This window comes from Lolium perenne, chromosome 3 (assembly GCF_019359855.2).
Source record: "Lolium perenne isolate Kyuss_39 chromosome 3, Kyuss_2.0, whole genome shotgun sequence".
Taxonomy (NCBI): Eukaryota; Viridiplantae; Streptophyta; class Magnoliopsida; order Poales; family Poaceae; genus Lolium; species Lolium perenne.
The window spans coordinates 62,903,659-63,047,415 of record NC_067246.2 but is presented as its reverse complement, the minus strand read 5'-3'; the positions used below and the strand labels follow the sequence as shown (position 1 = coordinate 63,047,415).

The following is a 143,757-nucleotide window of genomic DNA, read 5'->3' as shown; positions in this document are numbered from 1 at the left end:
ACTTGGCCAGAGACTCTACTAGCAACGGAGAGCATGCAAGATCATAAACAACACATAGATGATAGATTGATAATCAACATAACATAGTATTCTCTATCCATTGGATCCCAACAAACACAACATATAGCATTACAGGTAGATGATCTTGATCATGTTAGGCAGCTCACAAGATCCAACAATGATAGAACAATCAGGAGAAGGCGACCATCTAGCTACTGCTATGGACCCATAGTCCAGGGGTGAACTACTCACTCATCACTCTGGAGGCGACCATGGCGGTGAAGAGTCCTCCGGGAGATGATTCCCCTCTCCGGCAGGGTGCTGGAGGCGATCTCCTGAGTCCCCCGAGATGGGATTGGCGGTGGCGGCGTCTCTGGAAGGTTTTCCGTATCGTTGCTCTCGGTACTGGGGGTTTCGCGATGAAGGCTATAAGTAGGCGGAGGAGATAGGTCAGGGGGCTACACGAGGGCCCCACACAGTAGGCCGGAGCGGCCAGGGCTTGGGCCGCGCCGCCCTACCGTCTGGCCACCTCGTGGCCCCACTTCGTATCATCTTCGGTCTTCTGGAAGCTTCGTGAGAAAATAGGCCCCTGGGCGTTGATTTCGTCCAATTCCGAGAATATTTCCATACTAGGATTTCTGAAACCAAAAACAGCAGAAAACAGCAACTGGCTCTTCGGCATCTCGTTAATAGGTTAGTGCCGGAAAATGCATAAATATGACATAAAGTATGCATAAAATATGTAGATATCATCAATAACGTGGCATGGAACATAAGAAATTATCGATACGTCGGAGACGTATCAGCATCCCCAAGCTTAGTTTCTGCTCGTCCCGAGCAGGTAAACGATAACAAAGATAATTTCTGGAGTGACATGCCATCATAACCTTGATCATACTATTGTAAGCACATGTAATGAATCCAGCGATCAAAACAATGGTAAATGACATGAGTAAACAAATGAATCATATAGCAAAGACTTTTCATGAATAGTACTTCAAGACAAGCATCAATAAGTCTTGCATAAGAGTTAACTCATAAAGCAATAATTCAAAGTAAAGGTATTGAAGCAACACAAAGGAAGATTACGTTTCAGCGGTTGCTTTCAACTTGTAACATGTATATCTCATGGATATTGTCAACATAGAGTAATATAACAAGTGCAATATGCAAGTATGTAGGAATCAATGCACAGCTCACACAAGTGTTTGCTTCTTGAGATGGAGAGAAATAGGTGAACTGACTCAACATAAAAGTAAAAGAAAGGCCCTTCGCAGAGGGAAGCATCGATTGCTATATTTGTGCTAGAGCTTTGATTTTGAAAACAAGAAACAATTTTTGTCAACGGTAGTAATAAAGCATATGTGTTATGTAAATTATATCCTACAAGTTGCAAGCCTCATGCATAGTGTACTAATAGTGCCCACACCTTGTCCTAATTAGCTCGGATTACCTGGATTATCACCGCAATACATATGTTTTAACCAAGTGTCACAAAGGGGTACCTCTATGCCGCCTGTACAAAGGTCTAAGGAGAAAGCTCGCATTGGATTTCTCGCTTTTGATTATTCTCAACTTAGATATCCATACCGGGACAACATAGACAACAGATAATGGACTCCTCTTTAATGCTTAAGCATTCAACAACAGTTAATTTTCTCATATGAGATTGAGGATATTTGTCCAAAACTGAAACTTCCACCATGGATCATGGCTTTAGTTAGCGGCCCAATGTTCTTCTCTAACATTATGCATGCTCTAACCATTCTAGTGGTAAATCTCCCTTACTTCAGACAAGACGGACATGCATAGCAACTCACATGATATTCAACAAAGAGTAGTTGATGGCGTCCCCAGGAACATTGTTATCGCACAACAAGCAACTTAATAAGAGATAAAGTGCATAAGTACATATTCAATACCACAATAGTTTTTAGGCTATTTGTCCCATGAGCTATATATTGCAAAGGTAAAGGATTGAAATTTTAAAGGTAGCACTCAAGTAATTTACTTTGGAATGGCGGAGAAATACCATGTAGTAGGTAGGTATGGTGGACACAAATGGCATAGTGTTTGGCTCAAGGATTTTGGATGCATGAGAAGTATTCCCTCTCGATACAAGGTTTAGGCTAGCAAGGTTATTTGAAACAAACACAAGGATGAACCGGTGCAGCAAAACTCACATAAAAGTCATATTGTAAATATTATAAGACTCTACACCGTCTTCCTTGTTGTTCAACCCAATACTAGAAATTATCTAGACCTTAGAGAGACCAATTATGGAAACCAAATTTTAGCAAGCTCTATGTATTTCTTCAGTAATAGGTGCAAAGTATATGATACAAGAGCTTAAACATGAGCACAATAATTGCCAAGTATCACATTATCCAAGACATTTTAGCAATTACTACATGTAGCATTTCCCGTTTCCAACCATATAACAATTTAACGAAGAAGATTCAACCTTCGCCATGAATATTATGAGTAAAACCTAAAGATATATTGGTCCATATGCAACAGCGGAGTGTGTCTCTCTCCCACACAATGAATGCTAGGATCCATCTTATTCAAACAAAACAAAAATAAAAACAAACCGACGCTCCAAGCAAAGTACATAAGATGTGATGGAATAAAAATATAGTTTCACTAGAGGAACCTGATAATGTTGTCGATGAAGAAGGGGATGCCTTGGGCATCCCCAAGCTTAGACGCTTGAGTCTTCTTGAAATATGCAGGGGTGAACCACCGGGGCATCCCCAAGCTTAGAGCTTTCACTCTCCTTGATCATATTGTATCATCTCCCTCTCTTGATCCTTGAAAACTTCCTCCACACCCAACTCAAAACAACTCATTAGAGGGTTAGTGCACAATTAAAATTCACATGTTCAGAGGTGACATAATCATTCTTAACACTTCTGAACATTGCACAAAGCTACTGAAAGTTAATGAAATCGAAAAATCCATCAAGCATAGCAAAACAGGCAATGCGAAATAAAAGGCAGAATCTGTCAAAACAGAACAGTTCGTAAAGACGAATTTTATTGAGGCACCAGACTTGCTCAAATGAAAATGCTCAAATTGAATGAAAGTTTCATACATATCTGTGGATCACTCACGTAAATTGGCATAATTTTCTGAGTTACCTACAGAGAATTAGACCCAGATTCGTGACAGCAAAGAAATCTGTTTCTGCGCAGTAATCCAAATCTAGTATGAACCTTACTATCAACGACTTTACTTGGCACAACAATGCACAAATCTAAGATAAGTAGAGGTTGCTACAGTAGTAACAACTTCCAAGACTCAAATATAAAATAAAGGTACTGTAGTAAAAACATGGGTTGTCTCCCATAAGCGCTTTTCTTTAACGCCTTTCAGCTAGGCGCAGAAAGTGTATATCAAGTATTATCAAGAGACGAAGCATCAACATCATAATTTGTTCTAATGATAGAATCAAAAGGTAACTTCATTCTCTTTCTAGGGAAGTGTTCCATACCTTTCTTGAGAGGAAATTGATATTTAATATTACCTTCCTTCATATCAATGATAGCACCAACAGTTAGAAGAAAAGGTCTTCCCAATATAATGGGGCAAGATGCATTGCATTCAATATCCAAGACAACAAAATCAACGGGGACAAGGTTATTGTTAACGGTAATACGAAAATTATCAACTCTCCCCAAAGGTCTCTTTGTAGAATTATCAGCAAGATTAACATCCAAATAATAATTTTGCAATGGTGGCAAGTCAAGCATATTATAGATCTTTCTAGGCATAACGGAAATACTTGCACCAAGATCACATAAAGCATTACAATCAAAGTCATTGACCTTCATCTTAATGATGGGCTCCCAACCATCCTCAAGCTTCCTAGGAATAGAAGCTTCGCGTTCTAGTTTCTCTTCTCTAGCTTTTATGAGAGCATTTGTAATATGTTTCGTGAAAGCCAAATTTATAGCACTAGCATTAGGACTCTTAGCAAGTTTTTGTAAGAACTTTATAACTTCAGAGATGTGGCAATCATCAAAATCCAAACCATTATAATCTAAAGCAATGGGATCATTATCCCCAATGTTGAAAAAAATTTCAGCAGTTTTATCACATGCAGTTTCAGCAGTTTTAGCAGTTTCAGGCAGTTTCTCACGCTTTGCATTAGAAGTGGAAACATTGCCAACACCAATTATTTTACCATTAATAGTAGGAGGTGCAGCAACATGTGGAGCATTAGCATTACTAGTGGTGGTAATAGTCCAAACTTTAGCTATATTATCTTCTTTTTCATTTTCTTCTCTTTCCCACCTAGCACGCAATTCGGCCATCAATCTTATATTTTCATTAATTCTAACCTGTATGGCATTTGCTGTAGTAACAATTTTATTATCAATATCCTCAGGTTTAGCAGCCATTTTATTAATTAAATAAGATTGTGACGCAGACATGTATGAGATTCGGTTTTCAGCATTTGCAAGTTTAGTTTGTAACCCAGAGATCTCCATATTCAGATTTTCAAGTTGATTTCCTATATTCTTCAACAAGGTAGATTGTTCATTCATAGTTTTAGTAAACAATTTATTTTGCTCATATTGTGATTGCATAAAGCTCTTGGTGGATCTTTCAATTTCTAATATCTTTTCCTCATTAGGTGAAGCATATCTACCATAAGAGTTACCATTAGCAGGATATGGCCTAGAATTATTATAATTGTTATTTTTAATGAAATTCACATCAACATGTTCTTTTTGAGCAACCAATGAAGCTAACGGAACATTATTAGGATCAACATTTGTCCTACCATTCACAAGCATAGACATAATAGCATCAATCTTATCACTCAAGGAAGAGGTTTCTTCGACAAAATTTACCTTCTTACCTTGTGGAGCTCTTTCCGTGTGCCATTCAGAGTAATTAATCATCATATTATCAAGGAGCTTTGTTGCTTCGCCTAGAGTGACGGACATAAAGGTACCTCCAGCAGCTGAATCCAATAGGTTCCGTGAAGAAAAATTCAGTCCTGCATAAAAGGTTTGGATGATCATCCAAGTAGTCAGTCCATGGGTTGGGCAATTTTTAACCAAAGATTTCATTCTTTCCCATGCTTGTGCAACATGCTCAGTATCCAATTGTTTAAAATTCATTATGCTACTCCTCAAAGATATAATTTTAGCAGGAGGATAATATCTACCAATAAAAACATCCTTGCATTTAGTCCATGAATCAATACTATTCTTAGGCAGAGATAGCAACCAATCTTTAGCTCTTCCTCTTAGTGAGAAAGGGAACAATTTTAATTTAATAATGTCACCATCTACATCCTTATACTTTTGCATTTCACATAATTCAACAAAGTTATTGAGATGGGCAGCAGCATCATCAGAACTAACACCAGAAAATTGCTCTCGCATAACAAGATTCAGTAAAGCAGGTTTTATTTCAAAGAATTCCGCTGTAGTAGAAGGTGGAGCAATAGGTGTGCATAAGAAATCATTATTATTTGTGGTTGTAAAGTCACACAACTTAGTATTTTCAGGAGTACCCATTTTAGCAATAGTAAATAAAGTAAACTAGATAAAGTAAATGCAAGTGACTAATTTTTTTGTGTTTTTAATATAGCAAAAAAGATAGCAAATAAAGTAAAACTAGCAATTAATTTTTTTGTGTTTTGATTTAATGCAGCAAACAAAGCAGTAAATAAAAATAAAGCAAGACAAAAACAAAGTAAAGAGATTGGAATGTGGAGACTCCCCTTGCAGCGTGTCTTGATCTCCCCGGCAACGGCGCCAGAAATTTACTTGCTGGCGCGTAGTTGACGTGGGAGTTAGAAATCTTGTTCCTTCACGTCCCCGGCAACGGCGCCAGAAATTTAGCTTGACACGCGTACAGCACGCGACCGTTGGGAACCCCAAGTGGAAGGTGTGATGCGTACATCAGTAAGTTTCCCTCAGTTAGAAACCAAGGTTTATCGAACCAGTAGGAGTCAAGAAGCACGTTGAAGGTTGATGGCGGCGAGATGTAGTGCGGCGCAACACCAGGGATTCCGGCGCCAATGTGGAACCTGCACAACACAACCAAAGTACTTTGCCCCAACGAAACAGTGAGGTTGTCAATCTCATCGGCTTGCTGTAACAAAGGATTAGATGTATAGTGTGGATGATGATTGGTTGCAGAGAACAGTAGAACAAATATTGCAGTAGATTGTATTCGATGTAAAAGAATGGACCGGGGTCCACAGTTCACTAGAGGTGTCTCTCCCATAAGATAAATAGCATGTTGGGTGAACAAATTACAGTTGAGCAAACAAATAGAGAGGGCATGACAATGCGCATACATGATATGATGAGTATTGTGAGATTTAATTGGGCATTACGACAAAGTACATAGACCGCTATCCAGCATGCATCTATGCCTAAAAAGTCCACCTTCAGGTTATCATCCGAACCCCTTCCAGTATTAAGTTGTAAACAACAGACAATTGCATTAAGTATGGTGCGTAATGTAATCAATAACTACATCCTCGGACATAGCATCAATGTTTTATCCCTAGTGGCAACAGCACATCCACAACCTTAGGGGTTTCTGTCACTCCCCCAGATTTAATGGAGACATGAACCCACTATCGAGCATAAATACTCCCTCTTGGAGTTACAAGTATTAACTTGGCCAGAGCCTCTACTAGCAACGGAGAGCATGCTAGATCATAAACAACACATAGATGATAGATTGATAATCAACATAACATAGTATTCTCTATCCATCGGATCCCAACAAACACAACATATAGCATTACAGATAGATGATCTTGATCATGTTAGGCAGCTCACAAGATCCAACAATGATAGCACAATTAGGAGAAGACGACCATCTAGCTACTGCTATGGACCCATAGTCCAGGGGTGAACTACTCACTCATCACTCCGGAGACGACCATGGCGGTGAAGAGTCCTCCGGGAGATGATTCCCCTCTCCGGCAGGGTGCCGGAGGCGATCTCCTGAATCCCCCGAGATGGGATTGGCGGCGGCGGCGTCTCTGGAAGGTTTTCCGTATCGTGGCTCTCGGTACTGGGGGTTTCACGACGAAGGCTCTAAGTAGGCGGAGGAGATAGGTCAGGGGGCCACACGAGGGCCCCACACAGTAGGCCAGCGCGGCCAGGGCTTGGGCCGCGCCGCCCTACCGTCTGGCCACCTCGTGGCCCCACTTCGTATCATCTTCGGTCTTCTGGAAGCTTCGTGTGAAAATAGGCCCCTGGGCGTTGATTTCGTCCAATTCCGAGAATATTTCCTTACTAGGATTTCTGAAACCAAAAACAGTAGAAAACAACAACTGGCTCTTCGGCATCTCGTTAGTAGGTTAGTGCCGGAAAATGCATAAATATGACATAAAGTATGCATAAAACATGTAGATATCATCAATAACGTGGCATGGAACATAAGAAATTATCGATACGTCGGAGACGTATCACCTCTCGTCTCGGGGTAGCCAGTTGTGTTGCCACGCATCAGTATCCTTACCATTGCCAATCCTGCGGATGAGGCCCAGCTTCATACACTAGTAGAAAAAGAGGCTTCCATACGACCCCATTAGTCCCCAAAATAATCGAACCGTGACTAAAGGGGTCTTTAGTCGCGGTTCGGGAGGCGACCCACGACCAAATGTCTGGGCCAGCGGGCTCGATCGACAGCTGGTGGACGAGAGGGGCTTTAGTCGCGGTTGGCCAGACCAACCGTGACTAAAGGTCCTCATGCCTGGCCCGGGGGCCTTAAGTCGCGGTTGGCCAGGCCAACCGGGACTAAAGGCCCATCCCTATAAATGCGGCTCAGCACACTTCACTTAGCCATTTGGTGCCACTTCTATTCACAATATTCACAAGGGGGTGGTGGGTTTGCTTTTGGTTCCTCTTATGCACACAAGGTGTTCGATGAAATGCCCGAGAGCATGAAACAAACATGATATGAAGTGTCTGAGCCACACTTGAGCTTTCTCATTTATTTTTCCTCCTCGATCGCGGTTAGCAACTTGAACCTTTCATGTGTCATTGATAAAATATGCATGTGTGTAGTTCATTGTTTAATTTCTATTATTTGAAGCTAGTTAGTTTAACAAATGCATGATGGTTAATTATATACTTTATATAATAATAATGCAGATGAATCGGCAATGGATGTACGGTAACCGACTCTCCGGCGAGTTCATTACGGGTTTGAAAGATTTTCTCGTAGTGGCTAATGCGAACAAGCAGGGGGGTTTTGTTATCTGTCCATGTGCTGCCTGTAAGAATCAGAAGGGTTACTCTTCCTCAAGAGACGTTCACCTGCATCTGCTTCGGCACGGTTTCAGTCCAAGCTATAATTGTTGGACCAAGCATGGAGAAAGAGTGGTTAGAATGGAAGAAGATGAAGAAGGGGATGATATCATCGATGACAACTATCCGGATCATTTCGGTGATACTTTCATGGAGGATGCTGAAGGTGGGGAAGGTGAAGGGGAAGATGAAGAAGAGGCACGTGATGAGCCCGCAGATGATCTTGGTCGGACCATTGCTGATGCACGGAGATGCTGCGAAACTGACAAGGAGAGGGAGAATTTGGATTGCATGTTAGAGGATCACAAAAAGTCGTTGTACCCAGGATGCGATAATGGTCTGAAAAAGCTGGGCTGCAAACTGGATTTGCTGAAATGGAAGGCACAGGAAGGTGTAGCTGACTCAGGATTTGAAATTTTGCTGAAAATGTTGAAGAATATGTTACCAAAGAATAACCAGTTGCGTGCCAGTACGTACGAATCAAAGAAGGTTGTCTGCCCTCTAGGTTTAGAGGTTCTGAAGATACATGCATGCATTAACGACTGCATCCTCTACCGCGGTGAATACGAGAATTTGAATGAATGCCCGGTATGCACTGCATTGCGTTATAAGATCAGAGGCGATGACCCTGGTGACGATGTTGATGGCAAGAAACCCAGGAAGAGGGTTCCCGCCAAGGTGATGTGGTATGCTCCTATAATACCACGGTTGAAACGTCTGTTCAGGAACAAAGAGCATGCCAAGTTGTTGCGATGGCACAAAGAGGACCGTAAGTCGGACGGGGAGTTGAGACACCCCGCTGATGGAACGCAATGGAGAAAGATCGACATAGATTTCAAAGATTTTGCAGTTGACGCAAGAAACATAAGATTTGGTCTAAGTACAGATGGCATGAATCCTTTTGGCGAGCAGAGCTCCAGCCATAGCACCTGGACCATGACTCTATGCATCTACAACCTTCCTCCTTGGTTGTGCATGAAACGGAAGTTCATTATGATGCCAGTGCTCATCCAAGTTCCGAAGCAACCCGGCAACGACATCGATGTGTACCTAAGGCCATTAGTTGATGAACTTTTACAGTTGTTGGGCAGACCTGGTGTACGTGTGTGGGATGAGCACAAACAAGAGGAATTTGACCTACGAGCGTTGCTTTTCGTAACCATCAACGATTGGCCTGCTCTTAGTAACCTTTCGGGACAGACAAATAAGGGATACAATGCATGCACGCACTGCTTACATGAGACTGAAAGTGTGTATTTGGGTAATTGTAAGAAGAACGTGTACCTGGGGCATCGTCGATTTCTTCCTCGAAATCATAACGTAAGAAATAAAGGCAAGCATTTCAACGGCAAGGCATATCACCGGCCGAAGCATGCGGAACGTACTGGTGCTGAGGTATTTTATATGGTCAAGGATTTGAAAGTCATCTTTGGAAAGGGTCCTGGCGGACAATCAGTTCCGCAGGGAGTTGACGGGCACGCACCCATGTGGAAAAAGAAATCTTTATTTTGGGAGCTAGAATATGGGAAAGTCCTAGATGTCCACTCTGCAATCGACGTGATGCATGTTACGAAGAATATTTGCGTGAACCTGCTAAGCTTCTTGGGCATGTATGGGAAGACAAATGATACAAAGGAAGCACGGCAGGAACACCAACGTTTGAAAGACCCAGATGACCGGTATCCGGAATGGTTTCAAGGTCGTGCCAGCTACGCTCTTACCAAAGAAGAGAAGGTCATTTTTTTTGAATGTCTGAGCAGTATGAAGGTCCCGTCTGGCTTCTCGTCGAATATAAAGGGAATAATAAACATGGCAGACAAAAAGTTGCAAAACCTGAAGTCTCACGACTGCCACGTGATTATGACGCAATTGCTTCCGATTGCTTTGAGGGGGCTCCTACCGGAAAGTGTTCGAGTAGCCATTGTGAAGCTATGTGCATTTCTCAATGCAATCTCTCAGAAGGTAATCAATCCAGAAGATCTACCACGGTTATAGAAAGATGTGGTCCAATGTCTTGTCAGTTTTGAGTTGGTGTTCCCACCATCCTTCTTCAATATTAGGACGCACCTCCTGGTTCACCTAGTCGAAGAGATTTCCATTCTCGGTCCTGTATTTCTACACAATATGTTCCCCATTGAGAGGTTCATGGGAGTATTAAAGAAATATGTTCGTAACCGTGCTAGGCCAATGTTGGGGGGATGACCCCCGGTATGGCAAAGTCCTCGTGTCTACGAGCGCACAGCACTTCACGGATCAAGAAAAGATGCAACGGATCAAAGGATATGAAGAAAAGAAGTAAAAGATAGAAGTAGCAGCAGCGCCTGGGCCGGCTCCCTCGCAGTTGGTCGTCTCCCGGCTTGGCAGGCCTGCCCCGCGCCCGCCTGGGCCGCACCCGGTTGCCTGGCGCTTGGCCGGCTCGCCCCTGGGCCGTGTCTGGCTGGGCCTCTCCTAGGCCAGTTTCCGGCTCCTACGCTGCGCCATCGATCAGCCGGGTCAGGAAGCCTCCGGCCGGCTCGTTCCCTCGATCGATCAAGCGCCCCTGGCGGGGAGCTCCTCGCCACCGACCTGGTCAGTGGGTGGAAGGCACCGCACACCCCCACCCCCCCCCCCCCCCACGATCCAGTAATTTAGTGGGCCGCGGCCCATTGCATCAGGTGAGTTTTTTTCCTTTTTCTTCCTTCTTTTCTGTTTTTTCTTTTATGTTTATATTTTCGTTTTTAAAATCTAACACTTTTAAAAACTTTTTTCGAGAAAATGTTTTTCATAAAATTTGAATAGTTTTCTGAAACTAAAAAGTTTTAAAATTTGAACATTTTTTGGATTTGAATATTTTTCAAAATTCGAAATTTGAACAATTTTTAACTCGAATAATTTTCAAAATTGAACGTTTTTTGAGTATGAACAAATTTCAAATTTGAACAATTATTCGATTTGAACGATTTTCATATTTGAACAATTTTCAAATTTCCAAATATGAACGGTTTTCGAATTTGAATATTTTTGAATTTAAACATTTTCTCAATTTGAACAATTTTTAAAAATCAAAATTTTTGAATCTACAAAAAATGTAAACAAAACCGAAAACAGAAAAAAGAAAAGAAAACAGAAAAAAGAAACCAGAAAAGAAAAAAAAGAAAAAAAGAAATAACGAGGCTAAACAGCCACAAATGGGCCTGGCTCATACCCGACCAGTGGGTATGCGGTGGCCGGTAGCCACCAACCTGGTCGGTGTATAGGTTGGTGTATAGGTTTTGCCCCCTGGCGGCTCCTCCATCGCTCCATCCAGCTGCTCCCTTCCATGCACGCATACGCGTACGTCCGACCGCTCTACTTACGTGTGTGGCCGGCTGCCACTTCCTCTCTCACGGTACGAGCTGGCCAAGATCAAGTACCAAGCCAGGTACAAGCCAGCTTCATCTGCTATATCCACGTACGGATAAGATCGATCAAGCATCCAGGGCATTGGATCCCCTGCCAAGAGTACGATCGGGACAACGATCAGACAACGACCAGGCAACGTGCTACTCTACGTACAGGCTATCATTAGGTTCACTGTGGTGCAATAATAGCACTGTAGTGTACAGTTGATGGAACCTCAGTAGTCATATCATGTACAGTGCATACGGGCCACCACTTGTCCCCTGGGTGCCAGGCCTATATAAGGCACACTAGGGGAGCCTTCCAGGCTGTCCATGGCCAACAGGGCCATCGCTACCGTCCCTCTCTCTCATTCTCTCTGGGAGCTCACGTACGAGCATTTCCCAAGCCGGCCAGGCTCTCTCCAAGCCGACCAGACTCCTCTTAGCTCACAGTAGCTTCTTCCTCCTCAGGACAAACAGCTCTAGGAGCAACTATGTAATACCATATACTGTCATATACATCAGACATGCATGAGTAGGGGTTTTACCTCCACCGTGACGGCCCTGAACCTGGGTACATCACCGTGTGCTGTGTACCAATCCCGCATCCGGATACCGTCGACGCCCATACAGGAACCACCTCTCTTTAGCTACCCCGTAGCGTATGCCATGACGATACCATGACAGCCAGAAGGAAGCATCGCCAAGGGCTATGGAAATGAGGAGGTAATTGAGTTTTGTGTTGACTATGTTCCTGACCTTAAGCCGATTGGTCTTCCTCAATCGCGGCACGAGGGAAAACTAAGTGGAAAAGGCACGATCGGAAGGAAATCAATGATCTGTATGGACGGCCATTCTATGACTGAAGCACACCACACAGTTCTGACCAAATCCAGCTTGGTGACTCCGTACTTTGAGGAACACAAGAATATTTTACGCTCGGACAACCCGGGGAAGTCTGAATCCTGGATTAGAAAGGCCCACATGGAAATTTTCGGCGGTTGGTTGCGAAAACGTTTAATGAATGACAATGATGTTGGAGATCAGCTGTACATGTTGGCCAAGACACCATCTTCTACTATAACGACTTTCCAAGGGTTCGAGATAAATGAGAATACATTTTACATGATCACCCAAGATAAAAAGAGCACCAACCAAAAGAGTGGTGTCCGCTTTGATGCAGCAACCGAGAATGGGCAAAAGGTCACATATTATGGTTACATAGAGGAGATATGGGAACTTGACTATGGACCCTCCTTTAAGGTCCCTTTGTTCCGGTGCAAATGGTTCAAGCTAACAGGAGGTATGGTATAGGTGGACGAGCAATACGGAATGACAATGGTGGATTTCAACAATCTTGGTTACCTTGACAAACCATTTGTCCTAGCCAAAGATGTTGCTCAGGTTTTCTATGTGAAGGACATGAGTAGCAAACCGAGGAAGCGGAAAGATAAGAAAACGATCAGTACATCATGCGATGATCCAAAGCGCCACATTATTCTTTCAGGGAAAAGAAACATCGTGGGAGTGGAGGCCAAGAAAGATATGTCAGAAGATTATAATATGTTTGGTGAAATTCCGCCCTTCAAAGTGAACACTGACCCAATCATTAAGTGAAATGATGAGGATGCTCCACGGATATGGCACAATCGTAAGCAAGCAGGGACACAAGGGAAGAAATGATGTGTAATAATTTATTGTATCAAACTTTGTTAAATGGATCATGTGAATTATATTATCTGTGATCTGTTTGGTGTCCATTTTCGAATGATTCGATTGATTCGAGATACCACTGATGATACATGAAATTTGAACTACAACCAATGATGTGAAGGACATGTCTATAGGCCTAGGAGTACAGCTTGGAATGTTGGAGTGATTTAGTCATACTCCTGCCTAGGCGTATAATATGCATACTCGTAGTCTTCATAGTCGCTTCCGTTGTACTGGTAGTCGTCGCCTTCTAAGTTGCCGCCATCGTCGTCGCTGCTGTCGTCGGGCAGCGCTCGTGGCTCGAACTGAGGGTAGCGCAGGCGGGTGATATCCCCGGCCGTGATGTAGTCCATGACGCTCTGTAGAGTTCGGCCGTACCACCATAGCCGACGGACCTCCTCGTGGAAGTTCCCAGGAGGCAGACCGTCCTCCTCATACCTGGCGAGCGCCCTCTCACGCCGATTGATGAAGAAGGCATCCCGAGTATACTGGTTATCGGGATGCCAGCGGGGATTCATCCGCTGCTCCGGCGTGAGGTCGAGGTAGTAGTGGTTCGTGATGGCCGCCCGGCGCATAGTACCTTGAGGGACGGGAGGGACCGGCACGCCTCCGACGCTTAGACTCCAGCCGGCGGGGACTATTAGTTTATTTTTATTTTATTTTTAAGATTTTAAAATGAAATAGTTTTATTTTTCTGAATTTTCTGATATATTATTTGTATTTTTAAGATTTTGAAATGAAAAGTATTTGTAAAAACACCTTTAGTCGCGGTTGGTCTGGCCAACCGCGACTAAAGGGTCTTTCCTGGCGGGAACCAAAATTCCGGCGAAAAAACCTTTAGTCGTCGTTGGTCTGGCCAACCGCGACTAAAGGTACCCCTTTAGTCGCGGTTGGCACCAACCGCGACTAAAGGGTACCCTTAGGGGTACCCTTTAGTCGCGGTCTCCTTTGCCTTCGCCGCGCCACTTCTCATCTTCTCCGTCGAAGCCTCTGCAGCTCGCTCCCCTCTATCGCCATCTCCGTCGCCGTCGCCGCGCCCCTCTATCGCCGTCGCTGCACTGCTCTACCCGAGCACCGCGCCATCGACGTCGCCGCACCGTCGCTGCGGCCCACTGCCTCGACGTCACCACAGCGCAACCTCCGCGCGCGCCATCTCGCCGCCAGCCTCGTCGTCACTGCGCACCGCCGCCCCTCGTACATCGTCTCGCCGCTGCCCGAGAGCCGCCGGCGCACACTGCGTCGCCGCCAGTATACGGGCGCGTGCGCGCCACACACAGAGAGGGAGGGGCGCGCGCCACAGTACACGGCGGCCGGCCGGCGCCCTCTCTCAAGTTTTTTTTTACTTAACAAAAATTGAAACTTAACAAAAATCTTGACTTAAAAAATTTGACTTAAAAATTTTGACTTAAATTTTTTGACTTAACCACCGCGCGTATACGGAGGGGCGACGAGGGGGGTGGCACACATTGTGCGCCGTGCCCCCTCGTCGCCCCCTCCGTATACGCGCGGTGTTTTTTTTGGGATCGAGAGGTGGCGGCGAGGGTTATGTGTGTTGTCCTCAGCACCGCCACCGCCCTTTCACCACCGTCCCTTTCGCCACCGCCCTTTCGCCACCGCCCCCTTTCGCCACCGCCCTTTCTCCACCGCCACCGCTACCGCCCTTTCACCACCGCCACCGCCACCGCCCCCTTCTTTACTTAATTAATTAGTTTTGACTACATGTTTTCAAGAGTGGCATATGGCGGATGATAGAGCCGACCCGATTAGGGAACACTATGATGCGGATGATGAAGAACATATAATGGGCATCATAAACGGTGATATTCTTTATGTGCCGACCGAAGAAGCTGAAGAAGAGGATGTCTCTTCCTATCTGAACCTTGACGGTGAAGGTGAAGGTCGTCGACAAAGTGATGACGAAGGAACGGACATTGTCAATGGAGGTCAACCGTCGACAAATGAAGATCTCGAATTGAAAGTAGCAACCACCTCCGGCGAGGTATATATATACATTGAGCCTCTGGTGATACAAACTTATTGATTTGAATAAATATGTATTAACGCGCGCGACTCTCTTTCTTTTTTTAGCCCTTGGCCGGATCGTCGAAAAAATCGAGTACGACAAAGCGTGGCAAAACCAAGACGATGAAACAAGGAGAAACATATACCATCGAGGTTGTCAGTGCAACCGGCAAGCCGCTGGAGCCCCAAAAGCACTCCACAAAGTTTATCAACCAATGCGGAGTCGTTGTTAGAGACAACGTCCCGATCACCGTCCAGGAATGGAATGAGCCAAAGAAGGCACGTCTTGGTTTTAGTTTTTTCAACAAGAGAACGAAAAAAGATTGCTGGAGAAACCTTATGGAACATTTCATTCTACCTCCGGAATACAACAAAGTCGATGAATTCGGTAACGAGATTCCGGGTGGACGTGAGAGGAGGAGGCTAGTCAAAGAGTTCGCTCTTAAGAAGATGGCCGAAGCATTCCGGAACTTCAAGAAAAATTTAGCCCATGACTTTCTCAACCAGAACAAGACTCCAGATTTCAATGGACAATTTGAGAAACTGAAAGATGATTGTCCAGAATTTGTGAGGCAAAAGAAATCGAAGCATTTCAAGGAAATATTGGAAAAAATAAGGAAAATGTGGCTAAGAAAGAGTACAATCATATTATGGGGCCAGGAGGATACCGCCTTTCGGAGCCTAAGTGGGAGAAGATGGAGAACTACCTGAGGGCGCAAGGAATCCCTCTAGGTACAGAGGGATGGTACCCAAGGGCCAAAAGCTGGTGGTACGGGCATGGGGGATCGCTAGACCCAGAGATAGGGGTGTGTGTTCACCGAAAGAAAGCGTTTAAACCCACCCAAGCCCTTATTGACGCAATAACCCAAGCTCAAGAGGAGAAGATCAAGTTCAACAGAGAGAACGACGCGCTGACATTAGCCCTCGGGAATCGTGAACACCCAGGACGTGTACGAGGCAAAGGCGTCATTCCGTGGAAAGTAGGGTTTTCCCAGGATAATGACCCGTACGGTTACAGAAGCCTTAAGAGAAAGACGGATCGGGATGCAGATCTTGTGGGGAAGTTGGCATCGGAACTCCATGAGGTGAAGCATATGGTGTATGAACTAGTAAAAGAAAGATCGGCTGCAGGGCCGCATGAAGATCATGTAGTGGATCTCGGAAGCCAGCAACGGAGAAGCAGCGTGGCTTCCACGGATGCCCCGCCTGGTGCTAATGCACCCTTGCTGGCCCCGGATGGTGCTAATGCACCCTTCACCTCGGCTGGTGCTAATGCACCGACGATCGAGATTTGTGCACTGGAGCCTCACTACCCCGTGGATGATGTAAAGGAGATGAAAGAATGTGATCTGCATTATCCAGTGGGGAACATTTCCACGAAGGTAGCTACCGGCAGTGCTTTACCCTGTACAGCTGGAGCACTCCACCACAACAACCCCATTGAATATTGCTATGCTCGTGTCACGGTGGAAGACATAGTCCAAGGGTTTGGGGACCTGGAGATTGACTATGCTACACCCGAAGGGGAGAGAAGACTTGGAGATGTCAAGCGCCAGTTCATTCTATGGAAAAAGAAGTCCATAGTGTTTCCAGGCGACGCGCCAAGGCTAACAAGTCCACCCCCTCCGGTGGTGGTGGTGGTTCACCTACACCTCCTTCACGTCAGTCGACGCTGCCCCCCAATCCACAACCTCCGGTGGGTAAGCAGCCGCCGCCCCCAGTCCTCCTCCGGTGGGTACGCCGCCCCCCAATCCACCTCCGGCGAAGAAGCAGAAGCAGGCGGACAGCAAAGCAACCTGCTCCTGGACTATTAACCCGGACCCTTATGTACCTAAGACCACAAAGGTACCGGAGCCATCACTGAAGCCTATCCTCCCAAGGCCTAGGGAACTTAGTGAAGATGAAAACAACTTGGCCGCGACTGGTGAGTATGAGAAATGGAAGGCGGATATGAAGGCGAAAAAGAGCCTGATCCCAAGCCAGTATTTACTGAGAAGGAAAAGAAGTGGGCTAAGAATTTTTTGACGACACCGTCCCAAGTCGAGCGGAATCTGCCAGACAACTATGGACGTGAAATTCGTAGGCAAGAAGAAATATTAGAAAAAGCGGAGGCGGAGAAGAAAGCCTTGGCGAAGAAGGAGACGAAATCCTTGGAGGAGAAGAAAGAAGAAATTAAAAAAAAGTGGGAAACAAGTTTCCCAGCTCGGGGAACAGAATAAACAATCGATCCCCCCGCTGATAGTGCAAGCCGGTCCGGATGCTATGACGTTGTCCTTCAGAGCCGATATGGATAAGGACTTTGAACTAATGGACCCAGCTATCATAGCAGCTGCTGGAGCACATGGAACTGTAGCGGAGGCCAAAGAAAGAGTGATGCCTACGCACGCTTCTATTCCTGTAGACAGTGTTGGGCCTCCAAGAGCAGAGGTTTGTAGAATAGCAGCAAGTTTCCCTTAAGTGAATCACCCAAGGTTTATCGAACTCAGGGAGGTAGAGGTCAAAGATATCCCTCTCAAGCAACCCTGCAATTAAGATACAAGAAGTCTCTTGTGTCCCCAACACACCTAATACACTTTTCAGATGTATAGGTGCACTAGTTCGGCGAAGACAGAGTGAATACAAGTAATATGGATGATTATAAGTAGTAATTGCAATCTGAAATAAAAATGGCAGCAAGCGAACATGTAGCAGAACTTGTTGGAAACGGTGTTTTAATGTTTAGAAATAAGGCCTAGGGATTATACTTTAACTAGTGGACACTCTCAACAATGATCACATAAATAAATAACTGCTCTTCACTTGTGCTACTCTTAAACGCTCTCTTGTTGGATAACAAACGCCATTCATTGTGTAGGGCTACAAAGCACACCTCAAGCCGGAGTAAACAAGCTCCACAACTTTCGGAGTTCATATTAAAGTAACCTCTAGAGTGCGTAATAGACCGTTGCAATTTAGACCGAGTACTAACATAGCATACACACTGTCACCAATAGCTATGAAAGGGGGAATAGATCACATCAATACTATCATAGTAATAGTTAACTTAATAATCTACAAGAGATTACAATCATAACCTACGCCAAGTACTACAAGATGCACACACTGTCAACTTTACATCATGGAGGAGGAATAGACTACTTTAATAACATCACTAGAGTAGCACATAGATTAATAGTGATACAAATCTCATGATCACATAAAGATCACACCATGGGAGAGAGAGATCAACCACATAGCTACCGATAGAGCCCTCGGCCTCGGGGGAGAACTACTCCCTCCTCATCATGGGAGACAGCAATGTCGATGAAGATGGCGGTGGTGTCGATGGAGATGACTCCGGGGGCAATTCCCCGTCCCGGCGGCGTGCCGGAACAGAGACTTCTGTCCCCCGAAACTTGTCTTCGCGATGGCGGCGGCTACGGAACTCTTCGTGGAATATCGTCGATTGTTTTAGGGTTTTCACATCTGGGAGCATATATAGGCGAATGGGCGATGTCGGTGGAGTCCCGAGGTGGGGTCCCCACCTGGTGGCACGGCCAAGGGGTGGCCCGCGCCCCCTATGGTGTGGGCTCCTCGTGGCCCCCCTTCGTCTCTCCTTCGGACTCCGTGAAGCCCCTGGAAAAATAAGAACGTGGCCTTTTGTTTCGTCCAATTCCGAGAATATTTCCAGTGTAGAATTTCTGAAACCAAAAATAGCGGAAAATAGGAACTGGCACTTCGACATCTTGTTAATAGGTTAGTTCCGGAAAATGCATAAAAACAATATAAAGTGTATATAAAAGATGTGAGTATTCTCATAAATCTAGCATGGAACATAAGAAATTATAGATACGTTTGAGACGTATCAAAGAGCGGCCGAGTTCGGTATGACTCTTCGTGCATGCTTAGGCCTTGAGAATGCGCCAATAAGTGAGGTGGCATTTAAATATGTGCCGAATGGGCCTCTCGTCGAGCCTGAGCAGGAAGAGAGTCTACCAACCGAAATGCATAATATGCTACGTTGGTACAAGAATTTTATAAAAAATAAGGTCGGCAAAATATATATTTAGGCGGAAGTTAGAGAGGAGCATCACTTCAAACAATACTCTGTTCAAGTTCATATGAGTGAATTGTTCCAGCTGTTCAATTTGTGCGAGCTCGACAAATCTATCATCAGTTGCTACGTTCTGTAAGTGATTTATTTCTATCTCATCTCGTTCTTCATTGCCTGCCCTATATATATTGTCCTAACTATATTGTTGTGTACGCTATTATGCAGAATGAAGCTTGGGAAATGCAACAAAAGAAACATCTATGATGTTGGGTTCATTGACCCACATATCGTTAATGGATATGTGTTAGAAAGATATCCCCAAGACGTGGAGAGAGACTTGTACAGGTTTCTTAAAGAGCAGCAACTCAAAAGTCAAATTCTATTTCCTTACCATTTTGGGTGAGTGTTTCTGTCTTGTGCACATTCTCTTTTGTTTACTCAATGCATGGTATTTCTAATCGATGATTTATGCATGACTGTGCATGTAACGTGTTCTTAGGTTCCACTGGATTCTGTTAGTAATTGAATTTCATACCTCCAGAGTTCTCGTCATGGACTCTCTGAATATGGATTCAAAGCTTTGGGTCGACATGAGATTAATGCTACAAAAGTAATTATTTTCAGTCATTTGCGCTCTATATCGATCGGCCTCTTTGGTTCGACATTTCCTAATATCAAGTAACTAATAACACCCTTGTTCATGAAATTTTCTTTGCCCTGTAGGGTTTGGAAACGGTTGAAAGATAAAGCAACCGATGATTTCAAAGATGACCTAGATTTTAGAAGGTTAGTTATTGCGGATACTCAGCCACCGGGGACCAATCTATGTGGATTCTATGTTTGTGAGTTCATCCAGAGATACACCTCTGAGAGGAGGCCGTCGGATAGCAACGTGCGGAGGAATACCTTGCGGAGGAAGCTTAGTCCAGAAGCTCGCTTTCGACCAATTCAAGAGGAATTAGCAGGGTTTTGGTGAGGGAAGTCCTCCATCCTAAAGGAGAACACTATTACGAGGACGAAGAACTTCTGATGCACTAAATTGTGTATGGAAACTTGTTCGAAGTTGTATATGGTCACCCGAGATTGAATATATATTGTATATTCCTCTTGAATTGTTCTTGTTTGAAATTTCAAACTTGTTTGAAATTGTATATTCATATGCATCAACGTGTAAAGTGTATATAGTGTAGCGTAGAATATGTGTACTGAAACTTCTTTGAAATTAAAATAAAACATAAAATAAATAAAACATAAAAGAAATAAAACACAACAAATTAAAAAGAAACCAGATTTAGGGGGGCTAAAACCCTAAACCTGCGGAGGCCTGATACGTCCAATTTGCATCACTATTTTATATCATAATTTGCTGTTATTCATTGATATATTTCATATTGGGACACAATACTTATGTTATTTCATCTATTTTGCATGTTTCATCATTATTGGAGGATCAAGCACCGGAGCCAGGATTCTGCTGGAAAAAGCACCGTCAGAACGCAATATTTCGGAAGATCAACTGTGGAAGGAAATTATACCAAAAATCCTATTTTTCAAGATGACGAAGGAAGCCAGAAGGAGGAGCTGAGAAGGCCCAAGGTGGGGCTAGACCACAGGCCGGCGCGGCCCATGGCCTGGCCGCGCCACCTTGTGGTGTGGGGGCCCCACAGCCCCTTTCGCCTCCTTTTCTTCGCGAAACCCTTTGTCCCGAAGACCTAAGCCACAGAGGGTACCTCACGAAGAGTTACAGCCGCCTCTGCGGGGCGGAGAACACCAGAGAGAAAAGAGCTCTCCGGCGGGCTGAGATCCGCCGGGGAAATTCCCTCCCGGAGGGGGAAATCGACGCCATCGTCACCGTCATCGAGCTGGACATCATCTCCATCACCATCATCATCATCTCCACCATCATCACCGCCGTCTCCACCGCTGGACATCGTCACCGCCGTAGCAATTTGGGTTTGATCTTGATTGTTTGATAGGGGAAACTCTCCCGGTATCGATTTCTACTTGTTGTTGATGCTATTGAGTGAAACCATTGAACCAAGTTTATGTTCAGATTGTTATTCATCATCATATCACCTCTGATCATGTTCCATATGATGTCTCGTGAGTAGTTCGTTTAGTTCTTGAGGACATGGGTGAAGTCTAAATGTTAGTAGTGAACTATGGTTGAGTAATATTCAATGCTATGATATTTAAGTTGTGGTGTTATTCTTCTAGTGGTGTCATGTGAACGTCGACTACATGACACTTCACCTTTATGGGCCTAGGGGAATGCATCTTGTACTCGTTTGCCAATTGCGGGGTTGCCGGAGTGACAGAAACCTAAACCCCCGTTGGTATATCGATGCAGGAGGGATAGCAGGATCTCAGAGTTTAAGGGTGTGGTTAGATTTATTCTTAATTACTTTCTTGTAGTTGCGGATGCTTGCAAGGGGTATAATCACAAGTATGTATTAGTCCTAGGAAGGGCGGTACATTAGCATAGGTTCACCCACACAACACTTATCATAACAATGAAGATTATTTAGCCGTATGTAGCGAAAGCACTAGACTAAAATCCCGTGTGTCCTCGAGAACGTTTGGTCATTATAAGTAAACAACCCGGCTTGTCCTTTGTGCTAAAAAGGATTGGGCCACTCGCTGCAATTGTTACTCTCGCACTTTACTTACTCGTACTTTATTCATCTGTTACATCAAAACCCCCTGAATACTTGTCTGTGAGCATTTACAGTGAATCCTTCATCGAAACTGCTTGTCAACACCTTCCGCTCCTCGTTGGGATCGACATTCTTACTTATCGAAAATACTACGATACACCCCCTATACTTGTGGGTCATCAAGACTATTTTCTGGCGCCGTTGCCGGGAGTGAAGCGCTATTGGTAAGTGGAATTGGTAAGGAAAACCTTTACTGTTTGTGCTGATTTTATTTCTGCCTGCTGCTATAAGTCATTATGGAGAGATCTTCTCTTCAATTTCTATTTGGGAAATCTACTACTACTGCAACGGTAGTGGATGAGGCGCCAGGTGAGGAAGTGATACCATATAAAATACCTATGAAAATTATTGAACGTGTTATGGATAACCGCTATGAAGGGGATGGAACTGTCCACCCTGGAGATCATTTATTGTTCTTACATGAATTATGCGGTTTATTCAAGTGTGCAGGTATTGCTATGGATGAAGTGAGGAAGAAACTATTCTCTATATCGCTGTCTGGTAAGGCGGCGCATTGGTATAAATTACTGGATAATGGGGATTCTCTTGAATGGAATGATATTGTGCCCCGGTTTTATTCTAAGTTCTATCCTCCAAGTGAAATTCACAAGGATCGGAATCGCATATATAATTTTTGGCCTCATGATGGAGAGAGTATTGCCCAAGCTTGGGGGAGATTGAAGTCTTTAATGCTCAAATGCCCCATTCATGAGCTTCCTGGTAATGTTATTATTGATAATTTCTATGCAAGACTTTCTTTTCAAGACAAGACCTTGCTGGATACTTCCTGTTCTGGATCATTTACACGCAACAAAGAAGAGTTTAAAAGGGACCTTCTTGATCGGATCCAAGAAAATACTGAAGGTTGGGAGAACGACAAGGATAGAGAATCAGGTATAATTTATGATTATAAATGCATTGAAGCTTTTATGGATACTGATAAATTTCGTAATATGAGTGCTACATATGGTCTTGATTCTCAAGTTGCTGCAAATCTTTATAAAGCTTTTGCCTCTCATTATGAATTGCCAAAGAAGAATTTTGATAAGTATCGTGAACCGTATAAAGATAAAATTGATTCATCTATTAATAAATGCGTTGTAGTTGAAACTGTTGATCATGTTATTCCTGAAGCTTATATTGAAAAAACTCCTTTCCCTGCTAAAATGAAGGAGTACTCTGTTATAAATAGTGTGGTTCATAAAAGTGAAAAGAAACCTGTAGAACCTGAAGAACAAATAAAAGTTGAACCTGCTGTTGCAATAGTTAAAGATCTTGTGATTGAAAATGTGGAGGATGGTCATATTATTTTCTGTGAAGATGCTTCTAATATTGTTTCACATCCTAATAAACCCAAACAAGTTAGTGTTCCTATGCTATCTGTTAGAATTGGTGATCATTGCTATTATGGATTATGTGATATTGGTGCAAGTGTTAGTGCTATTCCTTATGAGCTTTACACGGAGATTATGCACGAAATTGATTCTTGTGAACTTGAAGATATTGATGTGGTTATTCAGCTGGCTAATAGAGAAACTATTTCTCCAATTGGTATTGTTCGAGATGTGGAAGTTTTGTGCGGTAAGATTAAATATCCTACTGACTTTTTGGTACTTGGTTCTGCTGCTAGTGATTATTGTCCTATCATTTTTGGTAGACCTTTTCTAAATACTTGTGGAGCTATTATAGATTGCAAGAAAGAGAAAATTTTGACTAAATTTGCTGGTGAATCTTATGAGTTTAACTTCTCTAAATTTACCAAAACTCCTTATAAAGCTGATTTGCCTAGTAATGATTTTAAAATGGAGCAGTGTGCATCTATTGTTCTTGTTCCTAATAATCCTTTGCAGCAACATTTGGAGAATAGCGAGAGTGAAGTTTTTAGGAAAGAAAGAGATGAGCTTGAGGAAATTTTTCTTCGCCAACCTATTCTCAAGCATGATTTACCGGTGGAAGATTTGGGTACAACACCGCCACCAAAGGAAGATCCTGTTTTTGATTTAAAACCATTGCCTGATAATCTTAAATATGCTCATATTGATGATAAGAAAATATATCCTGTTATTATTAGTTCTAAGCTTACAGAGTTTGAAGAAGAAAGGCTATTGGAAATATTGAAGAAACACCGAGGCGCTATTGGCTACACTCTTGATGATTTGAAGGGGATTTCTCCTTCTATTTGCCAACATGCTATTAATATGGAAGATGATGCAAAGCCTGTTGTTGAACATCAGCGTCGTCTAATTCCGAAGATGAAGGAAGTGGTAAGGAATGAGGTATTAAGACTTCTTGAAGCTGGTATTATATATCCTATTGCTGATAGTAGATGGGTTAGTCCTGTGCATTGCGTTCCCAAGAAAGGAGGAATGACTGTTGTGCCTAATGATAATGATGAGCTCATCCCTCAAAGAGTAGTTGTAGGGTATAGAATGTGCATTGATTTTCGAAAAGTTAATAAAGTTACTAAGAAAGATCATTACCCTTTACCATTTATTGATCAAATGCTAGAAAGATTGTCTAAAAATACTCATTTTTGCTTTCTTGATGGTTATTCTGGGTTTTCACAAATTGTTGTTAAAACTAAAGATCAAGAGAAAACCACTTTTACTTGTCCCTATGGAACTTATGCTTATAGGCGTATGCCTTTTGGTTTATGTAATGCTCCTGCTACTTTTCAAAGATGCATGTCTGCTATTTTTCATGGCTTTTGCGAGAGTATTGTGGAAGTATTCATGGATGATTTTTCCGTCTATGGGAATTCTTTTGATAGTTGCTTGCGAAACCTTGATAAAGTTTTGCAGAGATGTGAAGAAACTAACCTTGTTCTTAATTGGGAGAAATGCCACTTTATGGTTAATGAAGGAATTGTATTGGGACATAAAATTTCCGAGAGAGGTATTGAAGTTGATAGAGCTAAAGTTGAAGCAATTGAGAAGATGCCCTATCCGAGGGATGTTAAAGGTATTCGTAGTGTTCTTGGTCATGCTGGGTTTTATAGGAGATTTATTAAAGATTTCTCCAAGATTTCAAAGCCTCTTACTAATCTTCTTCAAAAAGTCGTACCTTTTGTTTTTGATGATGATTGTAAGGAAGCTTTTGAAACTCTAAAGAAAGCCTTAACAAGCTGCTCCTGTAGTTGAACCTCTGATTGGAACTTACCATTTGAAATTATGTGTGATGCTAGTGATTTCTTTGTAGGCGCTGTACTTGGACAGCGGGTAGATAAAAAACTGAATGTTATTCATTATGCTAGTAAAACTCTTGATGCTTTGCTCAAAGAAATTATGCTACAACTGAAAAAGAATTATTAGCTGTAGTCTTTGCTTGTGATAAATTTAGATCTTATATTGTTGATTCAAAAGTTACGATTCATACTGATCATGCTGCAATTAGATACCTTATGACAAAGAAAGATGCTAAGCCGAGGCTTATTAGATGGGTACTTCTTTTGCAAGAATTTGATTTACATATTGTAGATAGGAAAGGTGCTGATAATCCTGTTGCTGATAATTTGTCTAGATTGGAAAATATTGCTTATGATCCTGTTCCTGTTAATGATAGTTTTCCAAATGAACAATTGGCTGTAATAAAGGTTAGCTCGCGAGACAGTCCTTGGTATGCTGATTATGCTAACTTTATTGTTTCCAAGTACTTGCCTCCAACCTTTTCAGCTCAGCAAAGGAGGAAATTCTTTTATGACTTGAGGCATTATTTCTGGGATGACCCACACTTATATAAAGAAGGAGTGGATGGTATTCTGCGAAGGTGTGTTCCCGAATATGAACAACAGGAGATATTGAGTAAATGCCATGGTAGTGCTTATGGAGGACATCACGCCGGAGAAAGAACCGCGCAAAAGGTTCTACAATCAGGTTTTTATTGGCCAACTCTCTTCAAGGATGCGAGAAAGTTTATTTTATCTTGTGATGAATGCCAAAGGGTTGGTAATATTTCCAGACGTAATGAAATGCCTATGAATTATACTCTTGTTATTGAACCATTTGATTGTTGGGGATTTGACTTCATGGGACCTTTTCCCTCTTCAGAAGGTAACACTCATATACTTGTTGCTGTTGATTATGTTACTAAATGGGTGGAAGCAATACCTACAAAAAGTGCTGATGGTGAGACCTCTTTAAGAATGCTTTTAGACATTATTTTTCCTAGATTTAGAGTGCCTAGATATATTATGACTGATGGAGGTTCTCATTTTATTCATGGAGGTTTTAGAAAAACTCTTGCTAGATATGGTATTAATCATAGAATTGCTTCCGCTTATCATCCTCAAACTAGTGGGCAAGTAGAATTATCAAATAGAGAGATTAAATCTATCTTACAAAAGACTGTTAATAAAACTAGAAAGAATTGGGCTAGTAAATTGAAGGATGCACTATGGGCTTATAGAACTGCTTATAAAAATCCCATGGGAATGTCACCTTATAAAATGGTTTTTGGGAAAGCTTGTCATTTACCTTTAGAACTAGAGCACAAAGCTTATTGGGCTGTTAGAGAATTAAATAAAGATCCTAAACTTGCCGGTGATAAGAGGTTGTTGCAATTGAGTTCTCTAGATGAATGGAGAAGTGAAGCTTATGAAAATGCTAAACTCTTTAAAGAAAAAGTTAAAAAATGGCATGATAGAAGGATTATCAAAAGAGAATTTAATATTGGGGATAAAGTCCTATTGTATCGGTCTCGTCTCAGATTCTTTGCAGGGAAATTACTCTCGAAATGGGAAGGACCATATGTTGTCGAGGAGGTGTATCGTTCAGGAGCAATCAAAATTAGCTCTCTCCAAGGCAATGCCACGCAAGTGGTGAATGGACAAAGACTCAAGCATTATATCTCGGGTGATTCCTATAATGTTGATGTTGATATTATTCAAGTGGAAACACCGGAGGCTTTCATCAAAGGGCAAATTGACAGTCCGCCAGAACTCGACTTTGAATAGGTAACGATCGGTAATGAAAAGTACGCAATTTACTTTCCGAACAAGATTTTGGCTGTTTTTGGAAAATATGAAAAATTACGAGATCGAAACGGAGTGGAAAAGATGCACGAGGGCGTGCCACCATAGGCCGGCGCGGCCTGACCTGGGCCCGCGCCGACCTATGGTCTGGCCGCCTCGTCGCCCCTTTCCGACTCTGGTTCGATCTGGTACTTTCCTTTTGTCGTGAAAATTTTTGCTATATAATCCCCCGGACCCCTGGAGGCCCGTATATCGTTTTCTCGACGTGTTTTGTTTCGAGCTGTTTCTGCCAGGATTTGCTTCGGATCTAGAGCCATCATGTCTTCGTCGGAAACTCCGAAGGATAGCTCCTGCAAGGATGTTGGCAACTTGTACATGGAGGAGCTGAGGATGCACCCCAAGGAGTTGCTGCTCGTTGAAGGAGAACTGCAGATCAAGGATGTCCAGGGTCCTAAAGGAGAAGGAAGCTTGGAAGACAGGATGGAGAAGCTAGAACAAGAGGTTTTCAAATACAAGAAGATGGCTGAGCGTGAGGTGGATATCTTCCACAGGATTGTGTCTGAACTCATTGCTGAACATGAGAAGGAAACTGCAAAGCTTTGGGGCGACATCCTCTCACTTCACGACACCACCAACAAGCTCCAAGCACAACTCTATGACGTTCAGAATCAGAACTGTGAGTATGAAAACAGGTTTAAATACGTAAGCCGTCTTTGCTAGTTTCAGGATTCCCGAGACCAAGATGTCGTTTCTTGATGGAGAGCCTCTTCCTTGGAAGTTTGATGACGGGAGTTCATCACCACCATCTCCGCAGGAGTAACTCATCATCGGTATTGGCATCCCCTTGGTTTGTTCCAAGCTTGGGGGAGTGCCGCGGTATCACATCATCACTATCTTTTACTTTTTACTGTCAAGTAGTGTCATATCATGAGTAGGGAAGTTATCATATAAGATGGGTTGCAGTTTGGAAGTATCTCTCCTTTAGTTGGTTGTCTATGTATCCCTTGGTGTGAGTTATCGTTATGGAATATTAATGAGAAGACTTATCATTTACATATTGCACATCTTATTTTAGTTTGCAATCTCTATTATATGATTTACCTTGTTGTTAGTATTGGTATCACTTTGGGAGCATTGAATAAATCTATTTGGTTTTGGCAAACTTAGCATTGGTCAATAGCAACAACACTTTGAGGTTTAAGTAGAAAAGAGAAATACATGTAGTTGTTTCATTGTCTTTCTTTCTTGTTAGCTCATAGCTTATTATTCTGAAGTTAAAATTGTTTGTGCTTACAAGGAAGATGCATGATTGTTTCTATCACATGTATATTTGTTTGTTTCCCTCAACTCTTATGCTTGCTAATTAACCTTGCTAGCCAAAAACCTGTACCGAGAGGGAATACTTCTCGTGCATCCAAACCTTAGCCCAAACCTATGTCATTTGTGTCCACCATACCTACCTACTACATGGTATTTTCTGCCATTCCAAGTGAATACTTCGTGTGCTACCTTTAAACAATTCAAAACTTATTATCTCTTATTTGTGTCAATGTTTTATAGCTCATGAGGAAGTATGTGGTGTTTTATCTTTCAATCTTGTTGGGCAACTTTCACCTATGGACTAGTGGCTTCATCCGCTTATCCAATAATTTTGCAAAAAGAGCTGGCAATGGGATTCCCAGACCCAAACTAATTAAACTAAATAGACACTCCTCCATGGTATGTGATTGATGGACGGCACCCGAAGGATTCGGTTAGCCATGGCTTGTGTAAGCAAAGGTTGGGGGGAGTGTCATCATAATAAAACTAAAATAAAAAGGCACTCCTTCATGGTATGAGATTGTTGGCAGGCACCCGAGGATTCGGTTAGCCATGGTTTGTGAAAGAAAGGTTGGAAGGAGTGCCACACAAAATAAAAATAAAATGGGAGCCGCTCTTTGAAGGTTGTCTGGCAAGGGGGTTAGAGTACCCGCTACCAGTCGTTGACAACAACAAACACCTCTCAAAATGTTACTTTTATTCTCTTTATATGATTTCAAAACTGAAAAAGCTCTAGCACATGATTTAATCCCTGCTTCCCTCTGCGAAGGGCCTGTCTTTTACTTTATGTTGAGTCAGTAAACCTATTTCCCTCCATCTCAAGCAAGCATTTGAGTAGTAGTGATCAAACCATTATATTGTGATTTGCTTCATCATGTCTTTTACTTTTCCTTGTTTAGTTCAAGTTTTATCTGAATGAATATAGCTTTGCAAGTTATCAATGATCATGAGGAGACCATTATGATTGAGTATGCAAGTTGTGCCTTATAAACTTTAACATGAGAGCGCTGCTCAATGAGATAAATATAACCTGTTAATTGTTCTTTGACCAAGAACGAAGTTTGCCATCACCAACTATGATTTCTTATGCACCTTTATTTGTGATTACCTTATACTTGTTTCAAGTTGAGTTATATGAGGAAGTTGTTTACTATAATGTCTTGTGTGAATGAATATGATGCTTCTTGTCCGTATTTTATTTATCGACTCTTCACTCCATAAACATGTGGTCCTGTTTCTTGAGTTCGATTTCGCTTGGGGACAAGCGAAGTCTAAGCTTGGGGGGAGTTGATACGTCCAATTTGCATCACTATTTTATATCATAATTTGCTGTTATTCATTGATATATTTCATATTGGGACACAATACTTATGTTATTTCATCTATTTTGCATGTTTCATCATTATTGGAGGATCAAGCAGGAGCTGGGATTCTGCTGGAAAAAGCACCGTCAGAACGCAATATTTCGGAAGATCAACTGTGGAAGGAAATTATACCAAAAATCCTATTTTTCAAGATGACGAAGGAAGCCAGAAGGAGGAGCTGAGAAGGCCCAAGGTGGGGCCAGACCACAGGCCGGCGCGGCCCATGGCCTGGCCGCGCCACCTTGTGGTGTGGGGGCCCCACAGCCCCTTTCGCCTCCTTTTCTTCGCGAAACCCTTCGTTCCGAAGACCTAAGCCACAGAGGGTACCTCACGAAGAGTTACAGCCGCCTCTGCGGGGCGGAGAACACCAGAGAGAAAAGAGCTCTCCGGCGGGCTGAGATCCGCCGGGGAAATTCCCTCCCGGAGGGGGAAATCGACGCCATCGTCACCGTCATCGAGCTGGACATCATCTCCATCACCATCATCATCATCTCCACCATCATCACCGCCGTCTCCACCGCTGGACATCGTTACCGCCGTAGCAATTTGGGTTTGATCTTGATTGTTTGATAGGGGAAACTCTCCCGGTATCGATTTCTACTTGTTGTTGATGCTATTGAGTGAAACCATTGAACCAAGTTTATGTTCAGATTGTTATTCATCATCATATCACCTCTGATCATGTTCCATATGATGTCTCATGAGTAGTTCGTTTAGTTCTTGAGGACATGGGTGAAGTCTAAATGTTAGTAGTGAACTATGGTTGAGTAATATTCAATGCTATGATATTTAAGTTGTGGTGTTATTCTTCTAGTGGTGTCATGTGAACGTCGACTACATGACACTTCACCTTTATGGGCCTAGGGGAATGCATCTTGTACTCGTTTGCCAATTGCGGGGTTGCCGGAGTGACAGAAACCTAAACCCCCGTTGGTATATCGATGCAGGAGGGATAGCAGGATCTCAGAGTTTAAGGCTGTGGTTAGATTTATTCTTAATTACTTTCTTGTAGTTGCGGATGCTTGCAAGGGGTATAATCACAAGTATGTATTAGTCCTAGGAAGGGCGGTACATTAGCATAGGTTCACCCACACAACACTTATCATAACAATGAAGATTATTTAGCCGTATGTAGCGAAAGCACTAGACTAAAATCCCGTGTGTCCTCGAGAACGTTTGGTCATTATAAGTAAACAACCCGGCTTGTCCTTTGTGCTAAAAAGGATTGGGCCACTCGCTGCAATTGTTACTCTCGCACTTTACTTACTCGTACTTTATTCATCTGTTACATCAAAACCCCCTGAATACTTGTATGTGAGCATTTACAGTGAATCCTTCATCGAAACTGCTTGTCAACACCTTCTGCTCCTCGTTGGGATCGACATTCTTACTTATCGAAAATACTATGATACACCCCCTATACTTGTGGGTCATCAAGGCCTTTAGTCCCGGTTGGCCTGGCGAACCGCGACTAAAGTTACTCTGCCCCGACGAGCGCCTGCCGCCCACGTGGACGGGCCTTTAGTGATGAGGACATCCCATCTATTGATACAACCGCTGTACCCTACAGCCACACAAATACAAGGACCAATCACTCGAGCTCGTGCCAAACAACTTAACTATCAGGTACTTTTGTTTCTTGGAACTATTCCTCACATACATGAGAATATGATGCTGCCTAAATCAGATATGTTTGTTACTATTAGGAATGATGGACCTAGCATGGATGAGGAGGACAAGCATTGGAGCATGATCACGCATGGAGGAGATGGCAGCAAGTATTTGAGGATTGAAGATGACGCCACAAGTGAAGATTTCAGAACTTTGAAGCTACCATAAGAAGAGATGAAGACATGGACAAAATATAGATATTCACACTTCATAATTTCGTCCATAGCATAATATGGTGCTGCGTCACCTTTAGTTTTGGGCCAGGCCCATGTTATTTTCACAGGAATTAAGACATCCACTTATTAGAGTCCGTATTGAAGGGGGAAAGGCCTTCTAGGGTTTGGTTCGGCCACCATACGTATGGCTGGCCGAAACCCCACCCTTTCCTCCTTTAAATACCCCCATAGCCGTCACGTTTAGACTCGGATTTTGATTAGACTAAAAGTTAGTCATTGCTGCAACTCTCGTGTACTTCTTTTGAGGCCAACGCCCAGAACAAGACTGACTATTCGGAATTCCACCTTTCTCAATAAAGCTTTCATCTATATCCGCAATATTCTGATTGCATCTTTAGTTCTTACTTGTTCTCAATTTCAGGTAGGAATTAAGACCCTTGCTGGTCAGGCTGATCGTGCTCCCGCAAGATCAGTAACTCCCGGAGATTGTCCTAACAATTGCATTGGCGCACGAGCTCTGCACGCGTAGTCGGATCGTCAAGGACGAACTCCACCAACAAATCGATCTTCATCTCATCAAAAGATCGGACACCTTTTCCCTATCAAGTGGTATCAGATTTCAGGTTGCTCGGTGAGATTCTACTGTTTTCCTAGTGTAGATTGCATCTGCCATCATACCCATAAACCACGAAAAAGCCAAAAAAAAATACCGTTAGGGTTTAGATCATATCGTCCCATAAACCCCCTGCCATGCCTTGCATTGTCTTTTCAGTTTTGCATACTTGAATTTGTGTCTGCATCTTCGTGTCGAGTTGCTGGTCTTAGCGTCTAGTTCCTTTAGAGTTTCGAGTTCTGGTCATATTAGTCACGCCGCCGTCGGCCACTCGCACCATACGCAGATCACCGCCATATACACCCACCATATACTTCCGCTACTGCCATATACACCCACCATATACTTCCGCCACTTCCATATACACCCACCAGATCGTTTCCGCCATAGTCATATACATCCGCCATATACCCTGTTTCCTACCGCAACACAGATTCGTGTTGTTTCTCTGCCGCGTCAGAGTCCGTGTAGAATTAGGTTTTATTGTTTTTCCTACTTAGTTGTTGCCTTCTAATTTCGTCCGTGCCGTAGAAAAAAATTTCTGTGAGATAAGTTTCGGCCGCCGGTAAAAAATTGTGAAGGAGAGCAAAAAAAGTCTGGAAACGCCTCCGAAAAAATTGTCTGGCTACATTGGTTTTTCACCTTGGCGATCACTTTTCGCCACTGGCCGTTATAGCGACATTTTTTTTGCGCTTGCGCGCTTTCCGGAGCACCTCAGACGACAAATTTTTTTCTGAGGCTATACTGTTTTTAGACCTCGGGGATCAGTTTGAGACACTTGCCATCATAGTGATTTTTCGCACCTCGGGTCGCCACATCATCGCCACCTCATCGCTGCTAGTTGCTTGTGTGCCGCGCCGTGACCTCGTTAGTGTTCTAGGCTCGCGTCTCTAGTACGGTCTAGCCTAGGACTAGCACAGTACCGTCGTTGAGCATTCTTTCAATATTGCATTACTGTTTTGACAATTAATGTTTTGCTACCATAGCCTTCCTACAGCTGTATATATTGTCTCCACGTGCACTGTGTCGACACCTGGTACTCGCTTTGGCAATCTTTGGAGACGCTGATCCTTGTTGGTTGCCATATCACCTTCCTCCTGTTTGGTAAGAACTTGTAAGAGCTTTGTATTTTGCTTGACGAATTGCGCGTGAACCACCATATTCCGTAGTTTGTAGGCATATATATTTGTGCTTTTTGTGTACTAACCATGTCAGGACCTACACCGGGCGCTGCTGACCCGGCAAAGATGACGACTGAGGAGTTGCATGCTAACTTCACCCACCTTTTGGGTGGGCATGCACGCGACATCGATGCGCGCATTGGTGATGTTGACGCCAAACTCACCGACGCGCTGGACAAGCTAGATGGCCTCGAGACAACTTTCAACTCCAAGCTCGATGCCAAGTTCTAGGAGCTCTTGACTCGGTTTCCGCCACCTCGCGACAAAGGGAGACGACGCGCACGCCGCGTTCCTCGTGCGGATGTGCCTGTGGGTACCGCTCCTGCTACAGCAGCCGCACCAGACGCGCCTTCTGATCAAGGATATGAAGACTATAGAGGGGATGAGGACGAGCTGGTAGATGAGAATGTGCTGGACGGCGAGGAAGTCGAACAACCTGCACCTGGTCGTCCACGACAACTGAACCGCAACGCTCGCCCACCTACACGGCTGGTACGTGATGATGATCATGTTGCTAAATTTAAATTGAATATTCCGCCATTTGAGGGTAGATATAATCCTGATGCATATCTTACATGGGAATTGGAAGTAGAACAACGCTTTGCATGTTTGAAATGCCCTGATCACTTGCGTGTTAGTGCTGCTACTTGTGAGTTCAAAGATTTTGCTTCTATTTGGTGGTCTGAACATTGTAGAGCACATCCTGCTAATATTCCTACTACTTGGGTTGGTTTAAAACTTGCTATGCGTACTCGTTTTGTTCCTCCACATTATCAGCGTGATTTTCTTAAGAATTTGTCTCGCTTAGAACAAGGGAATTTTTTTTTGTAGAAGACTATTATCAAGAATTGCAAACTGGTATGATTCGTTGTGGTGTTGTAGAGGATAATGAGGCTATGCTTGCACGTTTCTTTGGTGGTTTGAATAAAGAGATTCAGCATATTTTAGATTATAAGGAGTACAACACTATTACTCGCTTGTTTCATCTTGCTTGCAAAGTTGAACGTGAAGTGCATGATCGTCAACCACAATGGAGAAGAGCTAATGTTTCTGCAGGTCGTACATCAGTCTCCGCGACAATCAGCGCCACCATCTCGTGGGACTGCACCAGCACCTACTACCTCCAAGTACACCGCGCCTGCATCACGAGCACCACCTGCTGCTACTCCACCACCATCTGCTGGTCCTCCTCGGAATTCATCTTACATGGCCTCCACAAGGAAGACGCGCGACATTCAATTTCTTAAATTCTTGGGATTTGGTCACATAGAGAGAGAATGCAGAACAAAGCGTGTGATGTTGGTGCGTGAAGATGGAGAATATGATTCTGCAAGTGACTTTGATGAAGATGCATTGGCCCTTATTGTTGCACGTGATGGTGCAATTTTATTCTGAGAGAGAGATAGAGGTAATGGATGCTGACACTGCTGATCAGTACAGGAGCTTAGTTGCACAACGTGTGTTGAGCGTGCAATTGAGCAAAGCTGAGCATGATCAACGCCATAATCTGTTTCAAACAAGAGGTGTTGTAAAAGAGCGAGCTATAAGGATCGTCATTGATGGAGGGAGCTGCAATAATCTGTCTAGCATTGACATGGTGGAGAAGCTTTCTCTCCCTACAAGATAGCGCACACATCCATACTACATTCAATGGTTTGAGAGCTCTCGGAAGCTCAAGGTAACAAGAACTACACGTGTGCATTTTACTATTGGTACATATTCTGATTTTGTTGATTGTGATGTTATACCTATGCAAGCTTGTTCTTTGTTACTTGGTAGACATTGGAAATTTGATAGAGAATCTATTCGTAATGGTAGAACTAATCAGTATTCTCTTATGCATGATGGAAAGAAAATTGGTCTCAAACCTATGACTCCTGAACAAATAGTAAAAGATGATCTTGCTAGAGCTAGTAGAGTAAAAAATGAGGAGAAACATAAGAGTGAAAATCAGATTGTTGCTGCAGATTTTGTGCCACATTAAGACTAATACTAAATCTGATTCAATCCATGCTACTGAAATTCGTTTGAAGAATCCTTGTTTGCTTGCTAGCAAATCTGATATTGCTGAACTTGATGTGAACACTACTCAATGCTATGCTATCATTTGCAAAGAAATTCTGTTTTCATTTGAGGATATGCCTCCTTCTTTGCCACCTGCGGTTGCTAACCTTCTGCAGGAATTCATTGATGTGTTCCCACAAGATGTTCCACCTGGATTGCCACATATTCTTGGGATAGAACACCAGATTGACTTGATTCCAGGAGCTTCGCTGCCCAACCGTGCACCATATCGTAAAAATCCTGAAGAGACGAAAGAGATTCAGCGACAAATTCAGGTTCTCCAAGATAAAGGTTACATTCGTGAGTCTCTTAGCCCATGTGTTGTTCCTATTATCTTGGTACCTAAGAAGGATGGTTCTTCACGCATGTGTACTGATTGTAGAGTTATTAATAATATTACCATTCGATACCATCATCCTATACCTCGTTTAGATGATATGCTTGATGAATTGAGTGGTTCTATTATGTTCTCTAAAGTTGATTTGCGTAGTGGTTACCACCAGATTCGTATGCAATTAGGAGATGAATGGAAAACAGCGTTTAAAACTAAGTTCGGCTTATATGAGTGGTTAGTAATGCCCTTTGGTTTAACTAATGCACCTAGTACTTTCATGAGACTGATGAACGAAGTTTTACGTTCTTTTATTGGACGTTTTGTGGTGGTATACTTTGATGATATTCTGATTTATAGCAAATCTTTGGAGGAACATTTGGATCATTTACGTGTTGTTTTCAATACTTTACGTGATGCACGTTTATATGGTAATCTTGAGAAGTGCACCTTTTGCAACAATCGAGTTGCGTTTCTTGGCTATGTTGTTACTGCGCAGGGTATTGAAGTTGATCCAGCCAAGATTGAGGCAATTGAGAGTTGGCCGCAGCCAAATACGGTCACACAAGTAAGGAGTTTTCTTGGCCTCGCTGGTTTCTATAGGCGCTTTGTGAAAGATTTTGGATCCATTGCCGCGCCACTGAATAAGCTTACAAAGAAGGATGTGCCCTTTGTGTGGGGCGATGCACAACAAGAAGCCTTCATGATTCTGAAAGATAAGTTAACACATGCTCCATTACTCCAACTTCCTGATTTCAATAAGACTTTTGAGCTTGAATGTGATGCTAGTGGAATTGGTTTGGGAGGTGTGTTATTACAAGAGGGCAAACTTTTTGCATATTTTAGTGAAAAATTGAGTGGGCCTAGTCTGAACTATTCTACTTATGATAAAAAATTATATGCGCTTGTTCGGACATTAGAAACTTGGCAACATTATTTATGGCCTAAAGAATTTGTTATACATTATGATCATGAATCTTTGAAGCATATTCGTAGTCAAGCTAAGTTGAATCGTCGCCATGCAAAGTGGGTTGAGTTTATAGAGTCTTTTTCTTATGTTATCGAACACAAAAAGGGTAAAGATAATGTTATTGTTGATGCTTTGTCGCGCCGTTATACTATGCTATCTCAACTTGACTTCAAGATTTTCGGATTAGAAACCATAAAGGAACAATACTTGCATGATGCTGATTTTAAAGATGTGTTGCTGAATTGTAAAGATGGTAGAACATGGAACAAATTCATCCTCAATGATGGATTTGTGTTTCGTGCTAACAAGCTGTGCATCCCAGATAGTTTTGTTAGTCTTTTGTTGTTACAGGAGGCGCATGGAGGAGGATTGATGGGTCACTTTGGTGTGAAGAAGACTGGAGGATGTACTTGTTGCACACTTCTTTTGGCCACGTATGCGTCGAGATGTTGAGAGATTTATGGCACGCTGCACTACATGTCAAAAAGATAAGGCTCGACTTAATCCACATGGTTTATATATGCCTCTTCCTGTTCCTAGTGTACCTTGGGAGGATATTTCTATGGATTTATTTTTGGGTTTGCCTCGTACACAGAAGGGGAGGGATAGTATCTTTGTTGTTGTGGATCGGTTTTCTAAGATGGCACACTTTATTCCATGTCACAAGACTGATGATGCTACACATGTTGCTGATTTGTTCTTTTGCAAAATTGTTCGTTTACATGGTGTACCAGATACTATTGTTTCTGATCGTGATACTAAGTTTCTTAGCCACTTTTGGAGATGTTTATGGGCTAAGTTGGGGAATAAATTGCTGTTTAGTACTACATGTCATCCCCAAACTGATGGACATACTGAAGTAGTAAATAGAACATTGTCTACTATGTTGCGGGCTGTTTTGAAGAAGAACTTGAAATTGTGGGAAGAATGTTTACCTCATATTGAATTTGCTTACAATCGTTCGCTGCATTCTACCACTAAGATGTGCCCTTTTGAGATTGTGTATGGTTTTGTACCACATGCACCTATTGATTTGTTTCCTTTACCATCTTCGGTGCAAAATAATTTGGATGCTACAGACCATGCTGAATTGATACTAAAATTGCATGAGACTACTAAAGACAACATAGAACGCATGAATGCTAAGTATAAAATTGCTGGGGATAGAGGAAGAAAGCATGTTGTGTTTGATGTTGGTGATCTTGTTTGGTTGCATTTGCGCAAAGATCGTTTTCCTGAATTGCGCAAGTCTAAGCTAATGCCACGCGCTGCTGGTCCTTTTAAGGTGTTAGAGAAAATAAATGATAATGCATATAAACTTGAGCTTCCTGCAGAATTGGGTCCGGTTAGTCCTACATTTAACATTGCTGATTTGAAGCCTTACTTTGGTGAAGAAGAGGAGCTTTCGTCGAGGACGACTTCAATTCAAGAAGGGGGCATGATGAGGACATCCCATCTATTGATACAACCGCTGTACCTACAGCCACACAAATACAAGGACCAATCACTCGAGCTCGTGCCAAACAACTTAACTATCGGGTACTTTCATTTCTTGGAACTATTCCTCACATACATGAGAATATGATGCTGCCTAATTCAGATATGTTTGTTACTCTTAGAAATGATGGACCTAGCATGGATGAGGAGGACATGCATTGGAGCATGTCACGCATGGAGGAGATGGCAGCAAGTATTTGAGGATTGAAGATGACGCCACAAGTGGAGATTTCAGAACTTTGAAGCCACCATAAGAAGAGATGAAGACATGGACGAAATATAGAGATTCACACTTCATAATTTCGTCCATAGCATAATATGGTCCTGCGTCACCTTTAGTTTTGGGCCAGGCCCATGTTATTTTCGCAGGAATTAAGACAACCGCTTTTTAGAGTCCGTATTGAAGGGGGAAAGGCCTTCTAGGGTTTGGTTCGGCCACCATACGTATGGCTGGCCAAAATCCCACCTTTTCCTCCTTTAAATACCCCCATAGCCGTCACGTTTAGACTCGGATTTTGATTAGACTAAAAGTTAGCCATTGCTGCAACTCTCGTGTACTTCGTTTGAGGCCAATGCCCAGAACAAGACCGACTATTCAGAATTCCACCTTTTTCAATAAAGCTTTCATCTATATCCGCAATATTCTGATTGCATCTTTAGTTCTTACTTGTTCTCGATTTCAGGTAGGAATTAAGACCCTTGCTGGTCAGGCTGATCGTGTCGTCGTGGTGAACAGACAGATGCCATAGGATGGCTTAAGTTGGGGCCGAATGTGCGCTAGAGGATTCGGGGGAGGGTTTTGGTAAGGATGGGATGAACTCCGGATGGATTCCGGTATCTTTATTGATGAACTTGGCCTTGGCCAGAGGTTGAAGATGTACAGTACAAGTGTTTTCTCTATGCTGCTAACTTCTCATCTGCTAACTGGCTATCAATGTCCCTCTCCTTAGGTACCCCGCGCAAGGGTGTGCTCCCTCTCCTTATATAGGGGAGAGGGTGGCTTACAAGGGAAGGAACCCTAGGAAACCCTAATGGTATCTTTGACTAGACAAACTACTTTACAAAGCCACTTTGGCCCGGATGACACCAGTAGACCTTTAATCAGGAGGGTGACATCCTCCGGTATCTTTTACGTCATCATCTGCTTTGGCCCCAGGGCTTCGATTAAAGCTGAAGTGGTTCGCTCATCTTTGTCTTCTAGCTCTTGAGAGCATCTTTGACCAGTCTTGCCGACGTGCTACAATGTAGCCTGCACCGGTAATCCGGTACCTTATTAGCCAGTTCCGGTATACGCCTCCTGGGATACCGGTACAGATTTACTTTGTCTCACGCTTAAGTTCTTAGCCCGGTACAACCTTTAAACTGGTATCTCGATGGCTCAAACCATCCGGTTTGGCATGCCTTTGGCATACCGGGGTCATCCCCCCGACAGATCGTGCTCCCGCAAGATCAGTAACTCCCGGAGATTTTCCTAGCGATTGCATTGGCGCACGAGCTCTGCACGTGTAGTCGGATTGTCAAGCACGAACTCCACCAACAAATCGAATTATCTTCATCTCATCGAAAGATCGGACACTTTGCCCTATCATTTAGTCGCGGTTCGTAAGCAACCGCGACCAAAGGGGGGCCTTTAGTCGCGCATAATTGGTCCCGGTTGCACAACCGGGATTAATGGCCTTTGCAAACCACGACTAAAGGCCCATTTTTCTACCAGTGATAGGGTCCCGCCCCTCCAGAATCGCTCGCCAAATCTGGGATGGGTGCATTCCCAGTTCAGCCGATAGCAAGTCAGTTCCAGGGTAATACACCGCCTTTTCACGGTGGGCATAAAACCCGAGACCCGTACCCCTTTGACCCGATACCCGAACCCGTTTGACCCGAACCCGACAAATCGGGTGTTCAATCGGGCTACAGTTCTCGAAACCCGAAGAAACTTCGGTAAAATCGGGTGCGAAGGCCGGGTACCCGATAGGCCCGATGCAACCGAAAAGGGGAGCCACTCAGATGGCAATAGCCCACAGAATGGAATCGCACTTTCAGCCCAAAAAGCCCAGTTAAACATAACTGCCTAACCTAGCACTTCTAGTCCCGCATGCGCACATCCTCTTCCAATCCTCCTAGCACGCACATCCTCTTCCAATCCTCCTATCTCTGAATCTCCACGAGATCCTGCTGGCTGCCGCTCTCCGCTCCACATCTCTCACGCACGGGCGCACATCTTTGCTTGCCGCCGCCACGCTCTCCACCGCCGGCGACCCTTTCTCACCCTTTCCTGTGTAGCCCGGCTTTCTGACCCCAGCCTCTGTTTGTCGTGCTTGCAGCCGCCTTGCTGTCCGTCGTGGTGCAGCACTACAGGTGCCGACGAGCAGGCCGCCGCACCCGCCGTGGGATACTTCCTCCCTGGTGTGATTCACAGTCGAATCCCGCGCACTCTATTCGGGGAATTCGGGCAAACCCGGACCCGAAATATCGGGGCCCTGAATTCTCGGGTAGCAAAATTTTGACAGGCAATTCGGGTGTCTTTCCTAGAACCCGATTTTACCTTTACCCGAGAAACCCGACCCGAACAATTCGGGTTACCCGAACGCCCAGCGTGACCGCCTTTAGTATCCTGGCACTCAAGGTTGATGGTTGCTGAAGTATCCTCCATTCCTGCCGGGCGAGCAAAGCGAGATTGAAGAGCGAGCTCAATATCACGGAAACCCAAACCACCCGCATGTTTTGGTTGTGTCATCTTCTCCCACGCAACCCAGGAGGTCCTTCTCTTTCCATCCTTGCTTCCCCACCAAAATCTCTGTAGCATGGCATTAATATGATCACATAATCCTCTTGGTAATTTGAAACAAGACATGGAGAACGTAGGCACTGCCTGCTGACTTGATGAGTATTTCTTTGCCCCCAACAGACAAGACAGTAGTTGTTCCATCCATCCTAGCACCTTCTTCCAGACTCGATCCTTCAAATATTTGAACGCCCCACTCTTGGATCTGCCAACATCTGATGGCATGCCTAGATATTTCTCGCTTAGAGTTTCACGTTGCACCTCCAAGACCGTCTTGATGCCCTCTTTTACCACTGCTAGACACCCTTTGCTAAAGAAAATAGAGGACTTGTCCATATTTATACTCTGTCCCGATGCTTTACAGTACTTTTCGAGAACCTCTTTGAGCTCACCTCCCCCAGTAGTTTCCTTGAAGAAAAGAATAATTGTAGTCGTGTTTCTTCATACAAAACGTACAAGTTTTCGGCCAATAAGAGATCTAGCAAGTCTAGAAGGCCGCGGAAATCCCTATCGAGGCCGCCTGCAGCGAGCGGGCACTAGGCCATGTCCATTTAGCGAGGGTAGTTTGGTTTCTAGGTTTTTGAGGTTACACAGTTTGTTTGGTTCGGTCGTTTTTTTTTCGGTTTTCTGGGTTTCTCGGGTTTCTGCTGGTTTTAATGCTGTTCACCGGTCGGTTTTTTTTAAAATTTAAATCTTGAGCATTTTTTTACATTTTAAAAGTTGAACTTTTTTAATGTTGAATAATTTGTAATTTTGAACCGCGCCATATTGCTACCCGAGCCAATGTCCAACTTAACTCTTTAAAGCCAAACGAGTCTGCCCGTTTCATGACCTAAAACTGTAAAATAATCTTCACGAGCTCTTGCCCCTCTCTCTCTATCTTTTGTGCGACAACGGAGGCGGAGACCAACTCCCTCCGATCTCCACCAGCTAGAGCGTTTGCCCCCCTCTCTATCTCAACTTGCCGCTCCATGCGGCAAAAGGCAGGCGGGGGCCTCGTTTCTCTGTTCTGTAGTTAGGGTTAGGGTTTGTGGTGCATCATTGGGGTGGTGAGAGCTGCGTCTGTACGGAAATTTTTGCCTCAACTATACTCCACACCGGCGACGACCTTTACGGTGGCGTCTCAGAGTTGCTAGAAATGTGTTATCGATCCTTCAAATCGATAACTCGTTCTTCTTGTCGTTCTTCAGATTTTGTGAGATATGTTTTTGATGTGCTGCTGACGTTCGTCGTTATCCATGGCAGCACTAGGGACAGGGCAAGGTGGATGCCCCGGAGCCAGAATATTGGTCCACAAGTGGTGGATCTGTCGTAATTCCCTAACTTCGTTGAATGTAGCATGGGGACGTCCCCGGTCGACTTGCCACATCGACATTTTCCTCGTTAGCATGCATGTTCATGAACTGAAAAAGTCTCATTGGAAATGGTGCTTCTTCGCATCTAGCAATGGTGGAGGCTCGACGCCTTTTTCAAGGTGCGCCTATACCCTAGAGATATACATTGTTTCTCTAACTTAATTTTCTGTTAGTGATATACACTGTTGCTCTAAAAAAATACCCACGGAACTGTACATTAGTACTCCACAATCTCATGAATGTTGAAATCGGGTGACGAGACAATGTGAAAAAGAATCGAATTACACAGAAGTGGTTATTAGACATGTATAATGATATGTATCCAATATGGTATAGTATACCAATTGGATACGTATCCAATCTGTAACAGCCACGGTGGAGGCTCTTTCCACCGAGATAACATGCAACCGAACCCTCCAACGAGGGTATCGTTCTTCCCATAGAATTCTACATGGTATCAGGCCCCTCCCTTCCCTCCTAGACGCCGCCGCAGGTTCTCTCTCTCACCATCGTCTCCTCCACGATACTCCACGATCAAGACATCGACATCCAGTCTCCCTCCCGATTCCCACTGCTCGCTATCTTCAATTTCCCCCAAAACCCTCCCTCCCAAAACCCGACCAGATAATACACCGTCCCAACCTTAAACCCTTCTCCGCCGATCCTCCGAATGGCGTCCTCCTCGTCTACGACTACTGCGGCCATCATCGGCGCGCCGCCGGCCACCAAGTTGACTCGTGCCAATTTTCTGTATTGGCACGCCCAGGTGCTCCCTACGCTTCGTGGCGCCCGTGTCATGGGTCTTCTCGACGGGTCAGATTCTGCTCCGTCTGAGGTTCTTGAGGCTGAAGATGAAAACAAAAAAAGGTGTCCATCCCCAACCCTGCCTATGACACTTGGATTACCCGAGATCAACAGGTGGTCAGTTTTCTCGTCAATTCTCTCTCTGAAGAAGTTCTTCCTCATGTTTTTGGTTGTACACATGCCTCTGATGTTTGGCGTGCTCTTCAAGAGCTATACACCTCTCAATCCAAGTCGCGGGTTTCAACTCTCCGGGGTGCTCTTACCAACACAAAGAAATAGGACATGACTGCTCAACAATTTATCACCAAGATGAAGGGATATGCCTCTGAACTCGCTGTTGTCGGCAAGCCTATTGATGATGATGAGTTGAAAGACTATATTCTTAATGGTCTCGATGGGAATTTCAATGCACTTGTGGCTGCCATCAATGATGTTCCCTCCACTTCTCTAAATGACATGTGTTCTTAGTTGTTATCATGTGAGACTCGTGACACTATGCTGCTCTCTACTAGACAATCTTCAAGCTCATCATTCATGTCTTCGGTTAATGTTGCCCCTCGCCATCCAAGTCAGCCGTTTGGGGGAGGACAGCCTCGGCCACAGCCCACTCCCATGCCATATGGGTATTCCTCGCAGAAGCCACATCCATATAACCCTCCACATCAGCCATATACACCTCCCTACAACCCACCACAACAAACATATACACCTCGTTATTCCCCCTATCCACCTCCCATGATGCCCTACCAATCACACTATCCCCCGCCTTCCCACCAGCCTCCCCTTCTTCCTCTCCCAAATCCGTCCTATGCCCCACCTCCCCAATACCGACCCCCTCGCCCGCCTTAGCAGCCTCAAGGACGCCAAGAACCGGTGCGGCCCCAACCTCAAGGGCGCCGTCCAAAGGGGGCGCAAGGATCAACGTGGTCGTGTTGTGTCACCTTGGCAGGAAGGTGTGTTCTGCCAAATCTGCAAGAAAGAGGGTCACTCAGCAGATGAATGTTGGTGGCGTTATGGTGATGATGACACATCGAAGGATACCAAAGGTGCATATGGAGTAGATACAAATTGGTATATTGATACAAGGGCTACACATCATGTCACCGGACAGCTGAACAAACTCAGTGTTCATGACACATATCAAGGGCGTGATCAAGTTCATAATGCTAGTGGACAAGGTATGGACATTGCACATATTGGTCATTCTACATTGCACACCCCCCATAGTTCTATACAACTTCGTAATATTCTTCATGTTCCAGATGCTTCCATGAGTCTTCTTTCTGCACATAAAATTGCCCTAGATAATAATGCCTTTGTTGAAATTCACCGTTTCTTTTTCTTGATTAAGGATCAGGCAACCAAGCAAGTCGTGTTTAGAAGTCCCTGTCATGGTGGCTTATATCCCCTTGTTCCAGTTTCATCGGGTTCATCCAAGCATGCACTAGTCACCATCAAGCCATCATCTTCTACGTGGCATCGTCGTTTAGGGCATCCATCCCCTTTTATTGTTCAGCAAGTTCTTAGGAAGAATAATCTTTCATATTCTCCAGAAATAAATTCTTACATATGTGATCCATGCCAATAGGCTAAGAGTCATCAGCTACCCTATCCTGTATCCACTAGTGTTTCTACAGTTCCTTGGAACAAATTTTCTCTGATGTATAGGGTCCCGCTCCTCTTTCTGTAGGCAAACATGCATATTATGTCAGTTTCATTGATGATTTTAGTAAATTTACTTGGATCTACTTGCTTAAGAAGCATTCTGATGTTTATCATGTGTTTCTTGATTTCCAACAATATGTTGAGCGCCAATTTAATCGTAATATTATCACCATGCAAACTGATTGGAGTGGTGAATATGAAAAATTGAATGGCTTTTTTCAACGAGTTGGCATTGCTCATCATGTTTCATGTCCCCATGCTCATCAACAAAATGGTTCCGCTGAGCGTAAACACCGTCATATTGTTGAAGTTGGTCTTGCTTTGCTTGCCAACGCTTATATGCCACTCAAGTTCTGGGATGATGCTTTTATTACAGCCACTTTTCTCATAAATTTGCTTCCTACAAAGGTGCTAAATTTCTCCACTCCCAATGAAAAGCTTCTTCAAGTTAAACCTAACTATGAGCCTCTACGTGTTTTTGGTTGTGCGTGTTGGCCAAATCTCCGTCCTTACAACAAACACAAACTCTCCTTTCGTTCCAAACGTTGTGTGTTCCTTGGGTATAGCCCTCGTCATAAAGGAGTAAAATGTCTAGATGTGAGTACGGGGAGAGTCTATATTTCTCGAGATGTTGTGTTTGATGAAAACATCTTCCCATTTGCATCTCTTCATCCTAATGCCGGTCGTCGCCTCCGCGAAGAGATAATGCTTCTCCCAGAAACTACACCATCACCGGCTTCAGATGATAGGGGTGTGCATGCTAATGATCAATATTTGCACATTGTTCCTATTGTTAATCCTCTGCAGGTTACATCACAATATTCTGGGCAAAATTCTGGTGAAAATAGTGCACACAACACATCAAATGATGCTACATCCGAAGCACCTGAAACAACAGCAGCTGGCGCTGATCCCGATGCTACAGAATCTACCTTGGATCGCTCCCCTGCTGTGCCTGCTGATGATTCGCCTCTGCGCGGCAGTCGACGCGCTGCCGCACGCGTCCCATCGCCGCGGTCCTTCTCTCCTGACGCGTGTGGAGAGGAATCTCCTTTGCCCGTCCCGTCCGCGAGCGACACGGCGCCGCGGCCCCCCGAGCCGCCCCCCTCCCCTGTTGTGCGGTCCCGCGAGCTGCCCCCTGTCTCCCCGACCATGGCATCTCCGCTCCAACGAGCGTCTGCCACGTCGCCTGGGGACCCTGCTCCCTCATCATCACCCGACCAGGTGTCCCCTGCAACCAGCAGCAGCTCTGCTCTGCCTGAAGATTCGTCCCAGGTTACCGTTCCAACGTCTGGATCTTCTGTGCAGCCTCCTCCTTCTGCTGGGGTGCAAACACGTCTACAACGAGGTATACGTCAACCGAAAAAATATACTGATGATACTATTCGCTATGCTTTACTCACATCTACAGGAGAACCACGAAATCTTTCTGAGGCTCTCACAGATACACATTGAAAGCTTGCCATGCAGGATGAATATGATGCTTTACTTGCTAATCACACATGGCACCTTGTTCCTCCAAGCTCCCGTCGCAATGTTATTGACTGCAAATGGGTTTATCGTATCAAGAAAAATGCTGATGGTACAATTGACAGGTATAAATCACGTCTTGTTGCCCAGGGTTTCAAACAACGGTATGGCATTGATTATGAAGACAATTTTAGTCCTGTTGTCAAGGCTGCAACAATTCGGCTTGTTCTTTCTATATCAGTTTCACGAGGTTGGAGTTTACAGCAGCTAGATGTAAAGAACGCGTTTCTACATGGTGTTCTGGAAGAGGATGTCTATATGAAGCAACCACCTGATTTTGAGTCTTCCGCTAATCCAACTTATGTTTGCAAGCTTGAGAAAGCGTTGTAGGTCTTAAACGGGAACCTCGAGCATGGTACTCTCGTCTCAGTTCCAAGCTTTGCATACTTGGCTTTCTTCCATCCAAGGCCGATACCTCCCTTTTTCTTTTTAATCAGAAAGGTATCACTATGTTCCTCCTTATTTATGTTGATGACATCATTGTGACGAGATCCTCCGATCAAGCCATTTCAGCTCTTCTTCATCATTTGAGCTCAGAATTTGCTCTTAAGGATCTTGGTGACCTTCATTTTTTCTTAGGACTTGAGGTTCATCGAAAGTCTGGTGCTCTCATTCTGAATCAAGAGAAATATGCTACAGATTTATTGGATTGAGTTGGTATGAGTTCTTGCACCCCTTGTCCAACGCCACTATCTACCACAGACACGCTGACACTGACTGATACATGGTTCTCCTCTTGGTTCTGAGGATATTACTCGATACAGAAGCATTGTTGGTGCTCTTCAGTATTTGACACTGACCAGGCCTGATCTTTCTTTCTCAGTGAATAAGGTTTGTCAGTACCTTCATGCTCCTACCACTTTCCACTGGACGGCTGTCAAGAGGATTCTTCAATATATTCATGGTACTCGCACTATTGGACTCACCTTTCTGAAGTCCCTCTCTACACTGCTTAGTGCGTATTCAGATGCAGACTGGGCTGGTGATCTTGATGACAGACGTTCTACTGGAGGATTTGCCATTTTCTTTGGTCCCAATCTCATTTCTTGGAGTGCCAGAAAACAACCTACTGTCTCTAGATCTAGCACGGAGGCTGAGTACAAAGCTCTTGCCAATGCCACTTCTGAACTTATTTGGCTTGAAGCTCTTGTTCGTGAACTTGGTGTGATTCTTCGTGAACGACCAAGTCTATGGTGTGACAGTCTTGGTGCCACCTACCTTTCTGCAAACCCAGTTTTTCATGCACGCATCAAGCATATTGAATTGATTTTTTTTGTTCGAGAGCGGGTTGCTCGCAAGCAACTTGATGTTAGGTTTATTTCTAGCAAGGATCAGCTTATGGTTTTACCAAACCTTTATGTACCAAGAAACTAGATGAGTTCAAGCGTAATCTGAACCTCAGTCCGGTTCAGATTAAGGCGGTATTAGACATGTATAATGATATGTATCCAATATGGTATAGTATACCAATTGGATACGTATCCAATCTGTAATAGCCACGGTGGAGGCTCTTTCCACGCAGATAACATGCAACCGAACCCTCCAACGAGGGTATCTTTTTTTTTTGAAACGGAGGCAAAAGTTTTGCCTCATCTATTAATTAAGAAGAAGGTGCTCGGTTTTTAGGAGAAAACCGAGCGAAAACCTACAACAATAGGACCAAACCCACACCAAGAGCACACCACAATATAATAACAACAACAAAAAAGCAACCTCTAAACCAACTAGAACCGACAACCCAAGAGCACAACACCGAGAAAAAAAGACATGACAACCTAAAATGAGTCCATCACTCAAGCAGCTACTCAAACTTCCCTTGTTAGAGCTCTCCTCCTTATCCTTCTAATAGATACCTTCTTAAGAGACTTCTCCACCTTCTTGATCATGCTTTCTGAGGTTTTACCTGCCAAGACACAAGCAATTTCCTTGCCATATCCAGGACTAGCCACCTCCAAACTAGCGAGCAAACCACAAAGCTCCTTTGCAAAACGAGCATCTGAGCTAGGAACCAACAGTGCTTCGTGGCCCAAAGAGTGGAGGGACTGGCAAGGCTCCGACTGCGCTATGATGGCCACCTCGAAGGTCTCAAAAGAGCACAACGCCGACGGAAGCACCACAGGAGAGTCCCCACGCAACACATGTAGCTCGTCCGTGATTTGCAACACCGGAGCCAAGAACTCGTCTATGTCCTCACACTTAGAGTCAGCCAACACAGCAGGCTGCGGCGACTGGCAAGACTCCGACTGCGGCGGAGAGGATGCATGCATGGGTAATCACATGAGAGGATGCGAAACGAACGAGAAAAAGTATGCAACGTGGTGGAATTATACATAGAGAACTTTTCATATACACTTCGTATAGATTCATCGTCTGCCCAACGAACCAACCAATGAACAGTTAGAATTCATCGTATCTCTAACTCTCTTCTCTACTGCTAGTATAGGAGTAGTATGTATCAATGTGTGTTGTTCAAACAAAAAACAAAAATCATAGATAAAGCCTGCAGGCCCTGCACAAAACATAGCCGATCGATGGATCCGATTTCATGCTTCTTATGTATCAGTATATATGGACCACCCTGAAGAGTGATTCAGTCGGAGTCGTCGCGGTCGTGCCAGCAGAGGAGCATGGCCAGGCACCTCCCGAGGATGTAGAGCCTCGTCTTGTGCTGCTTGAGCGCGGCGCAGCACCTGCCCTGCCTCCGCCGCGGCGGCGGCGGCCTCCGTCGGGAGCGCTGCCCCGTCGCCGACGCCGTGACGAGGTGGCAGTACGCCGTGCACACGGAATGGGGGACGGAGGCGGCCGGGAGCTCCATGTTGCTGATGGGGCCGGAAGAAGTGAGCCGATCGAGCGGTTGTTGTGGCTTAACGGACGAGAACGAGATGAGGGAGTGGTGTGGAGGAAGCTTTGAGACCGGGAGCGGGAAACTGGGAATAGAGCGATCGATCGGCCTGTGGATGCCGCTGCTTAAATAAGCCCAGGCCCGGTGGATGGATCTTCTGGTTCAGGGTCGGTCCCGTGTGAGGTGGAGTGCACGTCAGCACGTGGCGGTGGGCCGCGGCTCCGGTGGACTGGATGGTGACTGCGCAGTGACGGCGGTTTGCCCTCTCCCTCTCGCGTGTTGCTCTGACTGAACGGCAGCGGTGAGCCGAGCCGGTGACGAAGACAAGCGAGGGTACGATTGTAAGTGTTAGATTATTAAGCAATTTCCGTGTGAGTTTAATTACCGAAATCAACATTACAGATGCACAAGCATACTTAACCATACACATCAGACTAAGCACATGCATCAGATCTGAACATGGAACACGTAGCAGTGCAGGGTAGGAGAGGAAAAGCACGTACATCGCGACCGGGAAGGTCGCACCAGCAGCAGCACCACCACCACCATGGGAGTTGTTGATGTCGCCCATGGTGTAGTCGTAGTCGTTGATGAGGCAGACGGACCGGCGAAGATGAACACGAACAACAGCGAGCAGTCGCGCCGAGACGCTCCCCAAAAACCTTATCGCCCGTCTCCCGGTGCAGGATCTCAACGGACGGAGTTTCGGAGGTCTGCTCTCCCGGACGGCTGTGCACGCAGTCGCCGGGATGAGGAAGACTACAGAGTAGCACAGTAAAAGGAACTCCACGAGAGAGATCTAAAAGCACTGTTCCAGAGACACGCGGCGAGCATGCACATGCAGGTCGACACGTACCCAACATAGTTGGTGCACCAAGCAAAAAGTTTAGGCTTCCTTGAGTGTGTCTCGAACTCGAGTCACGAAACGCGACATGCGTGACGAGGCGTGGCGGGGCGGGCGGAGGAGGAGGAGTGCGCGAGGGCTCTTTCTATTCTCACTCACTTGGAATGACTAGAACAGCAGCCCTTATAAACCACTCCAACTCTCTCCCAACTAGCAATGTGGGACTAAACTTTGTCCCCCAAGACTGTCCCAAGCTGCCAACGTGATGGGTCTTGAGATTTCAGGAATTATAGACTATATGGGCTGCCTTACTGGGCTGCAGCCCATCTACATTCAACAGTAAGTACGGAGTACCTCGCTCCATGATCAAGCAGGAGTGGGCCGGGAAGACCAGTCAGACTGGAGCCCCGGCCTGTGCTGATCGAGCGCGCGGTCCACCGACAGATAGCCGGCGTCCAGCCCCAGCCCCATCACGGCGTGCATGCGCGCGTCGTCCTCCCCGGCCGTACGTCGACGTCTGCACGCACGCACGGGGACGCATGCACGTACGTATACCAGGCCACCGCGCGCGCGCGCAACAGGGTGGCGGTCGATCCGGCGAGGATAGCTTGACGCGGCGTCGTCGTCGTCTTCCTCCTCCGACACACCACGTTCCCGGCCCCGCCGCCCCGGCCGGCCTCCTTCCATCATCGCCACACTGTGCGCGCCCACACTACCACCGCGCGGCGCGCCCAGCTTCCTGCGCATCCTCGTTTTTCCTCTCACAGTCAAACACGCACGTACGCCAATATCGCACTAGTAATGCACCATCAGGCATCAGCAGGCAACTCGTCGTACGTTCAGCTGACAGCTAATAAGTACTTCGCACACGATAACGAACGCACCGTACCAAAGTCTAGCACCCCCTCGTGGGTTGTCGCTCACACACCTGCTGAGTACATGTAGGCCGGATGCTTTCGCGTGCAAAATTTGACCCGGCAAGAGAGATGTGTGTTTACGCGGATGAGCAGGAGAGACTCGATCGACCTGCCTTGCGTTTATCCTGGCTCCTGGGAGAGATCAAAACTTACATATGCTATCCTCCCGGCGGCCTAGTAGCAGTGATAACTGGTTGCACGCATGATAATTAGGGCGTTTATAATAGTGTTATCTTAGTGTTGCCACGTAAGATAATTGCTGAGTTGAAGTGAGACAGAAATGCGAAAAAAAGGGTTTGACTTCCTTTAGGTAAGATGATAAGGTTGGTTTCTCCACTGTACAACATGTTAGGGCTATGCACAATGGTAGCGAAGACATGCATTCTCTTTGCAACTCACGTCATCTTTCAGAAGAAGCTAAATATAAGTGATACAATGCGTATTATTTATTCTCATCTCTAGCACTTAAGTTAACAAGAATTAGTTACAAACTGTATTGCTAAGAGAAGACACATAGTACAAGTGTACAACAGACAAATTAGCCTTCTTTTGTTCTCCTAAACTTAACTTCCTTTAATTATTCTGTGCATACAAATCATAGCAATCCATAGCATAGTCATACAAATCAGTAGCATAGACATGCATTCCTTTGGGTAGTCTTACAAATCAATAGCATAGTGTAATAATGCATAAATCCTAGATGGTAAAACAAATCAATTGCATAAATCATAGTGGTCTAAACTCAAACCTAGCCGGCGGCATTGGCATGCATACCAAGAATGTGCCACGTATTTAAGAGGGATGCTAGTGATCTAGCTCTCCACTTGTGTTGTACTTGAATTGCTCATGAATTTGCTGCCAAAATTCATCGAACGATTGCTTTCCACTTTTCAGGTACAATGCCTCTTGAAAATGAACTTGATCATTCCATGCAAAATACAATGCATTTTCTCATCCTCGGTCCATTTGAGCTCTTTCCTTTTCTACTTGTTCACCAAACTAAGAATTTCAAATCAAATTGTGTAAACACACCGGCATATATCTCCTACCTTATTCACAAGAAAAAGGTAGAAAACAATACCTTGTAGCCATTGTATCTGACGTTATTGGTGCGTCCTCGGGATGAGAATGGTAGGCCGCTGTCGCCGGTTCGAGCGCTCCAACGATGGCAAGAGCTTGCACTCCAACCGGCTCGACCAAATCCATCTCCATGGACGTGCTAAAGTCGGCGGCAACAAATCGAACAACAACAGCTAGGGGCAGCGGGGCTGCGAGACGGCCGGCCATCGATGGGTCGACTTGAAGCAGGTCGCCGGTTGGAGTTTTCGGCGATGACATGGCGGCCTGGTTCCATCCACGGCAGCCTCTGGCAAGCGAGTCATAGTGAGTAGCGGACCCGGGTGGCCACATGTGCTGAGTGTGCACCTCGCACAGGGCCCCATAAATTTGGGGCCCCAAATTTATATATAAGCCCATGTATTTATATAGAAAAAATCAGAAAACTAAATAGAAAGGAAGGCTTACCTGGACCTTGAACGCTGCACCCGCACCGCTTCTACTCGTAACTCTGCACTCGCACGACACGAAGGGACATCGCCAGCTAGCGATTAGCGAACCGACGGTCATCCAATCCTCGCCTTGACGCCTCGCCTCTTCTCCAGTACTTCTCGCCCCTGTTACGATCCTCCTGTCCAGATCCATCGAGGAAAAAAGCAGTTGCAGCGAGCCGAACCAGCGACGAGAGACGCGATTAGATGAGATAATTCAAAATTTACTCAACTTCTACTCTCTGGGCTGATCGCTGATCATCAGTCTTGCGGCATGCGTCTAATCTTTTTTACTTTGTTGTTTTACTTTTTGTATGTAGTGTTTTAGAATCAAAGAGGCACGATCTCGGTGCTAAAAAGCGCAAGAGAAAAAAAAGGACTCTAATTCAATCTTAAAAGGGGGTTATGGACAAGTTTGTTATAAAAGAAGTGTATTCCGACAATCAGTAGAATCGTTATGGTTCTTAATATTTTTATTTATTGTGTAAGATATTAAAAAATATACCTTATATTTATTGAATATTTTAAATTTTCTTGTAAGATAGGATCCCATTTTAAAGTTTCGCATACGACCCTAGATTTCGCCGGCTCAGCCCTGGTGAGTAGGAGGCTGCGGGTGTCAACGGAGACGACGCCATTGGATCGTACGATGGGGGCTGGGGAATTTGGGTAGATGGGGAAAGTGGAGAAATTATACTCTATCTACGAGTGAATATAGGGTCTGTTCGTTTCTAGGATATACTAGAATGGGATGGAATGGTTCCATCCCATCCCATCCCATCCCATTCCATTCCATTCTCTTCATCCTATATGCTGTGTTCGGTTGAATTTGAACCTGTGGAATGGAATGGATTTTAATTAACCTAAACATCAATTGATTAGAGACTAATTTAATCTAAACGTTTTTAATTAAGTTAATTCCTCCAAATCGGATGAAGCTTGGCCACGCATCCGCGCATGCCCGAGGTCGTCGCCCTGCTGCCCCCGCGCCTGGCCGGCCGGCCGAGGCTCCCGCCGCGGCGAGCATGGAGGCAGGGAGGGCCCTGGCGTTGACGGAGGAGGGGCCGCGAGCGTGGAGGAGGGGCGCGAGCACGGGGGAAGGGCGCGGGCATGGAGGAGGCTGGCCGCGCCTCGGTCCACGCCGTTGCTCCTCGGGCAGCCGCGCCGCCGCGCCTCGGCCGCCGCCGCCCCTGGCCACGAGCACGGATGAGCCGTGAGGAGGGCTGCGCCTGGCCCGGCCGTGGCCGCCGCCGCCCCTGGCCGCGAGCACGGAGGAGCAGGGAGGAGGGCTGCGCCTGGCGGGCCGTGGCCACCGCTGCCCCTGGCCGTGCTGTGCCTGGCCCGGCCATGGCCGCCGTCGCCGGTCCTCGCCGCCTGGAGGAGAGCAAATCGGGGGTGGGGTGGAGAGGGAGACGAGAGAGAGAGGTTATGCCAGGGGAGAGAGAGGAATTAGCGCTAAGAGCGACCGGTTCCACCTCGTCCGGCCGAATTGGAGGGATGGGTGTATTCCGCATCTCGTGGGAATATTCCCTGCTGAGGAATGAGTGCGTTCCATTCCAGTGCAAAACCGAACACTAGAATCAGTCCCAGGTGCGGAACGGTTCCGTTCCATTCCAGCTAGTTCCAGAACCGAACAGACCCATAGAGAACCGAGGTGCCGAGGAGTATTACTTTTTACTCGTAACCGCATAGGGTTTCAGCTAGTTGCAGTTTACAGGAGTAAAAACAAAATTTTCAGTTTATATATACGAGATCGGCTAAGATGCTCCAATATCTCCGCCGATCCGTGTAAGAGCCTGAGAAAAAGGTCATTATCAAACCCAGCTAACTCCAATGCAGGAGCAGCTAGATCGATAGGAACAGACGACACCAAGAGTGGTTGTCATTAGCTGTGCTGTCTGCACAGTCGCAGAGCAAACAATAGACGATGGCCAATAATTTGGAGATCTCTCCCGGCGTGCCGATACAAGGAAAAGAGAATGAAACATCCACCAAATATGAGAGTTGATTTTAATAATTCAGTCAATGAATAAAGTTTTCCAGTCATAGTACAGTTTAGGAGGACCGAACCAGGTTGTTAGATCTCTGCATGTAGTGTGCGAAATAAACGTGTGGATAGACACATAAATAATACGTTGTTCAGTCCTTGCATAGTTGCATTCATCAAATGATTATGGTTTGTGCCTCTGTGGGGATCTGCATGCCCCTCCAATGAGCTCAAGTGAAGCATCAGTTGCACCGTATGAGTTGATTGAACATAAGTACCACAAAAGGCCTCAAATTTAAACCTTCTTCCTCATCATGCAATGCATCCTCCACTGTCCAGGAGCGGAGATTGTTTTTTCTGAGGACCGACTCATCAATATCCGTGCTAGCTCACTATTCTCCCTCAAGAATACAAGACGGTTTCACTCTCCAGAATCGGAGTCATCATCTGCATATTGAGGAGGTTAGGGACGTCACGTCATGTACAATCTGGTTTACAAATCCTCCTTATGCTGATTGAGATGAATTCATGCAAACCCTCCACGACATAATAATTGTGTTGGTTACTCGACGCTACCTAGAGGACATTAGACTTATCGCTGTATCACTCCCACCTCATCCCACCTTCTTAATTCTTGCTGTAATGACTACGATCTGCTTTGAGATCTTCCTTCTTTCTCCTTCTTCTCTCTTCAATCCCCTGGCCCCCCTCTTCTTCTTTGTAATGGTACCCCCTGTAAAACTTTGGTGTGATTATATATGAGTTCAGGCTGACCTAAGCCCGCCGTAGTCCAGGTCAAGAAAAAAACATAATAATTATGCCCGTGTAACTTTCGCCCTCTGCTTACTTAGTTGTAGTTTCTAAACTTGAAGCCTAACTCAGATTCATACAAAGATAAGTTAGGCAGGAAAAATAAGTAAAAAATCGAGAAGGAAACTTACAGAAGGAAGGGTGCATGGGCCACTGAATATCTTCACGCGGCAAGATGCGGGAACTTCAACTTTCTTACTAAGAGAGGTGAAGCGGCGGACCAGTTTTTCCAAGTCCTCGACAGGAAGATCTTCGGATATCCTCGCAGCATCACCAGCGCCAAAGTAAAGCCAGAGAGGACCCGAGCAAGCTTGGACAGGTTGTATGCGAATCCGCAGAAAATGTGCTATTATCTGCTCACTTGAAATATCTTTTCCTCGGTTAGTCTGCAATGTCTTGATCCGCTCCATCAGATGTTCTGTAGCTGCAACCTCTTCCGAGTAGCTTCGGCATCCTAACATTGACGCCTCAAGATTTCTTGCGACATGTCGAAAGGAGCGAGGCCGTATTGCTGATTGCCAGTGGTCTCTCATCCTTCACATAAAGCCATTTCTTGCGCCAACCTTGGACTGAGTCGGTGAATTTCAAATCAAAATACCCGGCTTCAGACCGCACGCAGATACAGACACCACCTACGTCGTAGATGGCATCCCTTGGGTTGTTGCAGCGGAGATAGAAGATGTGTTTCCACAGGCCCCAGTGGAGGCGGATGCCGAGGAAGCATCACAAAGAGTGATGAAAATAGAGATGTGGAGGATGGAATTGGGAATCAGCTGGTACAGCTTAATCCCGTAAACAAAGAGGAGTCCCCGAAGGAACTCGTGAACAGACACGGAAAGGCCGCGAAGGAGGAAATCAAAGAAAATTACCTGATATCCTTTGGGCGGATTGGGGGTCGTCTCTTCCCCGGGAATCTTCGTCTTCCCCTCGTCAGTTAGCAGCCCCAAGTTCTTCAACTTCCGGTGCTCCGTTAGGTTGGATTTAGATCTGTCCCATCCGGACACTTTCTTCTTTTCTGCATGTTCACCGGTGGCGGTGCCGACGGAGGTGTTCTTGACACGTTTTGACCTGTCCATGGTAGCACAAAGAAAGGGCTAGGGTGCGCGGCGAGAGCAAGGAGCAGAGAGCGCATGCAATGGCGAGGAGAAGGTTTTGTGCGGCGGAGTGAGAAGGGGATGAACGAGGACCAAGATTTACCTTTTAACCTGGAAGGCGAAGCGGATTGGCCGTTCGATGGACAAGAGATAATCCTAGCCCTATGCGTAGCAGAGAAGTAAAAACATTTTTAATTTCCACTAGGAAGTAACGGAGTTCGCGCGTGCCGGACGCTTCGGAGAACGTGAGAACCCCACTAAGCGCAACGTGGGAGAAGAGCAGTCATGTTGGACCCACAAAACAGTGGTCCACCAACAGTTATAGTCTAACGAGTCGACAACACAGTGCCTTCATTAGCATTGACGTCAAGGGCAAGAAAATATTCGATTTGACAAGACAAAATAGGATGGGCAACATAAAATTAGGAGCCTATGTCCAGCTGCAAAGCACCCGATCATAGGCTCAGGGGCTACTCTTATCGGCAGCATTGTTCATACTCCAGATGACACGCAAAATAATGAAAAAGTATGGATTTGATTAAAAGCAAAGTTGAGCCTACACCTAAGTGCAAACAATCGGCTGTAGCCTAGGGGGCTACTCCCATCGGGAGCGCTGGTCGCCCGCCCAATGAAATTTTTCAATAAAGAAAGAGCATTATAGAAAGTCAATATAGATGAACCCGAGGAATTTCGGCAGTGGATAGAAATCTTCGAGTTTTATAAACTCGTCATGTACTCCCATCGGGAGCGCCAAGATTTTATTATTCAATAAAATATATTAACCCAAAAAAATGGAGCATTCCATTAGCCGAACAAAGGAACCCGATGATATATTATCATAAAGTGTCCGCCACGGTAAAAACTCTGAATGTTGTGACTTGTAAAATGGTCACAAAGGTAAGACCCCAGGATCCATCCTGTGTGGCGAGGCATCGCACCCGAATACGCTCTCCCACTTTATCCACATCACCAGATGTAAAGAAAATCCCAGCGGACGCATTGGGTACCCGATAACTTAGCTGGAATTCAATTTTTGGTAAGTCCTAAAGCGGCACGTCCTGAATTACGCCAGTATCCCAGGTTCTGAGTCCGGGGACTCAAATTTGAAGTAGGTTTATGTGGATATTCCACAAGTGCAATTAACTGGTATCGGACCCATCAGATGAACCAGCCTCATTTACTGATATCCTTGTACAATATAGATGCCGAATAAAAATAGCATCTTAAAGGACTCAAAATATTTACGAAGGAGATGAAGGATGAAGATTTTACCCGATTCTACGGTTCGTATAAAATCTCGGGGGCTACTGACATGGGTATGCCTAATGGGCATATCACGTGTATACCCCTTGTTATGCTTCTAGGCATCTGAGAACTCGAAGGACTATGGAACTGAAGACTTAGAGGCCCACGAAGCCGAAGATGTGCAGCCCATGAGAGTAGAGTCGATATATGGAAACTTGTAACAATATATGAAAAGGCCCAACACGGACCGATGTTTGTATACTTGTATGACATGGAAAGCCTCGGCTTCGCCTCCTACTTAAGGCCGAAGCTGAGGGCGAAGAGGGGATCGATCATTGTAAACCCTAGCCACCGTATTATTTCTAGTTGGACGTCTTTGTTCGTCTGACCACCTTCGAGTTCTACTTGCCCTCTGTTTTCACGAAACCGTAAGTCTACAATCCGTAGGGCATTGACGAGTTAAAACCTCGTCCCTAAGGCACTCTTAATGTTTTGAGATCTAAAAAGCTTACAACAATAGCAAAATACTATGTCAACATGCTTAGAATAAACGAACCATTTTCTATCATCAACCTCACCATTGCTCAATCTTTTAGAATAATAAGCATATGAAAAATGCCTAGAATATTTATCCAAAGGGAAAACTAGATTTACATGGTATACGCGTGGATTGGAGAAATGGTGGGCTGGGGGATGAGCCATGCACACTTATCATCATGCCATCCTTGAGGCAACCAGTCGACGAACTCGGCCTTGTTTTCAATGAGGTTGTATCTGAACACAGCGGACCACTCATAGTGCAAAGATCTGCCGGTATAAACGAAGTAGGCGCACCCACCATCACAATTCAACCGTGAGGCGTCTACTGCAAAGCTGTTAGGCCACCCAAGGAACATTACACGGTCTGCTAGGCTCAGGCTGTCCTTCCGCACCCACTGCATCTTCTTCGGTGCTGAAGCTGAGCCCTCCTCCTGCAATGTGTAGACCGACAACGAGAGTGCTTGAACCAGGTTGCCTACGTCCCGACGCCAATCTTCTAGTATGCAAGTATTCCGGAAAAGAATTGATGCCCATAACAGCTCGCCGCGAGACTCCATAACGTGGCCGGACCAGTAAAAGTATTTTTCACGCTCAGCCGGTGTCCACGGACTTGGGATCATCACGTCGCTAGCAACATCGTCGTTCGGCGTGACCACGTGCCACTGGCTAGCCCCGACGGAGACCAGGATCTTGCCACCCTGCAGATACGCAACGCAGAACTTGCCGTACTCGGAGGCTTCAAGGGTCCTCTCAATGACCGTCCATGCGGCGGCATTGCCCGGACGCAGCAGCGCCACGCTGAACCTGGTCGCCCTGGCACCCTCGTCATCTTCTTCCTCGATTCTATATGTATAGTACAGAAGGATGGTGCCGTCGCCGAAGAGTACGCCCTTAGGACGTGTGTACTTCCAATTGTTTAAGTCTAGCACGGTGGACACGCTGGTGGTGGCTCCCGTGAGAGCACTACAGGAATGGCGCGCTGCGCCGACGGCCGTGGCGTACGCCGACGGCCAAATGTCGGGGCCGTCGGCGTACTGCCCGGTCAGCCCAGCTGCTCGAAGCGCCCCTCGGCGTATAGCCACCCTCGGCACATGACACGCTATGCCGAGGGTGGCCCTCGGCGTATCGGCGGCCCTCGGCATAGGTTGAGGGTGCGACCCCGTCCCATCGCCCCGCGGCCATGCCCTAACTGGACCTTGACGGCGTGAAGCCTATGCCGAGGGCCACCGTCGGCGTAGCTGAAGCCAATTTCTCCCGCCGAATCCTCCCGCCCCTCCCGCCAAAATGACGTCAGCTGTCTAGCCTATGCCGAGGGGCACCGTCGGCTTAGCATCCATCTTTTTTTTCCTTTTTCCCGCCCATTTCTCCCGCCCAATCTTTCCCGCCAATTTTTCCCGCCATTTTCTCCCGCCAGCTTTTCTCGCCGTTTCAGCCCCTCGCCTCCCTATATATACCCATGTGTTCTTCTCCAACAAAACACCACCACCAGCATGGTGTGGTGTTGTTTGTCTAATGTTGTACCCCCGGGGTCTTTCGGCTACACGCACATGCGCTGACGGCACTTAGGCATGTCCTGGACGTATAGGGCAGAACTCACCGGTGGGGTGAACCGGAGGAAAACCTTAGATAGCATGGATCCATACTTGCCACCACATGACCTAAAACAAAGGAAAAAAGTCCATTGCTAACCCTAACTCTAACCCTAACCCTAACCCTAGGGGTAGATTTGCGGGGTCCCCGCCCCCTAGGGTTTCCCTAGATACAAACCACCGGAGCGTCCGAATCGCTGGAAACTCCTGCTACGGCTCATCCGGGGCCTATTTCATTCCAAACCTATGGTTTCCATGTGCATATGTCCTAAACAAAGCAAAGAAATTAAAAAAATCCATTGGTGAACCCTCGCACGAAAAAAGCTATAGGGGTAGATCTGCAAGGTCCCCGGCCTAGGGTTTCCCAAGATACAGATCACCGGAGCGTCGGAATCGCTTGAAAACTTGCATTTGTCCCTAACATATGTGTACAAGTGTGATGTAAGGTTTGTCTAACCTTGCATGTACCCCGCGTTGACGATTTCCGCATACATGGGCCGACACTTGGTAAAATCCAGGATTTGTATGTGGAAACTCCTGCTACGGCTCATCCGGGGCCTATTTCATTCCAAACCTATGGTTTCCATGTGCATATGTCCTAAACAAAGCAAAGCAAATAAAAAAATCCATTGGTAAACCCTCGCACGGAGAAAGCTATAGGGGTAGATCTGCATGGTCCCCGCCCTAGGGTTTCCCAAGATACAGATCACCGGAGCGTCGGAATCGCTTGAAAACTTGCATTTGTCCCTAACATATGTGTACAAGTGTGATGTAAGGTTTGTCTAACCTTGCATGTACCCCGCGTTGACGATTTCCGCATACATGGGCCGACACTTGGTAAAATCCAGGATTTGTATGTGGAAACTCCTGCTACGGCTCATCCGTGGCCTATTTAATTCCAAACCTATGGTTTCCATGTGCATATGTCCTAAACAAAGCAAAGAAATTAAAAAAATCCATTGGTGAACCCTCGCACGAAAAAAGCTATAGGGGTAGATCTGCAAGGTCCCCGGCCTAGGGTTTCCCAAGATACAGACTATCGGATCGTCGGAATCGCTGGAAAACTTGCATATGCCCATAACATATGTGTACAAGTGTGATGTAAGGTTTGGCTAACCTTGGATGTACCCGTTGTTGACGATTTCCGCATACATGGGCTAACACTTGGTAAAATCCAGGATCTGTATGTGGAAACTCTCGCCACGGCTAAAATGGAGCCTATTTTATGGTAAAGTATGCCCAACCTATGGTTTCCATGTACATATGTCCTAAATAAACCAAAACAAGTAAAAAATTACATTGGTAAACTCTCGCACGGAGAAAGCTATAGGGGTAGATCTACGGGGTCCCCGCCCTAGGGTTTCCCAAGATACAGATCACCGGAGCGTCAGAATTGTTGGAAAACTTGCATCTGCCCCTAACATATATGTACAAGTGTGACGCGTCATTTTATGTGCTAAATGTTTTCCGTTTCGCTGCGTTGGCGGACGGGTGCACGCGCGCGCCGTGCGGCCATACCGCATGTCCCGTTGGCCCCGTTTTGCGCAGCTTGGCAAAGCAAACGGAGCCAAAAATCGAGCGGAGCCGCGTGGCATCATTTTATGTGTCCTAGTAACCACCGCAAAAGACGGAACTGGATACGGCAATTATCTTGGAGAACCCTTCACGAACAGGCAATCTCGTCCGGAGTTCTATGGCCTTTACTGGAAATGAGTAGGAAACGGCCCGTTTCACCACATAGTTTGTCGGAACGAGGCCATATTTGGCACCTGCGTGGGCCTTAGGATGGGAAGCAAGGCCCGGTCGCGGATTTCCAATCCGAACCACGGGCGACCGTAAGTCCATTTTCGGGGTGCCGGTAGGGCTTTTTTGTGAAGCAGCTACATGGTGCGCATTTCAAGATCGCGCGGGACCTCCGCGCGGCGGTAGGATACCTCCTACGCACCACCTATCACATGCCATATGCGCGCGGAAGCCATCCGGGAATCCCACCCGCTTCTGCGGTGCCTCGCCGAATCCGCCGGAAACCGCCCGGAACTGAACCGGGGCCACACTGTCCTTCGCTCAATAAATGGAGGGAAAAATGTTTTTAGGTCTTGGACGCGTCATTTTATGTGCTAAATGTTTTCCGTTTCGCGCGTTGGCGGACGGGTGCACGCGCGCGCCGGTACGGCCATACCGCATGTCCCGTTGGCCCCGTTTTGCGCAGCTTGGCAAAGCAAACGGAGCCAAAAATCGAGCGGAGCCGCGTGGCGTCATTTTATGTGTCCTAGTAACCACCGCAAAAGACGGAACTGGATACGGCAATTATCTTGGAGAACCCTTCACGAACAGGGCTATCTCGTCCAGGAGTTCAATGGCATTTAGGGGAAATGAGTAGGAAACGGCCCGTTTCACCACATAGTTTGTCGGAACGAGGCCATATTTGGCACGTGCGTGGGCCTTAGGATGGGAAGCAAGGCCCCGGTCGCGGATTTCCAATCCGAACCACGGGCGACGGTTTTTCCATTTTCGGGTGCCTAAGGGCTTTTTTTTTGTGAAGCTACATGGTGCGCATTTCAAGTATCGCGCGGGACCTCCGCGCGGCGGTAGGATACCTCCTACGCACCACCTATCACATGCCATATGCGCACGGAAGCCATCCGGGAATCCCACCCGCTTCTGCGGTGCCCCGCCGAATCCGCCGGAAACCGTCCGGATTTGAACTGGGGCGACACTTTCCTTCGCTCAATAAATGGAGGGAAAAATGTTTTTAGGTCTAGGACGCGTCATTTTATGTGCTAAATGTTTTCCGTTTCGCGCGTTGGCGGACGGGTGCACGCGCGCGCCCGGTACGGCCATACCGCATGTCCCGTTGGCCCCGTTTTGCGCAGTTGGCAAAGCAAACGGAGCCAAAAAATCGAGCGGAGCCGCGTGGCGTCATTTTATGTGTCCTAGTAACCACTGCACAAGACGGAACTGGGATACGGCAATTATCTTGGAGAACCCTTCACGAACAGGGCTATCTCGTCCGGAGTTCTATGGCTTTTAGGGGAAATGAGTAGGAAACGGCCCGTTTCACCACATAGTTTGTCGGAACGAGGCCATATTTGGCACGTGCGTGGGCCTTAGGATGGGAAGCAAGGCCCCGGTCGCGGATTTCCAATCCGAACCACGGGCGACGGTTTTTCCATTTTCGGGGTGCCGGAAGGGCTTTTTTTTGTGAAGCAGCTACATGGTGCGCATTTCAGTATCGCGCGGGACCTCCGCGCGGCAGTAGGATACCTCCTACGCACCACCTATCACATGCCATATGCGCGCGGAAGCCATCTGGGAATCCCACCCGCTTCCTGCGGTGCCCCGCCGAATCCGCTGGAAACTGTCCGGATTTGAACTGGGGCGACACTTTCCTTCGCTCAATAAATGGAGGGAAATTTTTTTTTAGGTCTAGGACGCGTCATTTTATGTGCTAAAAGTTTTCCGTTTCGCGCGTTGGCGGACGGGTGCACGCGCGCGCCCGGTACGGCCATACCGCATGTCCCCGCGGCCCCGTTTTGCGCAGTTGGCAAAGCAAACGGAGCCAAAAAATCGAGCGGAGCCGCGTGGCGTCATTTTATGTGTCCTAGTAACCACTGCAAAAGACGGTACCATGGGTCTAGATAGATCTATGATAATTATATATATTATGATTATTATATGGACCTATTCTTAATATATATATATATATTAGTATATTATATTCAGAAAAATAAATGAAATGAAAAAGAAAAAAAAAATTGGGCTATGCCGAGGGCCACCGTCGGCGTATCTCCGGCCCTCGGCATAGAACCCCTAACCCTAAAACAACTTACACGCACGCACGCAACCCGCCCGCCACCCGCAGTCCCCAACCCGAGCCCGCCACCCGCGCCCCTGCTCTCTCCTCCCGAGCCGCCACCCGCCGCCGCCTTCCCGAGCCGCCGCCAGCCTTCCCCCGCTCCTCCCGAGCCGCCGCCCGCGCAACCCGCCCGCCGCCGCCTTCCCGAGCCGCCGCCAGCCTTCCCCCGCTCCTCCCGAGCCGCCGCCACCGCAACCCGCCGCCGCAGCCGCCCCCCGCAGCCCCCAGCCGTCGCCCGCCGATCCCCACGCCCCTCCACCGCACTCGACGCCGGCCTCCTCGTCGCGCCGCCCTCCTCCTCCTCAACACCCCCGGCCAGTAGCCGGCCGGCCTGCAGATGGTAAGTATTTTAGCCTTTTTTCAGTTTTGTGTTGCTTTAATTGTTGTAATAGAAATTGATGTTGGAACTAGTAATAGAAATAGTGGGAATAGAAATAGAATAGTGTAAATAGTCGAAACAAATAGAAATGTAATAGTGTAAATAGTAATAGAACTAGAATAGTGGACATTTGGAAAAAATAGAAATGTGTAGTGTGAATGGAAATAGAAATGCAAATGTGAATTTCTTCTAATAATATGTATTTGTAATAGGCCATGCCGTGACCGCCTCGTCTTGAGCACCCCGGCGTGACGATCCCGGATCTTGACGCGCTTCTCGACGGTCGCCGACATCGACAGTCGGTTGTTCGACTACTTCCTCTACAGCCGAGGGTGAGCAAAATTTCCAACTTCTTCTCCGCATTTTATTTATGTCACTAGATTCATTTTCCAAGTCAAGTTGCGTCACCTAGGTGTCACTTCCCGTCCTCAAGCGTTACGCGGATAAATATGCATTAGTGGTCGGCATATTTTCAACCGTAACGCTATGCGGCATTTACGGACAGCCGGCGGATCCGTAGTTGGGTACGTTCTCCATGCTCTGCTCCGGTCCGAGTCAGGATTTCGGCAGCGCCTCACCGTTGTTCTCCGGATGCACATCCTCTTGTCTTTTTGGCGAGACGTGTATCGGGAGAGCAGCGGGGAGGTGCTGCCGAAATCCTGACTCGGACCGGGGTAGAGCATGGAGAACGTACTCAATCTACGGATCCGGCGGCTGCTAGGAGCCCACCTAGTAGAGATGTAGGTTGATGCATTCGTTTTGCCTGTTAAAAAAATTAAAATATGATGCATTTTCCTATTTGATATAAATGCTATGCTTGTCGTTTGGCTTCCAATAGAGCAGAGGATGGCTGATAATGGATGGATGTACACCGGCCGTGTTAGTGCGACTAATAAAACAGATGAGTGGATAAGGAAGACTTGGCATTTAGTGAAGGAGTTGGCGCGTGGTACAAAACAGAAGGTTCAGCCACTTTGCCCGTGCAATCGTTGCTTGAAGCATCACCGTCGTGGAAAGGATGACATGTTTAAACACCTTCTGCAATATGGGTATATGCCTCGTTACGTCACGCAGATCGACTTTGATGAGCACGAACGTGAGAGTACGATGGGGTTAGAGACTTTCTAGATGATCTTGTCGATGCCCACATGCCAGAGTCGCCACCTTCACGGGAGGAACCGCCAGAACCGGAGGAACCTCCAGAACCGGAGGAACCAGAGCCAGCCGCGAAGGCCTTCTATGATATGATAGCCGCTGCTAAGACGCCTCTGTACGATGGCGCCGAGATTTCTCAGCTCGATGCCATCTCCCAATGTCTAGCCGACAAGACCCGGTACAACACCACCCGTGACGGCTTCGAAGCAAGTCTGAAAACAACTGGTAACATGTTGCCCAAAGGGCATTGTCTGCCTAAAAGCCTGCACGAGAAGAGGCAACTCATGTCGGCGCTCAACATGGATTATCAAAGGATAGACTGTTGTGAAAATGGCTGTGTTCTCTTCTGGAAACAGTTTGCGGAGGACAAGTACTGTCCCATTTGTAAGGCCTCTAGGTATGAAGAGGTAACGGGAAAGGATGGTCAGGTGAGGCAGTCAAAGATCGCAAAGTCGATTCTTCGGTATCTCCCATTCATAAAAAGAATCCAGCGGCTTTACTTGACTGAGGAGACCGCCAAACAGATGACGTGGCACAAGATGGGGACTCGAATAAAGGACAATCAGGGGCGGACGAAGATGGGACATCCATCTGATGGCAATGCATGGAAGAACTTTGATAGAAAATACCCCCATATGGCAGCAGATGCTCGGAATGTCAGAATTGCGATAGCTACAGATGGCTTCAATCCATATGGTATGTCGAATTCCAATTACAGTTATTGGCCCGTGTTTGTAATTCCGCTCAATCTCCCTCCCGGAGTCCTAATGACGAGGAAGACCATGTTTCTGTCGCTGATCATTCCAGGGCCCCATTACCCGGGGAAGAACTTGAGTGTCTACATGCAGCCGATTGTGGAAGATTTGAACCACTCTTGGCACCACGGGACGTTGACGTACGACCGAGCATCGAAGACAAACTTCGCATGAAAGTTTGGTTGCGGTATACCATGCATGACATGCCCGGGTACGCCTAACATGCGGATGGTGTACACTGGTAAATGGCCATGCCCGGTGTGCGGGCATCGACTTGAGTTCCTTTGGCTAAATAAGGGTCGCAAGTATGTTGCGTTTGACACGAAACGGCAGTACCTCAAACGGAGGCATCCGTTCGTAGAAGACAAAAGAACTTCAAGAAAGGCAAAGTTGTGCATGAAGTAACAGAGGTGCCAAAGTTCGATGGTATAGCTGTTGATGCCGAGCTACGTGCTCTCGTGCGGCCGCATCGGAAGCTGGCCATCAATTTGAGGGATATGGTGTAACGCACAACTGGACTCACGAGGCAGCCTTAACGAAGCTCGAGTATTACAAGGACCTCGAACTTCCCCATAACATCGATGTGATGCACACCGTAAAGAATGTCGCGGAGTCCTTATTTCACACGTGCCTAAACATTCCCGGGAAGTCAAAGGATAATGTCAAGGCTAGAGTCGATGTTGAGAAGCTCTGTGATAGGAAGAAATTACACATGCAACGTCCTACTGGCCGTCGAAAGAATTGGTTCAAGCCGCACGCGACTTCTCGCCTTGATTCCATCCAAAAGAAGGAGGCATTCAAGTGGCTAAAATACGTTGTGATGTTCCCGATGGTTATTGTTCGAATATGAGCAAGGGAGTCAATCTTTCGACGGGAAAAGTCACCGGGCTCAAGAGTCACGACTATCATATATGGATTGAGCGGCTGATGCCGGTGATGCTTCGAGGGTATCTCCCCGAGAAAATATGGCGAGTGCTCGCGGAGTTGAGCCATTTCTTCCGCACGCTCTGTGCTGCGGATATGTCCTAAGGTTATTGAGAAGCTGCAAGTTCAAGTGCCGGAGTTGCTATGCAATTTGGAGATGATCTTTCCGCCGTGCTTCTTTACTCCGATGGCACATCTCATTGTGCACCTCGCAAACGAGGCACTCTTGGGTGGCCCAAAGTGCGATTTCGGTGGCGCTTTGTATTGAGAGAGAGTTCAAGTATATTCGGAAGATAACTCGGAAACAAAGCCAAGATTGAAGCATGCATAGCTGAGGCAACGTGCCTTCGGGAGATGGCAGATGCCGCAACAACGTACTATCTCGATGAAGTTCCCACTCTGCATAACCCGGTCTCTTGTTACAATGTCGACGTGCCCATGAATGACCCCAAGCTTCAACTATTCCAATGTCCCGGTGGCAAGGCTGGTAAAGGACAAAAATATAGATTGGAGAGGGAAGAGAAGGATTGCATAATGCTCTATGTGCTTATGAACATGAAGGAAGTGGTGGGGGGACGACGACGATGGCGGTCACGATTTCATTAGGTAACATGGTGTAATGCTTATTGTATCTAGTTTCGATCACCTACACTCAACTCGGTCTAATGCTTATTGTATCCTTTCAGCGAATTCACGGATGAACAGTGGTGGCTTCCGCGCGATCCCACGGGCGCGGAGTTGGAGACTCTCGTGAAAGAGGGTGCTCCCGAAGTAAAAATAAACTTTGTGTCTTGGTTCATGAAAAAAGTAATGTCTAAGCTGTCCCTCTTACCTACCAATATGTGACTTGTCCCTGTTATTCCACGTAACTAATGCACACAACAAATTTGAACCGTGCTTGTAGGGAGCTGATGCAAACGTTGAGATGACAGATGAGTTGAGATGTGTTTCCCAAGGTTGTAACCGTGACGTCATGAAGTATGAGAAGTATGACGTGAATGGGTTTCGATTCCATACAGAGACACACCGTAAGGGCCGGCGAATCCAAAAACGATAAATACTGGTGTCTTCACTAAAGGATCCGATACCTTTGATTACTACGGGAGGTTAGAGAATGTATACGAGCTGACCTTCAACCGTACAAACAAACAACTCAATCTCGTTGTGTTCAAGTGTCATTGGTTCGACCCAAGAGGTGGACAGAGAATTACCAAGTCCATTGGGTTAGTTGAAGTTAAGCCTTCCACCACCTATACCGGAGTCGATGTCTATATTGTTGCTCACCAAGCCAAGCAAGTTTATTATTTGCCGTACCCATGCCAGAAAGCGGCCCTCAACGGCTGGGAAGTCGTGTTCCAGGTATCACCACATGGTAACCTACCGATTCCCTCCGAGGACGATTACAACAACATTGACCCTGTAACATACGAGGGAATTTTCTATCAAGAGGAAGAGGACTTCGGGCACTTTGAGTTAGAATGTGTTCTTGAAGAGGACCTCAGAACGATGCGAAACTCGTGGTGAGTCGGTGGTGGATCTAAAGGACATAGATATGCTCGAGAAGTTACAAGTGGAAGATGATAGCGATGATGAGCCTCCACCCGTCTATCAAAATCCAACTTACTACTCAAAAGATAGTGATAGTGATAGTGGCAAGGAGAAACAAAATGAGATTGACGATGAGATTGATGATGGCTGGTGAGGGTCTTTTATGTGTTTATATTTCAACATGCTTCTTATTTGTTTAGTATCTTTATGCTTAGTATTTATATTTTTTCCAACATGCTTCTTTATTGTTTAGTATCTTTATGCTTAGTATTTATATATTCTTGAACATGCTTCTTAATTGTTTAGTGTCTTTATGCTTACTATTTATATATTTTTCAACATGCTTCTTAATTGTTTTCTCTTTCTCAATGCAGGTGATTGAACAATATGAGCGGCGGCAAGGAGGACTCGTCGAGCTTGCTTAAGAAGATGCAACAACGCAAGAACAATGTTAGAAGGAGTGAGAGGGAACCGCGTCGCAATCCGCGTTACGAGGACTTTGCGGTAGGAGGAGGAGGACGAGGACGAGGACGAGGACGGGGACGAGGTGGTGGAGCTGGAGGTGGCTTGGGAGGAGGTGGAGGTGGAGGTGGAGGTGGAGGTGGCTGGGGAGGACCGGACTTTGAGCCACCACCCTCGGCTCGAGCGACGTTGCTTCCGGGTTCTTTTTGGAGGGGACGTCTAGAGAGGAGGCGGAGACGGAGTCTAGAGCCGAGGAGGACTCTAGCCGCGGGTTTGAGACTCCGGAGGAGGATGGGCGGCCGAAGGCACTAAAGATTCGTGGGGAAGTGAGAGTCCCCGACGAGAGGAAGGAGCCTAAGACCCATGAGGCGAAGACCCTTATTATTCCTGCTGGCCCTGAGTAAGTGTACTAATTTGGCAATTTCGATTTTCAAGTACTAATGTTTGATTTTCATGTGCTAATGTTTGATTTTCATGTGCAGCAATTGGATATTTCCTCCGGGGGTCAAGGGGCGCCTGCCTAGTAGCATGATTGGAGCTTTGCTTAGGAAGTTACGGCCGGGCAAGTACTATCCCCTCGGCCTGTCCCCGGTGGCGAGAAGAAGCTAGCCACTACTTGGACGGACTACGAGAGTGCCCCTGGCGTAGGCTTCCCGACGGCTGCTGAGGCCGTGATGAGAAAGTTTTGGGTAAGACATATTTTCTCGAGCTTCGTTCATATTTGATGACCCCAATGTTCTAACTCATGAATCTCACAATTGTTTTTTGCATGATTGAAGTGTTTTTATCGTGTGGCGCCCGAGGTTGAGGAGACGGCCGCGAACAGGACTTTGCGGGCGACTTGTGAGAGGTTGACACCGCAGGTGTGGTACAACCAAAGGATCACGTCCGCCACCTACTTACGGGCAGAGAGAGGCGAGAGGGTCCATAAGCCGGACATTGTCGGTAAGAATGCTAAGGCCGAGTACGAGATGACGGTGGAGGACTACATGTCGGTGAGTAAAATGTCAATGAGATTCTACATTGCTACTAAGTTGCGATTGCATTAGATTGAGTTGAGTATTGCATTTTCAGGTTATCCCCGATTGGGCCGAGCCGCATGCCGAGGCATGGGAGGACATGGTTAGGACGAGGTGGCTCAAGATGGACGAGGACTTTGCAGCCGTGGCGAGGCGGAACGCGGAGAACCGAGGCGACGGTGGCACACACTGTGGGGGAAACCTCAGCTACGAGCGCTATAAGGGGAAGACGGTATGTATACATTTTATTTTCCTTCAGGTTCAAAGTTGGTACTCACAACATTTCCTTTCGCGATGCAGAGGGCCGCGTTAGGACCCGAGGAGGAGATGTCTGACCTCGAGATATACAACAAGATGCGGCTTAAGAAGCCCGATCTCTCGCAGCCTCAGCCCTCGCTCCCTGAGTACTTCGGCACCTACGCCGAGGACGTCGAGAACTACTGCGAGATGGTGAGGCATCGTCACCCGGAGGTGGATGACCCCATGAGCGCGGAGGTCGACGAGGAGTCGTTGGTCCTGTCGTCCGGAGGGTTGCCGCATGGCTGTCTCGCCATGCTGAACAAGGCCGTCAAGCATACCCTCACCACGACCTTCACGCGTCTCAAGGCGGGACTCACCAAGGACAGCCCCCCTCTCCCGCCTCGTCGCCGGGCTCGGCAACAACCCGCATACGACGTAAGTTTCCCTCATTTCCATCCTCTTTCCGACTTTCGTTCATACATTGCTAAGTGCTAACGAGACATGAATTTGTGAAATTGTAGCCTGACTTCGAGGCGGCCTACGTGGCCGCTCATCAAGAATATCAGGTGGCCTTCAACCAGCACCAGCAGCAGTTCATGGAGTACATGGCATATATACATGTAAGTTCCAACCTTTGTTTTCGCAAATGATGACAAGTCCCACTTTCCCCTAGTTTGATGCTTCATTTCGCAAAGACTGACATGTAAACTATCTTGCAGCGTCGTTTGTGGCCAATCAAAGCGGACAGACAGGATTGAGGGCCGATGCCTCCCTTTCCGGGGCCGGCGCCAAACATGCCATCGAAGGAAAATTTCGCTGCGGAGTACTATGGGAGAACAACGGTAAGTTCTTCGCCAAACCGAATACTACGGCTTTCCTTTGCCTCGCAAATTGCTAACATCTCGGGAACATGTGTGTAGGGAACGGGATGTTCCGGAAACCAGGGTGGTGGGAGGGACATGACACCGGTTCATGATGGTGGTCCTTCTCCCGGTGCTACACCCGGTACTTTTCCCGGTACTTCTCCCGGTCCTTCTCCCGGTGGTTCTTCCGCAGCTTCTACCGGAAGGAATCGGCCCGGGCCGGTGTCTAGCGGCGACGAGCTCCTCTAGTTGTCCCATGCATGTATCTTATCGACACGATACTATGTATCCGGAGCTATATTATGAGACCATGATTTGTAGCTATTTGAACATCATGTGATGTCTATGTGCAAAGTCCTGTGAATTATGCAATATATGTGCTGTGAAAACTGTGGAAATCTGTGAAATCAGGCAAACCGTGAAATCTGTGAAAACCGTGAAAACTGTCAATTTGGCAATTTTGTGAAATCTGGTCGACGCTACGCCGACGGCCTAACCCTCGGCATAGCCTCGACATGGACCAAATGGTCAGGGCTATGCCGAGGGCCTCCCCCTCGGCGTATGAACGGGGAGCTCCCAGCGGTTGCCACGTCGCCTGATGTGCCGAGGGCCTCCCCCTCGGCATAGCTCTTGATACGCCGACGGGGCCACGCCGGCGTAGTGTCCGCGTAGACGCGGCCGGAGGCGCCACGTGCCTCCGTACGCCGACGGGCGACGCTCGGCGTAGCGTCTCGCGTAGAAGCGGCCAGCAGGCGCCACGCGCCTCCCGACGCCGCCGGGGCGACGCGCGGCGCAGCCCAAACGGACGTTAGCCGGACGGCGCCGGCCACCGTGCTACGCCGAGGGTTGCGACGCCGACGAGCGGTTCCCGGCCGTCGGCCTCTCGCGGCTACGCCGACGGCGGCCTCTACGCCGAGGGCCGCGTGTGCTCTGCCGAGGCCTATCTTCCCCGAGGAGCTACGCCGAGGGGGCCCGTCGGCGTATCGTACGCCGAGGGCAAGCGCGTGCTACGCCGAGGGTCGAAGGCCGTCGGCATCTACCGCGATTCCTGTAGTGGAGGGTTGTGTAGGGTAGAGTATGGGTGGTTGCCCAGGTACCTAACAGCAGTGCCGTCGGCATCGGCCACCCAGTTCGGGTAGGCGGGCAACGGTAGCGCAGGGTACCTGGTCTTGGAGAAGACACATGTCAACCAGAGCTCGTCGTTGTCCTTCATGTCTGGTGGCGGGGTATGGGTGTGTACCGTCGTGAGAAGCCATGGCAGGAAGGGCTGGGACGTCGCCGTTGGGTCATGTGAGTCGCGCCACGGCCTACAGACTGCGTGGAAGCGGACGAAGTCGATGGCGTGGTGCAGGCGGCCGGAGATCCGACGGAGCAGATCTGGCAGGAGATCGGGCCACCGTGTCTGCAGGTGCATTGCGGCCGGATTGACAGGGACTCAACGTATGTGTGTGGCGGATCGCCGGGATCGACTACAGGCCTGTGAGTTGCGGATCGCCGGGATCGATTACAGGCGCTAGCTCGCGATCGATCTATTAATAAAACGGATTTGCTAAAAGTCAGTTGACTGAGATTATCTTACGTCTCAGTCGATCGTTCCGGCCGTCCGATCCAATTGATCTGTCGCGATTAGCTTTTCCTTGCCGCAAAAGTGGACACGCGCGCATTGCTCTTGGCCTTTTGCGGCAACGAGGCGGGATGAGTTTTTGGTACAATGATGACGGCCTTCTTTTCTCTTTTCCCTCAGTACTTCTTTTTCTTGTGTTTGACTCTTTGTGTATGGGCTCTTCTAAACACTAAACAAAGGCATTACCATTTCATTATTATCGCACTTCTTGTCGCACTTTTTCAAGAAATATGCAACTTTAGCTGGTTTTTACATGAATTTCACTTTTCTCAAAACATCATCATCACTGATCGCTTTTATGTAAGTTTGCACTTTTCTCAAGAAACATGCAACTCTATGTTTTTTATATGAGATGCATTTTTTTTAAGAAATACACAACTCTAACTAGTATTTTATATGAGTTGTACTTTTCTCGAGAAATGTGCAACTCTGCCTGGTTTTTTCATATGTTGCACTTTTTCCAATAAATGTGTAACTCTATCCGATTTATCAAGAAATGTTCAACTCTAAGCGGTTTTTATATGAGTTGCAATTTATCAAGAAATGTGTAACTCTATCTAGTTTTTTTTTATAAGTTGCACTTTATTCCAAGAAATGTGTAACTTTGTAGGATTTATATTATTAATTGCATTTTTCTCAAGAAATATGCAACTATAAACGTTTTTTTTACAAGTTGCACTCTTCTTAAGAAATTTGTAACTCTATCTAGTCTTTTATAGGAGTTGTACTTTTTTCCAAGAAATGTGTAACTCTGTCGGATTTATGTTATTAGTTGCATTTTTCTAAACAAATGTGCAACTATAACCGTTTTTCATACGAGTTGCATTTTTCTCAAAAAAATGTTTGACTCTACGCGGTTTTTATATGAGTTGCACTTTTCTCAAAAAAATGTGCAACTCCATCCCACTTTTTATACAAGTTCAATTCTAACCAGTTTTTTATATGAGTTGCACTTTTTTCAAGAAATGTGTAACTCTAACCGGATTTTTTATATGAGTTTCAACTATAATTAATTTTTGATACGACTTGCATTTTTCTTAAGAAAATGTGTAGCTCTATCCGGGTTTTGAGTTGCACTGTGATGTTTCCAACGTAAGGGTGTTAATACAGATGAAGTGCTAAGTTAATTAAGCTAGTAGCTACCAGCATACTTCGCAAACAAAAAAAAAAGCTTTTACATGCATATGCATGCAAGTGTCTCCGATATGTTTACTATGGCGTCAAGGATAAAGTATCCGTCGGTCGGCCGATCCGGACGCGAAGATCGGTCGTACCAGAACCGTTTGATGTAAATCGTGCGTATAGGAAACAACGGTGGATTAGATTCTTTTGCATGTGGGTGGAGCCCGCCACTGAAGCTTACGTCCAGTCTTGTCGTATCACGCCTGTGGATGCCGTGCACACATCCTTGCTCACATGGTGGAGCCAGTTGAAAAATCTGCCATGGTCATTGATTGCTCAAACTTATGTCCGGTAACACTTTAGTTTCACGCACTAGTTGTACAAATCATTTGTTAACGTGGCATCAAAATGATATAAATTCTCGCCCACATATATGTAAAATACACTATTACAACAAAAAAAATGTTACAACATTTTAAAAATACTTCTACAAAAGGAGGTTAAACAACACTAATTTTTATGAAGATTGATTTACAACAAAAGTCACCAACTATTTTTACAAAAATCCGAACCTTTTACAACAAAAAAAACATGTGAACTTTGATTTGCTATGGATTAAGAAACAACATAAATCACCAGATATTACAACAAAAAAATATAAAAATTACAACAAAAAATAGATCATTAGATTATTAACAACAATAATCAACAAAAATAATACGAAAATGTTGGTTGTTTACAACAATAGTCTGCCAAAATTTCTATAAAAATATTGTATGTTTACAACAATAGTACACGACAAATTCCAGCTAACTCCACAAATCAGAAATCATCTTAGTGGTGGCTGTGAACTTTTTGTTGCAATGCTACAAATTTACGTGTAGCCTATGCGTGACACAATAGCAGCTGGTTATGTAGTAAATGCAGAGCCTAATTAGCAGCAGACCAGCATAGCTGGCAAGTGACAACACATCTAGCAGCGCATGCATGCAAGGCAGCAGCGCCGCGGGTACTCGCACAAGCAGAGAGTGGGCTCCACCAAGAATCCAAAGCATGCACACTAGTTCCGGAACGTATGGTGCAAAGGATCTAAGGCAGTCGAACCAAGAAATAAGTGAATGGGGCCAGTGGCGGAGCCAGAAAAAAATCGAAGCCTGGGCAAACCATGGAAATAGAAAACAGGCGAGAATCGCAACGCCATATGAAATAAAAATCAAAAGTTTAAAATAGCGGGCTATGAGTCTTAGTGGCGACTATTCGCGAACGCTAGAAAAACTATAGCAAAGCTAAGGCATTTAGCGTTTTCTACAAAACAAGAAAACTTCTAAAAAACAGGCATCTATAAATATAGAAAGAAATTCAATGATAAAAACCTGTACTGAACTTTAATGATAATTGCCGTAATAAAAATAGTGCATAATTGCATACTATATACCTAGATCTAACTTTCAAATCCTAATATGAAAATATGTGGGCCTAGCAGGAGAAATACCGCTATTTTTAAGTCCTATCTAGCATTTTAGCGTGATTTAGTAAGCTATTAGCGGGAGATTCTACTTTGCGCTAAAAGGACATATTTTTAGTGGGAGTGTTGTGACTTTGCTTTTTAACGAAAAATTGGCGTTCACATTTTCTGAAATTAAGGATTTGATACAGTGATTCAACAACATAAAAGTTTTACTTACTGAGATTCCAAGTGGGGAAGTAATCAGCTAGATGAACATATACCATTTTTCCTCAATTCGCTGATTAAAATAAGCAAAGCGGATCACAACTGCCTTGGCCCACTGCGATGTGAGCAGGCGATGGGAGCCGCGCCGCCGCCTGACCTGCAATCTGCAGCAGAGTCTTCAAGCGCCGCACCGCCGTCGCTATTGTGTGGCCGGCTGGCCGCGCCCCTGCCTGGCGCCGGCGTAGCTAACAGAGGCAGCCGCCGTGCAGGAACCGAACGGACGAACAGAGCGACGGATCAGTTCGTGGGCGGAATGACCGAATGACTGAACTGGTGGTTTCCTTACTGGTGGCTTGTTGGACTTTTCTGTTGTTTAATTGGGCAAGGGAGAGCTAATATAGGTGAAGCGCTGGATTTTCAGCCCGGGCAAGCAGCTAGCTTATCGCTAATTAGCGCATAATGACAGTAGATTTCAACGCTGCCGTACGAGCTCGAGCCCGGGCAGCTGCCCGGGCATGCCGGGCTGAAGCTCCGCCCATGAATGGGGCGCTGCACATGCGTGGGCTCGCGATGGGGACATCCCGTGATCAGGCGACCGATCTTTCCGTCCGATCGGTCGGCAAGCGTTTTCCATAAAATATCTAGTGGGCCTTTAGAAACTGGAACTCGCAGGCCGAAGAAAACACAAATACAAGGACACAAACGTCCATAGTTGTACGCGCGATGGAGCTAGCTACCTATACCATCAATCGACCGAGACTTTAGTTATTCTCAGTGGACTACTTCAGAATCTTCCTGGATTCTGTGTTCATAGTCCATCAAGGCACATCCATCCTCGAGACCCCGATGCGCCAACATCGACAAGGTAGATGCAAACTTCTCCGCCTCAGACCCCTCCATGTAGCATTCACTCAAAAAAGATAATACCCTCACAAGGGAGAACGACACCGCACACTGCCATCGCCGATCCGGGAGACCCAGATCTTAGGATTTCCGCAGAGCTGTGCCTAGACTAGGAGACGAGAATCAACCGCAGCATAGAAGCTCATAGACTATGCCTCCATGAAGCGCACGAAGTCGATCACTGGCAGCGCTAGGTGTATTCACATATATGAACATGAATACCCATGATTTTGACAAAACAACAAAAATTAGGTAAAATAGAGAATTTTTTAGCGAACAACAAGGATTTTGGCAAAAATGAATACCCATGATTGAAAATGAATACACGGCCCTTGAATCCTAGTGCCGCCATTGAAGTCGAGATCGGGCCGCCACTGTTGTGTCAATCGGCGAAGTCGCATCACGGAGGCCACATGCTTCGTAGTCGCTCGCAGATCATCCGCGCGTGCAGGGAGGCACGCCAGGAATTGAGCTTCGCCACGGCAGGCGTTCGCGGACAGCGCGGGGGAGGCCATGGAAGCGGTAGTTGATGAGATAGTCAGCGTCAGTGAGGGAGTGATGGGAGGGAGGGAGAGAGGGAGTGAGTGAGGGTGGTGACTGGAGTGGAGACCGTGCACACAAGTAAATGAGGCGTCTCCCTCCCGTGTTTCTCCACTCGTGTAAAGGCATGCAGATTTTACGACAACAACTCCATAGAAACGGCCGGTTCGGCCGTTCCTCTCAGGAAATGCCCAACACTACTTTAAAATCAGGTTCATGCAACAATGCGGGGTAGCCCGGGCAACCAAACGGTCCATTTTAGTCTTCCTAGACACTACTAGGAAATTGCATATTTGTGGCGCACGTTTTTTGAATTATGTGGCGCATATTCCATGCGCAACAAAAGTCACGCCACTAAATTTTATTTCTATGGCACATATCTATTTCAAATCATGGGCCTCCTCAAACATTTTTTTTGGAACTCCCATGACCTTTATTAATCAAACCACACTTACATCACCCACTAACAAAGAAATAATAGAACTAGGTTGTTCATCAAACCAGCATTCGGTTGAGAAAAACATTCGTAGCTAAAATATGAGCTACTTTGTTTGCATTTCTAGGGGAAAAAATAACTTTACTGAAAGTTGTGCCTGAACACAAATAATTTCTAAGATTGGTGCTGCAACAGTAGATGAAAAACCTCCATCCCTCATGATTTCCACTGCTTCGGGAAAATCAGATTGAATCATCACCTTATTAACTCCCAACTGGTTTGCTAGATATGGCCCATATCTAATTTCCAAAGCTTCAGTGGTTGCAACATCCATAGCATGATCAACCATATTATTACTTGCCGCTAGAAAATTTCCTCTATCATCACGTACCATAGCTCATGTTGCTCCTTTTTGTGTCTCGATGTCAAAAGCTGCATCTACATTTAAAGAAACGAATCATTCACATGCTTTGCTCTAGCAGCTCTCTTTCTCTTTTTTTCTACGCTGATCATCCTCTCAATAGGTTGCCTCTCCTCACCATCAACTTTCTGTTGTCTTATCCACCAGATATACCAAGAAGTTGTGATAATTAATTCTCTAATATCGCCATAATTTCTATTTCATGTGTTTCTGAATTAATTCTCTCAATAGGCTACCTCTTCCTGTGCTTTGAAGGCTTCGCAGACGATATCTTGGGTTCTTCAGGCATCTTGGCCTTGGCATGTTGCTCAGAACAAAACCAAAGGAAACAAGCACGTCAGGGATAGATGCCTTGTTTGGAAAAATCAAGAATGTACTGTCAGGAGTAAGATGCAGAAAACAAATGATGTGCAGAGAAATTATACAAGAGATAAGACATACAACCCTAGAGAAAGATTTTGAAGATTTCGCTAACTGCTACAGCAGCGCCATAACACTGGAAGGCCGCAGCAGCGAATTATAAGCGTAAGAAATAGGAAGCAGTAATATAAAGGAAACTGAAGAAGGGGGAAGCTGATGGGAAAATGAAGAGTTTTCCCTTGGATAGATGTTCATGGAAATAGGGAAATAGGTAGCGGCGTACAGCCTGATATTACCTTTATGTTGGGAAGAAAAATCATGTTGGCACATAACATTTGTCTAATGATAAGATCTAGGGTTGCAGGGCGGTACCAGATCAGCCCCGCTTCGTGGTCAAAACTGGTTAGATTGGTTGTAACTTTTTTTAGAAAACTAGTCTAGTTTAAACTAAATAATGCTTTTGCGGGCTTATGCGGGATGCCGGATTGCAACCCTAATGAGATCCAACAAATGCAACGACAGCCCCATAACATTAGGCAGTCACGGGTAACAATCAAGCCCAGACCATGCTGCTACTGTCACAGGAAAACAGTCACACTAGTGTCACAGCTCAATGGCTCGATGCAAAAAACCACGATCTGACAAGTGAGAGTACCATTACACGATCTAGGTGCTGAAAGAGCGCCAGTTTCTAACAGGACAGATTATGCATTTATAACAGGGCAGATTAGGCAGGTAATGTTTCTTCATGATTGCAAATGCACGAGAAAATTAACAGTACAGCAGTACATCTTGGAGAACATTATGCATACCTCCTCCCACTTTCTCTGAAGCTGCAGAAGCTCCTTACAGCATGCTAGGCACTCAGCATGGTAAGCAGCAGCTAGCTCTTTGATCAATGCCGTCCTTTTGATGATGCCAATCACTTCAAGGCGCCAAGTAATTATGTGTCAGAATGCTGTAATTAATGATCTAATGGGTTCTGATGAAAAATCAAATAGCAAAATCTGGCAAATGAAAAGGATCACTTGATTTTCCCAACACTGGCAAATGAAAAAGGATCACTTGATTTTCAAGAAAATCCTAATAATGCTGTACTAAATGGAATCATGCAGTACTATAACATAACCTAGAAAAATTATTTAACAGCGTTTTGAATAGAATATTAGTACCAAAGTACTGTCCGGTGAATATTTTCTGGAAAAAAAATTGCAGAAGCGTTGTATGCTAAACCAGTGAAGCTACGGAGTAGTGAGATAGTGTACCATAGGAATTATAGTTTGCGCTTCAGATATCAACTTATTGGGTGGATCTGCGTAGGACGATGATGTCTCGCATGATCGCATCCATGATTGATGTATGTTAGTATGGTTTGGGAACTACTTGTATTGAATCACGTATTCTTCAAGTACAGCTAGTGATCAGCATAAGCTAAATTTGTTTCCAGCGAAAACTAGAAACTACACGTTTGGAGCCTCCATGTACCTCACGACTCCAGAGGCACCTAAACTGTTTCCTAGCATTGGTTGGATGCATGTCTACTGGTATTTTTTCTCTCCATGCAACTATTCCATGTGTAATTGATGCTATATTGATTTCCTATAGATTTCCATGCTCACTCTTGATGATTTATCACATGTTGCTTACTCCCTAATGATGCAAGTGGTCCATCATTAGGGTACCCTCTACCCTCTTTAGTCCAAAATATGAACTAACTTGATCTATACTACTCCTTGCCTTTCAGCGAGTATCCTGTCTGCACTTGGCTACCCGGTGTTTAACATGCACAGCGTGAACTTTATAAAATCGTGATAACCATATTGTCGTGCATTGAAGCTTTATAAAGATGTGCACCAGAACTCTGAAAAATAAAAGTGGCCCTAGATAGGAATCACATGCTTCCTGCTCATGTACACTATAAATAATCAATAGCATACATTTAGTGAAACATTATTGTGGTTCAGAAAAAGAAGTGTGGGAAGGTCCACATCTGCACGCAGCCACACCATGTTATAAAAGGTGGGTGTAGTAGGACAGAGTAAAAAATAATACTATCGCCTAGAGTTCTCACAAGGTGGAAGAGAGATGAAGCAAGTTGAGTCCCATGGTTTTCTAAACAGAAATCGGCATGATTTCAACCTGGCCTTTGGATGGGGCGCCAAATAACAACAACTGTGGGACTGAGAGACATAGGGAAATGGTCATGAGCAGTGCCATCTCCTTTGCCAGCAGTGGTCTTAATATCAATGGTTTTCTTTAACCTTTGGGAGGTCGAACCACTGAACCTATTTCTTTGACCTTGGGACCGGTAGGACGAAAAAAAATCAAGGACGAGTGGAATAAAGGAGACTAGTTGTTCTGAGCAATACTGAGTAGCCTCTAGTTGGAGCTGATTTGGTGTGGTCTTCTATGAGGCTTGTCCACTCTCAAGAGTCCTTTACCTCCTTATATATTTCAGTACTCCTATTCATATGTCGCCATAAGGGCATAGGCAGCATAAGAAATTGATGGCAGCACTTTGCTAAGAAAACATGATATGATAGTCCAAAAACGCTACTAGGTCGAGAAAAACTCCCAACCCTGGGTATGTAAATGAAATGGTCCCTGTGAGTTCGGTTCATGGTTTCCTACTGGGTCGACAAGAACTGTACAAGCGCATTGAGGATTGCTGTGAATTCTCAACAGAAAATCGGCATATTCTCAGCATGGTAAGCATCAACTGGCTCTTTGATCAATGCCTTCCTTTTGATGATGTCAATCACTTCAAGGCGACAAGTAATTATTTGTCAGAATGCTCTAAGGATCTAAATGGGTTCTGACGAAAAGTCAAATAGCAAAATCTGGCAAATGAAAAAGGATCGCTTGATTTTCCCAACACTCGCAAATGAAAAGGATCACTTGATTTTCAAGAAAATCCTAATACTGCACTAAATGGAATCATGCAGTAATAATGTAACCTAGCAAATTTATTTAACAGCGTTTTAAATAGAATATTGGTAGTAGTGTCCGGTGAATATTTTCTGAAAAAATAAATCCAGAAGCATTGTATGCTAAATTAGTGAAGCTACAGAGGGGTGAGATAGTGTACCATAGGAAGTACAATTTGCGCTTCAGATATCAACTTATTGGCTGGATCTGCGCAGGACGATGATGTCTCACATGATCGCATCCATGATTTAAGTTTGTTAGTACGGTTTGGGAACTACTTGTATTGAATCACATATTCTTCAAGTACAGCTAGTGATCAGCATAAGCTAAACCTGTTTCCAGCGACAACAAGAAACTACACGTTTGGAGCCTCCATGTACCTCACGACTCTGTTTCCTAGCACTGGTGGGATGCGTGTTTACTGGTATTTCTCTCTCCATGCAACTATTTCATGTTGAATAATTGATGCTAGATTTCTTATAGAATTCCATGCTCACTCTTGATGATTTATCATATGTGTTGCCTACTCCCTAATGATGAAATGAACTAACTTTTGTCCATGACATCATCAAGTTAGTTCATTTTATGGCCCAAAGAGGGTAAATGGTACCCTAATGATGGACCACTATACTACTTGCCTTTCAGCGAGTATCCTGTCTGCGCTTGGCTACCCGGTGTTTAACATGCAAAGCATGAACTTTATCAAATTGTGATAACCATATTGTTGTGCACTTAAACTTCATAAAGATGTGCACCAGAACTCTAGAAAATAGAAGTGGTCCTACATAGGAATCACATGCTTCCTTCCTGCTCATGTACATGATGATGAATAATCAATAGCATACATTTTGTAAAACATTATTGTTGTTCACAAAAAAAGAAGTGTGGAAAGGTCCACATCCGCACGCAGCCACACCATGTTATAAAAGATGGTTGTAGTAGCACAGAGTAAAAATGATACTGTCGCCTTAGAGTTCTCACAAGGTGGAAGAGAGATGAAGCAAGTTGAGCCCCATGGTTTCCTAAACGGAAACCGCCATGATTTCAACCTGGGCTTTGGATGGGGCGCCAAATAACAATAACTCGTGGGAGTGAGAGACATGGGGAAATGGTCATGTGCAGTGCCTTGTCCTTGGCCAGGAGTGGTCTTAATATCGATGTATTTCTTTAACCTTTGGGAGGTCGAAACACTGAACCTATTTCTTTGACCTTGTGGCCGATAGGAAGAAGAAAAAAAAGCAAGTACAAGTGGAACGAAGGAGACTAGTTTCTCTAAGCCACACTGAGTAGCCTCTAGTTCAAGCTGATTTGGTGTGGTCTTCTATGAGGCTTGTCCACTCTCAAGAGTCCTTTATCTCCTTGTATATTTGAGTACTCCTATTCATATGTCGCCGCATATGCGTCATGAGAAAATGATAGCACTTGGCTAAGAAAACACGATCTGGTACAGAGTTCAAAATGCTACTAGGTCGACAAGAACTCCCAACCCTGAGTATGTGAATGAAATGATCCCTGTGACTTCGGTTCATGGCTTCCTACTGGGTAGGCATGAACTGCAGAAGAGCATTGAGGATTCCTGTGAATTCTTAACAGAACAGCGGCATATTCTCCGTGGATTCCTAATTCGATACATATGCACCGAACAATTTTCGTTTCCTGTTGATCCGGTTCATGGTATTCCTACTGGCGAAGCTAAAAACAGCCTAGATCACGATTCACGAACAATCCGAAGAGACTAGTATGGACGAAGCGATGGAAGTTGGAGAGAAGAGGCCCGATTACTTACTCCTGCTGGGGTCGAACTCCTGCGGCTGCTCCGCGGGCTTCTCCCCTCCGTTGGCCGCCGGGTACCCAGCTCCACCCTCCGCGGCGGCGGCCATCGCGAGCGCCTGCGGCTAAGAGACCCGCGGCGCGGGGTTAGGGTAGATCCAGTCAGGAGGACCGCGGGCGCTTAAAATCGAACGGAGAAAAGCTGAAGACGCGACCGTGCCGGGGTGCAGGCGGTTTAGCTGTTCATTAGATTTTGAATCCGAAGATCGCCGGCGGCGTGAAGGCGGCTCGCCGGAGTCAGGGGTGATCGGAAGACGCACGCATCTTTCCATGAAAGGGCCGAAGCAGCAAGCACCAGCAGAGGCCAAAACAACCACTCCATCCCTCCTAAACGAGAAATTCCCACCAGAACAAAATTATTTGATTCAGTTTCCATTAAAATTTGTGATCCAAAAAGCTTCAAAATTTGAATTGACCTTGGTTGGGGTGCGCCAGGCCCAGGCAGAAGTGCAACGCCTGGGCGACACTTGAGAGGCCCAGCAGCAAGCCACCGTAGTTTGACCCTCCCCACAAAGAATAAATTTAATATCGTTGTGAGCACATGACCCACATATCAGATATTAAACTGATAAGAACAGATACTACACTTGATCTTAGCCAAAAGGCCGAGAAAGGTATGCTTCTCCCCCGCGCCCAGGGTCGGATTATATAGCGCGTCCTCGCCTCCTTCCGCTCTGGCTGCGCGAGGTGGGACTAAACGGAAGGCAGCTCGCTCTGTTTTTAGCGGCTTTGCTTGCTGGGTTCGTTTGGGCTGCTTTTGAATGAAGCCCAACCAAAATGGGCCGATGACTACCGTAATGTGTAGCCCGAAAACGCAAGCGGACGCCAAACCTGATCGATGATGCCACGCTGAAGCTCAAAACTGGAAATTTAAAGTCTGCAGATGCAGAAAAGTACTGTAGTGGACCATTTTTCTTTTTGAAGAGAGAAGCAAATCTTTTATCTCTAAATAGCAATCCCCCACTACCATAAATAGCAATCTTTTCTGGCGCGGGGAGGAGACCTGCGATGGCGGGCATTGCAAGGTGGCCTGGAGCCGTATCTGCCGTCCCAAGGAGCTGGGGGGCCTCGGTATTGTTGACCTTGACCGCTTTGGCACAGCTCTTCGCCTCAAATGGCTATGGCTGGAACGGACAGCGCCGGAGAAACCCTGGGCGGGCATGCCTCTGCCATGTTCCCTTGCTGACCGTCACCTCTTTGCAGCGGCAACCTCCGTCACCATTGGCGATGGCGCCACAGCGCGATTCTGGTTTGATAGCTGGATGGATGGTCGGGCACCGCTCACGGCCTTCGCCGACCTCTTCCTTGTTTCCCGCCGCAAGCACCGCTCCGTCTATGAGGCTGTGCATGACCAGCGCTGGGTTGCCGACCTGAGGGGACGCGTGACCCCGGAACTGCTACCGGCGTTTGTGAGCCTGTGGACTGCGGTGGCCGCATTGCAGTTTCTCCCGGGTGCTGCGGACTCTTTCACTTGGCGGTGCTCACCATCCGGCTCCTACTCGACGTCTTCTGCTTACAGGATGCAATTCCTGGGATCCACGCGCTCACCGCTGATGCCCACAATCTGGCAAGCCTGGGCGCCGGCCAAATGTAGGCTGCTGGCGTGGCTTTTCGTCCAAAACCGGGTCCTCACGGCGGACCGCCTCCTGGCAAGACGATGGCCGAACTCATACTTCTGCCCCCTGTGTATGCGTAACCTAGAGACGGCGGAGCACCTGCTGGTGGAATGCCCTTGGTCCACGGCCTTGTGGTTCAGGGTCGCCGACAAGTTTGGTGCAGCAACGCTGCGTCCGGATACCTGGAGCCTCCCCTTGGCGTCACTCCCATCTTGGCTTGCGTCGCTCTCCGCCTTGGTGGGTGACCCGGCCAAAACTGCGAAGTCCCTAGCCCTGCTAGTGATTTGGGCAATATGGCGTGAGCGGAACGCTCGCATCTTCCGGGGCTCGCGCCGCTCCCCCGACGTGGCCGCGAGAGAAGTGTTCGATGAGGCGGCCGCTTGGGCTTTAGCTGGCTGCCGGCACATTCGATGCCGCGAGTAGTCCCGTGTTTTTACGTTCTGTAGGGCTTTGCCCTACAGTGTCCTTTGTAAACTTTGTGCTCCTTGTAGCACTCTCCTTCTATCAATACAAAAGCGCAGTCCTCCTGCGTCGTTTCAAAAAAAAAAAAATTTTGCTGCTTTCTGGTGAAGCCACGTCACCCCTATTTGGCTATTTCTCCCACCAGTAACGCACAACGTCCTACAGGCTGCTTTCCCTTGCTTCGGATGTAATGGGCTGGAAGACACGGTTAGGACCGACATGGTCTGGAAAATATGGGCTCCTTTGGTCCGCATCCGTACGTTCTTATTAGTTCATACTGACCAGCCGCCCAGAACCTGCATATGCACTCATGTAGCCCATTAATCCTGCCCATATGCACGCATGTAGCCCATCAATATCGTTTTTTTTTTCTCCGGTGTGTGCAGCCACCGATCGTTGAAGCTTCCCCTCCTCCATTATCTTAATGGCTCCCTTTGAGTTAATTGTAGTTATTACGGCTGTAACCATTAGCCTTCAAGATCGCCCACAACACTGAGTGCAAATGGACCGACGAGGCTGGCGACCAGCCGGCTATCTATTTATTCTGCTATCCTATGACACCATCTCCGGCGAGACAAGCGAGCAGACCTTTTAAGCTCCATTTTATCACCGTGTGTTGCTACAATGTCAATCCGATTTTCTTATTTTATTTCCTTCCTCATCTGACTTTGTTCTTCCTCGCTCTGCAGATAGAAATTTAATATGAATGGCCACCGCCATTTCAATCAAGATAAATGTTGTGTTGCTGCCGACGATATAAATCATCGCGCGTGTGGTCGCAACACCTTCGGATCTTGGCAGCTCGCTTCTCGCGTCCGTAGACCTTCACCAGCAACTCCACGGCTGCAGCGGCGCAGCTGCGCAGGTACCACTTCCGCTCCCCGTTAGAGTAAAGTTTGTCTTACAATTTTCTGATTCGTTTGTTTCTCCATCATTGTTGGGAGAATGGGAGTACGAGCCTTGAAAAAAAATGGTGATTGATTATTTAAATGAAACTTCTTGCTATCGATGTCCAGGTCATTTGCTTCCCTTTGTTATTCGTAGTAGCTGCAGGTGAGTTCATAGCACATGCTGATTTCCTTGATGAGAAGGTAAATACGAATACCCTTCTCTGTTTCTTCAAATTTCAACAGTCTTTCCCCAAGGTTACAGTCCGTTTTTTTACATATTCCTTACCGTTGCACTATGTCTTCTTATTCCAATAAAAATATAAATCATGTCCCACTGAAGAAACTAATGTTGATTCTTGCAACAGGCAATTTGGTGTCGAACATATTTATGCTGAATATACAAAGGATGTAAATCGTACTTCTCTAATGAAAAAGCGTACATGTGTGCTTTAGATAAACAACACGGACTTGGCAGGATTTGTTTATGAAGCAAAGTTGGCGTTATATATTTTGTGTGTGTATTTGGATCGCAACTCAGAGGTAGCAGAGTGTTCAAAAATTTATTTTCAAACTTGAGAGCCATTGAATATCATTATCTTCCTTGATGTGGCTTCATGTTTTGGTCAACAAAAATAGAGTTTCAGCGTTATCCAATAAACCTCCAATGGTAGACATATGTTGCTTGCACTTGGTTTGAAGGGAAATAATTTATTTACACTTCGGAGTTAACACCATATGATTACTCTTAGCTGTTGCAAGTGCCATTTCCCCCCTCTAATACAAGACACAATTGTTGTTGTTTTTTTTGAAAACCAGACACAATTGTTGTTGATAAAGCCATGGAAGTTTTCCAAAGTCATATTAGATGATGGTCACTATTTGTAAAGTACGGTACAATTGTTTCAATGCTCTTACAAGCTATCGTAACTATCATGGACTGGAATGCATGACTATCATGTTAGGGCTAAGTCTTGGTCTATATCATCTATTCATGTATTCGTTAATAACATTTTCTGATGGAGATGTTCAGATTCCATCAGATCTTCGTTTGATCTTTGTTTGATCTTCGTTATTTCAATTTGTTTATAAAAGATAGGAGATACAGGTACCGCAGCAACGCGCGGGGTATTTTCTAGTTATTATAGTTATCGCCACCTGCCACGCTTACTGTTCCGAACGCGAATCATTTGGCAAAGCTGTTGAACATCCCAGGTGCAAAACTGTTGAACACCTTTGGGAATATTTTTTGTGTTTACAAACTGGAGTTGTCTCAAGTATGAGTAAGACTTGGTGGACCAGGACTTCCTCAAGAGCAGGGTGAGAATATATGATCAAATTCTGTCAACTTCTCTCCATTCGTTCGTTCTCGCCCTCCCATGGATTCAGGCAAATTAAGCTGATCCTCTGTCACCCTTCCTTCTTATTGTTATTTGTAGCGCATGGTCTATCAGCTCACTACATACAGAGGTATAGAGAATAATCTCATTGATCCAGTTCTGTTTGTACAAGAGACGCATTTGATAAATACTATCATCCATACAGTTGATAAATATTGTATCCGGTCAATGCCACATTTTATAAAACATTGTCGTCGCTAGCTATCAGGTGTGTGTGTATATACAATATGTACGAGACAATTCCGTCACGAAAAAATGGACTTGTCATGTCCTCCTACTTGTTGTTTTTCATGTAAATTCAGATGCCACATGAAAGGGCGTGTTCCATCCTCATCCTCCTCAGGTTCAGGGCAGGAAGCAGAAGAACAGCTATCGCTGTGACTCGACGTCGTCTCCTACTCTGTTGACGTGTGGATGGCCCTCGGAGCTAGTGTCGGGAGAATCCTTTGACCCGCCTAGCTCAGACTTGCAAAGAGGGCACAACGCGTTGATCTTGAGCCATTTGTCGATGCATTCCATGTGGAAGACGTGCCCGCACGGAAGCTCTCGTAGATCTTCGTTGTTCGAGAACCTCGATAAACAGATGCAGCAAACCTGCAGAGCCCAGAAATTAGCAGTTGTCAGCTAATCGTGCAATGTGGTACTACAGATGTGTTGAGCGCAATATCTTGATGGTTGTAAAATAACAAATGGGTCGAAGCTCACAGCATCTTCTGCAGAAACAGTTCGCTCCTTCTCAGTTCCAGCCGCCAGGACTCCGCCATTATCTTCCCCCACATCTCCATCCCGAATCCTCATCGACTTGTACTTGTACGCCACTAACGCGTTGATTACCTCTGTGGTGGCACCTTTGTTAAGATCCAAATCCTCGTGGAAGCCTACCATGGAGATTATGCAGGGTAGGCAGCAGCATATCATCGTGCAGAGGATGAAAGGCAACGCGTAGCCAATGAAGCCGAACGCAAGGAACACTATACACAGCCTGAAAAATGATTGCAAACCACCAATGAGCAAATATACAAGTTCAGAAGGAACATATGGTTCACAGCACCTAGCATACCTGTACAAGTTAGGAGCGTCATGGACATTAGAGCGGCCACCAAATATCCACACATTCCCCACAACAAACCACACAGCAAAGAAACAATCCAGAGCCAACTTCAAGCAGGCAACTAATGCGTAGACCCTACAAGCAGAAAATATATTGTTACTTACTACTAATGCGTAGACCCTACAAGCAGAAAATATATTATTAGTAACCTCAGACATAAGGAACAATTCTTAACGTGCGTCTCATCCAGGGCCCAGAGAAAATGATCTAGTGTATTAGCAATTCTTTGATATTAAGGCTCCAAATCATCATAGAAACTGCCCGTACGTGATCGTATGGATATTTCATGGACGTTCACAAAGACGCTAGTTACACCAGGATAAATCCAAGTCAAAGAGAATGTTACCTTGGACTTGCAATCGGGAAATTATTTCTTGAGACTCCAGTACTGTTATCTTCATTCACAGCTTCTGCTGCGTGAACAGCTGAAATTGCTGCAAAAGAATCAGACTCGGATAGGTTCCTTTGAGAGGAACCCTGGGCTGCTGGTTCCTGCTCGATGTTCTGGCAGTTGCGATGGAGATAGCGCCAATATAGATGGGGAATAGTAACAACACAACCTATTATATAACCAACAACCCACTCAAATAGTGGAGCCCGTGGGTGCTCATTCTTCGATACCGACAGCACTGTAACCGCTGCTATAATCTGACCAAGGTTTACGATAAGCTCGATTGAGATCCATAAGCCAGAATTCAGAGGATTCTGCTGACGATTGCCTTGATCCCTTCTCGTGAAAGATGCGCTTCGAAAGTCAGGAAACCCCGTTGTGCCAGAAATTTCTGGGACAGGAGGAACTTCATTTGGAGGACCCCTGTTGCGGTTCAACTCATCCAAGTCAGTATGATTGTGCGGATGAGATGTTGACGGTGACGTGAGATCATTCCTTGGTATGTCGATAGTGTGATCATGACGAGTGACATTTCCAGGGTGATCCATCAGTGATGGATGGTTATTTGCTGCACCTTCGCCCTGTGATTCGATTGGAAGAACGGCCGTAAACTCGAAACTCACTCAGCACCTTAGCTCGACATTTTCCTTGGCATGCAGTTGTTCTCAACCAAATCCTATATCTTTCTCACACTCTGAACAGATGAGTTTTGCCCACTACACTTCCACCTGCATGCCACTTTTGGTGTACCTGAAGGGAAGAAAAATTGTTATGAGACGTCAATTAACTGTCAATCTGTGTGCTTAAATTATAAAGGCCTTTGTGTAAGGTAAGAGATCACATATCATAGGCAGGATTACACTTGAAGGGAAGATCAGAGCCTGACTTTTATGAAAGATTGCTTAGGACCAGAGACTGTGTGTAAGGTAAGCCTCATTTACCACCCCAAATTCGAATTTACCCATCCATTATAGAGTTATTAAATGTTTTGTCAATATTTTCATGATCCTACAATTTGACCACATTATAGGATTATTAAATGTTCGTACATCAACATTTCTTGGGATACTAGAATTTTACAACAGACCAATCATGCAACGAAAAAAGAGCTAATTTGAATTTCTAATGTAAATCACGTTTGCCATCGAAAATTCAAACATAGTCGTCCGAGTTATGACATTATAGAATTAAAATTGGCATCCAAATTTTCCTGCAATCCTAATTTGACCACAAACCAACCATGCAAGCAAAAAAATGTTAATTCGAATCCCTAAGGTAAACAAGAAGTCAATACACAACATATATTTCCAATGGCATTCCGTATTCTTCCAAGCTTTGACATTTCTATAAAATTAAATTCTCATCCAATTTTTTCTACAATCCTATAAATTTGACCACAGACCAAATGCAAGGAAAAACAGGCTAATCTAAATCTCTAAGGTGAACAAGAAGTCAATACACGACATTTTCTAGCGGTATGCAACAACCGAGAGGGATGAATTTGTTGACCCGGTATAACATGTACCAACCCTAGAAACGAATACCAATTGCGGCAGCTTCAAATTACTAGTTCAAACGCCGCATCGAAATAGTAGCTCAAAAAATCGACGCCAGGGAGGAGCACAGCTTCTGCAGCAAGGCCCCTTCCTAATCATAAACGGTCATCCATTTCCCAGGAAACCACCGGCGCCGTCAGAAACGCGTGTAGAGCAGGCGAGCAGCAGCTACAGGAAACCAAATCCCACGAGCATTGCTCACAAAAAGGAGCATTTCTACCCAACTACTAAGCTAAGCGAATCCAATACCCAGCACGGACACATCAACACCCTGAAGCTCGCACCGACGAATCGAAATCCGCAGCAACTCTGGACGCGAATGGGTGAAACCGAGACGGCGAGATTCGTCAATCGGCCGGAGCAAACAAAATTTACCGAAACCGAAGGCAGGGGAAGCAATCCGCGCGTACCAGGCAGGCAGGGCAGGGCAGGAACCGAAGCTTGGAGCTAGCTTCCTCCTCCTCCTCCTCCTCCTCCTCCTCCTCCTATCGCCTTCTCCTGCCCAAAATTAACAATTTCCTCTCTCCTCCATTTTTGTCTGCGCCGTTGGTGCTTTGGCTTATGTAGGTCAGCGGTCACGGACGAACAGGTCAAGCGAAGGTCAAGCAGGGGCAGTTCCGTAATTGCAAGGCAAGACGCATCCAGGCCGCTCGTGGGGCTCGGGGACCACGATCGGACGGCTCCGAGCGGGTCGCCCGTTGGCGCGTGCAGGATTAGAAACCTCCTTTTTTGAAACTGGAGCTGTTTTTCTCCTAAAAATCGTGTGGGATTAGGTAAGCACTACTAAACCATTTTGCGAGGCTAATGTTAGGTAAACATATTTCCCGCTTACAAAAAACGTGGGTTTCTTGGTTATGCAAAATAGATGGGAAAAATAGATAAAAAAATATATGGAATTAGGAAGTGCACGTTTTGCTCTATTATGAGGATAAAATGGAAAATATTTTTCCATAAAGAAGGGGCTATCCATATTTATGTTATTAAATCATGATCTTAGTACATAAAATTACCCCCTATGATTCTAGACGAAGAGCATGTTTACTCTCCTTATGTGTCCAAAAATGTAGTTTTTTGACTATTTATACTATTGTTGATGAGTATTAATATATCGGCGAAATTTTCGTAAAAATAAAAGTTATCGGGCCTCCTAGAAGGTTGGAACTCTCTGTTGCTCTCTCAAAGCCACGACCCATCGCGGGTGGGAGGGTTCCCGTTTTTGTTTAGGTTATTTTTCAGCGTCTTCTTCGAGATGGTGAAGCAACAGCTACATCTTGAAGTTAGACTAAGATCCGTGTTTACTCTCCTTTCGTCCAAAAATGGTACCTAAGCTTTTCCATATGTTTGCTAATTACTTCCTCCATCCCAACATACATTCCTTATTTTTTTATTTTATCAAAAAGGGAAATGTCCCGGCCTTTGCATCGATCGATGCATATAACCTTTATTATTATTATTTTGCTTATTATGTTTGATTACAACAAACCTTTAACCAACAATTACACTATTCTAAAAATAGGTACAGTAATATTTCTGAAACAAAATACAAAATCAAACGACATTGGTTAGGGGCTTTGTCGTAACGAAACCTGAAGTGGAATGTATTTTGTGACAGAGATTTGTTGAATGTTATAAAATAAGAAATATGATTTTGATTTGCAGACTTGGTCACCGAGTGCAGATTGACCTCTTTTAAATTCAGGCTCAGTGCAATTGTCGCTCGCAAATCAACATCAATCTCTAGGAACGTCATATCTAAAACAATTGTGAGAGACAAGTTTCATTGTTCCATTTAAACTTCTATAAATCCGAGCAGAGCTCCTCCATCCGCAGATAATTGTGCGAAATAAATTTCCGACCAAAAATGTGTGTTCACGATAAACAGAAAGAGTTAGCTGTGACTCGAGCATTGCCAGTTTTGCACGTCTAGTTTCTTCACAGCTCCACTGATGACCTGCAGTTGCTTAGTGAGCTTTAATGTCCTCCACTTGAACACTCGCGGAATGTCCTCCTCTTGCACACCCGGCGGAGCCATCTCACGGTAACCGGACGCGTCCATCTTCAGGTATGTCATTTTGTAATGTTTGATGGTGCTTCCCAGCTGTGTTGTGAACCTGTAATGGGCTTCGTTGTGAAACATTGTAACAGTGTGAATGATTCCAGTGCTGGCAACATGCTGAAAGATAAGATTAAGCATCATATACTTCTACTACAGTGCAGTTTGTACAAAATCAGTCGGGGTTTGCAAACTTACTTTTTTTTAGTGAAAAGAAAGGTGCATTTGAACGGTGATAGCTAATTGGCAATCTGCTATTTCTCCATATGCTGCACAGTGCAGACAATCAAAGACTTTGATGAAGGCAGGCATGTACTGCTGGAACAGCAAGCCTTCCCCTCCAGCCAATCCCATGCTCCCATCCAAGTGTGGCCCACCTACTAGACTCACATAATCCCCAGTTATCATTGACCGTCCACGTCAGTCAATTGCTCCGATCCGATGCAAAATTTCATCTCTTGGGTTATCAGGTTAGGCTGCACAAGTTAAACTGGAGCAGACTCAACACTCATGTGGCATGCTTCACTGAGATCTGGAGGACTAACATCAACTAGGCATTGCAACAGTCTGATTGACACTTACAATTACACTAATTTTTTTTGCAAAGTGCACTACTGCACTCACTGATATAAGGATATTGGACACATGATCCCTAAATGTATGGCAGAAAACCAGATTTTAGAATAGATTAGCCACGTGGAACTAATTTGTATCCAGGACAATAGCTGGTAGCTACATAAACAAGAAGAATAGTACAAGTTCTTCAAATATTTGTATGCTAAGTCTCTAAGGTTACCAGGCATTGCTCCAAAGAGAAAATCAAGGTAGCAGGAGCATGACCAGCAGAAAATTGAATTGCATTAATACTGGTTAGTTATAAATAGGCCGCCAACATTCTGAAGTTGCTTATGCTCCAGGATTTATAATTTTGTGATAATTAAGTTGCAAGTATAAGTAATTGACTATTACGGTTATATATCTAACAAACTCAAATGTTACCATATAAGAGTGCATTACATCGATAACATAGTAAATTCATAACTTATGTTATCTATCTCTTCAGCATTTGATATATATAGAACAGTTAACTGACTTGGATACAACACTAAGAACAAACCTAACTTAACTACGTAGTTAACACTATCGAAAGGTGCATGGCCCAATTGGTAATACACAAAGAGGAGTTCCACAGAGCACACACTATGCAGAGTTGCACACGAAGAAAATTAAGGTCAGCTACTTGTCTCATAACTAGGATTTGGGCATCACAATATCGCACATTAAGAGCCTGGCCAGGGTAGAGATCTGAAGAGAGGCAAAAACATGATAAATAGATACGGTTAAGCATTATGTAGTTGTATTACAATCTGTTGGAGTTCACAATTTTTTTTTTTTTTTTTTTGCAAAGACACATCTAGGGAAGAAGGGAAAGGTGCATTTGAACAGTGATATAGTAGCTAGTTGATAACCTGAAATTTTCTTCATGTGTTGCACAGTGCAGACAATCGAAGATCTTGGTGCAGGCATGTACTACTCAAACAGCAAGCCCTCGTTTCTCAAAAAAAAAAAAAACAGCAAGCCCTCCACTAAACAGGAAGCTTCTTAAACTAAACAGCAGCCAACTGCTATGATAAGGTGCAAATTTTCATTCTGTTGTGTTACAGACTTACAGGTTAGATTGCAAAAGTTCAACAGCAGCAAACTGAACTCATTGGCTACAGCAAGAGTATAGAAAAAGAACTTGCTCAGTGGCTTGCATCACCAAAATCCTGAGTACTAACATAAAGTAGACAGTCTTACTGAAACTTTCAACACACTAATAAGTTTAAAACTACACTCACCAATATTAGGATTTAGGACACATGATCCTTCAATATATGGCCAAGAAAACCAGATTGCAGAATAACTTAGCCACGTTAAACTAATTCATACCTAGTAGGACAATAGCTAGATAAACAAGAAGAATAGTAACCATGTTCTCTGAAAATTAGAGATAGCAGGAGAGTAAGCAGCAGCAAATCCGATGACATAATTGAAGGAAATTCAGAAACCAACAGACAAACAATTCAGCCTAGAAAAGAGGCAATTCTTAGAGTAAGCACGGTCCTGGGTTGTAGATAATCCTACTGCCCATCTGCGCCTGCTAATGAGTCTGAGAACAATGGGACATAGGGTAGAAATACACATGCCATGTTTTTCTCAAGATGACGGATATGGCGAAACTCGCGGCGTTGCATATCGTATAATGCCAGTGTATCAACCTCACATGAATCCAAGAAAATGGTGTCGCAGTCTGGATGAATAGCGGCCACCTTGTAATCCACCGCAGTTATGCCCCGCAGCAACTCATCCTTGCAGAGAGTATGCTTCAAGACCCATTCTTTGCTAGCATAATCCTTCATGTACCAGACCGATGCTATCACGGTATTCCTGCCGACATCACCGACGGGTGTGGTTGCATAGTGCAAGCACCCCTGCGACAATCCAATCTTGCCGAAACGTATACCGCGTGACGGCACACGTATAGTCTTCCACACCTGCCCCTCCATGTCCACTGCTACCAGCACAGCATCCTGCTTCGACGTTCATGGGGTGCAGCCAACCTAGCAAGTGCAGCATACCACGAAAGAAGACGCTCGTAACGCCAAAGTAGAGGTTGAATTTCTCGACGGACCCGGTGGTTTCTCTATGATTCCAGGCTCCCGTCCGCGATGAGTATATGTCCACTCCTCTGACGTACTCCTCCTGGTCGGTCTTGGCAAACTGAAGAACGTGGAAATGAGACGAGACTGCCGGATCAAAAGCCAACCGAGCCATCACGAGAGCTGACGACACCTTGGGGTGAGGGGGCAGGTCGACCCACATCGCCGTGGCAGGGTTGCACACCACGTAATGGGACTCGACCATGTCCTCGTCGTCGTCCGTGGAGGACGGAGAAGAAGCAGAGGCCATGTGGGCGAGGCAGAGGAGGCCGTTGCAGGTGTCCACATGGGCCACGTACCGGTGGTGCTCGTCCCGTGGCAGGAACGGGAGGGACGGGTCCACCGCCTGGGCCGCGCCGGCGGCGGCGGTGGCGGAGACGCTCGCGAAGTGGAACTCGCGCACGTCGGGGTTCACCCTGTGGTAGGTGTCGTAGAGGAACCCGGCGAGGGTCTGCGGGAGCTTCCTGCGGTTACCCGGGTCCGCGATGAGGTCGCGGCGTCGCGCCAGCAAGGGGACACGCTCACACGCACTTGAAGCGCTGGACGGACCTGGCGGGGAGGCGCGAGAGGATCTCCACTATCAGGTCGTCCGTCAAGACTCCGGCCTCCGGCGCCGCCGCCGCCGGAAGGTTGGTTGTCCCCGCCTTCTCCTCCTTCCCAGGATTCGTCTCCTCCATGGCGCTGCTTCAAGGAACAGGGGAGGGTCAGGAGAAATCGATCTGGGCAAGGAGGAGGAAGTAGCTCACGGTCTCTCCGTGCGCGTGAGGAGATATACGTTGGTCGGTTTGAGTCGGCGGCGTAGGCCGCAATTGTTCACCGGGACAGCGGCGGCGGCGGCGGCGCTTCTCAGTTGGAGCGGCGGGGGGGGGGGGGACTGGGTGAATTAATCTTGGACTTGGTCCGAAGGGTCTGTTTGTTTGGGCTGCAGCTTTTGAAAAGCAGCTATAGCTGGTGAGCTGTGAAAAAGCAGCTGTAGGAAGTAGCTGTTGGAAGCAGAGATTTGATGTTTGGCAGGAGTGCTTTTTGTGATGGCAGCGGTTGGTTTTAGAAGTGAAATGTCTGGAATGCCCTAAGTATCGAAGATGTAGTATAAATACGTATTTAAACATTAGCTATTTCTAATTGTTTTATTACATAAATACATATTTGAACCGAATTAGCTATTTCTAACTGGCATTTAGCTTGTAAGTCCAAGTTTTCACGGCCAAAAGGTGTAAACACTATTACAACATGTATCCATACTATCAAACCTAACATATACATCCGTAAATAACGAGATTGCTGCGACACTTATCACACCAATATATTCGATCAACTCCAATGTACATGTTCATCATCTCACAAGATATCACACCAATATATTAGCTATTAGATTCATAAACATGCATACATATTTCAGCAATTTAATCCAATTCAATCCAAATTTACATAGAAATAAATTGGGGTTTACAGAATGTATTCTGAGATGATTTGTGCAGCCGCAGGTGCTTGGTGCAGCAGGGAGGCGGAGATAGCCGGCGGCTCCAGCTGCTCCCGTCTCCGGCGGCCAGCGGCCGACAGCAGGGGTGGGGAACAAGGCGGCCGGCGGCGAGGTGGGAACAAGACGGTCGGCGGCAGTGGAGGACGACGAAACAGAGCGACGGAGGAGGGCTGCAAGCGGCGGCGGCAGCCACGCCGGGTCTTTGGCGCGCGAAGCGGCCGATGGCGGCGGGGCCGGGTGCTGGCGGCGGGGGCGGCAGGTGGAGGACGAAGAGCACCACCCACGACGGGGGTCGGACGAGGCCGGGAACGGAGAAGGGAGGCGAGCTCGGGCGCTGGCGGCGGAGAACGTGGCGGCGGCGGGCGGCGGGCGGCGGAAACCCTAGCCTGCCATGGCTAGGGATGAGGAGGAGGATGGAGCGCGGGGGAATTGGTTGGACGGTTCGGTTCGACCTCTACAATGGGCAGATCGGTTTATAAGGAAATGGCATAAATTTTGTAAATATGCTAAAGTGTTGAGGTTATTTCCGTTCACGCTAACTCGGGAAGCAGCAAACGCTCGGGAAGCAGGTCCGAGGCTGCTTCCGGGCTCGCAGCTGTTTCTAGTTCATTTTCTTCCAGCGCTTCTCACCAGCGCTTTTCAATTTGTAGGTGTTTGTTTGGGCTTCTGCTTTTAGACCCCAAAAGTAGAAGCAGAAGCCCAAACAAACGCAGCCTGAGACGACGGCGGCGTCGGTCGGATTTTGTGTGTGTGTGACACTGTGAATCAGACTACTGGGCCGTATCCAGACCCGCCTTCAACTGTCTCTGTCTGTCAGGATGACACATTGACTGGAGTATTTTTTTTTAATATAAGATGTGTGCTCTTGTTCTTGAAGCTGTTCGACCTGTTCTACCATGCTTTTGTCGCGTTGTAAGAGCATCTCCAACCGTCTCTCCGGCAAGGCCCTAGAACGCTTTTTTTTATTCGAATGGACGAAAACGGCATAGTCGTGGCCCGGTTCCTCGTTTTCATTCGGATTAGGCCTTTCATCTGTCCGGAGAGCCCAAGCCATCCCCGGCCCCCCGGGGAGCGCTCGGGAACTCCAGACGATAGAAAAGCGGGAACGGGCCCGCTCTGTCGAGAGAACAGACGAACCCCACCACTTTGTCGACGCAAATCCCTCCTCCCCTCCCTTTGCTCTCTCGCCGCCGGCACCACCCCTCGGCAATCCACCGGCGGGTTGCCCCAACTCCGCCGTTCCTCCACCCAACAGCCTATATTCCGTCGTTCCTCCACCCTCTGCCTATTTTCCACCGCCGGGCAGCTCCCTCGCGTCGCTCATCGTCGACACGCCCGGCAGGTGTTCGTCCAACTGCCTGGCCGGACATGGACTCCGACGAGGAGGAGGAGCAGATGTTCACCGAGCTTCTTGAAGAAGAAACGGCTGCTGCCGCCCAAGACGAGGAGCACCTGCTCATCCTCGCTTGTCTGTCCGTCTTGTATGCCGAGTCTGTCATTGGTCGCCGTGGTGGGTCGGCACCATGTCGCCAGAAGTGCAAGCCGAGGCAGCGAATGGAGGGGTACTGCATGCTCTACGCCGACTACTTCGCCGACGATCCATTGACGGTGAGGCTGTTTTCAGGCGTCGTTTCAGGATGAGCCGGAAGCTCTTCCTGAAAATTGTCTATGCCCTTCGAGACTACGACTCCTATTTCAGATGCAAGTTGGATTGCACCGGCATGACAGGGTTTTCCGCCCTTCAAAAGTGCATGGTGGCTATGCGGATGCTGGCATATGGAGCTCCTGGTGATTCTGCAGATGACTATCTTCGGATGGAAGAGTCCACCGCCCTTGATTGTTTCTACCGGCTCTGCAGGGCGGTGATAGCAGTGTTCGGGGACTTCTACTTGAAATCACCGACTGTGGAAGACACTGCTAAGATCCTTACTGTCAGTTAAGCTCGAGGATTTCCAGGGATGCTTGGAAGCATTGACTGCATGCATTGAAAATGGAAGAACTGTCCGTTTGCCTGGCAGGACAAGGGTCACAGAAAAGGCTGCACTGTGATACTTGAGGTAGTGGCTACCCATGATCTCTGGATTTGGCACTCCTTTTTTGGTATGCCGGGATCCAACAACGACATCAACGTTTTGCAGTGCTCGCCGGTCTTCTCCAAGCTTGTTGAGGGTCATGCTCCCCCGGTTAACTTTGTGATCAATGGCCGACAGACGGTATCTATCCAAAGTGGGCAACATTTGTGAAGACTGTCTCAAACCCCGGCCTTCCGAAGGAGCAGCAGTTTGCCAAGGAACAAGAAACTTGCCGAAAGGATGTAAAGGGGGCCCAAGATATCTATCTGAGAGAGCCTCCTCTGTTACTATATTCAGTCTTGTGCAAACTTCCACTCTCCTGTCTAGTGGTGTATTTGGACTAAAGAAAACTAGCAAAAATCGGCGCGGCGCCACGCCGCGCTAGTAAAGTGGTTGACTAATGATAATTTTGGTAGAAAACATGGATACATTACATAAACTATAATACTTGTTTAGACTAATCTTAAACTAAAAATGGGATAATTTTTTAGTTGTTTTTACCTTAGTGTTTTGAACTGGCAATAGAGGAAAACAGCCATGAAAGCAGAACAGATAATATAGGGAGCTGAAAACATAAACAATGTGAATAGGTAGAGGCATTACCTTCTTTACTTTCAAAACATTGCAAGCACAAAAATAATAATATGTGGTTTCTAAATAAGATGTTTTCAGGTGATCTTATTTAGAAATCATTGAACTTTGATTTGTATGTCAGTTTCTGAGCCTGATACATGTGACGTTGTAACCATGTAAATCTAAAAGCAAAAAATAAAAATCGCTAACATAGACATACACACAATTTTAGCTTTTTTTTTTGAAATGGCAATCTTAGATAGAGATACGGAAGGCCATAATATGCTTGAATCCAAAATGCATGTACATCATTGGAACACACACTGTATTATGAAGTACTCCCTTCTTAGAGATCACACCTTTTAAGTAGCTTGTGCTCATATCTTGTAACTGTGCTACCATATCGGCTACCGATCATTGCAGGTCATCAGAGGGAAGTGCATGGGAGCAACGGCTTCCAGTGGGCGAAAACCATTGTAGCCGACACACTGTATGGGTTATAGGAAAAGTCACTGGGTGGATTTTAAGTTGAAGCATCTTCTCTAAAGCTTATCAATTTGGTGAAACAATAACCACTAATTTCAGAGGACAAATGATGGTAGAAAGAGGGATGTATAGTAGCTTAAATAGGGTCGCTAGACTCTTAAAAAAAGGTTTATCTCGGTTCATGAGGTCAAATTCATCTTTTTGCTGTTATTTTTATCTTTTTTCCCACTCTCATAGTACTCTTTACCGGTCTCCTTTACTCTTGAAAATGTCCACGGCGTGAGGGACCGGCGGGGAGAACACGGTGGAGGCGCGAATCAGCCATTAGGTAGCGGTAGAAGAGATAATGAGAATGGATAGCGCGAGTGTTAAAAGGAAATCGAGGGGATTCCATGCCAGTAGAAAGGCACTAAAGCAAAGCAGCATCAAGACAATTCCGGACTTCCGGAGTAGCCGGTGCTGATCTAGACAACCACAATCGTGATTGGAAGGGTGTGCTTCTTCGCTAACAATTTCCATCGTTATGTAGAGGGTAAACTTACCTTGCAATGACAGGTAGTACACACCATAACATTTATGCATACAAAGTACAAAGTTACACATATCTGCAGTATAGACTACCAATTATACGGACGTGTCATATTTAACTACCAAGATGAATCATAGGTCGGCTATCACCATAGCCTTGGTATCACAAGATAAAACTTCAGTATGTGGACACTGTGTAAGGATGAGTTGGGCCCGTATGATCCCGATTACACAGGACAAGTCCCCTGAAGATGGAAGAAGGGCAAACATCACTTAACAACTGGGTGCGCAGTTTACACATAGTGAAAATGCAGAGGATATGAATAATCATAGTACATAGAATCGTAGGTTGCAGCCATCATAATTTTTAAGAAGTGAATGACCAAACACGACTGATTACACAGCACATCATTTATACAGACAAAATGTATACATACCACTGATCTTATATGCATTTCAGAGCTAGCTATCAAGATGAAGGACTGATAATCCTAGAAAGAACTTCAGACACTGGGGAAGTTATGTTGCATTACATACTCTCCAAACATACTAAATGGAAACTATGTTGCATACAGTTAGATATTCGTGTACTAACTTATTTTGTACATCAAACTGAAACTACAATACATAATTTATACACCACCAGCGTCTATTGCTGAGAAAACTTCTTTGATTTTACTGTTTTCATGCCTTTGGCTGAACAACAGTGTCAATAATGTTGCTTAATGCAAAAGGTAGTATTTCAGCGCTGACTGTCGGTCCTATGTAGGTAGCATCTTGCTTGTACTATACAAAGTAGTATGCTTCTGCTCTCAGTATGTCTCTGGAGACAAAGAGTTATGTTCATGCACATCCTCTCGGATCATCAGTTGAACCCCAAAATATCCGCCTAAGACGTTGATATGTGAAATGATGCAAATTAGTCAAGAAGGTAAATATACTATATTCTGACAAAACCTAGGCACTCCAATAATCTAGAAACAATGTGAAACCCCTTTCATGGTGTACCTTCTCATGCCTGCATCAATTGAAGAGACAGCAACCTCTTGACAAAACTCAATTCATGACGTAAAAGCAGAAGTTAATCACAATACCAATAAAAAGGAAACCTCACATTCTTAATAAATTATATTTTGCCTCAATCCCCTCTAATCAGCAACTATCTCTTCAGAACTAAAAGCGGATGATTGAATCAGCATAAGCTTGATTAGCCCTAAACCACCACTATTAATTGTTTTCAAATGCTAAGTATTAACCTTGAGATAGAAAGTTTACACAAAGATATATCGAACACATAATACCGCCAATTTCTTGCGAGCAAGAAAATTGAATTATAATATGTAGACCTGAACAGAATTCTGAAGCATGAAGTTGCTTGCAACATTTAAACAATCTCTAAATAACAGTAAGAGCTTGTAAATTCATCCAGGTCCAGGTATAACACCGAAACTTTCCCCTTTCACCTGTAACTTCAATAATACCTCTGATTTCCTCAGGAGTAACATTGGTAATCATGTTGGTACCCCTAGAATGGAGTACACATGGAAATGTTCAGAATCAATAAAACCCGTTTCACCTATAACTTCAACAATGCCTCTCATTTCCCCAGGAGTAACATTGGTAATCCCGTTCGTACCCTTAGAATGGAGTAGATATGCAAATGTTCAGAAGCAATAAAACAGAGCCTGGAATTAACGAACTATCTTACAAATAAAAGACTTACTATATTGTGCAAGTCTAGGATATGTTGCAACTCTATTTCATTGGAAATTTTAAGTTAAAGTGTTCATAAGAGTATGCAAGCGTCGCATGAAAGTATTTCCATCTTACATCATAGCAAGAATGTTAAAGGCTAAATATAAAAGAGTAAAAGTACAAATCTCTGGACAACCATAGACAACTGGATAGAGCAAAGGAAAAGAAAATAGTGGAGTCCGCACATAAAGATTGTGTGCATCGCTCCCCTCTTCGAAAAAACAACAACGACCGATGAAAAATCATGCGGAACACACAAGCCGGTTGTACTAAAGACTTAAATTTTCATTGGGGAGCACATGTGCTAGTATGGAAACTTCAAGCAGTGTTCTCCTTTACCAAAGTAACATGACTCGGTTTATATTGAATCACTGGCACTGAATTTTGATTGCACATACTATGCTTTTCCAATTTTCTTGCAGCTATAACTAACTAACCAAGTAACAATGAGGACAAAGAACAATCAGTCATCAGGCAGATGCAAACATGAAAGATCAGTGAAATCAATTAAAAGGAGGAGCACACATTAATTAATTAGTTTTCGATACTACAAATATGTAGATATGTTGGTCATAACTCAAAAGCATGAATTGGCAGGACTTCCAAAATTGCAAACTGAATCTGACATCAAGCGATATATTGGGTAGCAGATTCTAGTTTCTTCCCTACTTGATTACATCGTGCTGCTCTGATGTTGTTAATATTTAATTTAAAAGAGTGTGGTATTTAATTCAATAATCGTGAGTAATGCACCAGTAGCTAGGAAAACAAAAGTTATAAAATATTTAGACCTCTCCTCGGCTGCTTTTCAACGACCGAATTGCATCCTAGATACATATCATTTAGTCATAAGACATGCAGTGTTACTTTTATGCCCCATGTCTGAATCAAAAAACAACCAGTAGAAACTTCCTAAACCCTCAACAAAGCACCATACTCTAGATGGACATGATAATACAATTTCTCTATGAACATGAATGTAGGGACAAATCAAAACTTAACTGAAGCTACAAAATAGTTCAGTTGAGGAAAAATAACGCCTAGGCATTCCTTTAAAACGAATGCCATGCATAAAAACAATACTCCACCCACAGGAAAGAGAACCAATGTAGTCCTCAATTCACATATTTTTACTGAATGAAATAAGTTCAGTAAAGGTCGAATGTTTTCATTATCCAAGCTCACCGAAACCATGCGGGAGGGGCCCCTGTTCTTATTTACTTTGGCAGTGCTAGTGCCACCCTGCAATAGAATGAAACGATCAGTTAGCCATAAAAAGAGGGTTGCTTCTTTATTTGTTATTAAATGAACTATGCATTTGTACTGACCTTGTTGCATCCTAAACTTTACATTGCATCAGCTTCGTGTCATCTCAATTGGCACTGCTAATCTGATCTGAAAACCGGCTAACCGTCAGGCCAACAAACTGGATGCTGCCTAGAGTAACGATGGCCATTTCTGAAAGTGTTGTTTTAAGCACAATACCTCAGCAGTTGATGACGAAGAAATTCAATTCATACCAGATGAGGCAACGTAGAAGGCAGCTGGACTCGCCGCTAGCCGGAAACACCACCTGCACTTACTAAGACCTGCACAAAACACATTGCACACAACTGTAAAAATGAAGAGAATAACAGAATCAAAAGTTCAAGATGAATTCAGATTGGCCATGGACCTATAAAATTTTCCAAACATGTCTTTTTATGCAACTCATATCAGAATCAAAAGTTATACATTATGTTTTTGGATCTGTTCTCGTAATTATCGTTGGGTCTGGAAGCAAAATCATCATACAAATTTAATGTGCGGTGAACAAATTAGGAAAAAGCAAGAATGAAATGGAGAACGCAGTGAAAAACTGAACCACACAAATTCACCAGGAAAGCTTCGTTGTCAGAGAGATATAAAGTTCAGGTTCCAGATTAGTCATGCAACGCCTGAGAGCAAGAAGCTATTTTATTTTTCTTTTGTGCTTCAATGAGATGGTGAAAAGGCAAAGGCACAACTGATCGTTTATGGCTAACTGATCGTTTCATTCTAGGCTGGACAAATAGTTGGGCTTTTTCATTGCTAATGCTTTGACCATTCACGTCTAATCCACTAATTCTTAGCATTACTACTCCATGTATGCTGCTTAAGAAAATCGTTCGGTTCAGAATCTGTACACGCTATTGCCTGTATGACTGAACTGAAAAGGTCAAATAAAAGACAGAAGATATGAGCAGATCAAGGGAGGGAAGGGAGGAAGGCGGGGAAAGGATGGTTCACCTGCACGCCGGAGTTCCCGCGCCGGTAGTCGCCATATTAACCATTGCGCTCGCGCACACCGTGCTCGTCGTCATGGAGTCACCAGGAAGATCTTGTGCCTGGCGTCGACCGTGTTACAACTTGGCTCCTCCAGGTGCGACTTTGTGACGCATCCACAGTACACCCAACCCAAGCGACGACGATTGCGGTTCACGGAGGAGCAACGCGGTGCTGCTACATGCGCCACCCCCACCGGAGGATGGCCGGCGTGGCTCCTCACGCCCCCATGGCTGCCAGCTCCGCGTCGCGCCCGCCCCTCCTCCATGGCGGCGGCCACGTCTTCCAGCGACCACGACCCTACCGAGGCGTCGCGCCTGCGGTCGGCCCGGCCCGGCCCCTCCTCCACGGCGGCGGCATCGTCTTCCAGCAGCCACGACCCCAGCCGCGGCGTGGAGTTCGTGGCCGACGGGAAATCTTTTCGCCTTGGAGGTCGCCCAAGGCACAGAGGTGACGTTCGGCGACGCGCACTTGAGGTTTCCCCGCGGCCGCTGCTCGACCCCGCCGGCGGGCGCAGACCAGCGTGTCCAAGGAGAGCGGAAGCGCGAGCGCAGGCGGTGCGGGCGACGCAGTGGCCGGTAAGGTGTCCTCTGACGCTGGAAATCTCCGCTTGGCAATATTAGCGTGTCGATGTGCCACCGCCGAGGCCGACCTGCCGGCAGCGGCACTGCTGGTTTCGGCGCCCGATGTCTAGTCGAGGGACTACAACGCGGAGGGACAGAGGAACCCCGCCGTCGCGGCGGAGATGTAGGAGGAGGAGCGGACACGGGACGCGACCGCCGGCTCCTCCGACAGTCAGCCGCCGCTGAGCGAGAGGCGGCCACATCGGAGCTTGATGGGGGAGATCAGGGCGGGGAACAGGCCAAGGCAGGGGGCTAGGGCAGGGAGAGCGGAAACAAAGTTCAGCCGCTCGCCGCCCGTGGCCACCCGCAGCCGCGCCGCCCTGTCGGCCGCCACGCCGCACGGCCGCCGCCCTCCCGCCCGTCCCGCGCTGCGCCGCCCGCGCGCCGCCGGCCCGTCGACCTCCTGCCGCGCTGTCTGTCCGCGCGCCCCGCCGCCCATCCTTTGCACCGCTCGTCCCCACAGCCCGCGGCGCCGCTCGACCCCCTCCCATCCTCCGCGCGAGATAAATCCAATAGGAAGTGAGAAGAGAAAGGAGGCAGGACGTCAGAGTCAAAGCGGTGCTGATAAGTTGGCCCGCTACAAACAGCAAAAACCACACTAATAATGCACCAAAGCATGCCATAGCAGATGGAGGTAAATGCTAGGGAGCACCGAACCATACCCAGTAAAGAATCTATGTAGATCAAACTAACAAGAAAACATACGTGTTAGCTCAACATTAATCCGAAAAATAATCCAAAATTAGGAGAAAAATCGAAGTTGATCAGCTTTAGTATAGTAGTTATACTTGATTCCATCACTCACAATCTGCCCCCAACGATGCACAATATAAATCAAGAATATTTTTCAGACATGTGGCATTAGCATCATCCGCTTCCATGAGAATGAATAATGAATGAATCATCCACAAATAGCAAATGAGACACAGATGGTGCATTGCGGCACACTTTAACTCCAATTAAATTTCCTTGCTCTTTAGCATGTGTTATAAGGGCTGAAAACCCTTCCGCACAAAGTAAAAATAGTTAGGGGCTCAATGGATACATAACTCTTAGATACATACATGGACACATGGGAAAGCTCTCGTGCAAAAGAGTACCAACTTAACACACATAACTCGCGATAGAAACAATGCATCAGGTATTCAGGTTAGTTCTCCATCCAAGCATGTATGCCTGCACCAAGTGTCGAAGATCTTAGTTCCAACTTCTGCTGGTGATCAGTCCAGGTTACGTAACAATAGAACAAAAAGACCATCTGGTTAGGTCCAGTAATACAAAACTGAAGGAACTTGGTATACTATGCATGCAAAGGAGAACCACCAGTACATTATGCATGCAAAGGAGAACCACCATGTATAGCACAGAATTGCCACAGTATTCTGATTAAAAACTGTAAATTAGTAAACTACCATCTCACGCAAGTACTCAAATTCTGTTTGCAATTAATAGAATGGAATTTTACGGAGTTGCATACAAATGCTTCTGTTTGTAAACCATAAATTCAGTTCAGGCTTAACCCACAGATTGCACAAGCTATGTTCGATGTTGGTGTCACAAAATATATATCTTACAAGAATCATTCATGAGATTTCAACTATGAGAACCCTAGTGTACTGCAACTGAGACAAGAGAGTAGTTCTAAAACAGCAAGCAGTAAGTTTGAGTTGCAGGCAGCATGCATGAATAATTCTTTTCAAATACAGTCAGAGAGATACAAAAATCTACTCTACTTCATTGAAACTTGAACAATTAGCTGAAGTAATAGGTTTGGTTCATACAAGTATCTATATCTGAAGTCATATTTCATAACTAGAATCCATGTTTACAAATGTTAAGAGGTGCGGTTGTCTGATATGAGTCTACAAATGCGGCACGATAAAAAGGACTAAGTCTGTGCACCACGACTCGACAGTAAAATAACCGTCAGGTACATCATCCCAGGAAAAGAAAACTATGCCTGAAGGTTAATGTTCCTGTCATGTACCTCTGATGTTTAGCTGACATAAAAGCAAATTTCGGTCAAGTTTGGGTTCTGCAGGATAACGTATATTCCTGTCGATGCCAAGCCGGCAAGAAAATGAGCTAGAATAAGCAAAAGGAAGGAACTGTTGGTCACGTAATTGATTAATACATCACAAATCATACTGAGAAATGAGAGAACTTACACATGATACCAAATGCTTTGCTAACCACAACTTATGTCAAACAGCAAAGGAGTACATGTTCAGTTCTTCGCATCTAGCTTGATCAAGTTAAGAGCTAACATAAAAAAAACTCAAATGTGCACACTATCACTTGAACGCTGATGTTGTATCCTGCTATTTTAGTTGATCATTTGACCCAAAACGAGAGTTAGGCACACCAATTCAAGCAAGGTACTAATACTACAAGCATAGCTGAGGCAAACTCATTCTAACAGGGCAAACCTTCAAATGCAGTAAGACAATAAAAGGAGAGCATCCATTTCAAAGATAGTGAAGCCATGTACCTTCAGTTATGAGTTATGCATTCTCTTGCATATCTTCTCTCATGAATGAAGAAGAATCATTCACTCCTGTCACGCATCAAACATTTATACTGTCTGGATGCTAGTTTCTCTGCATTCTTGGACAGGTCAAGTTAATTGAAGTCAAGTTAACACTTAACATGGAGTAAGAATGGCAATGAACTAGTAATACCAAAGGAAATGATTTCTGGAACAAATATATATGTTTGCTCATTTTCATTCTAAGACTATTTTGATGTCAACTATCAATACTTAGAGAAACAAAAAAAAAAAGCTGCAACCTTCCGCAATAGCATCTGTATAGGAAGTTAGGAGCAGGTTTGTCTCAAGGAGTACAGTAACAGTTAAGTTCAGAAACATGTTCACACACCGGCACCCGCTAGGCCTTTCAAGCTTCGTGGGGGGAGGCAGGGCGCAAGAAACAAACCAGCAGCACTAGCACACCAACAGTACCCAAAGACATCGACCTAATCTTTAGCCGTAGCATCGCCAAGAGTGGCTCATAACACTCTGAAATATGACACCTAAGGAAGCACGATATCCAAAGGCGCCGCCATCATCCGGATCTGTGTTTTCACCCTGGAATGATGGACGGAGGGGTGTCGACACTCCACGAAACACCTCCAAGGAGGAAAACGGCGCCCACAAGCGCCACCGACCAAGTCAGGCAAGACTTGTGCCCGAAAACCCATGGCCACTGCCTCCAATGGACTATCTTGAGGAGAGCCCACACCACCCGGGCAAGCAAGACTACCGGCCACAGGGGAGACGCTGACACACAAACCAGCCAGTGGCCGCCGCCCCGGCATCCAAGGAACTACCACACCCCGACTTCCATTCGTCGCTCGACCAAGCAAGATCCTCCATCAGGCCGCCAAATTTGCTAGCCGGACGACCACGACAAGACCGGACCGCCGTGATGGCATCCACTGCCTCAGCGATGCCGGCCAGAAACCCACGGGTTTGAAGCCTTGCACGAGGGCAGAGAGAGACCGGCTGCATCAATCAGCAGCCAAGAAATTGTCTCCGAAGCACGACGCCACCCACCACCTAGGAAGGCCAGGCCGGCTGCCCTCAGGCCTTTGCTCCGCGCGCCAGAACGCTGTGGCTCCATGCGCGGCGTGGTCCTACCCGGCCACAGCCCACAAGCCGGCGCCAACTCGACGCCGCCGGCAACTGAGTGCAGAGCGCTGCATCTCCAACCACCAGGGGCCGCCGCCCTGGCCTCCGGTCTCTCCCGCGCGCCTTTGGGGACAGGGCCCGCCGCCACCGCGTGTGACCGGCGGCGCTCGAGCTGGAGGGAGGCGGCACGAGGCTGGGCTTTTGCTTGGGTTCGGTCGGAGTGGTAGTTGGGTTCGGTCGGGCTGGTGCTGGCTCGGTCGAACCCAACTAGTCACACAGTCAGCTGGTGTGTTTCGGGTTTGGTCGCTGGCCAACGTGTCCGTAACACACGAAATTAAACAACAATCCGTCTAGCCCGCGCCGCGCACCTGCTGCCACGGCCGTCGCCGCCGCCGGAGCCCGGAGAGACGACCATACGTACTGGCAGCAACAAAAAAAAAAAAACGACACAGGACTGGGCTGAAATGTGCCGGGCCCAAAGGCCAGCCCACGAAGAGGTTTTATAAACCGTCCCGTCCTTCTTCTCTCCCGCTCCACCCTGTCCCTTCTGTCCTCCCTCCTCCTTGCTCGTCTCCCTGCAAGAAATCACCGATCATCCTCGCTCCTCCTCGATTCTCTTCCTCTCCTCCCGCTTCTCCGCCAAGATGGCGAATGGCGAGCCACCGGAGGGTTGGGCCGAGTGGCTGCGCCGACTTCTCGAGCGGCACCTCGCGCGGGCCATGGTGGCGGAAACCAAGAACCCGGGCCAAGGGAAAAGGCTGGAAGACGGCCAAGGATCCGCGGACAAGTCCTCCCAAGAGCCACCGGAGGGTTGGGCCAACTGGCTGCGCCGGCTTCTCCAGCTTCTGCAGCGGCACTTCGCGCCGGCCAAGGTGGCGGAAACCAAGAACCGGGGAGAAGCCAAGAAAGGGGAAATCCCCCAAGAGCTCACATTCGACTCCTCTTCCCGGCCACTCGTCCCCGCGCACCAGTCGGCGTCCGAGCTCGTCATCGCCGCCAACCAGACCAAGAACGGGTCAAAGAAGCGGCGCCGCAGGCCGCGCACCAAGAACCCCACGGCGGCGAACACCTCTTCGTCCCAGCAGCCCGACGGGCTGATCGAGCCCGCGGCTGTCGTCGTCGCCGCTCACGAGCCCACGCCCGACGCTCCCGCTCCCGCGCCCGCCGTCGTCGCCGAGGCCGACACGGAAGGCCGGCAACAAGACGCGCCCAAGAAACGGCATGGCGGAGGTACCGAGCGGGCGGCCCAAGTACTCGCCCTCGAGCCGATCGTCATCGAGCACGACGCCCTCAGGCCGACGATCGCCGAGCAACAGCGCGCGCCCAATGACACCGTCGACGAGCCAAGACCGGCCAGCGCGTTGGACGCCGTCCCCACGCCCAAGCCAAGGGTGGGTGCCGTCTGTCCCGACCCCGACCCCTCCAATGGGTGGCTCAAGCCAAAGAAACCGCGGGCACGCTGGACTCCTGTCCCCCCGCCGCCGCGCCTACCTCGCCCGACGCCTGCGCGCCGTGCCTCGCCTCCCGCCAGGCCGACTCGGCCGCCAGCTTTTGTGCTTCAGGTACAATCCCTCATTCTGCTTTAGATGCTCTGTTCAAACTTGTTCAGTTCAGAATCGTGGAATTTCACAATCCCTCATCATGGTTTGCATGTTCTGGTCAACCTTGAGTACTCTGCACAATTTAGAAACTTGTGGTTTCACAATCCATGATTATGCTTTTGATGATTTAATGAATTTTGAATACTCTGTTCAGTTTAGGTACTTGGGGTTTCACGGCTTTCAGTTCACAAGTAGAGGTTTAGAGCCAGCCAGGGCTCGGTAGGAAACTAAAATTTAGGCCCTAACTGTGAAGTATCCAACTAAAAGTCATTTTTATCGAACATTATGGTAGTAGTATAACCTTCTCAAAGAACTAAATCTTGCAAAAAAAAAAGATTATTGGAACTCTTTACTGTTAATCTGGTATCTTCTAGCCAGATGAGATTACTCTAGTAGCTAGGTGCGATTTGGACAAGAGTCCAATTGATATAGCACACAAAACAATTGGCCAAAAGAACAAAATAAAAATGTGAACCAAAGCACTCACTGCACACATATGTTAATTAGAGTGTACTAGAACGTACCAGCTGATTGATGGAAAGAGCACTGGTTGAAAAGTAAAAGATCAAGATGTTGATGTGTTAGTTTGCCGGTAAAGAGGAGTGTTCTGTTTACGCAAACAACTACTGCTTCAGTAATCCATTCATTAGCAATACATACAAAGTATTACAGTAGTAATTAACAAAATGGGAGCCCTCACATTCTTGGGAGTTACACGGCCCTGTTTACAGCCATGCAAGTTCTGAATCAATAATATTTTGTAGGGTGATGAAAGTGAAGACGAAGAAGACAATGGTTTCGGTATCAAGAAAATGTTTGAACCTGAAGGACAAGAAGTAGCTCAGAAGGAAGATAATGAAAGAGAAGAGGAAGAGGAGTTGCACCTCAAGTATTGGATCAAAAATCAAGAGCTCAGGGGCAGCGGCAAGGATAAAACTCCGTGCCTCATTTGCTTTTTGGAGCAGAGGAGGACAGTTCCTGAAATTGACAATAAAGAGTATTTGGTCTCTCTCTCTCTCACTCTCTCCTCGTTATATTCTGTGAACTAATAGCACAATATGAAATGAATCTAATCCTTTTATCTTCTGTTTAGGCCATCCGGCATCTAAAAGAAGCTCACAATATCAAGAGGAAGCACGTGTGCAAGAGAACAGGTTGCTGGGTCACAGGAAGGAACAAGAGAGAGATCGGCATGCACCAGATTCTCTGCCACAACCTGTAGAAATTATCGACCTGGTCTTCAGTCAGTTTGGACAAGAGTATCAACTGTAAAGCTTAGGTTATGGTTGTTTGTATAATCACTGCAATTAGTGAGTTCATGTAGTAAACAGAAGCGTATGAATTCTGGGTTTGCGCTCTGAATTTGGTATAGTGCCACCCGTTCTAAAGTACACAATCAAGGTTATTGGTACATTTTGGCTTTGACTCTTTCATTCATGATGAAAATCAGAGTATCTCACTGTTGTGCCGTCAGAGCAAGGTGACAAAAATAGTTTATACACCAGTTGTATACACAATTCATCCTCTAGAAATTTTCCATACATGCTGGTAGGAATTTCAGCAAAATGACACATGCACATGTTCTAGGGTGCTGTTCAGTTAAGGTCTAGGGGATATGAAGTACATCCTCTATTCCATAATATTAGTATATTTTTAGTTTGCCATAACATACTACATTATGGAACAGATGGAGTAATTCTTGTAACTTACCTTCTGTGATACGCACCCGATCTATATCCTCATCAATCCACTGGGAAACACCCCGAATTCAGATACAAGATTCAAATCCAAGCAAGGGAAGGAGGATAGAAGCAGTAGTCTGGGTTGAGAGGAGCAAGGGAGGAAGGAGATCAGAGCCATTACAATTTGGCTTCCAAAAAAAAATACAGAGTAGTGCTTCGCCCGGTTAAATCTCCAGAACGCGGGCCCATCTCCAGCTGTTGACGCTTCCGACAACTGGCAGCTATCTCCTCCGTTGCTTCACGTCACGTGGTCCAATCCAGACCGCTGAACTTGTCGTTCAGTTTGCGATCACGCCTTGCACGAATCACCTGGGCTTTCTGTTTCTCCTTCCCTGCTGCGCGATGATCTTCTCTTGGTGCTTGAGCTTCACTTTCTTCTGATGATTATCCAGGTCCTCCTTGTGCCATCTTCGAAAGGTCCAAGTATTCGTGCACAGAAGCACCTCAAACCGAATAGCCATTATTCAGATTCAACACACTAACAAGCTACAGGGCACATAGAATATATTACAAAATGAGTTAGAAGCATTTGCCATATCCTTAGAGAAAATGCAAGATATGAATAGTTGCAGTCTCCATCTCCTTAGAGAAAAGGGAAAATGATAGATATGAATTTTTGATATTTTGGCACTAACTTTGTATGCTGTGGACTCATGCTGTGGTCGCTGGTATCATGCTTAGTTCCATATATATGTTCTTAGATAATGACCACCTTAGTTCCATATGTAGGATCCACTTTTCTGTTCACGTTCTGAATGTTAACTTGTACAGGAGATGAATATTACATGGGTAAGTGGAGTGGATCCACTACTCGTTTATACAGATTTTAAAGGAACAACTTTCTAAGCAAAATTTAAAAAGTTTGAACAGTACAATGACATTTTTACCTTGCAAAATCGCTTGAAATTTTAGCGGATGGAGATCTTGTCTTCAGGAAAACAAAAAAGGTTTCATTGAGAAACAGAGACCAGACCACACTTTCAGAAGGTAGACGCCTTTGAGCGGCCGGAGGAGAAGGCCACAAATACTGACTGACCTAGAGAGCAAAACTCAAGCTAATCCGCTCATCATCTGCTAAATATAATACTCGAATGGTACCCATTGTGCACAGAAAGGAGAAATAGAACTGCAAGTCATGGTCTGCCACACTGGGCATGTACCTTAGTGATCGCTGTCTCGCTGACACTCATCCAGTCCTCATAATATCCAAGACAAAAAAAAGAGCCCAAATTGGTAAACAATCAATACACAGATGCACACACACAAAAATATCATAAACCATATTCAAAATTAGATTTGTTGACAGGTCATAACATTGCATAAACATCTCATAAGACTTCAAAAGTTCGTAGTTGTATGGAAATTCTTGTGGAACTTTTACTGTAGAAACTATAGGGACACAAATAAGTGACGGTTTCTTCATTATTTCATTCAAACTTTTGAAAAATTGATGGAAAATCATGTTTTAGATCTTTAGATTGGAAAATTAAAATTTACATGCATAGATTTATCTTGAAAAGTATTTCTAGAATTTTCTAATTTTCTTGGGTTTTATATACAAGTGGTCAGAGTTGCATCTTGAAGGCCATGTTATTGTCCAAAGTGGCAATCTTTTGTGAACCTGATGGAGTATCAAATACATATGCATTATAAATATCAACTTCCAGTGGTTTCTGTGAGCCTGAGTCGACATTCAGAATATGTTCATTAAATTTTCATGAATACATAATTTATATAGGACATAAAATAAGAACAGAACACATGGTAACAGCAAAGAAGTACATTTGACATGGAACGCTGCAGGGCATCATTAAAATTTGCATGGAATTCTGACAAAAGGCTGATAACGAGCTCTATAAAACAAAAACTTTGCCGCTAGGATAAAGAAGCACTGTTCATCCACAGTATCTTAATATGGAACAGTGGTAGAGGCATAAATAATGAAACATGGAAACAAATTGGCTCGGGTAAAAAATAAAAATGGCCTCGATCTTCTGTGGTTAATAAAATGCAAAAAAACATAATCTAATAAAAGATTCAAGCGCAATAAAGCATCAAAATGTCCCTTACTGGTGAGAATAGAGACAAAGATATGAGAGAAATCTGCCAGATATGCCTGTGTATAGATGGAGACAAAATAGTAGGATTGTTCTACAGTAACACATAAGAAAACACATCAAAAGATATTTCCACTTCTGTTCTTTATTTATTGAACATACTTTAAGAAAATGTATCAGTAAGAAACTAATGTTATACTGTAATTTGGATGAAGTAAATCTTCCCCTTTAAAAATCTTAGAGTTCTGGCCTACATGCTAGTTTGTTGGCCTTTTTAGCTACACCATCAAATTAAACGGAACCTGACTATTACAAGGATTATATCTCAAGAAGAGGGAAACTAGTTCTTAAAAGGGTAAAATGTACTGCAAATGGTTAGTAGCGTAGACAGATGTACTCTAAATCAAAACGTATTGGACAGTTCAGAAAAGGAAATTCAAAAAAATATGCCAACTAAGGTTTGGAGAAGAGATAAACGGAACATGCCTCCGTTCTCATAGCTTGTGCCCACAGAATTGGAAAAGTTGGGTCAATATGAACCTACTGGACAGGTTCTAATGACAGAAATGGGCTAAAAATTACAACAAGTTATCTATCTGAGTATTTGTGCAACTCCAATTCATCCTTGTGAGACTGGGTGTTATCCATATGGGGTTCGGCCAGCTGCACCAAAGTTGAGGTAAAATTTCTTCCCTGTTGTCATTTTCCAAGTTGAGAACACCTATATCCCGGCTATTATTCTTATAGTTTGAAACACATGACTCACTATCTGTGAAATAGACACAATTTGGCTTCAGCTGGGGAAATTCTTTAGCACTTAGGGATTGCGACTGGTTATACCCAATAAATAACACCTGATCATGCAAGTCCTTCATTTTCACAAGCTCTTTTGCTGCCATATCAACTTTATATAGCAATATTTTCTTGGTCTCGCATATGACCTTCTTGTCATCCGTATCTATGAATTCATAATCCCTACGAACTTGCAGCAGATCGCCGCACGGAGTCTGAACAACATACATGCACTCAGGGATATAATTCTTCATGCAACCTGTAATTGTATTCATTGTGAAGGTAGGACTGGTGAGATCAAAAGTGTCGACTCTTCCGAATCTCGTGAATGCGTACAGCAGACCATCCGTGTAGATGCATTGTTGGTAGTCCCAACCTGGCGGCAGCAAGGTCCACTTGCAATCTCCTACCCTTGCAAACGAAATCTGAAGTGATAGACCGTGGATGAGAACTACAATGTAGCTTCCTGTGGACGGATCAGGAAATATGAAAGATTGGTAGTAGAAGAAGTCACGAAGCTCATCGAGAGCATGGATTGTCATATTGTGACCAATATATTGAAAGTCTAAGTCAATGTCGTGCATTGGCTCCCACAACTCACACTTGTCAACTGTGCCTGCGTTGTCAAAGATCGGCTTCACACTCTCATTGGTGAGTACTGACGGGAGAGCAATCTGTTGACCAGTGACCACGTTGACAAGGTGTAGCTCGGACTTCTCATCAGCAGTAACAAGCCAGCCATGTGAGGACCCAACGAGATACCTAGTGCGGATAGGCGGATCTGGAAGAGTTAAATTGTAGACTCGCTTTTCTGCGAGGCTATAGAGACAAGCTACGTTCTCACCAGCAGACTCGGACGTGTAGAGGAGGCAAGGGGTCTGAGGCCTTTTGTACAGTTTAGGCTGGCTGCATATGGTGGTACACGCAGAGCGCCAGGACGAGCAGACAGATCCCGCACGCATGAGGTCAGGGATCTCCAGGAGGGCAAAGATATCCAGCAATACATCCTGTGGAATCTCCGGCGAATTTCTGACTACGACCTCAGTTTCCATAAGCGGTGAGTTTCTCTGAATTTCCTTTAGCGAACAGGAAGAAAGAGATAGGAGCTTACGGAAAGTTGTCAACATAATGGTGGCTCGAGATCAGTATCCTGGCTAAGCTAGATGCCTTCACGGCTTCACGAGAGCACCTGCAAAACCAGGTCTTTTGGAAGACGAATTGCTTCTGCGCACCAACCACAGGTGTTATCTGATCTCAGGTGAAGCACACTGACGACAGGCAGGCTCCTCCTGACTGCATTTATAGGGTAGCTGAACCAGCCGATGCATCACTTCTGATCCGAGTAGGAGATGTAGTCCGAATCCAAGAACGATACGAGCATCGCCCGAATTTCTTTTGTAGCGGCCACAATGTGGAAGAGATTCGGATTTTCAAATCCGACTTGTTGCCGCTGTAGGAACTCCGGTTGAGAGCCAAGAGGCGGCGGCGTAGCCCAAGGGCCCGGCCGCCGACGGAAATGAGAAGGGGAAACACGCGGTCTTCCTGTTGTCGACCCATGCGGCATGTTCGACGATGACGACGACCTGCAGATGCGACGTACTCATCCATGCGACACGATGGCACATTGTACGCCCGCAGCAAGGACTCGTACAGAAATAGCACACTGCCGTCGCCGCGCGTCCCCGACCTTCCCGAGCTCGTCCGCGGACAAAACATATATAGTAGAGGGTGGGCAGGAGGAGTAGGGAATCAAACTGGATTACCGGAGGGGAGTGGGGGAGGGTCTGGGACGAGCAGCATCTGGGGAAGAAGCGCCGCTCCGCTTGTCCCACGCTGTCGGCGCTGCTCGCTTTGGGCGGTCCGGACGGGAAGCCATGGATGGCGGGAGGAGGATCCGGGCGGTTTAGGGGAGGGGAGCTGATCCCTGAGAGAGTGCTGCAGTTGGCCGGCAGCGGGATGTGTACGTGCACTGCCAGCGCCATGGAAGAAATCGAGCGACCTGTCTGTGCAGGTCGCGTGAGTTACTTTGTGAATTGGGTCAACAAGCTCGGGAGAATTGAGGGGCAGAGGTGACTTTTCACGTGGTTCTAAGGGCATGTCCCCGGGGCGACGCAAAATCGTTTGCATCCGCAGGCTGAAAAATGCGTCGGGTAGCACCTCCAGAGGAGCGACGCATAGAGACCGGATCGTCCGCGGCAACGCAAACCTGGAGACGCTGTGCGGTCATGGAAAGTGTCCGCGTTCGGTGCACCCGGGCCCGTTAGTGACTAGCAAAATATTTCTTCATTACTATTAATTAGCCAAAACAACCATCTTTACAATGATGGTTAGTCGAGTTAACATAAAACTACAACGGCTGTACCTACTCGCCATCGCGCGGCCTACTACTGGCCGACGGAGGGGCCAGCGCCGTCGCTGAAGCGGGAGTGCTTCACGCACTCTGCGCGCCGCACACTGCGGCGATCGGACGTCTCGTCCCGCCGCCTGCAGCGTTCGAGGGCCTCGGCCAGGGAAGAGTCCCACTGGACTCTCCGCCGCCGCCGCCTGGGCCACCGCCTCGTTCGCCTGGGCCGCAGCCTGCAACCCCGCCAGCTGGGCGTGGAAGCGGGCCCTGCCCCTAGCCGTCTCCGCCACCGCTTCATCCCTGGCGGCGATGACGCCCGCTAGCTCCCGGTTCTCCTGGTCAATCCGCGCGGGAGAAGGGCCCCTCAACAGGCTTTTGGAATACATTTCTCAACAGGCTTTTGGATTTCCAGAACCAGAAGCGTGAAGATCCAGACGTTTTGCTTAATGTCTGAAACTATGCCATAAGCTGAAATGGGAAAGTTTAGAGCATCTCCAGTCGCTTCCCCCAAAGGGATTTGGGCGCGCCGTCCAAAAAAATGTTCCCATCCGCGTTCCCCAGAGCCCATTTTTGTTCGGCGCCTCCCGATACGGTGTCCGGCGCCCCGAGGCCATCCCCGCTACACAGGGGACTCCGGACGCACCGAAAAGAGAGGCGGGCTCCCACATGTCGGGGACTATTTCCATTAACCGTTGGTTCACGCCTTTTTTCTCGTCGCTCCTTCCCTCCCGCGCCTCCCACCCATTCGCCGCCGCTGGATTTGCCGACCGCTTCGACGACTGATCTCTTCTGAGAGTCAGCACCATCGTCGCGGCTGGCACTCTCGCCGATCGTCCCGCCGCCGCCGCCTCACCTGCGCGTCCCAGAACGCGGCGGCAATCCGCCCCAACTCCGCGCACACAAGGTGCTCCACCATGCAACTATGAGATCAAGGGCCACCAATATACTAAAGGCTATTATCTAGACGATGGTATATATCCAGAATGGGCCAATTTTGTCAAAACAATCTTGAATCCATCAGGTCAGAAGAATTGTCACTTTGCTACACGACAGGAGGCTTGCAGGAAGGATATCGAGCGGGCATTTGGTGTGCTTCAAGCTCAATTTGCAATTGTTCGGTACCCTGCTCTAAGCTGGTCTAAATGTGGGAGGTAATGCAGGCTTGTGTGATCATGCATAACATGATCATCGAGGATGACCGCAAGAATCAGGCCAGGTCACATATTGGTATGTATGAGTGTCAAGACCCTTTTGCGGAGGTTGATCATGAGTTGCCTGCAGATTTTGCTGATTTCCTAGCTATGCACGGAGAGATCCGTGGTAACAATGTTCACGATCAACTTAAAGTTGATCTCGTTGAGCATTTGTGGACGATCAAAGGAAATTCCGCGGCACATTGATGTAGCCCTATTTATTTGTTGTTTTATTGTTCGTTGTATTTTAATTTGAAAACAATCTCCGCAAACATATTTATTTGTATGCCATATTTAATAAATGAGTGTGTTTTCAAAAACCCTTTTTTAATGTTTGGGGGCAGCGGTTTGGAAGACGCAACTGGGGAGCGACGTCCCCCAAACGCGGCACGAACAAAACACTTCTCCCAAACGCTCGATCCAGTGCGCTTTGGGAGACACGACTGGAGATGCTCTTAGGCAGATGTTGGGCATAGTCACATGTCAGGGTGGGCATAAAAATCGTGAAACCGAAAACCGAACCGAAGCCGAAACCGAACTAACCGAAATCTCGGTTTTTTCCATTAACCTCTATTTTTTCGGTTTCCATTTATACTAACCGAATTAAATTTGGTAGAATTTGGTTTTTAGCCCCACCAACCGAACAAGACCGAATTGAGTAACCTACCATCAATTTGTGCATAAACCGATCATTCCATAGAAGCCCAATTGCGTTTGATGTTCCAAAAATTGTTCATTCAATGTATGACTTTGGTCTTTGATGTACTAGCTTTTTCTGAATATAGTGTGAAGCCTGCATAATAGAACACGTCGCTCAAAGTGTTAGCTACCCCTTTTAATCGCTCACGAGTGATGCACCTGTACCACGAGTGCCGCAGCCTACCAAATAGCATCCCTCCACGATTGGTGCTCATTTGTCGATTTCTTGCGCAGTTAATGCTTTTTGTGTTGATATGTCAATCACTATTTGCTTTCTTCGTTGATGCCTACTATTTGTTCAAGTGAGTAGGTTCATTCGGTTTTAACCGAAAACCAAACCGAATTTGTCCGAATCTTCGGTTTCCTAAATTTTTATGCCAATTTCGGTTACCATTTTTGAAAACCGAATTTGTTCAAAAACCGCAAAAACCGACCGAAATTTCGGTTAAAACCGAATGCCCACCCTGAGTCACATGGCAGTCTATGGAAGTGATGCAAAGACCTCTTCACTTTTCGACAGCATGCATAGTATACGTTTCGTACTCTTCAATGACTACATTTTTACCTCTTCTTTTGTTGAGGCTCATAGGCATTCACAAATCAACAGCATGTCTGTATGCACACGTAAGGCCCTGTTCGGCAGGGGAGTATTTTTGTGTTTTGGGGTGTCTTACCCGGCCCAATTTCAATCCACTGGAAACCCCGTCCGGGCTGTTCGGAAGGCCGGTTTCGGACGGTTTTGGCCCGTTTGACCCGCCAGAAACACCTCGGGCCACGTCGGGTTGGAGGGGATTAGAAACGCTCGCCCTCACTCGCGTTTCTCGAGCGAGCGAGCGAACGCCCGCACCTCCCCTCGCGCCGCCTCCTGCACCTCCCCTCGCGCCGTCGCCTCTCCCCGCGCCGTCTCCTCTTCTCGCGTCGTCTCCGGCCAACATCGCTCCGTCGCCGTCCAAGATCGCTCCGTCGCCGCCCAAGATCGCCGCCCAAGATCGCTCCGTCGCCGCCCAAGATCGCTGCCCAAGATCACCGGCCAAGATCGCTCCGTATCCGCCCAAGATCGCTCTGTCGTCCATCTTCTCCGGCCGAGCTGGAGTTTTATCCTGTAAGTCATATCCTGTGAGATCCGTTCTTCACCTAGGGTTAAGAAGAAATTTGTTTTACATTCGCTGTTCTCGTGTCTTATTTCTCCATTCATGTTTTGTCCTTGGCAGCAGCATGGTTTCGCGTCTGGACAGATGCAATTTTTTCCCTGTTTGGGTATGTTGCTTAGCAGCAAAGAAATTGAGATTTTTGTTTTGTTTTGGTAAAAAAACATGAATATGTGGGGACAGTAAGATAGATTTGCTATGAAATGTAAGGTATGTACTTCACACTGGTGCATAGGATGTGTCAATTCACACTGGGTTAAGATCTGGGGATACAGATGGAAACGTGAGTCTGTCTGGAAACTAAAACTAAGACAATTGTGCATTATTAGAACAGTAAGTAAAGGCATATTCTTAAGATTACAAGGTCGTGAAGATTGCAGTCTTAGTCTATCTGACAGAGTCCAAGACAAAGAAAAGGATCTCAAGAGAGACTATAGGATGTTGAGGGATGCAAGGAAGCAGAGTGGCGTCGGGTGGGACGAGGAGAGATGCATGATACAAGCAGAGCCACACCTTTGGGATAACTTAGAAATTGTAAGTTGTTTCATTCTCACCTACTCTTGGTATAAAAATTTGGTCTATCATAATGACATTCATTCATGAGATCACTTCATTTGTCTTATTGTTGCAGTCTTTCGGCAAAAGAATCAAGAAGTTCAGGAAAAATGGATATTTCCCTCTCTATGATTTGCTTGGATCACTGTATGAAAGTAAGTTCAATCATCTTGACAATCACCTACAACCGTTGCTTGGTTACTCACATCCTTTTTATAGGTCAAATTGCAGAGGGGAACCTCAACTTCACATCTATGGCTGAGCCATCAGAGAGAGATGAGGAAATCACAACTATAGAAAGTGATGGTGAGCATGATAATGGAAGAGAGTTGGAGAAGGTGGTGCCTGTAGATGAGGATTTCCAAGTGACTTCTGAAAGAGACGAATCCACAAGTGCTGTTGGTGTTGCAAAAGAGAAGCTGAAGATTTCTAAGAAGCCCAAGCGAAGTCCTAAGAAGCCCAATCAGAGTAGTGGAGATGCTCTAGTGGGAGTGATGAAGAGATTTGTTGATATCAAAGAAAAAGAAAGCAACAAGGATGATACAGTGGATTTCTCAATTACCAGATGCATGGCAGAGTTGAGAAACTTGGAAGGGGTCACAGGGGATTTGAAAGTCAAATGCTATGATATCTTCAGATGTCCAAAAAGTTGTGAGATTTTCATCAATGCTGTTGCAGAGAAAGATGGAAGTGCTCTGGCTTGGCTTAAAAGTCAGATAGGTACGCCTCTGCCTAATTAAAGGCCACAGTTTTTGCCTCTTTAATCCTTCATCATAATTCTCTACATATTATGGAAAGCAGCGAAAGGTCTGCTCCTTTGTTCCTTATCTGTTCCTCTGCTCCATTCCCTATCCTAAATTATGGAATTCAATCTTAATTTGCATGCTTGTTCCCTGTGTAGTAATTTTTTTAAATTGGAACTATAGGCTGTAAACTCTCTGGTTGATTGCCATCATCAAGGCTCGTACATGAACATCGAAAGACGAATGCAAAAGCAGTTCAACTGACTACAATTATTACCTTATGTTCTAAGAAATAACTAACTTGGCCTGTTCAATATCTTCAGAGTTATTGGATTGGTGGCAATGCTTAATTTCCTCTAAACTAGAATTTAGAATCGATAGCTACTGCCTGTTTGGCTGTCTCCAAAAATTCAAGTCAGGTTTAGTGAACCTCTGCTCATCATTGTTGTACCCGTTTAGTTCAAGCTGTGTGCAATAGTTTAGGTTTTCAGTAGTTCAAATTACTGAACAACAATCTAATGTTACCTATCTTCTCCCGCTGCTAGCTATTGAAGTTGTCATCAGAAGTGCGTGTTCGAAAATTGGCACTGAATGCCTTAATTCTGGTGCCAAATCGCGAGCAATGCTACCTAATTTCTAATTCTTCCCAAGATATTTGCGTCTCAGTTTCTATTTACTGGCTACAAAGATAGATTTGTTTTGCTTCAGAGGTACAGGGATACCATATTTAAAGGGATACCTAGTAATAGATTTGTTACTTCTTCTCTGTAGATATGCTTAAATTTGTATGTACAACCTGGTACTCTTCCATAGAACAAGTAGGCAATACAAGTATCTGGACAGCTACTGAATTTTAGTGTATAGTGTGTTCCTCCCTATAAATGAAAACCTTTTTTTTAACTATCTACTTTTTTTGTTTTAGGAGGTTGAGGCCGCTGGCACGGTATGGTACAAGACCATGATCTCAGGCAGGCAGTAACTACAATGAATTTGATGTCTTCTCAAAAGTGTGTCGGTGTGTCGGAGTAGTTAGCTAAATTATGTTTGCACTTCATGTTCAATGTTGAGGGTTGTGGCAGAATTATTGTAGTCTGGTTTAGACCGATACGACTTGCCTTATAAGTTATTGTAATGCATCAGTAATCCTCCTGTACTTATTGCATCAACAAATTTTAGGATATTACACTCTGGTTTTAGAGTTATTTCATGTTATTCTAATGCATGAGCTACTGTGTTATTGTAATGCATCAACCATGCACGGATATTGTAATAGAAAAGGCACTGAAAATCTGGTATAAAAATTGGAGTTTTATTGGCACAAAACTAGTGTCTTATCCCTGTGCTTGCCGAAGAGTAAAATTGAGAAGGGAATTAAGGAGGAAGTGGATTGAAGTGTTTTTGGTGGACCGGGTGGAACAACCCAAAACCTGTGGGTTAAGACACCCCAAAACACAAAAATACTCCCCTGCCGAACAGGGCCTAAGAGGTTAAGTGAATTGCAGGAGACTGGAGTTTCATTGTCCCATTTGAACTTCTATAAATGTGAGCAGAGCTCCACCATCCGCAAAAAAATGTATGTAATCAATTTCACAAAAAAAAATGCCTGTTCACAATCAACAGAAACGGAGTGGCCGACTCGAGCATTGCCAGGTTTACGCATCTAGTTTCTTCTCAGCTTCACTGATGACCTGCAGTTGCTCCAGGAAAGCAGTGAGCTTCCTCATGTCCTCCTCTTGAACACTGGGCGGAGCCTTCTCTCTGTAACCTGATGCGTCCATCTTCTGGGACAGGGCATGCTGTAGCCTGCGTGTTCAGATAATAAACCATGTTATTACCGATATGGCAGAATTAACAACGCGACCTTACTGTTGTCGAAAACGACTGGACAAAGACAAGGTATGAAGGCTCACTTTTGAATTTCATCTCTCTTTTTCCTTAGTTTTTCAAGCTCCACTTCTGCATTTAGAGCCCCTTGAAGTTGGAGGTATACCGTCAGATCTTTGTTCACAACAGCAGTTGAGCAGTCAGGTGGAGTTTCATCACTCTCTGTCAGGATCTGAAAATTTCCAACAAAAGATCAGTGCTTTTTGTTCAACACATGAAAAGGCTGAAGTCAACTACATGAACTGATTATCGGCAAGAGCCAAGTTAGTTGAGATAATAGGCTCCACAGCAGGATTCAGCATAAATTTATATTCGTAAAGGAGAAACTGATTGCAGGGTGTATGAAAAAAATGTCCTGACATGTCACTACCAAAAAAAGATACTAATAAAACTAAATTAGGAAGGCAAAAACCTTGAGCGATGATACAGAAGAAAGAGACACAGCTAGAGATTGATAGCATTGAACAGTGGCAGCAATATCTTGTCCTCGGCAAAGTGCAAAAGCAGGACGCCTGTTCATGAGAAAGATGAGGATTAAGATGTTGTTTCGCAAGCAAGCTGTAGAACAAGAAGGACGAAGCAGGCATATACTTCCTCTGTTTCATAATATAAGACGTTTTAGCAAGCTAAATTAAAACGTCTTGCATTAGGGAACGGCGGGAGTATCACGCATAGTAAGAGAATAAAGACAAAAGCCCAGTCATATGACCATATATACACACCTCTCATTTGTATCTGTTGATGGCTTCAGGGATCTTAGTTTGTTTACAGTATCCAAGACAATATCAATTTGACTTTCAAGTTTATCATCTGCCCATTCCTGTCATAGAAACAATAGTTTACCACTGGTAAATTGGTAGAGTGTGAAGTTGTCTGTATTTACAATCTTCCTTAAGAAATGAATATTTACCTTAACAACAGACGGATAATCTGTTATCATAATGGAACTTTTCCTGCCAGAGTCTTTGGGTTGAGGAAGACGCTGCCAGAGTTCTTCTGTTACATAAGGCATGAACGGGTGGAGCAGGCGCAAACCAGTGTCAAGGCAAACCCATAGGGCATCTCTACAAGCAGCTCTTGCTGAATCGAACTCTTGAGAGTCATTGAAGAAGTAAGGTTTTACAGCTTCTATAAATACATCACATAGCTGGTACTGCCACCATGAGTATATAGCAGATGTTGCATTAGAGAACTTGTATGCTTCTAATGAGGTTACAGTCTTGCCAATAGCCTTATTAAGTACTGAGAGTATCCATTTGCAGATTGGAGGCATTGCTGACACAACAATAGTTGCTGGTGGAGTGTAATTATCACCAAGCTTGCCCATTGCAAATCGAATGGCATTCCACAATTTATTGCACCATTGGCGATATCCAACAACCCTCTTGATATCCAGATTTATCCTGTCAGACTGCAAAACAAGAGACCCTCTATAAAAAGATGAACCACAAACTTAATATGACAGAAACTCAAATGGGTGTGACTATAACCTGAGAAGTGTAAGAAATCAGTGCAAAACGCAGTGCATCAGTGCCACATTCAGGAATGCCATCGGGAAAATCTTTTATCTTCCCTTCTCTTGCAATAATTAATTCATTTGGATCCAGATTGCCTTCATCCAAACGTTTGAGGAGCTCTTCAAGCGTCGCACCGTTTATCACATCGAGGGGGTCAACGACGTTACCAAGTGACTTGGACATTTTGCGGCCATGTGCATCACGGATCATAGGATGCAAATACACCTACAAAAGAGGGTGCAATCATGACTCAGGACGCAAGATAACAAAGGCATATATTCAAATAGAATTCCCCATGTAATCTAGGAAAGTTATAAACTGAACTGAAGCTCAACTAGGCTTGTTTAGGTAAGTAATTTCAGAAAGAGAAGGTAATGCTGATGAGTTCATGCATTTAATACTACATGATAGTCCAAGCATACAGTACCCCCTGTCAAAGGATGATGATGACGACAAAAGTACCGTAAAATTACATTATAACTCAACATGGATTAGTTTCTTAGTCCATTAACTTATAGTGCACTATATCTGTTAAACAATTACTCATTAAGGTAACCTTGTTTAGCAAATCCATACTCATATTGCCAAGATAAAAGGTAGATCGCTTTTAGCAGACATATGTTAAATTTTTATAAGCTACAGAGTTCAATCAGAACAAATCTAGAATGACCAGTACAGACAGATGGCAGAACAGCAAATAGTGCAAAATGGCCTGCTTCATTAATCCATTCAACAAATATCTGGAGAGTATATAGTGCATAATTTTTTCAAACAATGATGCCTATGGAGTAACCTCATTTTTTTGCTTATTGTTTATAGCATTCGTGTGTTCAAATATAAAATAGATTGCTTCAATTGTGAACATTTGAGATCTGAATTTAGTAATTAATTGACTCCACTTTGTCTAGATATGGATGTACCTAGATGCATTTGTTGACTAGATACATCCATATCTAGATAAAGTGGAGTCAATTAATTTGAATCAGATGGAGTAGTACTGTTACACTAAAGCACAGTTTCGCCATGTTGAGGCATGAAGGGGACATAGAAGGCAGAGATAGCTATTGGCTAAATAGTATGCAGCATGAATGACATATGTACATTGGACCACCAAAACTGTATAAATACAGTTTAATTGTCAGAAATAGCATTTGTCAGATTACCTTCTGAAATGGCACATCGCCACAAAGTTGCATGCCCAGCATCACCATTCGTGCCACCCAGAAGAAGAGAATATCAAGTCCAGTTTCAAGTACTGAACCAGGGTAGAAAGAACGAAGATCAGCCGTATCATCGGGCCAACCAAGGACTGTCAAAGGGAAAAGACCAGATGAAAACCACGTATCCAACACATCAGGGTCTTGATTTAACTGGAATTTCTTCCCTGGATACTTTTGCTGTGCCTCGAGGATCGCATCATTCTCATTTCGTGCAACTATCCAACGGTCATTGTTGGATCCGAGAACATTCAGCTGGTCATCCTCTAGTGTCACATACCACGCAGGCACACGATGTCCCCACCAGAGTTGCCTCGAAACACACCAATCACGTATATTTTCAAGCCACCTGCAGGGACAATGGTGGATGGATCATGTTTCTTCATATTTCATTACTTTTTCAGGAGATCTGCAAAGGTGGCAACATTCCTCAACTAGGCAAAAGAAGACAAAAATTACCTGTACCAGTCTTGTTCATATTGTTGCGGAATAATCTCAATTTTTCCAGATCTTACAGCATCAAGACCTGACTTTGCCATTGTATGGCAATTAACAAACCATTGGGGTTTTATCATAGGTTCCACTACATCATTAGTTCTTGAACAAATGCCCAAACTCATTTCATTCTTTTTTGTTTCCTTGTACAAGCCCTTAGTTAGGGGAGAAAAACATTGTTAGTCCAGAACTACTCAAGTACATCCAAATTGAAATGTAAAATTGGGGAAGGCAAGAAAGACAAAGAACACTCTAATGTAACAGAATATCAAGTAAAGATAATAGTTGATCACTGGTTTCTACAGACATGTAAATTATATTTCTATGAAATGAGAGCCATTATTATGGATATCCAATCACAATGGTGTGTAACTGAAGAAGTCTCCAATCAACATATACATAAAGTACCAAAACAAATGTTTCTTGGAAAAAAATAACGCTGTACAGTCTTGTACTGAGAGCTTCATTGACAAAATTAACCAAAACAGTTCAAGGAAAACCATGTCAAAAGTAGAAATGTTTATATAAGAATCAATATAGCTTACATTAGCAATTTTGTTCTTTGTAATAAGTTTTACGAAAATAGAAATGTGAATATTACGCTACAAAGTTCCCGATATTTAAATGTATTGTCCTTGCCATTCCAATGAAAATTTGCATGACATCACATAAAAAAACTAAATCAACACAATAATCCAACAACCATTCTTCAAAACTAGATCATAAAGTTTATGAAACTTGAACTAAATGAAACCAGTAATACCTTTTCCTTCAGTGCGTCAATAACAGCAACCCGAGCAGCAAATCTTGGCATTCCTTCAAATTGTGCACCTCCATTGCTGTTTATCTTCCCATCATCTGTTAAGATATTGATGAACTCCAGGTTGTGTCGTTTTCCAACTTCAAAGTCATTTGGATCATGAGCAGGTGTAATCTGCATAACGAGCACACAACAATAAAAGCTAAGAGGGGGTAACATATGCAGAAGGTTCAACTAGGGAAAATAAATTTAAGACGGTCCTTGGCATTATAACCTACCTTGACAGCCCCAGTACCAAAAGTGGGATCCACTAACACAGCATCACAGATTATTTTGAGTTTTCGGCCATTGAAGGGGTGAACTGCATGCTTTCCATGCAGATGCTTATACCTTTTATCCTCAGGATGAACAGCTATTGCAGTATCACCAAGCATTGTTTCAATTCTTGTTGTTGCAACAATGATCTCACCGAGTCCTTCTTCAAGAGGATAGGCAAAAGATATCAACACACCAAACTGTACAGGAGTGCCATAACCAGGGACCTTCAGCATAGTTTCGTCTTTAAGATCTAAATGGTCAACCTGAGAAAACAGCATTTTAAAGTAAGAGGTTCTTAGTCACGTGTGGAATCAAACTGATATTATAGACAACAATATAATAAGCTTCATCAACCTCAATGTCAGATATTGCTGTTAGAAGTGTGCAATCCCAATTCACAAGGCGATAGTCTCTGCAAAGTACCAAATCATATATATAGGAGGTTAAAAAAAACATGGTTGGCTATTGAATGACATATAGGTGATAGTAAAAAACACTAACACTTGCCGCAACAGAGGGAGAGGCAACTAACCTATAAATCAAGCCATCTTTGTGCAACCTGACAAAAGCTTCAGTTACAGCTTTTGATCTTTGCTCATCCATTGTGAAACACTGATGCACAAGTTAACATAAAGTTGCAATTTCAGAGTAAGGGGTAGAAGAGTATAAAAAAATGTGTTACTCATGTACATTTTCGTAACTACAGAAAATAGGAACTTTACCTCACGGGACCAATCAAGTGTAGCCCCAAGCCTACGTAATTGACCCAGTATGGTACCACCATACTGATCTTTCCATTTCAGAACCTGTATAGAAGATTGATAACAAAAGTTTAATAAGCAGGAAATAATACACCAAACTGGAATCAAATTAAGAATTTAAGATCACTACGATTCTCACATCATCATGGGTCAAATATGATTTTCATAACTACATCGGATGTTGCACCCATTATTAGTATTTCATAGTATGAAGACGATAGTTGAACACTTCAATGATTTATGATCATAAGGACATAGGAGACAGGACAACAACAACAAAAATCTGTTAAAGAGAAGAAGTGCTTACTTCAGATATGAACTTGTCACGGCCTAAGTCATGCCTTGTCAGCTCCCTTTCACGCATTAGCTTCTTTTCAACTACAACCTGGCTTAGGAGAACAAATTGTTAAAATTAAATTCATCACTCCAAATGCATGCGAAGTGAAAACAAAACAAAACTAGGGAGGTACAGAATCTACAGTTCTAGCTTAGTTCAGAGAGGATAATGCAAGTTGTAGCCAATACAAAATAATTACATCTGTTCAACGTCATAAAAGGATTTAATTTAATTTGCTAAAAGGAAAAAGTCCGATAAAGAGAAGGTACATCAATCTGCCAAGATCTTTACACAAACTAAAATATCCATGTGGCCATTTCTTCTATTTTGATGCATGCAAAATTGGCAACCAGTAAAGTAAGGCAAGTAGCACGGTAAGAAACATCTAGTAGTTGGAAAGGTGTTGCTAATATTATGGTGGAATTGTTTGCTCAGATTGCAAAGATAACCTTTACTAACAAGACCTAAATTAACAGTTGACAGCTTTATTTTAGTGGTGGCACATCAACAAGTAACACTGCCAGCATGGTGTGTAGATGTATGTTTCATAAGTTGAATGACAGCAAGTGCCACTAAAGAAGTTATAAGGAACTCCATTGTACTATCCGTGTATGTCTTCCAATAGATAAATGTCAGCTGATACCTGATACTGAATCAAGACAAAATACAGACCTGTGTAGCAATGCCAGCATGGTCCACTCCTGGGACCCACAGAGCATTATAGCCTGACATTCTCCGCCAGCGTATCATAGCATCCTGCATTGTTAAGAAGAGCAAGGGAGATTAGATCATGCTGGCACGAATGATCAGAGTTAAAATGGCATATAGGTCTCTCATCTCTACAAGCATGACGATCAATACCTCTATAGCCACTGTAAGTGCATGACCTATGTGAAGCGCTCCAGTCACATTCGGAGGTGGTAGAACCTGAAATGAAATATCTTAGCACGTTTGCTGGCAGGAAATCAAAATTTATGCCATAATATGTTGTTTGTAGAAAAACACTAGTGATCGATAAGACACGGTTTGCTAACCCAGATCACAGTGCACAAATTGCACGAACTTTGTGAGATGCGAGTGACTTACTATAACAAAGGGTGGTTTTGTGCTTTCAGGGTCTGCCCCAAAATATCCTGCTGATTCCCACCAGGAATACCACCTACATTATGAAAAAGAAGGTATGGAGTCAAGGTAGTCATTTCAGATGCTATGGATTCTAAGTTGGAGAAAGGTGAACTAGCAGTATCAGCTTACGATTTTTCAACTGCGCTTGGGCTGTATTGCTTGGCCATTTGAGGCGCGAGCGATTTCTTCTCCCCGCTCGGGGTGTCAGGGTCAACGAAATCCTCAGGGTTCTCATCCTCTGCACCTTTCTTCTTTTGCTTCTTCTCACTTTTCTTAGGCCCACCCGAAGTAGCTTGAGCCTACAGAGAGAAGACCAAGATCAAGCACGAAACCATCTCAACTAAGCGTTCCAGTACCAAACTCATTTAACGATGTCGCAACCTGTAGCCTAGCCGTCTCCTTCTGCTTCGCCTTGAGCTTTTTCTCCTCCTTCTCTCTCGCCTGCAAGTACAACACCCAGCCCCATAATCGATCGTACGCACCGAATAATTTAATCCTAGGACTGAACTAGCTCCTAGCAACGGCAGAATCCACAGATCGCCACATTTTTTAACAGCCAATTCGGGGGAATTGACTACCAAGTACCAACACACGGCGAAACAGACACCAACACGAGAACGAATGAAACTCGCAGAAGAAGCCCACACGGATCTCGGCGGGCATTACCTTCTGCTCTTTCTTCTGCTTCCGCTCCCGTTCCAGCTCCAGCTCCTTGTCGTCAAGTTGCTGCTCGCACCACCAACAACAGAAGTCAGAAGGAGAAATCGGATGGGCACGCACGGGGATCCGTCGACGGGAGCGGTAGAGCGCGGGATTACCTTCTCCATGGCGAGGGGCCGGACCGGACTGCTGCTCGCGCCGCCGGGGCACCGCGCCGGCGCTTTGCGTGGAGGGGGCGAGAGCGCCGTGCTCGGTAGGGTTTTGCGGGATTTTTTCTTTTTCGTCGGGAGGATGCCGTATATCCGTTTTGGACTGGGCTTTGCCGGTTCGCCCAAGAAACCTAGGGCTCCTATATGACGCCTACAGCGCTCCTTAGCGAGCGGATGCCTGAAGTGTTCTCCAAATGGGCCGCATCTGTAGGGCCCATTTAAGGACAATTTTCTTCTTTATTAATTAATTAATCTCGGAAATTACATACTCCCTCCGGTCCATATTACTTGATGGTATAATAGATATATTTAGAACTAAAATGCATCTAGATACATCTATATTAGTATATCACAAGAATATGGATCGGAGGGAGTATTAAAAATGATATTTAGAAATAGATTTATAGATGATTGAGGAAAAACAATCTGGTATATATAGTTAAATAATTCTCATGAGGGCAAAAAAGTTCTTATGAGAAAAACATATCCATACAATTTAAAATAAAGTTTTGAGAGGTTTAAAAAGATTCACGCGATACAAATTACTTTAAAAAAAATTCACGTAACATGCAAATCATAAAATGTTTTAACAAAAATAAGAAAAGGTAAAGAACATAAAATAAAAACATTGAAAAAAATGAAAAAAAGAACCAGAAATAAAAGGAAATTGTAAAAAAAAAAACAGGGATGCCGAGACAACTAACTTCTAACAATTGTATGGTAAATGGTGCACATATATTAAGAACTATTAAGATTTAGTGACTTGTAGTTGTAAAAAGTAAAATTGTTTAGTATAATATGTTTTGTTCATTAATTTATTCGGGTTTTTCTTTTGCCGACTTAATTATACAACAAACCAGATCTGTTTTGAGTCTTTGTGTGATTTCTCTAATATTCTCTCTCTACCAAATCGATATTCTTGAACCGTGTGTTTAGAGTACTCGGAAGTAGCTCTGTAATTTCTAGGTAGAGCCTTATTCCAGATAACATGGTTGTTAGATTGTTCTCGTTCAAAATGCAATAGCTCTATTGCATGTCTATTGGTGCTTCTGTTAATATCAACAATTAGTGGAGTCGTCATATCTTCTCTTCATTACCTTAGCAAGCTTTGAAACGGCGCGCATCTAGCCGGTTTGAGCTTCTTTGACCAAAGTTAAGGGGTTGGTTGACGAAGCCGCAACTATGAGGCATCGCCCATGCATATGAATTGAGAGGTCTTTCGCAATATGCTCACTCAAATGACTACAATGAGTGGCATTCTATCAGCTCAACCCTCCCCAAATAGGAATACAAATACAACCTACTTGGAACCCATCAAACTCAAACATATTGTGATTGGCAGGCGGAGACGAGGCCTGGGAGAGATCTTGCTCCCACCCACTATTGGTCTCTGTCACTCACCCTCACGGACAAACCAAAACCAACGGTTTCAAGGCCTATATAAGGAATGCACTTTTTTGCTTTTAAGATTCAAGTAATATAGTTATATTGGTGACCGGCCTTTGGTGTCATTCATGTGATGTCTGATGGTATCCTTGGTTGTCTTTTGTTTTCAGGGGTGAATTCTATCTCCTTCTTGCATACAGTTGTCTTTCATGAAATGTATAGTTAACTGGAAATTAAGTACAAATAGAGATTGCAAACCAGTTAAGCATCAACTTGGCTGCAATCATGGACAAGATGATTGTTCACTGAGCATTTCTTCTGAGTTGAGTTGCATGGGTAAGGATGAGGTTTCAATGGCTTTCAATTGTGACTTCTTTTTTTAATCGGTTGATATCTAATGTGATGCTTAAAGTTTTTTCTTCATGAGAAATATGAAGAATTGTGTTGATCGGGAAATAAGCCGGACACTTTGTACCCATTACCCATGTCTAAACACATACCCGCAGTGATTGGGTGGGGTATGGATACGAAAAAGTTGCCCACAAAAAACGTATGGATATGGGAAGGGTAATTCTCGTTTAACCATGGATTATTCATACCCGTGCGCCAGATGGGAAGCATACATGCATAGTAGCAGACTATAGTAACAGCTCGCGCGCGCATACAAGTCACACGAATACACGATGCTGGCCGGACTGCTGCTCGCGCCGCCGAGGCACCGCGCCGGCGCTTTGCGTGGAAGGGGGCGAGAGCGTGGCCGGGTTCGGTAGGGTTTTGCGGGATTTGTTTTTTTTTTCGTCGGGAGGATGCCGTATATCCGTTTTGGAGTGGGCTTTGCCGGTTCGCCCAAGAAACCCGGGGCTCATATATGAAGTGTTTTGCAAATGGGCTGCATCTGTAAGGCCCATTTAAGGACAATTTTCTTTTTTATTAATTAATCTCTGAAATTACATACTCCCTACTATCCATATTACTTGATGCTATAATAGATATATCTAGAACTAAAATGTATCTACATACATCTATATTATCAAGTATTATTGATCGAAGGGAGTATTAAAAATGATATTCAGAAATAGATTTATAGACGATTCAGGAAAAACAATCAGGTATATATAGTTAAATAATTCTTGAATAATTCTCACGAGCGCAAAAAAGCTCATATGAGAACAACATATCCATACAATTTAAAATAAATTTTTGAGAGGTTTAAAAAGTTTTATACCAGAGAGAAAAATGATCATGTGATACAAATTACTTAAAAAAACATTCACGTAATATGCAAATTCATAAAATGTTTTAACAAAAAAAAAGGTAAAGAACATAAAATAAAAAACATTGGAAAAAAGAAAAAGAAGAACCAAAAATAAAAGGAAATTGTAAAAAAGGTAAAACCGGGATGTAGAGACAACTAACTTCTAAAAATTGTACGGTAAATGGTGCACGTATATTAAGAACTATTAAGAATTAGTGACGGGGAGTTTTAAAGAACTAAAATTGTTTAGTATAATATGTTTTTTTTCATTTATTCGGGCTTGACTTGTGCCAACTAAATTATATTGTACGACCAACCATGTTTGTTTTGAATCTAGTTTTGTATGATTTCTCTAATAGTTTCCTCTACCCAAATGGATCTCCCTGTACCCATGTGTTTGGAGTTCTCGGAAGTAGTTCAGCTGAGCCTTAATCCACATCGATGGTCTGGTTGTCAGATTGTTATCATTCAAAATGCAATAGCTATATTGCATATCTATTTGTGCTTATTTAAGATCCAAAATTAGTGGAGTCATCATGTATTATCTTCATTGCCTTAGCAAGCTTCAAAAGGACATCTGACTGGTTTGTGCTTCTTTGACCAAAGTTAAGGGGCGCGTATGAATAGAGAGGTCTTGCACAATATGCTCACCCAAATGACTACAATGATTGGCATTCTATAAGCTCAACCATGCATGCCTATATATGAAGAAAATACAATCTGCTTGGAACCCATCTCATATGGGCATGAAGGCTGGGGTGAAGCCGAATTTTAGGACTCCACCAAGTTAGGCGATATTCCATCAAAGATTGACATGTTAGGACGACCTACAATATGTGAGGATTAAGTCTAAGATTGTATCAACAACTTATATTAGGGTCTATGTAATTTATTAACCAGGTCATGTTGTGGGCCACTTAGGGTTTTATTTGTGAGTTCTGGTTTGAACCTATCCAACCAGATTAGGTCAAGCCCACTAGCGGGACGCACCACCCCTCTATATAAGGAGCTGATGCGTCTAGGGTTTAGAGAATATGTTGAATTTTAGTCTAAACACAATCACGTGTGTCCGTGGTGTAGCATCCCCTTCGGGGACGGCGATGCCTTTTATCAATTTGTAATAAAAGATCGTTTCGAGGGTTCTTGTGTTTATAAAGGCTTCTTATAAATGGTATCGCCGTCCCGAAGGGATTTTCGGGGACGCTATCATATTTGTTGATAGATTTTTCTAAAAATCTGGTTAAACTCGTTTAATTTTTTTTATAGTCGCTTGGGATAGAGGTAGTAGTACTCCTAAAAGATCCCTACCACCATAAAGCCCATCGTTACGGCCCACGCTGGGTAGGATCCGCCATCTTAAAACCCTTCCCCTTAAAACCCGTCTTCTGTCCTCTCACGCCGCCACCTCCTTCGCCGCCGCAAAAGCCCTAATCCCCGAACTGCCATCCGCCGACCGCCGCCATGTCCTCCACGCCAGCGGCCGTCGCGCCGCCCGCCTCCGACCCCTCCGCCGCCGACACCCCGCCGCCAGAGGAGGTCGAGGCCAACACCGATGGGTACACGATCAAGCCGCAGTCCCTGGTCCCGTCGCTGGACACCTCCACCTGGCCGCTCCTCCTCAAGAACTACGACCGCCTCAACGTCCGCACCGGCCACTACACCCCGCTCCCGTCCGGCCACTCCCCGCTCAAGCGCCCCCTCGCCGAGCACCTCCGCTACGGCGTCATCAACCTCGACAAGCCCTCCAACCCCTCCTCCCACGAGGTGGTCGCCTGGATCAAGCGCATCCTCCGCGTCGACAAGACCGGCCACAGCGGCACGCTCGACCCCAAGGTCACCGGCAACCTCATCGTCTGCGTCGACCGCGCCACGCGCCTCGTCAAGTCGCAGCAGGGCGCCGGCAAGGAGTACGTCGGCATCGTCCGCTTCCACGCCGCCGTGCCCGACACGGCCCGCGTCGTGCGCGCGCTCGAGTCCCTCACCGGCGCCGTCTTCCAGCGCCCGCCGCTCATCTCCGCCGTCAAGCGCCAGCTCAGGGTCCGGACCATCTACGAGAGCAAGGTCCTGCATCACGACCCCGAGCGCCACCTCGCTGTGTTCTGGATCTCTTGCGAGGCGGGCACCTATGTCCGGACCCTCTGCGTGCACCTTGGGCTGCTCCTTGGCGTCGGCGCGCATATGCAGGAGCTGCGCCGTGTCCGGTCAGGCATCCTCGGGGAGCAGGACAACATGGTGACCATGCACGATGTGATGGACGCCATGTGGGCGCTCGACAACTACAAGGACGAGTCGTACATCAGGCGTGTGGTGATGCCTCTGGAGAAAATTCTTACCAGCTACAAGAGGCTTGTCGTCAAGGACTCCTCTGTCAATGCTATCTGCTACGGTGCGAAGCTTATGATCCCTGGGCTGCTCCGGTTTGAGAATGACATTGATGTTGGGGAGGAGGTGGTTCTCATGACCACAAAGGGGGAGGCAATCGCCATTGGCATCGCTGAGATGCCAACTGCTGTTATGGCGACCTGTGACCATGGTGCAGTAGCCAAGATCAAGAGGGTGGTCATGGACAGAGACACGTACCCAAGGAAGTGGGGACTTGGCCCCATGGCGCTCAAGAAGAAAAAGATGATTGCTGAGGGCCTCCTTGATAAGCATGGCAAGCCAACTGAGAAGGCCCCGGCTGAGTGGCTCCGGAACGTGGTGCTTCCTACTGGTGGCGATGCGGTGATTGCTAGCATTGCTGCTGCTGCTCCTGAGCCAGAGGAGGTGAAGGTGGAACATGATGATGTCCCAAGTGTGGATGTCAAGGAGAAGAAAAAGAAGAAGAAGAAGAAGAAGAGCAAGGCTGCAGAGGAGGTTGCTGTCTCTGAAGGCCGCAAGAGGAAGATTGATGGAGATGATGTGTCTGCTTCTACGTCTGCAAAGAAGATCAAGGTTGAGGAGGCTGCAGATGCAGTGGAAGGGGAGAAGAGCGAGAAGAAGAAGAAAAAGAAAGATAAGGGAGAACCAGGATCAGCTGGTTTGGAGGCAGTGAAGGAGGAGAAGGTTGATCTGTCTGATGAGGAGAAGAGTGAGAAGAAGAAGAAAAAGAAGAAGAGCAAGCAAGGAAGTGATGTTGTCGATCAAGATAGCGCACCAGATGGAGCTGCTGAAGTTGAGAAAAGCGACAAGAAAAAGGAGAAGAAAAAGAAGAAGAAGAATCGAGATACAGAGGAGGCACAGTAGGTAAACTGAAGTTTACATTGGATGCCTGTATGCTTTACTTGCAGTTATTGGGAGTTTCTCCTGGCTTTTTTACTTGCGTTGAACCCCTTTGTCACTGTTATGGTTTGGAAGGCGTAATGCACTATGTTTAGATTACTCCCATTCTGCTGAATATTATGGTAGGTAGAGAGATATGTCATTAAATCTTTGACAATGAGGCTTGTATAGAGGTATCAGTTAATGCAATGAATTTTGTTCTCAGCTCATCCAAGTAATCCACTGTGCTGAAATTTCTGGTTTGCCAGTGTGATCTGTCTGCTGTTTCCTGATATCCTCCTCTAGCCAAAGTGGAACTTTGGAGTCCTATACTTCCACCATACCAGATTCACCTTCTGGTATGCTGATGCTTATCTAATGTAAGAACTTGGATCCCCACATTGCTATGCATGCTTGCAAATAACTTTTTGTAAATTGATTATTGTAGAATGTTGATTAGACAAAAACTCACCATAGTACTTTTTTTGTTTGCAAAACTGATAGAAACGGATCATTCTAATGCTACAATTAACTCAGATGCTTGACTCTACTCTGGATGACTTGATCCGAGTTTGCTATAGGGCACAGTTGTGGGGGTTATTTGCTTTGACATGATTCTGCTAATATAAAATGTTACATTTGACCTATGGATTTAGCATCTACTATATCTTATATGCTGTATAGCACGTAGTATCTACGGCCCATTGTGTTAACTGTTAAGAATAGTACCTGTATGAGACAGAGCATTACTTTCACAAGTGGCTTTGAACTTAATGATGTCAAACTCAAAATTTAAACAGTTCGTAGAGAATATTTCTTAAGATTACAAGGTCATTAATTGATGGAACTTGAGTGGGGTGGAGGAAGTGGAGAGGTTAGCGTAATTTTTATATTGGAGTACGTGTTGCCCTACATGGAACCAGGGACGAAATAGTCACAATTTTGTAGTCATTTATGTGGCTATCATTTTTTTTTTGGGTCGTTTTCAATGTTCTTAAGATGCGTAGAGTGTGGCAATCCATGATCCCAACCGATGGTCAGGCCATGTTGACGACTCAAGTAGGAGTAGACAGTCACATAAAAGTAGTGAAGCAACAGTAGTTTGGTGTGGGATTGAGCTTGCATCCCTGTATGGTGCTTGGATAAAATTCATAGGCAAACTGTAGTTTATATTGGCCTCCCGTATGTTTTGCTTGCTGTTACGGGGATTCTGTCCTGCTTGTTCTACTTGCTTTGAACCCCTTCCAACTGTTTATGGTTTGGAAGGCTTGATGTACTATGTTTAGATTACTGCCATTCTGCTGAAATGTTATTAGGTAGAAGATTGATCATTAAATCTTTGGACAGTGAGACCTGCATTTTGGTATCTCTTATCAGTTAATGCATTGAAATTTGCTCTCATCTCAACCAACCCACTGTTCTGGAACTTCTGTTTCCAATGAGATCTGTCTGCTGTATGCTGATAGTCTCTAGCCAAATTGGAATTTTCCTCCTATATTTCCATCATACTATGATTAACCTTCTGATATGCTCATGTGTATCTAATGCGAGAACTTGGATCCCCACATTGTTATACATGCTTACAATTAACTATATGCAAATGAGTATTCCAGATTTTTGATTAGACAAACAATCACCATATTACTTTGTTTGTTTGCAAAATTAAAAGAAACGGATCATTTTAATGCTACAGCTAACTCAGATGCTTGACTTGATTCAAGTTTGCAATAGGGCAATGTTGTGGGAGTTATTTGCTTTGGCATGATTCTGCTAATATAGAATTTACGACGGGGCTATGGATTTAGCATCTGCTTCATCTTTTGTGCTATATAGCACGTAGTATCTACTGTCAGTTGTGTTAAGGCTCGTACAAAGTGACTCCATAAGTCCATATATGGATATCTGTTGTCTTGTGCTAAAGCTTGTCTTGACACTACGATGATATTCAAAATAGAATTATTTAATGAATGGATTGCAAGGTACTATCACAAAGTCGAGTGGGGTGGAGGAAGTGGAGGTTTATCGCCATTTTTAGATTGGAGTACACGTTGCCCTACTTGGAAGATGAAACCAAGGGTGAAGTAGTCACATATTTGTTGTCATTGATGTGGCTATCATTTCTGTCTCGCATTTGTTTTCAATTTTCGTGAGATGTGTAGAGTTTCCATGATCCCAACTGACGACTTAAGTAGGAGTAGTCACAGACAAGCATTGAAGCAGCAGTATTTTGGTGACAAAAGCAGGGGGAGCTGAGAGATTGAGGTTGTACACCTGTTTGACGCTTGTTTTCTGTGGTTAGCTTCACTAGATCCTAGCTCTCCTAATGCAAAATCTGCCTTCCCACTGATATCTGGCTCTCTTCCTTTCCTCCTTGCCCTAACTTGAACTGGCTGAAACTAAAATGGCCGGACTTTCTAATGATAGCCCCCTGAATGGAATGTGAATGGCAATGTTGTTGATCCAGTCAAGATTTGCTGGGACGCTCTGAAATCGAGGTTTCTCTGCAAAAAAATGCAGCAAAATTCATGTTGAGAAACGCATGCACTTCACACCTATCAAATTCAAACTTGTTGACGCCGATATTGCAGACGGCACACTGAGAGCTCCTTGGAGCACGAAAAAGGCTGCAGATCTTGTGGCTCTTCTGCTTCCTTTCGATGATGATGCGCCGGCTCCTGGTTCTTCTAACGGCGCTCGTGCCAGCTTCATGTGACAGTGAAGTATGGTTTCTTGATGCGATCTTTTGTTGCAGTTGTTCGCAGAGTAACAGTCACCTGTCCACAAACTGGTCTCACAAGTTCGAATAGGAAAGCATGCAAGGCATTCCTGGATATATAGATGGTAACACTAACGGCTGCTGCTAGTGCGATGGAGAATGCAGCTACCAGGATTCGATGTTTCGAGGACGGGGTCGGGGACATCGACCAAGAAGATAACACTCTGAAAGAATTACCGTTCTGATCGTGAAGACGAGGCCTCGAGGGTTGGGTACAAGGATCACAGGACCATCAAAGAAAACCTGCATTTCCACGGGAAAAAAGTGTTTTGGTGTTTTGGCACATTGCAGTATTTTGGTGAGAAATGTGGTTGGATGGTTTGAAGAGCACTCGCACCCCATCCATTAGTGTTTAAATCTCAGTTTTAACACTTTAGTCTCTCATAAAAGTGGAATATTTTTTCAATAAGAGACGACGGTTCCATCGATAGCGAGACGTTTGTATCGATTTCGTTAATCTCAAGACCCACCAAATTATCAGTTTCTTGAACTTAATCTTTTGAAGGTGCTCATAGTAGGGTATATATATGAATATACATTCATAGGGGGTGACCATATGTGTTTGAAAAAAAAAGCAGGGAGCTGAGCAATTTAGCTTGCATCCCTGTTTGACGGTTGGTTATCTGGTTAGCTTTACTGCGCGTGTTATCACCTCCAGGGAAAGAATTTGACTCGTTTGCTTGTGCACGAAAAAAATTCTTCCCATTGTTTTTAAACAACCTAAAAAAAACAACGCTTGATTCCACGTTCCTCTTAGTGTAGTGCAGGCGCTGGCGAGCACAAAAGTGGAGCCCCTTCTGGTTACATCGCATGTGATTTACCTAACTACCTCATCTTAATCCTCCTCTAATCTACCGAGCTTTTGAATGTCTATTTTCTGTTCATGTTTGGAGATTTTTAGATAAATTTTATCAAATTCGTCGCACACGATCGGTTATTTGAAATTTCCTTCGAGGAGTAACTTCGTATCACCGTTTCACACAACTTTCGTATTCAAAGTTACCTGTTTTAATATTTGTACATAATCAGATCTATATCTCCCTAATACACCGTATGTTGGAGATCTACCAAAATGTGTTTGGCACATTTCATCTAAATGTGCATTTGTGCACGGTCTGCTATTGACGTTCTAGTATGGATGTGACAAAAGGAATATTCATATTCTTCTACTACAGCTAAACAATTAAGACAGTGGGCCGTAGTGGTGGTGGTGGTGGGAGCGGCCACCGTGGGAATAAATCTACCTCAACTCTAATCCTACACCGGCGCTGATCTTCACGGCGGCGTCTTGGAGTTAATGTCAGTGTGTGTTTGTTGATCCTTCGGATCGGCGGCTTGGTTTTCTTGCCTTTCTTTTGATCTAGCGAAATCTGTTTCTCGACATGTCACTGGCGTTTATTGTTTCCACGGAGGCGCTGGAGGCCGGGGCGAGGTGGATGCCGTGGAGCGAGAATGTTGGTTTCCCTGATCGACATGTCACAATGACATGTACCTCGCTGTTTGTAGCGGACCTGTTCATTGACTCACAAAACTTCGCATGTGATTGTGTTTTTTGAATCTAGCAATGGTGGAGGCTTGACGTCTTTTCCAACGTGCATCTTGGTGCCGTTGTAGTTTGGCAGCGACCGCTGACTTTGGTGAGTGCAGAAAACTCTAGGGATAGTTTTCCGTAAATTTTCTAGGATAAATGCTTTCTCCTGATTTGTCTATTAGTTTTCATGTTTGTTTATTCATGTAATTTGACTTACTATTATTTAAATATCGTGATTGCTCAATAAAAGAATTAAGGAGGTGCACGGTAGAATTTTATTGAGGGAATGTTAGAATTTTAATTTTGTGGAGCGAAAGATCTTTGCCCGCTATGCATTTTATTGAGGGAATCGTCACCGCTTTTAATAGCGTTAGGCTGAGCAACCGCTATGCATATGGCAAGGTTGGCCCGCCTGTCAGCATCAGCAACGTTACTCTGGTGCTTCCATATGACCTTTGTGGTTCGGGATCGGCCTTGGAGCGCTGCATAGTTTTTTGGGCTGCATCAGACCCAAGCCCCTGCGCTTGGGCGCCGCAACTGAACACCATATCTAACGGCCCTAATAGCTGTTTGGGGAGGGCCATTGGGGGCTGCGACCGAAGATGCTGGTATAGTTCCTAAAGGATTGACTAACTTTGATTATTAATCAATGTACTACAATACAAGCCCTAAATTGAATGGGGACAAATATAGAAGACAGGTTTCCCTAAATTGAATGGCGACAGATATAGAAGCATTGGGAGGGTGATTAACGGTACATTTATATGCGTGCATTCGTGTATAGCTGGCTCTCTTGCATTATGTATCTAAATACTTTGCCTTTTTGACCAGAGCCAGGTCCAGCCAGCTGGTGCTGTTTATTAGTCCTAGGTAGCTGTCCGGTCCTCGCATTGACCTCCTGCTGTATATATACGCGATCCGTGAAGAGTTCTTCCATCTCATCAAAGCCCAAACCGAAGAGTAGACATACACATCAGAGTCTGCATCTGCACCTGCAAATGGAGGGGAGAACTAAGTTGTGCTTCCTCGTCATCCTGGTTCTTGTCGCAAGCCCGGCTACTCTTGCAGGTACTCCTCCTCCTCCCTTCTACCCTTTTCTTGTTTGTGTAAACGATCTCCGGTCACATGTTTGGCTGGAGAAAATGAGTATCGATAGGATGAGATACCATCCATATTCTCCAGATATCATCCTTTTATCTTTATCATCTGGAACAAGATCTTGACGAACTTGTTTTATGTGCAGATAAATGCGAGAAAACTAATTTCGTCTCCCTGATATGCATGAGGTGGGCGTGCCAGCTTGAGTGCAAGGACAACTACCCGACCAAGATTATAGAGGATGCATTCTGCACCGTTAGGCACAAGGTCATTCGCTACTGCAACTGCCTCGTATGTACCAAGGATTAGATTATTGATGAAAGAGACGCAACTAGTGTAGGCCTCTTCGTGCTTAAATTACTGATGTGTCATGTCACACATTTCTGATTAGCCTACAAGGGGCTTGATGGTAGTAATAAAATCTGTAATAAGGATTTGGCAGTATGCACGGTTGATGCACTGGTAGTACTGGAAGATTTTATTTATCCATTTCTTTTTCTATGTGGTTGGTGAAAAATAATTCTCTCGACCAAGACTTAACTAAATATCGAAGTCCCCCTTTGCTAAATTTAACCCTATATGAATGACTAGGATCTTCCCATAGCTCTTTGTAGACTAACTTATCCCTTCAACTTTAACAAAAATATAATTAATGTGTGTCTTGGCATATCTTATTGTGTCTCGGCTAATTCACCTCTCTCATATCAAAGCCCAAAACGCACTATGAAACCACAACCGCTAAGGCGCAAACACGCGCTTCCTCCAACTAATAAACGATCATCCAAAATGACGCCTTCTCAGCGTACCATGAACGCACGTGGTTCAAGCAAAAGAAAGTCTCCAGGGATTTCCAAAATAAGCACCATGAAAATCCAGTGTGCGTTTTTACAAATTTTGTCCCTAGGTAACACACAACGCTGGCACACCACTAATACTTCCAAACTATCCATGGTCTTCTGGCCGAGATGGCTCCGTGTCAGCGGCGGACGGCAGGAGCATGTTGGGGCATGTTTGGTAACATGTGCTAATTTTTGGGCTCTTTGAGACTCTATGGATGTTAGCCCATCTAAAATAAACTTCGAGGTACATTTGGCATGTTGTTTGGTTGCTCGTGAAGTTTATTTTTCAGTTGAGTGAAGATTTCGGCTGAGGGTGTTTGGTTGTACGGTTTGTAGCCCATAGAGCAGCCCAAAAGCAATCAACAATTATTTGGTTGCTAGCCAAATACTGACTATGGTAACCTCTTCTCATGTGTGGTGATTTTACTAGACACAAGTCAATAGCACATAAGTGAACATTCAAATTCAAACCTACTTGGTAACTAATAAGAAGAGTACCATAGTTAAAATCGACACATAATAAGTTCAGACACGATCAACACAACATAAGTTCAGACATGATCGACACTAACATAGCTAATGGACACAATACTTGACACATACCAGTATGATAGCATCATCCTACCTCTTCCACAAACCTTATGGTGGCATCTCCATGGTTCGGGGACCTAGTTATCACCTCACAACAAGAGCAGTCGAAGATGTCCACTCGGTAGATGCCATGGGCTTCCTTGTGGAAGGTGAGGTAGTAGCCAACCCACAGATTATGGGAAATGACAACACTGCTGACCCCTAATAGATGATGGCTTTCTCACCGCCGACCTTGGTCGTCACGCCCCATTTGCATCCAATGTTGGTGTGGAGGGTGATCTTTGAAGGGATCTTGCCGAACCATGATACGAATTCCTTAGGTATTGGGCACATGCCCATGGTTGGCTAGAAGACGAACCATATGAAGTG

At 45.2% G+C, this 143,757-nt stretch overlaps 7 protein-coding genes, 2 long non-coding RNA genes and 1 other non-coding gene across 11 annotated transcripts; 3 read left to right on the top strand and 7 right to left on the bottom strand.

Moving 5' to 3' along the window:
• Nucleotides 1–77,999: 77,999 nt before the first annotated feature.
• Nucleotides 78,000–82,935, bottom strand: LOC127339407 (uncharacterized). The gene is made up of 3 exons (XM_051365267.2): nt 82,842–82,935; nt 78,940–79,052; nt 78,000–78,074 (listed from the first exon to the last, which is right to left on the bottom strand). Exons 1-3 carry the CDS (start codon nt 82,933–82,935, stop codon nt 78,000–78,002), a joined length of 282 nt encoding a protein of 93 aa, XP_051221227.1.
• Nucleotides 82,936–83,306: 371 nt separating this feature from the next.
• LOC127346384 (U2 spliceosomal RNA) lies at nt 83,307–83,503 on the bottom strand. The gene has a single exon (XR_007879549.1). It is a non-coding gene; the product is annotated as a U2 spliceosomal RNA (small nuclear RNA).
• A 3,818-nt stretch (nt 83,504–87,321) lies between these two features.
• LOC127341690 (E3 ubiquitin-protein ligase At1g12760) lies at nt 87,322–90,846 on the bottom strand. The gene is made up of 5 exons (XM_051367622.1): nt 90,719–90,846; nt 88,708–89,502; nt 88,311–88,436; nt 87,956–88,232; nt 87,322–87,844 (listed from the first exon to the last, which is right to left on the bottom strand). The coding sequence occupies exons 2-5, from the start codon at nt 89,298–89,300 to the stop codon at nt 87,620–87,622; spliced, it is 1,221 nt and encodes a 406-aa protein (XP_051223582.1). The 5' UTR covers nt 89,301–89,502; nt 90,719–90,846; the 3' UTR covers nt 87,322–87,619.
• Nucleotides 90,847–94,680: 3,834 nt separating this feature from the next.
• Nucleotides 94,681–97,597, bottom strand: LOC127339408 (uncharacterized). The gene is made up of 4 exons (XM_071827210.1): nt 97,526–97,597; nt 96,514–96,997; nt 95,959–96,011; nt 94,681–95,640 (listed from the first exon to the last, which is right to left on the bottom strand). Exons 1-4 carry the CDS (start codon nt 97,595–97,597, stop codon nt 94,801–94,803), a joined length of 1,449 nt encoding a protein of 482 aa, XP_071683311.1. The 3' UTR covers nt 94,681–94,800.
• Nucleotides 97,598–102,863: 5,266 nt separating this feature from the next.
• On the bottom strand, nt 102,864–104,341 carry LOC127338241 (uncharacterized). The gene is made up of 3 exons (XR_007874254.1): nt 104,226–104,341; nt 103,286–103,546; nt 102,864–103,199 (listed from the first exon to the last, which is right to left on the bottom strand). It is a non-coding gene; the product is annotated as an uncharacterized lncRNA (long non-coding RNA).
• A 7,415-nt stretch (nt 104,342–111,756) lies between these two features.
• On the bottom strand, nt 111,757–116,772 carry LOC127341691 (probable F-box protein At4g22165). The gene is made up of 2 exons (XM_051367623.2): nt 112,746–116,772; nt 111,757–112,344 (listed from the first exon to the last, which is right to left on the bottom strand). Exon 1 carries the CDS (start codon nt 115,832–115,834, stop codon nt 114,494–114,496), a length of 1,341 nt encoding a protein of 446 aa, XP_051223583.1. The 5' UTR covers nt 115,835–116,772; the 3' UTR covers nt 111,757–112,344; nt 112,746–114,493.
• A 2,919-nt stretch (nt 116,773–119,691) lies between these two features.
• Nucleotides 119,692–122,746, top strand: LOC127339409 (uncharacterized). The gene is made up of 6 exons (XM_051365269.2): nt 119,692–120,045; nt 120,155–120,200; nt 120,478–120,625; nt 120,723–120,801; nt 120,866–121,366; nt 122,312–122,746. The coding sequence occupies exons 3-6, from the start codon at nt 120,530–120,532 to the stop codon at nt 122,317–122,319; spliced, it is 684 nt and encodes a 227-aa protein (XP_051221229.2). The 5' UTR covers nt 119,692–120,045; nt 120,155–120,200; nt 120,478–120,529; the 3' UTR covers nt 122,320–122,746.
• A 155-nt stretch (nt 122,747–122,901) lies between these two features.
• On the bottom strand, nt 122,902–132,846 carry LOC127341692 (valine--tRNA ligase, mitochondrial 1). Of its 2 annotated transcripts, none has more exons than XM_071827971.1 (22): nt 132,813–132,846; nt 130,622–130,707; nt 130,470–130,529; nt 130,185–130,244; nt 129,933–130,102; nt 129,765–129,837; nt 129,540–129,605; nt 129,351–129,434; nt 128,649–128,726; nt 128,303–128,386; nt 128,113–128,192; nt 127,935–127,992; nt 127,541–127,843; nt 127,266–127,436; nt 126,467–126,657; nt 125,954–126,356; nt 124,764–125,015; nt 124,184–124,684; nt 123,996–124,093; nt 123,686–123,785; nt 123,300–123,445; nt 122,902–123,192 (listed from the first exon to the last, which is right to left on the bottom strand). In XM_071827971.1, the coding sequence occupies exons 2-22, from the start codon at nt 130,628–130,630 to the stop codon at nt 123,042–123,044; spliced, it is 3,138 nt and encodes a 1,045-aa protein (XP_071684072.1). In that variant the 5' UTR covers nt 130,631–130,707; nt 132,813–132,846; the 3' UTR covers nt 122,902–123,041. The 2 variants fall into 2 exon arrangements, with proteins under 2 accessions (XP_071684072.1, XP_071684073.1); XM_071827972.1 differs by having other exon boundaries at nt 130,622–130,698; nt 132,805–132,822.
• A 1,898-nt stretch (nt 132,847–134,744) lies between these two features.
• LOC127341693 (H/ACA ribonucleoprotein complex subunit 4-like) lies at nt 134,745–136,783 on the top strand. The gene has a single exon (XM_051367626.2). The coding sequence runs from the start codon at nt 134,775–134,777 to the stop codon at nt 136,536–136,538; it is 1,764 nt and encodes a 587-aa protein (XP_051223586.1). The 5' UTR covers nt 134,745–134,774; the 3' UTR covers nt 136,539–136,783.
• Nucleotides 136,784–141,769: 4,986 nt separating this feature from the next.
• Nucleotides 141,770–142,459, top strand: LOC139837528 (uncharacterized). The gene is made up of 2 exons (XR_011754021.1): nt 141,770–141,928; nt 142,104–142,459. It is a non-coding gene; the product is annotated as an uncharacterized lncRNA (long non-coding RNA).
• The last annotated feature ends 1,298 nt before the right edge of the window (nt 142,460–143,757 follow it).

Coding starts and splice junctions, on each gene's coding strand:
- LOC127339408 (XM_071827210.1), bottom strand. CDS start 97,597: ATGGCTTGGGCTCTCCGGACAGATGAAAGGCCTAATCCGAATGAAAAC. Junction 96,998..97,525: donor AACCGGGCCACGACTATGCC/GTTTTCGTCCAT, acceptor TGCCCATTGTAG/AGGTCGAACCGAACCGTCCA. Junction 95,641..95,958: donor AAACAGACCCTTCGGACCAA/GTCCAAGATTAA, acceptor ACGACCTGATAG/TGGAGATCCTCTCGCGCCTC.
- LOC127341690 (XM_051367622.1), bottom strand. CDS start 89,300: ATGGATCACCCTGGAAATGTCACTCGTCATGATCACACTATCGACATA. Junction 88,437..88,707: donor TTCCCGATTGCAAGTCCAAG/GTAACATTCTCT, acceptor TTCTGCTTGTAG/GGTCTACGCATTAGTTGCCT. Junction 87,845..87,955: donor CTGTTTCTGCAGAAGATGCT/GTGAGCTTCGAC, acceptor TGGGCTCTGCAG/GTTTGCTGCATCTGTTTATC.
- LOC127341691 (XM_051367623.2), bottom strand. CDS start 115,834: ATGTTGACAACTTTCCGTAAGCTCCTATCTCTTTCTTCCTGTTCGCTA.
- LOC127339409 (XM_051365269.2), top strand. CDS start 120,530: ATGTTGAGGGATGCAAGGAAGCAGAGTGGCGTCGGGTGGGACGAGGAG. Junction 120,626..120,722: donor TTTGGGATAACTTAGAAATT/GTAAGTTGTTTC, acceptor TTATTGTTGCAG/TCTTTCGGCAAAAGAATCAA. Junction 120,802..120,865: donor GCTTGGATCACTGTATGAAA/GTAAGTTCAATC, acceptor TCCTTTTTATAG/GTCAAATTGCAGAGGGGAAC.
- LOC127341693 (XM_051367626.2), top strand. CDS start 134,775: ATGTCCTCCACGCCAGCGGCCGTCGCGCCGCCCGCCTCCGACCCCTCC.
- LOC127341692 (XM_071827971.1), bottom strand. Junction 128,727..129,350: donor ATGCTGGCATTGCTACACAG/GTCTGTATTTTG, acceptor CTCCTAAGCCAG/GTTGTAGTTGAAAAGAAGCT. Junction 126,357..126,466: donor TATGAACAAGACTGGTACAG/GTAATTTTTGTC, acceptor TTGTCCCTGCAG/GTGGCTTGAAAATATACGTG.
- LOC127339407 (XM_051365267.2), bottom strand. CDS start 82,935: ATGGCCGCCGCCGCGGAGGGTGGAGCTGGGTACCCGGCGGCCAACGGA. Junction 79,053..82,841: donor GGAGTTCGACCCCAGCAGGA/GTAAGTAATCGG, acceptor GGCGCCTTGAAG/TGATTGGCATCATCAAAAGG. Junction 78,075..78,939: donor TTCAGAGAAAGTGGGAGGAG/GTATGCATAATG, acceptor TTTTGTTCTGAG/CAACATGCCAAGGCCAAGAT.